At 41.2% G+C, this 144179-nt stretch overlaps 2 protein-coding genes across 2 annotated transcripts in view; one reads left to right on the top strand and one right to left on the bottom strand.

Annotated features, from left to right (window-relative positions):
• rps15a (ribosomal protein S15a) overlaps positions 1-845 on the top strand; it is a 4769-nt gene extending 3924 nt beyond the window's left edge. The window contains exon 5 of the mRNA XM_020653289.3: positions 716-845. Within this exon, the coding sequence (XP_020508945.1) occupies positions 716-809 (94 nt within the window). The 3' untranslated portion in view covers positions 810-845. The remainder of the gene's footprint in view (positions 1-715) is intronic.
• Positions 846-34834: 33989 nt separating this feature from the next.
• On the bottom strand, positions 34835-115056 carry LOC109998457 (xylosyltransferase I). Its single transcript, XM_065953538.1, has 11 exons — positions 114678-115056; positions 72739-73312; positions 67862-68034; positions 67479-67681; positions 61869-61949; positions 59793-60009; positions 59186-59362; positions 54206-54471; positions 48091-48289; positions 42354-42687; positions 34835-38093 (listed from the first exon to the last, which is right to left on the bottom strand). Exons 1-11 carry the CDS (start codon positions 114963-114965, stop codon positions 37771-37773), a joined length of 2835 nt encoding a protein of 944 aa, XP_065809610.1. The 5' UTR covers positions 114966-115056; the 3' UTR covers positions 34835-37770.
• Positions 115057-144179: the final 29123 nt, after the last annotated feature.

The raw sequence follows: 144179 nt of genomic DNA, 5'->3' as shown, positions 1-144179 counted from the left end.
TACCTGAGCTCTTGGGTTTTATAGTGTAAGATTCCAACATGGCAGCATACAGTGCTAATGCCAAAAAAGGATAATGTTACTAAAATAAAGGCTCCTCAGTTGTCTCGATGTAGTTACATACATGTATTGCCTGCTATTTAAAAAAAAAAAAGAAAAGAAATAGTTGTCTGCTGCAATAATGAAGTTTGTCAACTTAAAGCAGAACAGCATTTTTTTATTTGAGTATCTAAAACAAAGAGCAGGCAGCTATGTGGGGGAGGTGTGTGGCAGTTTGAGTAGCACAAGAAAGAAGCAAAAGAGGCAACATAAAGATGTCTAACATTAAAATCTCTTATCACCTCACACTTCACCTGAGTGACGCCTGCCTCAGTGCTGTCTGCAGAGCGTTGTCCTGCATGTAACACGCCTGTCCTTATTTAATGAAATCATTTTGAAATCTTAATATTTAATTATGGTTATTTGTCAATTTAGAAGAATGACAATTTCTCAGTAAAAGTAGTGGGTGGAGGTTAAACCTGAAGATTTCTGTTGCCTGTTGAATAACTGCTCTTCCTGTTTAAATCTGCTCTGTCTGGTAGAAATGGAACAAAATCACAAGTTATACTTTTCCTGCATGGTAGCGATCTATAATAGGATAGATAAGTGATGCAAGCTCCTGGATTATGATGCATTCACCTGATTTGTCTGCTGACGTGATGATTTTTTGTGTGTACAGATACATTGTGCTGACCACCTCTGCTGGCATCATGGACCACGAAGAGGCCAGACGGAAACACACAGGAGGCAAAATCCTTGGATTCTTTTTCTAAAATGTAACACGGCAAATAAAAAACAACCAGGAGAAAGCTGCTAGTCTGCTGTGACTTTTTTCATACACCGGTTTCTGTGGAGAGATGTCTTTTCTTATGGACACGCTTTGTGTCAGAGGTTCTATAGCAGTCATTCAGACACTAATAAGAGGTGTATAAGACGCAGCCAACTTTTAAGATGAAAAAATAGGTATTAAAAGTGCGTCTTATACACCGGATTTTACGGTACATAGTTTTTCATGGAAAATAACCAAATGGGTAAAGTATAATTGACAACACATTGATCAGGTTGATCACCGCTAAAATTACAAACCTCAATGTTTTTTAAGTTTTCCAAAACCGATACCAAACTTCACAGCTACTCTATTGTGCAAAATGTCAATCAACCAGATCTTCAGACTGAAACAATCAGCCCTGCACATATAGACGCATTCGTGTATTTCACAAATCATCTTTGTCATGGTTTGACATGATTCAGTGTGCAGCAGGTTACTGCACTGACCTGTGATCAGCTGCAATCAAAGTTAACCACGAGTTGTCAAATAATGAACTAACCATTGGTCAAAAGTGTCAGTCTATTGAATTATATAACTACCCAGACCCTAAAAGATAAGACAACTTAACATTAGGAAGATTGATTTAAAGTACTATTGGGCTGAGCCAGGTTGAACACTAAAGAGGAGTAACATACCAGCAATTAGACTTTTCAAAGCAGTTTCAGACAACAGGCCAAATACTGCAAGAGCAGACTTAAAAATGGAACTGGATATTCAGGTAAAATCATGATAGTTTGGGAACCTCATAGTCCTTAATATAAAATATTGACTTCTGATGCTGTATATGAATGGAGGTAACCCATTCATGGTTATTGTTATTCAAGGAAAATCACGAATTAGGCAAATCTTATTCAGCCTGTTAAATCAAAGCCTCAAGTGGATCTTTAAAGAACACAATTTGTGATAAAACATTGACCAGTCAACTCGTCAGTAAATGATGTTGACAGAATGTCGACGGGAAGCACAAACTCCCTGTAAGTGTTGTACTTCTGTCATGACCTTGGCATACACCTCAGGATTTATCCTTCCACACAATACCTGACTGGTTTCTGAGCTGCACAAATTCTCTAATAAGCACATCCATGTTGTAGCTGTGTGCCCAGCAGCTATTAAGACACATTTGCCAGCTTGTAGAAAGTGCTGGCTTTCTCTCTCTGCAATCCTCTTAGCAGTGTGACCTTTTCTGGGGTCCCCTTGTGTACTTTGTCTTGTCCCCAAACTCTTCTGAGTCTGGCTGCTGACCTCATATTAGCCTCCACAGAGCAGAGGTAACAGCCTGCTAATGCAACAGCTCTGTTCGAAATGTTCCTCGCGGGCTTAGAGCGCAGACTGCCTGCCTCCCTCTTGGGCTCACAGCACTTAAAGCGCTGCCTTGTAAGGGACAAACTCTTCTGCTGCTTGTTCAGATGATTTCAGAAGAGCTTTCATGCTCTGATAGGAGTGAGCCTTTTGACATATTTGATGCTAGAAGTAAGTTGAATGTTCACATAGCTTGTAAACAGTTTGATAGTACATCTTGATCATTCACCCACTGAGAGAAGGTGCCATACGCATGGTAAATGGACTTGAGCTTGTAAAGCACTTTTCTAGTCTTCTGACTACTCAAAAGTTTATTTTCACTGCAGGCCACACCTACACATTTACACACTGATGGCAGAGGTTGCGATGTAGTGAGACCATCAGAAATAACTAATCCCATTCATACGTCGCAGACGAAGCAGCCGGAGCAATTCTGGGTTAAGTCAATCTGACTTAAAAACTAAAAAAAAAGTATCTTGCATCTTGTGAAGTTATACTTTAATATCTATAGGTTTCACAAATAAGTGCTCCCCTTTCATCATTTTTGAGCAGGCGGATGGCTGCTCTTCTGATACAACCTTTCAGAATTATAATTTTAACCATAGCCTAAATTAAATACAATTTCATACCTTAAAATTATGACATTATTCTCGTAGATTTAAGAGCCAAAAAAATTCTTTACCGTGGCCCTAATACTCCGTCATAGCATTTAAATACCCTCTATTTTTTATTTTTTTTTACAATTTATGTATATCATATGCTCTTCTTAATAATCTACAACCTTTGGTGTGAAATACAATGCCAAAAGAATTTGAAGACATTTGAACAATGAAAAAGAGATGCATGTTATTATCAGAGGTTTCAGGAAGTGAGAGAGTGAAGAGAAATTAAATCACCAAATTAAGAGTTCGGCATTTCTACTGTATTTGGTTAAGTTTTATTTTAAACAATATTGGAGACTTGGAACAAAATTATACTTGATTAAAAAGTAACATTTATATTTCAAAAGTACCATAAAACTTCTGTGATTAATTGTCTATGAAATGACCCTGTCTTTATTTGAGACAGGCGTCAGTACGAGACACATCAGGTATGGGAAAGGTTTTAAAATTGAAAATTTGCACCAGCAAGAATATATATGTACGAAATTAAGATATCAATAAACAAATTAAATAAATCACAGATTTGATCTAGCTTTGTAAAGCAGTATGTAAACCTACTTCATGGCCACCATTATTCTGTCTTTCTTGGACAGATGTTGTAGCTCATCTTTCTTTTTTCTGTCGTGCTCCTTTATCTTTCTATTTCTGATCCACAAATTATTTCAACACTAAACGCATCGGGCCTCTCTTGGAGACCTGCGGTCATACTGTATGGTCAAAATGTGCAGCAACACCATGCTAGTGAAAGGAACTGGGCCTTAAATGGGGATGAGCTTTTCTTTGGAGTTTTACGGTAACAGGATGTCGAAAAAAGTTCGGACATTTTAAATAAAGTACTTCAAATCTGGCTTTACAATCCATTAAAATGTAACTGTATCATTTTTTTTGTCTTTTTCCAATATAATAATGACTAATATCTCTACAACAAGTGTTGTACAAGCCTCACAGAATGAAACTTTCTTCTTGTCCATGGCTAGTTAAAACATGGACAACAGATGACAACCGATAAGACACAGATGGACTCAATGATTGAGGCGTTTGTTTTTGTTTTTTAACCAGAGACAACCAATGAAATGAAACATTTATAAAATGGATATTAAGGGTTAGAGGAGATACCATAATCTGATAATAAACATTTCCATGCCGTTAAATATTCATGCTGTTTTTTATTTTATAAAACAACATATATATACTGTATAATCTTTTTTTTAGTCTTTTAGTAACGTGTCAACTTCTTACATCTGCTGTACTCAAGTTTGGATTATTTAACCCGAAATCCAAAATTATTTTTTTCTTCTCTGTATTCATTCTTTTTTTTTGTCCTTTCTCTTTCTTTTTTTTCTGTCTTCACAAATTTGTTAAACTCCTCCCATTACCGGATTTCTTTTTTTTCTTCACAACTGTCTCTATCGTCTGCCAACACTTGTTTTATGCTTTGTATTATAGCACTTTTATTGTTTTCTATGGGCCGGCTATGGTCAGTGGTAGTGTAGGTCGTCTCTTAAACTGAAGGTTGGCAGTTCAATCCCTGGCTCCAGCAGCCACAAGTCTTATATATCCTTGGGCAAGACTCCAAGTTGCTCCCGCTGCTTCATCCGTGGTGTAGAAATGTGTATGAATGGATTAGTTAACTCTGACAGTCTCTACACAGCAGCCTCTACCATCAGTGTGTGAAGGGGTGGGTGTGACCTTCAGTGTAAAAGCGCTTTGAGCAGTGAGAAGACTAGGAAAGTGCTATACAAGCTCACGTCCATTTAACATTTGTTTTCAAACCTGCCCCACAAGAAAGGCTGATTGAGCACTTAAAAATCGCTCTATGAGAGCCAGCATTGTCAAAGTAACTCATGTACTCACAGCTTGATTAAAGCCGTCATGTCTCCTCAGCTGCATTCTGCTGATGAGTGATGGTTATTCTTTTTATCTCTTAGCACACATTATGTGAAGGTATTGCAGAATATAAAAACTCTAAAGTCACCTACAAATACAATGATAGGTACAGTCAAAAGAATCTTCTTTGTAGCAGGCAGGAGAGAATGAAGTCAACAAGCTGTGTTAAACTACAAATTCAAGTTTAAGTTTAAGCAATTTAGGATGCCAACACAACAAGTTAGAAATGCATTCTGCACATGTCCTTCATTGCTCCAAACCTCTCTGAGTTTCTGCCACAGTGACAGAATGTGTTTGAAAACAATATCCCAGCGTACATCTGGGTATCGGAGTTCACAAGCCTGGCAGTCTCCAACATGTTCCTCCAGTCTTCACCATCTGTCAGCTGGATCCCCCAGATCCCCCTGAAGGGTTTAAAGCAGCGCTGTGGAGGAGAAGAGGAGATGAGCAGCTCTTGAAACAAATAGAATACATTAATACCCAAACAAAAATTATGCTGCTTGGCCCGTTTTGATAGAGACAACCAGAGGCGGAGGAGAGCAGGAGCTTTGTTGCTTGTCTGCTGCAGATGTTCGACCAAAGATATATAAGTCTTATAAAAAACAAGATGAGAAGATGTTTGACACAGAAACAAATTAAAACAAATGGTTGATCCATTTCGCCTACTAAGATTAAACAAAAATGGTGGGAAATATAAAAGGGTCTATTGACACAACTCCCAAAAAAAGCTGCAAATTCCTGGCGAGAGGAAAGCATTCTACAGTTGACAGCGAGGTTCTTGTGCAAACATCACACTCATTACCACAGAAAAACCCACTGACCGACCGCTTGACTCTGGAAACTTATTAGCTGCATGCTAGTGTTGCATCAGTTTTCATAAAGCCTCTTTGTGTAGCTGTACTGTAGATATTTGTTGGGGTCAGTGAGGACTCGAGCAGTGGTACTATGATTGAAGTTCCTCTCCTGGACACTTGAGGGCAGTAGAATTATATCTCATCTGCTGTAATTCTCCTCCGGTATCGGTCCTCATATTGCATTCAGGCCAGGCTGGTTGGCAAGCAGCAAGACTAATTATGATTGATCCAGAGATAACAGAATTAATATTGGAAAAGCAGTAAAAGTATAAAACGTGGATTCAGTCTAAAGAGAAAAGACATTTCTTGCTGCTCAGCGCTTCATTGTCTTCCTCTGCCATGAACCTCTTTAGTGGGTCACGGTGAAATGAGGGGGAAACAGAGGCGATTAGAAAAGTGAGAGGGGATGTGCAAAAGTTGAATTGAGGCAATTCTTGGCTGATAAAATTATACATTAAATACACTTTCAATATCAAGAATCAAACTCGGAAAACTATGTCTGTGGGTATTACATCCGACTCCTTGGATTTAGAGGAGTTGTGTGAGAGAAAAAACAAAAGCTCAGTTGGTTGTTTTTCGACTCAACTTTGCGATAAAAGAAGCAGAGTTGTTTTTTTATCTTTGATTAGTGCCGTCTTCTGTCACTATGAATCTGCACTTATGTGGAAAAGAGAAGAAGAATCCTGCACAGCAATCAAAAGCAGACTCCTCTTTGCATTAGCGTACACAACATCATTAAAGTGATTTCAGTTTATGTGATCACACAGGACTGTTTCTTGAACAAAGCAAAAAACATCTTGTTCTTGTTGCCACACTGCTGTTGCACAAGATCCTATTCTGCATTGCACATCTATATCAAGCCTTGTGATTTATTCCTGCACACAACACAGCTCTGACAGACGCCGTATCTACAAAGACCCGAGGAAATACTGGAATAAATGGTGACCGGCTGAGAAGAAGATATGAAACTGTATCTTTTGTGGGATAGACAGAGGAGGACTGTTTCCCCCCCATTTCAAAATGAATTCACACATTCCAAGGTGAAATAGCGGGGCGTGCATTGTCATATGGTCATTTCACTGATACACTTATCTCATGCTATTCACTCCGTGCCCTATCTCTGTCTGCACGCCTTATTTACTAGGACAAACCAGGGAGGGAATAGTGGTGGGTGGAAGTGGTGAATGTGTGTGTTGGTGTTTTCACATTGTGGGGGAGTCATGAGTGCATATGATGAATTAGATAGTTAGTAGGCGGTGAATTTATGGCTATGAATGCAGCCATCCATTCTGCCCATGCAGTCTCTGGCTGTCCTCAAGGGCGCCGTGCTCCTCCTGGTCCCATCTTGGGGGGCTGACAGGGGATCCCACAGCTGCTGCTGCTGCTACAGAGGGAACATCCGGTTTGTTCAGGTAACCAGCAACAGCCAGTCAGCCCCCTCCTCCTCACAGGGCATGTTAAGCAATGGTAAATTAGCTAGCAATAAGCACAAGCTGTTAATGTACATATAATAACAGGGAGGCCAAGAGGTGCCAGTGAGAGGCTGCCATTATTAATTAGGCCCCTCATTTGTTCACTATAGATCACCTTGAGTGTAACAGAGCAGTTTGGCCCCTTATGTGGATGATGTACAGTATGCCCCGCGGTAAATCTCAGCCTTAGACGTGATTACTGTTCAGGCTTGAATAATAAATGAGTATGCAATGTTACTTAATGCATACTTAAAATATCACATGACATATTATTTCACTGGCCCGTACAATTACCCCAAACAAAACAGTCAAACATGCCATCTGCTTTTAAGCAAACATTCTCTGATTTAACAGCGCTATAAGCAGGACATTTTTGTCAGAGCTTATTTATTATTATCACATGTCCAATCCTGAATCATTTTTTATCAATAAGCAGCCCAAATAAATGGCTGTTTCCCTGAAAGGCAGGGTGAATGGGCCCTCTGCAGATGCCATTTATTCATATCAGTGCATGCGTATTGGCTCAGTAGCGATTGAGCTAGCCTTCTGGCTAACATTCGCATCCTCTGCCTGGATCCTGATCAGCTTTTAGAGCTGAAATAAATTAGGTTGATAAGTTATGGTTGCCTCCTTTATTTTTTGCCATCCTTATTTTTGTGCAGGTCCTGTGTGGGTATACAAAATCCCACGTTACTGGCCTCACCTTTACGTTCAGTTGGCCCTCCCATGTTGTTAGCGTCACTAACTAAATGGTTAACCATGGTAAGAACATGGAAAAGGAAAATAGGCAACTATAAACAAAAGGTTTCTCTTTTGTGATAATAAGAAAGGGCAACTTTTTAGGTGTAAAACAAAATTGTGTTATTGTTACTTAAATGTAGTATGGATTATGTTTTTGCTAACCATCATGGGCCCCTAATGCAGCTGGGCGGCCCCCTTTATGGGCGGCCTTGGGGTGTCGCTGGGGAAATATTGTTTTAGGGGATGAAACTAAACATGAGGTCTGAATTCATGCAACTAAAATGTCTCAGTTGTTCTGTATTTTAAATGCTTTTGTTAGCACGCTATCATTTTCAAAGTGCAGACTTTTATGAAGCATGTACAATGTTCATAATCTTAAATATACTGGTATTCTAACATGAGCTTATTTGTGTTAAACTGTGGCTGCCTAAACATTTCATCTGTGAACGGGAAATCATAAATGGATTGAGCTTGTATAGCACTTCTCTAGTCTTCTGACTACTCAAAGTGCTGTTAACACCACAGATCACACCTACCAATTCACACACTGATGGCAGAGGTTGCTATGAAGTGTCCATCATCATATACATTTCAGGTTCAGTGTCTTGCTCAAGGACATTTTGTCATGTGGCTGCAGGATCTGGGGAATCAAACTCCCAACCATCCGGTTGGGAGATGATCGACTCTACCACTGATCCACAGCTGCCCCTCATAGTAAAACAAGGGTTGCACTTTTTCCCCCTCTAATCAAAATGAGGTTAAATGGGTTTTTCTGTAGACAACACTGAACACAAAGGAAACAATAACTTGCTGATGGCACAACACCTGCTTTCAATGTTGATATTTCTCTGTTTTCCAATTTATTATGTTAATAGCAGTGGCGGCTGGTGCATAATTCTCCGGCTGTGTGAAATTTTCTCACAGATGGACTGGGGCATACATCTTAGTTTGTGAGCTTGATGCTAACACCTAATGGAAATTGCTGTTAACAGGCTAACAAACTTAGCACAGTGAATTTAACTTAAGAAACAATTTATTTAACATAAAATCAAGTTCAGTAGATCTTTCCTGAAGTTAACACATGCTTACTTAGTTTTATAGCATCTGTCCAGTCTGTTACGCTACCACTGTATTAGTCAAGAGTCGGTGGCCCCTGGTCTGAATGAATACAGCCCAAATGATCAGCAAATCAAGGGGGCGTGTCAGGAGTGAATGTCGGAGGATGCTACAGTGTTTGGGCTGTAAAACAATTAGCCTATTAAGAGATATTAAATGGTTTGGTTGCTACTCTAAAATTTACAACCGTTTGTTGTATTTGAAGAATTATTTTTTTCATCTTTTTGTATAAGAAAGGGAGGGCTTAGCCCATTTAAACCAGCTGTCCCTGATTCTTGTGGTATTTAACATGAGACCCCTGACAGCCTTTCATAGCAACTCTCTCACATGTTTAGACATTTCACTCAAAACCAAACATGTCAACATCATTTGGTTTACAGGACATGACAAAGACAACTGGAGCCCACTTTCATTTGTCAATAACAACATTTCACAGCAAATCTTCAAACAGAATAGTTGATGATATATTTCAGTTTGGACCAAAGTGGTGGACTGAGTCACCGGCAGCATGTCTTTAGGTTTGGTGGTAGACAGGATGTGTGGGCAGGTCTCCTGTGTGCATGTCGTACACTTTGTGCTCAGACCATTCGTCCTGACCTCTGCCTTAAAAGCTTTTGCAAGGTTAGAGCTACATCAGACTTTTTCCAACTCAGCTCCTTACAGTACTTCACACTAGTAACTCACAGACACAAGAGGTATTTTTCAGGGAGATGGTGACATGGTTTCAAGCCTTTGAACAAAGTACCGATAGTACCAAATCGTAAATCACTGTGTAACATCTGGTCTCTGCATCTCATTACATCCTCATGTATATTACAATCAATACCCTTTTAAATACGGTAGAGGATTTCTGTATTACTTTTGGTTCGCATGAAATCTGGATGAGGTGTCAGAAAGCTGTTCCTTGCACCTCCTGTAAGTTCTCAGCTTCTATTTGCATCACATACTTGATGGACATTTTTCTGTGCAGTCACTGCCGCAGGCTCCCATCTGCCAATACCAGAGTCAGTTTATTATTCGCAGGTGGTGAATCATCGTCTTTAAGGTTCTGTATTCTCTGCATCTCAAAACTGAAACCTTTTTTTCTGTAATGCCGACTGAACATAAGCATTTCGTTTACAAAGATCATGATTACCTGTAAAAAATTAAACAGAGCTTTTTGAATGCCAAGGATTTCACTAAATATGTGAACGGCTTAGGCATCCCTCAAAGCAAGTGTAGGATTCTGGGTTATTACAGAATAAAATCCTTACAATCTTATATTAAAGGTAATGTTAGGAAACCTCTTTTCCCCCCCAGTCTGATGTCTCCTTCTTGCTTAAATCGTATCTCTTCTTTAGAACAATATGCTACGGGTAAACTTGTTGCCGTTTTGGCATTTGGTGTAAAAACAGTTATTGTTTGATTTGTTACCATTTGTAACTCACAGTGGGCTGGCGCCTTGTTCAAGGACATTTTGACTCCAAGCTGGCATTTGATAGAGTCACAGGAACTGAACATCAAGTTAACTTACTCTCTAACCACTTAGCCAGACAGAGCTTTGCTATCAGGTCTATTTGTGGTAAGATTTGTTTTACCAAGGAGGCTTTTGTCATTTGGCCTTTGCGCTGCTGACACCAAGACTTTGAAATGACATCACTTCCCTGTTACATCACTCTGCCTTTGTGGGCACAGGAAACACATAAATGTCGCCGGCAAATAAACTGACTTTGTGTTTGATTAGAGTGAAGAATACTCGTGCTCCGAGGGTCCTGTTTGACAAGACATGTCCGTGAACAAGCACAAGAACTACTGGAAGGATGTTCTTGTTGGCACATGTGAATGTTTGTGCTTTTGTGTGTTTTCGTGTTCGTGTGAATTGATGTTTATGTATTTGTGCGTGTTTGACAGTGGGAGATTGGTAGCAGCTGGAGGAGCTGGGGGCCCCCCCAGAGCTGTGGAAGACGTCAGATCCAGCTGGAAGCCTCGGGGGGAGGTCAGGACGTGTTGACAACTTCCCGGGGCTCATGAAAGAGCAAAAGTGGCCCCGCCTCTCATCTCCTGCTTATCTGCATGTATCTGAAGATGGCACAACACATCACATCAGGCTCACACTTGTCAAGGGTTTGTTGAAAGGTAGGTGTATCTGGAGGGAGTCTATGTGCAGGAACGGCAGGGAAGGTGTCATCATTTGATGTAAAATTGGATTAATTTATTCAATTTAGCATGTGCATGCAGCGTAAATGTGCATCCTTCTCCCTCCTCTTTGAGATCTCATTCACATGAAAATGTTTGTTTTATTGATTGCATATAAAAAATACAGGATAAACATTTCTGCTGGCCAGAAAAGTACCTGAGCCCCTTCATGCAATAACCATTTTTAATTCAGAGTCGTCCCACCCCATTTTGTTGTATTATAGGAGCAGCTTTATCCGTGGACATTACAGAGTTGTTCCATCTTTCTCTCACAAAGAGATCTATTGTCCACCATAACTGCTTGCTTGCCCTCATCTTTCACAGCCTTGGAAAACTACCGACAGGTGCAAAGGTCAGATGCAGCTGCGATCCAGGCAGCCTTCGAGCAATCTAGGTACCTTCCTCCTCGCTTGGCAGCCTCCATATTGATTTGATTAGTTGCTAATTAAAACTTGGCAGGCTGGGCCGGGCTCAAAGGAGATCGCTCAATTAGCTGGGTGTCAGAGAATCTAATTCTCTCTCTTTCACCCTCTCCCCGTGTCTTGCTCTCCCTCTCCCTTCCTGCTCTATCACACATCTCCATTCTGTTTAATGACTATAAAGGATGAGTGAAAAGGGAGGGAGGAGAACTCTCTGAGGGAAGAGATCGAGCACTCTCAAGGAGCCAAAAGCATCCAGCCCTGTAATCCTTGAACTAATCTTTGCTTAAAGATGCAGTTTGTAAGTTGTAAAGAAAGCAGCGGACGTTTGTTTGGGCATGCTGCCTGCAGCCCACCTTGATGCCTGCTTCCTTTTCTTCTTCCGGCAAAACAACCAAGTAACACACAAGCTGTTGCAGTTTTAGTGACGGGCCTCTGGGGGAAGGAATTATGAGATTTAGGATGCTTTTTTAATGTTTGTGAAGAAGAAACCAGACTACAGAGGTCTGTAGACAGGATAAGTGTTCTATTAAGAAGTCTGTTTCCTCTCAGGAGATTCCTGTGTTGATACTGCTCATTTCACGATAACATTTGAGGTATTTTTCTGAACGTATTACTCACAAACTGCGTCTTTGAGGAAACATCTCTGTTAGAATAATAAGCTGTGGCTCTGAAGGTCCTTTTTGGGGTTGAATGTGCTCCTTGTGACTAACTGCCTTCTTTCTGAAATCCTTGTCTGCAGTCCTTGTGTCTGTCTGCAGCCTACAGCGATAAAGACAAGGTTAACTCTGTGATGCCTTTTTTTATTTAAAAGATTATTTCAAGCCAGTGAATCTGGCCAATTTGATTCTACAGGTGGGTGCATTTAAGCATGAGCAAAACCCCTCTAATGTTTGGAATATTTGTCCTGCAGTGCATGTATTTTATAAACCACATAAAGTCAAATATATGATGCAGAGAGGAAGGCAAGAGGGGCGTATAACTGAGACGATTTGTTTATGTTGTTATCGGTTTGCAGCAGGAGTCTTGGCTTTTCTGACTCTTTGCTTCCAGCAGCTCTGCGTCTCCAGAGTCAACCCCCACACGGACTCCGGCTTTTCCGTCAGCTCGCCACCAGCTTTAACAGGGGAAAGTTATCCTTGTCATAACGGATTTAGATACCATATGTGACTCTGATGGATGTCGACATATACAAGCGCTCACATGCTCTCTATAGGAAGCAGAGCTATTAGAGATTTCCAGTGGGATAAAGAGACATTTTTGGATGCTGTTAACAGAATGTATTAGTCACAGAGCAAAAAAGAGGTGATTCTTTTTTATAAACTAACCACCATATCTGGTTTATGTAGGATATCGATTTAGTTTTGTTCATTTTAAACCTGCTAGCCTGCTTAATGAAGAACAGCTCCTGTTAATGTCCGTATTGTTAAGCCCGGCCGTCATCATCCTCCTGCTCCTGGCAAACTGGACAGGCTTTCATTCATTGGGCAACTTTAGATTCTTACATAATATTTACAAGCAAAAGTCTATGTGTCTGCAGAGCCTGGCGTCTTACTGCAGGAGAGCTGGCTCACCTCAGACCCTGATATACTGTGGGGTTTTTTTTATACCGTTCCTCCATTTCACAGCAGAGCGGCACAGCCTAAAATGTCAGCAGTCACAAGTTGTGGCTGCCAAAGGCAATCGCTCATAGGCTGGCACTGATTAGCTTTGAATAAGCCTGAATGGCAACATGCTCTGTGGTGTACATAGTGGGCTATTGTGTGACGCCTGGAGGAACACTGGGAGAATATGCCCCTGACATGCATGGATAATATAGACAGATTAGTCCTATCATTCATACAAAAGGACTCCTGCAGATTATGTTACCGTGCTGTACCTGCAAAGACAAAAGTAATACACCCATATATTATCCAAACTGTGGCATGAAACCAAGTGTCATCTGAGATTCTGCTCATTATAATATTGCAATTTAGATTAAAGGTCACATATTATCCTCCCTTTCAACAAGTTTAACTAAGTCTTAGAGGTCCCCCGAAACAAGTTTGCAAAATTTCCTGCCAAAAAACATCCCCATCCTGTATTCATGCCTTTAAACCCCTCTTTTTCAGCGCTCACAACAGGCTGTTTCTGTAGCTTTAAATGTAAATGAGCTGTGTCTGACCACGCCCTCTCTGGAAGGGCTCGGGTGGCTCAGGATTTCTCGCTCCATGCTCTATTGTTAACAGTGAGAAGGCAGACTCAGGGCAGAACAAACACCTAGCTGTGGGAGTGTCTACTGCCTTTTGTGATGTCACAAAGGGAAAATCTCCAAACACACATTTTCTTAAAGGTGGAGCAGATGAAAGATGAAGAGTGGAGACTTTTCTCAAAAATGGGGTTTTGTTGACAGACTAGGGACACATGTTAGTGTTAGCAAACTGTGGTAAAATGTATTTAGCATAATATGTAACCTTTAAATGCTTCAAGTACCTGTGCACCTGTAACTTAAAAAAATATAAAAGTTGAAAATGTTTTCTTATTTTAAAAGAGGATTTTGTATTTGGAATTCTCTTTGTGTTTACTGAAAATGAAAACAAAGTCGCTTTCACATCATACCAACACGTTCTCTCCGCAGTAGAAGCATTATCTGAATTGAAATGTGAACACATCTTTCTAAGACTGTTTTTTAATCAACTTTTAAATTGGACGAGCCAATTTGTTTGTCAATTAACTTATGTATCATTTGTTTTCATGTATATGGAGCAATTAAACCAAAGCCAAGCATTGTAACATTTATAGCCTATATGCTAGTTTGCAATGCACTTCCCTGGACTGTATCCTATTGTATGACCATTAATTATTTTATTTTCCCTCTGGTTTCTACCATCTCCCAAGACAATTGACAGACTCTCTTACATCTCCTCCAATATGTTCACCAAATTGTTGCTCACTTTGTCTTTCTGTTGTGTAGTGCTAACCATATGGTGAACAGTAGCTTTAACAGCTTTATAAAAAATTATGCTTTGCTGTGGTGGAAAATTATTCTATGAGTGTAGACAAACTAAACCCAAACAAAACAAAAAACTTCTGAGGTGGACAGAAAATTTGTTAAACTTAATATTAAGGCCTTTGCTGTGCTGGGCCCATGACTGAAAATTAGTAACTAGTTACAGTTACTGTCAAAAAGCAATAGAGTTGGGGCGCTGGTGGCACGGTGGTTAGTGCACGCGGTTGTGGTCTTCCAAGCGGGCGGCCCAGGTTCGAATCCAGCCTGTGGCTCCTTTCCTGCATGTCATTCCCAACTCTCTCTCTCTCTCTCTGATTTCTGACTCTGTCCTCTGTCCTGTCTCTCCATCAAAGGCACAAAAAGTCCAAAAATAAATCTTTAAAAAAAAAAAAAGCAACAGAGTTACTGCATTATGAATGTAAAGGTAACTTCAGCATTACTTTTTTTGTTTCAATCCTCATATTAATGCTCACATTATTTAGTGCTGCTGTGGCAAACTTGTGATGATACAACTTGCACGTTTCAAATAACACTGTAGTCATTTTCAGTTTGTAGGTATTTTACCGATTAGATCTCTGAAGGCAACAGACTTAACATTTGATATGAAGCACGTCGCCGACAACATACTCATCTAGTCTATAGTCTGGTTTACACATCATAAAGCAGGCAGTGTTTTGAATCTAGCCAGCTGTCTGTATGGAGAGTCTCCTCCTGGTGTGCTGAGCCAACCTAAGCTGCAACTGGGTCTCTGGTGTCTGCAGCACCGGGCTCTCTAGAAGTTTGTTGTTGTTTAGCTCGCTGCTAAGTTTTCCTTCCTGCACATATGCCAAGACTACAACTTACTGCTATATCTTTGTTGTTAAACTTGAGGGGGAGAATATAAGGTTGGTATATCAGAGACAGAAAGCTCATGGCTAAATGATGAGCTGTTTGTTTACACTGCGCAACGTTCAGTCTCCCAGGATGCTACTGCGCTAACGCTAGCATAACCTAGCCCGCTTGTTGTCGGCTGTTTCACATAAAGCAAGTGTTTTTAAATGTCAGTAATTGTAACAGTGTTATGAATCTGGAAAGTAAATCATTTGTTACTATTACCGCAAAAAGTAGTGGCGTTACAGTAACGCAGTACTTAGTAACGCATCAGTCCCAACACTGGGCCCTTTAGGTAACCTGCAGAATTATAAGACAACTCTATTGGTTTAATGTAGTCACATGCAAAATGATCATTTACAGCTCCTGTGAATAGTTTTTAACTGGTTTTGAAAAGACTGAAATGATTATGAATGCCTCTTTGTGGTCCACAAACACAAATAAGACTATCAGCGTCAAGATTGGTTATTTAAATCCCTGAAACTGCTTCCAGGTAGGTGTAAGATAAAGTGACTGACAGCATGCAGTAAAAACGATTCTCCATGACTGAAGAGAGGTTTTTTTTCTTTTTTTTTTTTTATCAAAAACTGACCTTCACATGTACTGGACCAATGAGCAACATGATTATAACAGCTTTTTCCAGAGGGGATGCCAAAATCAACACAAATTAAAAGTTCCTCACTGGAGCTTTATTTACTTTATGCAGAATTACCTCAGAATTTTTTTTTACACTTAAGCAACATCAATCAGTTCAGTCAACACCATTACATTTGTGACCACTGAGCTCTGCAGCTCTACAAAAGTCTGTGCTGCTTACCCTGTATCACAAAGGTTCAGCTTATGTCAAAAAAACAAAAACAAAAGAAAATTCAATTTTCCCACTCGCTGCTGTAGAATCTGGCAAATAAGATATCTTGGGTTTAATTTGCTCAGGCTTCTAGCTTTCTGCTTCCACTCCAGTACCCATTACAACAGAGATTGGTTTAGTTTCTCATGCTCACTGCGTTGAAAAACAATCTAATGAAACATCTGTTTTCAGAAACACTGTCTCCATCTCTCTGGATAATCCACAGAAAACATCAATAACACGTTTCACAAGAACTACTTCTTAAGTGAAAAAACTGATGAAAACTGTCCACAGTGAAGACCTTTTAGAATTGATTATAGGACTAATGTTTAATAATATAATTGATCTTTAAACCTGAGGCACAATCACACTGTGATGTCACTCTGCATGTTCATAATCCTGCACATTATTTATGTGTTGGCACAAGAGTCAGTCCTTAAAAAATATATATAAAAAAAAAAAGTGATCTTTAAGGAAGTCAGCGTGTGTGTGAACAACTTGCAAAAAGAGTGTCTGTGTCTGTGTGTGTATGTGTGTGTGTGTGAGAGAGAGAGAGAGTCTGTATGTGCTGAAAGGAGATGAAAAATGAGCAGCGAGCCAGATACAAAAAGAGAAAGTGAAAGCCCACAGAGACTGAGGTGTGTGTGTGTGTGTGTGTGTGTGTGTGTGTGTGTGTGTGCGTGCGTGTGTGTGTGCGTGTGCGTGTGCGTGTGCGTGTGTGCGTGTGTGCGTGTGTGTGTGTATATGTCAGGTGACAGGGAAGGATGGGAACATGGGCAGGTCCTGGTAATGAAGGACTGATAAGTCCCTATTTCCTGGGCCTGGGTTAATTGTGCCTACAGATAAAGGGTAATAAATTGTCATGGGGTAATGGCAGGAGCCTGGGCTCGGCCCTGTTCCACATTCATCATTAGTGGCTTGGTGTGTGTGCCTGGAGAGTAGGCAGCACTCAGAGACCCGTACAACCTGGCAGGCAGGAGAAGACAGAGGAAGACTCCTCACAGGAATGGAAGGGGATTATGATGTTTGGCTTATGTAGTCCTAAGGATTCTCAAGTTAGCTGTGATGCTTTTGAGCAAGGACAAGACTTAATGGAGATTAGGAGAAATGAGAGTAAGGTAACTACTGTGAAACCTATTATTTAAAAACTATGGACGTAATCGATAAAACAAACAAACAGGGGATATCTTGAGGAAACTAAATATGCACATTTATTTCCTTACAGTCGCTGTGAACAGCTGTTCTGAAAGAATTCAGTTTTCTTTCACCAATACCAAAACCGATACATTTCAAGTAAAACAGTAATTGAAGAAGTAGTGTGTAAAAGTGCAACATATGCTCAAAGTGCAGTCAAAAGATCCTTTGAAAAACATGACTATTCACTAATACTGTCAATGTATAGTTGTAGCTGGTTAATAAGTATCCAATACCGACTGTAATTACTGCTGCTTAAGTGATACTGCTGACATGCCACAATATTTAATCATGTAATAAGCTTATCGTGTATGCGTGTGTGTGCATGTGTGTGCGCATGCGTGTGAAATCTAACTTCTCCTTTCAAATAGATGAAGTGCGTTCATTGGGGTGATAACAAATCAAAGTATAAATTATGATCCTTGGCACAGCAAAGTTTGCGAACCCCTGGTCTATATATTACCACATTATTTTGCTATGTGTTGAAACCTTGTTTTCCAGTTTCCTTAATTGTTTTCAGGTTTTCACATTTTATTAGAGCAAATGAGCAAACTAAGGAATTTTGAGTGACCCACTGTGCTTGTAAAATCTTTCCAAAGGTTGTTTAAAATCTCAAAAATCCAGATTCTTACAATTAGCATTAAGGTAACATCTGTATATATTTACAGCCATGCATGGTGTCAATGAAATGTAGTTCATTCCATAAAGACACAATGCACAGTGCATGTTTAGTGGGACTCTGTGTGCCACCTTGCCAGCTTGACAGATCGCTTCTTCACACTGAGAGATGGTGTTGGTTGGAGGTTGGCGCAGCGACTGAGGAATGATGCATCCCACACATTATACAGCAGAGCTGCTCCCACAGAGGAGGTTGATGTCCCCACCATGCCATGATGACGCCCGGTGCACTGTGACATATGATATGTGTACAAACAGTAAGCACATTGGCCGCTGCTGCTGCTGCTCCTTTTGACGGTTTTATGTGGGTCACACAGGGTGTACTGGGGCGCAGCGGGGGAGAAAGGACGTTTTTCATGCAACCTATAAAGAAAGGAAAATAACGCCCTTGAGATGTGACTTCTTATCTCACAGGAAATCATCATGCAGAGTTATGTGGTGCACACCGGTGACATTGAACCATGACAAAAGTGTCTTACATGTTTTTTGTTTTCTACCTTAAATTCTGTAATATTTCCTGACTATTTTCCCTCTTATTGAGTCTCATTTTACTGAGACTGTTACAAGAATCTTTAACAAGAAGGGAAGAAGAAGGGAAGCTGAATTATAAGCACGAGCATTACATTTCCTGTCATATTGTCTGTGGTTCTCTGGAGGAAATGAAAGAGGGCTTGTTTTATCACTTGCAATGACGGCGAGGAAAATTTGTTAATTTTCTTGAAAGAAGATAACAGTATGTGAAAGCCACAAAAATAGTCTGTTAGGAAAATAAAAAAGGCCACAAGGGACAAATGAGAGAAAATAAAGTAATATGAGAGAGAAAAAACAATCTTTCAGTATCATGTGATATTATATCATAGTGTATGCATGCATTAGTGAATCCATGTGAATGTTTGTGTTAAATTTAGATTAGTTTGAGGTTTCACATACTTTTATGTGGTAGACCAATAACAATCTCTCCTGACATTGACCTGACCTTTAAGAGAAATTCCAAAGAGCAGCTAGCATAGCTTATTAACTGTCTTGCACCATTCAGTTTAAGTTAGGCCTAACCTTTAAAAAGAAGTAGAATATAGAGCAGAATATAATAGAATGGAACAGAATATAATAAAACTGACCAGAAAGGAATAGAATAGAATAGAAAAAAACAGAATAGAAAAGAATAGAATGGAACAGAACTGCATTGAATAGAATAGAATAGGAAACAGAACAGAACAGAACCTAACAGTATAGAATAGAAGAGAATATAATAAAAAAAAGAACATAATAGAATAGTGTAGAATACAACAGAACAGAATATAATATAATATAATTGAACAGAACAGTATAGAATACAACATAACAGAATATAGTAGTATAGAATAGAATACAACAGAACAGAATAGAATAATGGGGCACTGGTGGCGCAGTGGTTAGTGCACGCGCCCCATGTATGGTGGCTGTAGTCCTCCAAGCAGCCCCCAGCCCCCGCCCGGGTTCAAATCCAGCCTGTGGCTCCTTTCCCGTATGTCATTCCCCACTCTCTCTCCCTGATTTCCAACTCTATCCACTGTCCTATCGCTCCATTAAAGGCACAAAAAGCCCCAAAAAACAAACAAAAAAACAGAATGGAATAAAATGAAATAGAATAGAATAGAAAATATCTATATAACCATTAGCACAGGTGTAGCACAGCACAGTTACATTGGAATTTATGTGTTGGCCCAAGAGTCAGCCCTTCAAAAATATAAAATAAAAAAATATGACAAAGAATAAGAAATAAACTATACAAACACATTGTGTAAAAATACATACTTTCTAAATAAAAAAAAAGAAGACAGTAAGGTAAGGTGTACTGGGTGTATGTGCTTCCTTGCACGTTAATGTCCTGTGATATGGGTCTATAACAGTGTCAGGAGAAAAGCTCTCTGGCCTTTGGTGTTTCAGTTTAGCCTGAGTCCTTCCACCTGAACAGAGCATGAGCTGGGTGATGTTAGTCCCTCAGGATGCTCAGTGTTTTTCCTTGTGTCCAAGGCGAGGAGGTGAGAGCAGATGATCCTTCGTGCAGTTTTAATGACACATTGAAGTGATTTCATGCAATGTGATGAATCCAAACCACACTGTGATGCCACTGATGAGGATGCTTTCTTTGAGTCGTCTGTAAGTCGGGCTGGGGGGCAGATATCTAAGTCCAGCCTTCTTCTTCAGTTTCAATAGTTCATTAATAGTGTCTGTACATTTATCTGATGGGGTGGATGGTACAAATATGTCTTTCATGTTTTCATCCAAGCTAATTAAGAAGCCAGCGAAAAGTAAGCAACGGCTTTGTTCCTCTACATTAGGTAACTTTATTTAAAAATAAAAGTACAATAAAGGCAGGGTTGGTAATTTCCTCCATATACACTTTTTAAGAATTTGCTTGAAATTGTCTTTATGTGCTCTGAGAAAGAAACAAAGAAAATCTGTCATTGTAGCAGTTGTAAGCATATAGAAACTTTGTCTACCACGAGGTACCAATTTCATGAACCAATCATGAACCTCCCTGTCTCCCTGCTCATTCTCTACCCCTTTCCTGCACTAGCCCACACACAAAGCACATCACCGATGACAGAGTGTATACTGTGAGTTTGTCATGGGCCGTTGTAAGTAGTAAAATAGTCACATGTATTATGATAAAGTTTAATTTGCCTTTAACACTCAGGTACAGACAATTGAAAGAAGATAATTTCATTTCACGGTTTTTGACGAGGAACACTCGCCCAACAAGCTTGATAACTGTGGCTCACTATTCAACCTGCCTGTTACTTTGAGATGTAACCCCACAGATTTCTTCTTTCTCCTTTGTGCAGCCAAAATGGAACACTGAAATTCCTAAAAGACAGAGTAGTGCATGCTTGTTTCAGTATGTTAAAGGTATAATATGTGACTTTCAGAGCAGATGTTGCACTGTAGCACCAGGCTCCAAAACCAAAACAAAGACGCCTCTTAAGTACATTACTTCTCCTCCTCCCCCAGCCCTCGCTCAGTGTTCCTGACAAGCGGTGCTGTTTCTACGACTGATCTCCATCAAGTTATGCAGCCAAAATTTTATTTGGGTGGGGCGCTGGTGGCGCAGTGGTTAGTGCAAGCACGCCATGTGTGGAGGCTGTGGTCCTCTAGGCGGACGGCCCAGGCTCGAATCCCACCTGTGGCTCCTTTCCCTGCTCTCTCTCCTGATTTACGACTCTATCCACTGTCAGAGTTCTCCATGATTTGGTTCTTATTTCTTTGAAGGCAAGGCAAAAAAGGAAAACCTGAAATGATAGTTTACCTGGTAAGCTAAATAATAAACAAGCTTAAAGTTGTTTCCAGCAAAGGAAAAATAAAGAAACCAGACAACTCGGCTAAACAGAGAATTTCACAGTACAGAGGAGATGACAGTGGATATCAAGTGAAGGAGGAGGAGATGAAAAGGAAAAAAAAAAGGAAAGGGAGATGACGGAGAACCAGTGAATGCTCAAATTCATTTGTTCTCGGCCTCTCTCTACCTGGTTGCACACACCTTCTCTCTGCTCCAGCGGCCAGTGTTCACAGCTATAAATCTTGGAGTGGCATTTTGGCCGGCGAGTCCCACGTAAACACGGCCGGCGAAATGTCAGTGCGGAAGGCAGACAACCCTGACTTAGGAAGAGGGAGAGTCGAGGCAGTAATGTCACCACACTTTAACACACCCGCCATCAGTCTTCATGACATTTAAGAGATCTATCCCTCGATCCATGTGGCCGCTGCGCACAAAGGGAAAGTTTGGAGGAGGAAGCTGCGGGAACCTGATCAGTCCGGGGCTTTAATGGTTTAAGCTGATCACAAACAAAAAGTTTATTGCCTTCACATAACGTGTATGGTTTCTTGTTGTACCACTCTTGGCAGGCTTTACTCTCAGCTATGACATCACATGACATATTTTAGTGTTATTTTTTACCACCTTTTTTCCTTTTTAACAGCCTTTTTCCTTCTCTAGGCCATTTAAGAACACATTCCTCACAAAACACTGACTTGTCTTTCAGTTGCTTAACTCGATCTGTAATAAAACAGCTTTATGACAGTGCCACCTATCAGGCTACAAACTTCACATCCTTCCCCACCAAGATTCCCCCCCAAAGTTACAGCAAGGCTATGAAATCATAAGCATCCAAAGCTAACAATAAGATCACAAATTAAATCTATCACCGCCTGCTCTGATCTTCTTTCTTTAACCTCCGTGGTTGATGCAGGGGGACGGGGGATGTATTGATCTCCAAATGAATAATTAACAATGTCGGCTTAACTGCCCTTTTAAAACTCCCTCGCCTCCTCTTTAATCCACCTGGTCTCCTCCCCTCTCATCTTTCGTCCTCCTGAACTACATCTCCTTCCTTCTCACCTGTTCCTACTGCACGCCATTCTACCCTCCTCTGACCTTCCCCCCCATCCTCCTCTCTCTTCCCTCTCCTCTGCTCCTCTGCTCGCCTCTTGTGCACTGCTGATGTGGATCCTGTTCTGTGACGGGTTGTTCGAGAGGGAATGGGTTGCTCGCATGGCTGGCCAGCCGGCCTTGGAGTATCATCCGTCAGCAAGACACGCTGTTGTTTTAGAGTTCTGCTGGGAGCTGTCTCCTTGTCTCTGTCTCTTTCTCCTCACAAAACACACACACACACACTTACACTTACACACACACATACACACACAAACATACACGCTAACAACAAACATGCACACCTTCCTTGTCTCTCTCTGTCTCCGTCTCTATGCTTCCCTCCTGTTCCCCCTCCTGACTTATTTCCACTGTACATCTTAACTCGAACACACAGCTGATCAGCATTTTAAAATCGACCTCGGGCTCTCTGCTTGGAGTGAATCAATAGCTGAGTTAGACTGGGACTGAATAATCCTAATATGTTAATTTAACAGCGTGGGCTTGGGGAAAATGTCTGCCTTGTTTTAGGACAGAATCTGTTCTGTTTCTTTCTCCTGTGCAGGTGTTATATTTCTGATGTCATACTTTTATTATATTAATAGAAAATTACCATAGTTGGCTGGTTGGGAATATGCGTTGCCTTTTGTTTTCTTAGAAAGTTGGATATTCACTCTAAACATGGGAAAAGTACCAAATCAGTAGGTTATCATATTTCCAAGTTATTTGTCAGTCTTCTGTTCTCAGTCTGCAGGCGGCTTGCTCTACATGCCAGATTTCAGGTTGTTTTATGTGATTTATGATGTCACAAAATCACAGAACTCTTAAAAGGTGATGTGCTCTAGGCATAGTTCAACAAGGAAACACCCACTTTTCCAGGATTCCCAGGGTGGAGCTGGTGAATTGGAAGAAAGGGGGTTTGTAGCAAGCCTCCTGTACTGAAAATATGAAGCTGAAGTGCAAAAATGGAATGCAGGAGGAATGCAGTTCCTCGAGTGTCCTCTAGAGGCTGTCTCAAAAAGAGCTGGCAGTCTGTGATAAAAGATAGTTATAGATAATTGGGATCATGACCGATCTATCTGCAAGCGGCCATGTTGTAGTCGCTTGTCAGGAGGTTTAAGGCCCGCTTAAGCTGCAGCTTTTTGCCAATTGTTAGGTTGACCAAAAACTTTGATAGAGTCAGCATTTCTGATATGGCAACCTCCATGGATGGGCTTCCAAAACAGCCCTTCAGAAACCAATGGGTGATGTCATTGAAGCTTCGTCCATATTTTTTTTACAGTCTATGACTTGTAGGGAAGGGGCCTTAAAGAGACAGTACCTGAAATTGCCTAGGTCAGACAGCAGCAAAGCTGAATTCTTGGATACATTAGCTCGTCGGTAAACATATTCTCTTCCTCAGGTCATTTTTGCCCTTTAGTCTTGACTGGAAGTTCTTTAGTAACATAGAGAATAACTCCCATGATTCCCAGCCAGCTTCGACGTCCAAGGTATACTTCTCATGTAAGACCCTTAATAATGAACCAAAGAAAATAGGTCTGTTGAAGGTTTCAGTACAGTTTTACCTTCAGGTTCAGGAGGCTCTGTGCTTAATAGAAGATTACTGATTAAAAATATTGGTGGGAATATTGCAAGGTCCTGTTACGTCCATAATACTCTTACAAATGACTTGATTATTTAATTGTTTGTAATGGATTCTGAAAAAGAGGATATATGGCAGCACAAAATGAAAAGTATCTTCCCACTGTTTGACCTTTAGTTTGTTAATAACACAAGCACAATAAACGTTTATCATCAGATTTAGTGCACAAATGGGTCTATTTAGCTAGCTGGTGTCTGACTAGCCAAGCCAACCAACGCGTGTGATTTATCATGTTGGAAAACTGTGTAGTCATTACCTACTGTACAGATTTATGGAGTGTCAGATTTATGTGGAAATATTCTTAATAAGTGTGATGTTATTTTTACGAGCCTGGAAATAACCAAAATATAACAGATCATTTAACTTCAGCAAAGAATAATATTACACCATATCCTGTGTTCCACATCTGTTATACTGACTAGAGATGGACTTAAAGTGTGATATGTTCAAATATATATGTATGTATTTATTTATCCATGACTACTGTATTAATAAGTAAGCATGACAGCTATCATAATAATTAACCAGCCCTGCTTTGGAAACCATGAAAAAATCAATGTGAAAGAAAGTTACTGTTCGTTTTCCCCCTCTTAATTTAGGGTTATTACAAATTGACCACAACAGACTCTGTGCAGACGAGTGATAACATGTGATCTATTCAAATGTGGTTAACTTCCTTAGACACACAAGACTTTGGGTGAAGTATGGGCCATGGGGCATTATCTGCCAGATAATACTTGGGTAACACTTTGGATAAGATCATAACTCATGTTCAACAACTTCCTAACTTACGATCAATAAGCAGTTATTAGGAGAGTATTGAGGTAAAAGCCTAAGTAAATGTCCTAAAGACTATGGTCATGTAGTGTAAGGTACTAATAAGCGCTTATTAATGATTAATAACAGTACAGTACAGTAAGTGAATTGTAGCAGTATGCTACTTCTTAGCATGCTAATTAGCAACTAGTTAATGGTGAATACTATGACCTTTATTTGAAGTGTTACCAATACTGGTTGCACCCTCTTTTTGTCATGATTTGGGTGCAGACTTTAGAATGGATGAGTTGTACTAAAGCAGGCATCGGTAGTGACAAATTCTATTATTTCCTCATAGAATATGGAAACATCATTAAACCAATTCTCCTGTTTATGTTGTGGGTGCTTAATGTGCAGCAGATCTCTGCAGAGTCCAGTATCCACTCTTCTTACATACATATATTGATGGAAAAACTGTGCATGAGCTGATTTAATTCTCAGCTGGGTTTCCTCACGTGTAGTCATATCTGTGAGCGTAAAAAAGCTTTTCTCATCGTACCTCTCACAAACACCTTGTTCCAGCAGGTGTATAAATGGAGCCTCCTCACTTACTTCCTTCTCGCTCCTTTGATCATGTGTCCTTGGCCCGCTTCTTGCTCTTCACGTTCCTGGTGTTGTTATCCATCCGATTGCTGATGTTTTCAGACACTTCCTCATGTAACACCAGCACCGACCTGTCACCTCTAGTTGCTGCTCCCACAGCGAGTTGCAGCGAGCCCTGCCGCACCTCCTGCTCTCCCGCTCTTTCTCACTGTCAGTGAGCTGTTATTGAAATATTTAGCACCCACTCACAAGCGTGTACTGCCTTTCTTCTGCCTGGCTGGAAATATATTGGCTCTGCAGTATAATTTTGGGCTGCAGTGTGGAGGTGCTTCAAATCGGATTTGACTGTAAGCGATGATGTCATTATAACGTGCGCCAGAAAAAAGATAGCAGAGATAAGTATCATTACCAGCCAGCTGGTGATCAAAATCTCCCCATTTCCATTTGGTTTGAATCTCTTTGTGGCTGCTGATAGTGGCTTCAAATGGTAGTTTCCCCAACCCATGGTTTCAGATCGATTCTCATCTCTGCTTGAGTGTTTCCCTGGTCACAGTCAACAACATTTTCAGTGGTGCTGCTGAATGTTGCTGGAGGAATTGTTCAAAAAGGCAGAACAGCAGGGTAGGACCATGACAAACAAAAAGTCATTGAAGCACAATTTCTGTGTAGCTGATGAAAGAAGGCATGCTAACACTTTGAGCTTACACAAACTCTTCAAACGGATTAAATTTCAACCTCCCGGATGCATCAGTGGGGAAAAACTACAGTGTTGCCTAAAAACTGTTTAGATTGAATGTGACTGAGGCGGACATTTCAAGACAGAAATGGAGTTAATACATAACAGGAAGTAGATGTATTTGTATATTTTTTTAAATATTTAAATAAAAAAACACATTCAACATGCTTCATCATTAATCAGTCCTTTTTTAAACAATATTGTTTGTTCATTCTTCGGAAAACAGGCTTGCAATGTTCTCTGTTTAAGTGATAATCAACAAATACCATGAAAAGACCAAAACAAACAACTTGAGTGCATCTGAATTCAATGAACTTTCCTACATTCACCACAGAGCCTATTTGTTCTTATCAAACCTCTCAAAACATGTAACAAATATTGAGTTCCATCTTTAAAGATATGTTATAACTACTTCATTCAGAAAGGCACTTGAGTTTAGATCAGCACATAAATAAATAGAAAGTGTTTTTATGGGGACTAGTTCTGTCTGCGGCTGAATACACTGAAGAGGTATTTGTTAGGAGCTATTGACTGTTAGCTTTGGTCCTTTGATGGAGTTTTATCCAACAAAAGGAAAATAATACACTATAGGGTAAAATCAGTTATATCCTTTAAAACATTAAAGCTCCTGTGAGGAGGTTTTAGCTTTGAAACACTGAAAATAATGATTCTCTGAGGATTCTCTATGATCTACAAAAGCAAATAATATGTCTGTAACCCATGCTGTGGGGTTGATTGTAGATAGACAAAGTAATGAAAATAGACTGTTTTGCATTTTCCACAGCAAAGATTCAGGTAAGGTTTTTGGTTTAAAACAAAATAAATCATGTACAGTACAAAATCATAAGAGAAACTCAAAGTTCCTTACAGGAGCTTTAGATTTATGATATATATCAACTCCTCAAAAAAAGTTTGGAAATGTTATTTCGGTCACTTATTTCGCCCCTTTAATAATACTAACTGGTGTTGTATTTAACATAAACATGTAAGTAGCGCTCTAAAAAATGTGCCAAAATCCCCTGCAATGTTCTTCCGTTGGTATTCACTCCTGCTTTGAGCTTCAAGTGCTGCCAGGTGTGTGCCAGTTACGGGTGTATGACTGGCACCTGATTGGCACCTCATTGACAGCACTTGTGGGATCATCTTGGGCGTGCTGTACATGCTAGAGTGACCAACACAACCATGCTGGTTGACCTTCAACAACTCCTGGTTGAGGAATGGGATGCCATCCCATTCCGAAATGTAACCAGGCTGGTGACCAGCATGAGGAGGAGGGGCCAAGCTGTTGTGGCTGTGTGTGGACCTTCCACACACTACTGAGGTCCCTGACAGTGTAAAATGAATAAAGTGTAAAAAACGTATTACTGTGGGAGAGTGTAATCATCCATTCCACCAAGCACCTCAAAACAGGAGTGAATACCAACAGAAGAACATTGCAGGGGATTTTGGCACATGTTTTTGGGGCGCTATCCACACGTTTAGCTGTGTTGCTCATTCCTCACAGTTATACCTCGTTGTAAAGGTGACTAATCAGGCTTTCCAACGATATAAAATACAACACCAAGTTTATATATATATTGATTTAATACAGTTTGTGGACTACCACTAAACTCTGGTTTTAATGCAAACTTGTAATAGAACTTTAGATCTTTCTTTACTTTAAAATTCAAATGTCATGGTCGTGCTTGATTACGACACGGTACCGATTGCCAGTGTGACTGCGCCCTTACATACTTTACATGAACAGCATGTCTACAACAATTAGTTGTATGTGTATGTTGGAAAAAATACACAATGTGAAGTTTTCAACCATCACATTTGTTCCATCCACTCTGCAAATGAATGTTGTCTCTTTAGATTTGCCCTGTGGATGACTGTGAGTGTGTTTCATTCAGCTTTCAGAGTGGGTTGGTTATTTTATGAGGCATGCATTAATATGCAGCTTTTTAAGTTCATGAAGTAAGCAGCAGGACACGACCCGGGTTCAGTCTGTGATTAGTATGCATCTGTGTACAATAAGTGCAGAAAGCTCAATCAGTCATTTCCATTTGAAGAAGGTAGAGATGGCATCATGTGGTAAATGGTAACAGGGCTTGAGCTTGTATAGCCTTTTTCTAGCCTTCTGACTACTCAAAGTGCTTTTACACTGCAGGTCACATTGATCCATTCACACACTGAGGGCAGTGGCTGCTATGTAAAGTGACCATCAGCAGTAACTACTGTAATGCCATTCATACACATTCATGTCCCGCTGCTTGCAACTTTCATCGGACATCGGACATCGGACATGTGGCTGCTGGAAGTGGGGAATGAAACCCCCAACCTAACCTTCCAGGTAATAGACAACCGACTCTGAGCCACGGCAAGCTCATGAAATTGATTTATGGTTTTGACAAAGTAGAGAAGGAAAAAAACCCACATAGAATTGGCAAAAGATAGATTTTAATGGCTCTAGTGTGCTTTTATAAACAGTGCTGGTTTGGAGTAACAGTAGATTGACTCTTCAAATATGTATCGGCTCCTGTGTGTGTGTGTGTGTGTGTGTGTGTGTGTGTGTGTGTGTGTGTGTGTGTGTGTGTGTGTGTGTGTGTGTGTGTGTGTGTGTGTGTGTGTGTGTGTTGTTTGTGTTTGTATATGTGTTAGCAGGCCAGCTGGTACTAGCGGCCAGATGGTCACTTAAAGCTTCTTGGATTGACACTTGCCTTGGCTGTGAACTTCACGGTTAGGTCTCCACAAGCCTTACTGATAAAGTCTTCTTTGTTTCCAAATGTTAAGTGGCTTTTCGAGGCATGGACATAAAACAGAACACCTCTCTTTTTGTAATTCTTTCGGTACGTGTAACATTTTCTTTAACTTCCTTTGTAATTTTAGATTCAGTCTATATATTTGAAATTACCAATATGGTTTCCCATGGAATACGAAGGTTGTTGTTTAAACTAAATATCACAATAAATATCACATTAAGCATATTTTTTTCTTTGTTAAGAAAGAACACAAAATTACAAAATGTGTAATTCTCATTTTTGATGTTGCATTCAGTGTACCCGTGGGATGCTGGCAGTGAATAAAGATACGTTTGACAGCAGAGCAGCTTTAAGGAAGTTAATATATATTGATGATTGGGGAACTGTGGGCTACTTAGATAAAGGATGAGATTCAATCAAGTATTTCAATATTATTAAAAAGTTGAGTCAGGGACAGTATCTATAATTCATTGCTTAAGACATTAACTTGAGCAAATATCATTGGAGAAGAGCTGCATTGTGCACACAGTGATAAATTGCATGCCATTTATTCATCTGAATACAGATGTATATGATTGGCTAGAGGAAAGAAAGCTGAGAGATGAGTTAAGGAGAGCATATCAGAAGAAAGAGAAGAATTTGAAGACAAGAGAAAAATATTGTAAGAAACAAAGATCTCTATAAGGTGGCTGTGGTTCAGTTGGTAGCGTCGGTCGTCTCTCAATCAGAAGGTCGAGGTGGGGGGTTCGATCTCCAGCTCCTGCAGCCACATGTCCGATGTGTCCTTGGGCAAGACACTTAACTCCAAGTTGCTCCCGCTGTTTCATATGAATGTTTATGAATGGGATTACTTCTAATGTCCACTTTACATAGCAACCTCTGCTATCATTGTGTAAACAGGTAGGCGTGACATGCGAGTAAAAGCGCTTTAAATAGTCAGGAGACTAGAAAAATGCTACACAGACTGAAGTGCATTTTTACCATATATAGTCAATTGTGCATTGGAAGCAGTATAGCAGGTCAACTCAGATGATAATGTCTGAGTTGAAAGAAAATGCAGAACGTTTTGTACTTTGAAAGCATTATCAATCAGTAAAAAAGTGTAAGAAAAACCATGTCAAACTAACAAAACAAACATCTCACCTATTTGTTCATATGCCTTCAACTTCACTAAAATGTGTTCTGATAAAAAGGTTCAAACATTGTGTTTACTAAACCATGTTGCCCTGCAGATAGCATTGCATGATACAGGAAATGCCTGTATGACTCATTGATGTATTTTGCTGTTTGATTTGGAGGACTTGTTGCATAAGAAAGGCAATAAATCAGAGTATATCAATGTAGCCCACACTGAAAAAGGAAAAGTGTTGACCCATGAGCTACAACAATCACAAGAATAATACTTCAGTTAGATAAGAACACAGACATTTCAAATGCTTTTACTTTTAATTTCAAAACCTCTTGTACATAACATCGTAATACAACACATGCATTGCTTTATGTGATCATGAAGAGGGCTTAGTTTACAAGACAGGGGGATTCGAAAAAATACAAAAATAAAATAAAAGGTACGAGCGGTCGAGTCATTTTAGTCAGATACAGCCATAACACTCGATAATGAAGGCTGTCCACGTTGTGTGTCAGTGCTTGCGCTTGTGCATGAACTGTACCCTGCTGAAGCAAACCTCTTCCAAGATCATCAGGCACCGTGCGGATCGACGCACTCACACTAGTCAAAGTAACTGGACTTTAGGGGTGAAGTGTTTTGCACCTTATGGATTGCCTAGTGATGTCAGTGCACCCTAAATAGAGCCCTCAGTTATCAGTCCCCTCTCTTTTAGAATCATCTACCAGTCAGGGTCCAGGAGACAGACACCCTTTAAGAGTAGACTTACAAGTTTTTGACAGACCTCATAGATGAAGCCGACTCAGGCTTGGACCAGTACCTAGTTTACACAAAAATACAAAAAACTATTCAATCATATTTTTTGTTATTTATGAATTAATTCAAAAATGTATGTTGGAGAGAAATAGAACTGGAAAACTTAGATCCATTCAGCTCTCGTTGGAATCTAAGAAGAGACTGGTTGCTGCCACTTTTATGTCTGTGCTGGACTATGCTAATGTTTTATAGATACATGCCTCTTCCCACAGCTCACATTCTCTGTACACTGCACAGCTCTGAGGTTCATCACTGATTTCAAGCCCTCACTCATCACTGTTTATTGTATACTTGGTTGGATGGTCTACTTTGTCCATTCACAGACTCAAACGCTGCTTATACTTATCTACAAGGCTATTTTAGGTCTGCTTCCTTTATTCCTTTACTTACTAAAAGTCAGAACTGAACTGGGGGAAAAAAGCGCTTAAATTTGCAGCTCACTGATTACTTCTGTTATTTTGTGTGTCGTATGTATGTATGTTTATGTATGTGTCTTGTATTATGTTGGTATATGTATGGATGCTTGTTTGTCAAAAACTTTGTTATTTATGCTGTTGCCTGTCTTGGCCAGGACACTCTCAAAAATAGATTTTTAATTTTTTTTTCCCCTGATTAAAGAAAGGTTAAAGAAAAAAAAATCAAAGGTGTAATAGTAGGCTAAAGTAAGCAAAACCAAGCATTTTAAGGCCCTGACACGCCAAAGAGACCGTCAATCTGTCTGTGAGCTGTCGGTGAGCCGTCGTCGAGCCGTCGTCGAGCCGTCATTGAGCCGTCTTTGCCCTAGTTTTTGCAGGGTGTCCAGCTCCGTCGCTACCCGTCGGCCCCAGTTGGCCTATTTTTGGGCGATTCCACATGTTGAATCGCCGTGAGCGGTTGGGGGTAGGAATCTCTCTGATTGGCTGTCCAGCTAAGCGAAACATGAGAGCCAGTGCACAAGAAGAAGCGCCTCTTCTATTCTTGTTCCACAAATAAAAGACCAAGGGCTGACAACGGCAGTGCCTTTTTCAACATTTTATCAGACATTATTCTTGATTAGAAGTAAAGAGAAAATTGGCTTCTAGTATCACAACAAAGGTTAATTTATCCGCATTCTTCCTCGACCTCTCCCGGTTTCCCCTTTTTGGAATGACGATTACAGACTATACCGCCACCTGCTGGCATGGAGAGTTATTGCCTCTCACGGCTGTTGGCTGTAGTCTTTGCGGTGTGTTCTAGTGAAACTTTTTGGCCAAGACAAAAGGTGCTGTGTAGTTCTTTGCTGTCTGCTTGGTGTGTCAGGGCCTTTTTACGTTACCTGTGTAATCAGCAGTTATGGGGGTATAAGGCGGTATTTATGCAGTTATTTTTTCATTGTGAGTCAAATGGCTTCAGAGGTGACAGAAATGTATTTCCCTTCTTTTCATGTGCAGATTGCCATGTTGCAGTAGGGAGAGATGTTTATCAATGCTATTATAATTTCTCTGTTTCAGCAGTGCTTATTAATCAAGCAGCATGTGTTTCAGTGAGCTGAAGTTAAAAGCCACAAATGATCATCAGTGTGTTTATGTGCCATTTATCTGAGTCATTTCCTCCCAACATCAGCAGGATATCCGTTAGCGTTTCCCATCACACTTGAACAAACACAATGACGCTCACCCTAGCGAAGTCAGCCGCACAAGGCTGCACATTTCTTCCCACATCGATCTTCACTGGCACGCCCACACACGCATGGAAACCTGCACGCAATGTTTTGTGCTTTCTCACTTTGAGACTTGCTTGCTTACTCAGGAAACACAGAAAGAGAGGACTAATTAGGCTGCTGTCCCCAGTCTATTGGGACAATAAATGGGATCTGTTGGCACTGCGGTGTTCCTTTGATCAAGGCATGTCAAACACGCACTGTGCTGCCATGTTGCAGAGAGCCTCCGGGGAACACACCCACACACAAACATACACAAAGAGAGTGAACTTAAAAAATAAGGTTTTTTTGTCTTCCTATTGACACATCTTGTTCTGAGATGCTGTAAGCAGAACAAATGTAGCCTAACTGCACTTCATAGTCGTATTTATGAGAGAACAGAATGGCTTCTACGTTCTCCTTTATAGGAAGTAATCATTCATTTGTAATGCTTAAACTTTCCCTGTGGCTGCATATTTAAGAGCTGTGTTATGATGTGGGTGTTGGGTGAGAATCCCTGCGAGAGGACAATTCTTGATGCTAATTTGGTGGAAAACATATGGGAGCAACTAGCTGTACCCACAGTTAACAATTCAACTACTTCAGTTCGACTGAGGAAAATACTTGAGGCGTGGAGTGATGGCTAAAACCCAAAATGATTTCCAACTGTGAGCTGCTAAGAGTCTTTTAAGATGTCTATTAAAGACATGAGAGATGCCTCATGTTTTGAATACAATAGGAGGAACTTTTTAAATATCATTTTTTATTTAGTCCATTCATATTTATCAAGTGTTATAGTTGTAGTGTTGAATAGGCGTTCTCTTTTTAAATGTTGTTGTCATGGAAATGATACATCGACTTGTAAAGTTGTCATGCTAACATGCTAGCAAAGTTTCTTGCAGTTTCTTGTTAACAATCCGGCACACAGAGAACATTAGCCCTCATATGAGCCCCATTTCCTCCAAGAGGTCTGGTTTGGGTTAGTACAGTTTGGTACGGTATACCCTGACCATAGAGGACGTGAAGAAGAGGTCTGAGGTCGTCCATGGGGCAGTGCTAAGCGCTGACTTATTCACAAAAACAGGCTTGAAATAACTCTTGAAATCAATGGGATATTTTAACATGGAAGGTTTTGTGCTTCTCTTTCATTACCGCTATCGCATAGGAAGTGTCAATTCTTTCAACCAATCAACAGACAGCAGTGTGTCTAGCTCCACTCTCTAGATTTGATTGGTACATTTGGCATCCTTATGGACGGGTAGCAAAAAAGTTGGATGGAATGGATTCGGGCGTCTTTGGTTCAGTTTGTATAGCCGAGTCGAGGGTTCGATCCCCAGGTCCTGCAGCAATATGTCCGCTGTGTTCTTGGGCAAGACACTTAACCCTGAATTGCTCCCGCTGCTTCTGATACTTCTGATGGTCAAAGCAAGCACTGCCATCCGTGTGTGAATGGTCTTTGAGTAGTCAGAAGACTAGAAGAGCGCTATATAAGCTCAAGTCCATTTACCATTCGTCTTTTTGGTACCATTTCAAACTTTTGACAGTGGAAATGCCTGGGCTTTTAAGTCATGCATACAACCAGCTGACAAACAAGTAGTCCCATTCTTTCCTCAGTCAAACCCCTGGTGGAAATACCTGCTCGTTTAGCTGCTCCACACTGCTGAGAAGTTAGATAACATTTTTAAAAGCTTTTTTTTTTTTGCTGGAAACAATTGCATTCTGATGTTAGTGCTGAAATTGGTGGTAAACAATATAGTTGAACGCTCTGCAACCAAAACAATGAGCCATAAGACAATAAAACTGCTTTTTAAACTGAGGGGATCTACAGAGGTAGATGTTAACTCTCTGTTGGTTTGTCAAAGTGATTGACCATTTTTTTTACATTACAAAGTAAATTAATTCATAATATATACAAATCATTTGATTAGTGTTGCTTTAATGGCATACATCATTTACATGTCATTAAGCTTTAAGTTTAGCAATAAAGAATATATAAAAAATAATATATAAGGAGTGGAACCAAACTGAATGCACTGCCACTTACTCTTTATATGATTATCACACAAATGTAACTAATGAAATGAGATTAGAGTTCAACGATCCCTGCATGTGAAAAAAAATGGACTTTAGTTAATGCATTATATCACACGGTTAAATGGACATGGTGTTATGTGCAAAGAAATGTTAGTGAGTAAGTGATAATGTTGAAAAGTAATGGTGGACAGATGCTTTAGCAGGCTAAATGTTAGATAATCAACAACGGCTGGAGCGCATGAGATGTTTTTCCATAGAATTTTATTTCCAAAAAGCAGTCAGAGAAAAGTAAAACAAGCCAGTCAAGTACAACAAAACAAATCCCCCAAAGGGAAGAGAAAAAAAAAAACAGCTGATACAGACAGAAGGCCTGATGATATATACAACAGCAGACATCTTTTTTGGTGTTGCAGTACCAGTGAATCACTCAACAAACTCATGGTATTCTTCAAGATCAAAACAAATAACAAAATACGTTTTTTGTTTTCCTTTAATGGAAAGAGAAGGTTCTAAAAGTCAGCTAAGGCACACAGAGCCTCCCCTGAAACAAATAAAAATAAAAGAAATAACGGGGGAAACGTCAGTTCAGTTCAGAGAAATTTTTGTGCAACAGTTGCTCAACAATACATTCCAGCAAGAACAACAACAATCTGGCATGTGATTTTTTCTCTGAGAGGCAAATGGGACAAAGGTGTTGTCAAAGCTGTCCAGAAACACTGAAACAGGTTATTTACTTTAATCAAATAACACCACCAATCCACTCTGTGTCCACTTACTGAGACTTCAAAAACTCTTATAATTCAATGTCATTTTACCACATCTGTATTTACATGTACAATACCTTTTAAACAACATTTCAATATAAAATACCTATGTACATCTTCTTCACTTGTTCATTATTTTGTTACAAAATAGGACTTTCACAATGACTTATATTTATTGTATTCACCTTTTTTCCAAAACTGTCATTGAGCTTACATAATAATAATATGTATTATGAGCAGTAATTGTTCTGAGCAATGGTGGCACTCGAAGTTAAAAGGTGGCAACAGAAGCTGGCCAGTGAAAAACAAAGTAGTCCTTTTCAACCAAACCTTGGAAACAGTTAGGGCTTGAGAGGGAAGGCGTGATTATAATGGACACATCCGACAGAGAGGCAAGGTGAACTTGACATTAATGAACAGTAATGTCTCTTAATTAGCCAGTGCGAAAACACTCACTTAGCCCGTGTGGTGGCTAAACAATGTTGACAATCGCAGATTGAAGTCCTAATTGGCTTGAGATGAAACTTATTTCAAAGTAAACAAATATGCCACCACTCTCCTTGTTCAGGATGTGCTGCGGTTCAGTGCTGCTCTCGGTGTAATTAACTCATCTCAAATGTCCAGAGATTGTCTCGATGGCTCGATGTCTTCAGATGTAGCGTTGAAAAGGTGTCATACACGCAAACTAAAAAAAAGATGCATTTTGCAATAAAGGCGCCGTATAGTATTCACTTGGAATTGTTCATTATTGTCACAGCATTGGAGATCACCACCACTCACTATCTTTCTGAAACACTTACGAACTGTTAAAACACCTAACAGCACAGTTCCTCCTTCCATGGTCAGACATTGTCCAGGGTGTTTGGTTGTGAGGAGTGTTTTTTGTGCACCTTCTCTGTTTGGTGAGGTTGTCAGGTAGCTGGCCTCTGACCTGACCTGACAGGTCGAGGTGACTTTCTCTTGCGATGCACTTGGCAAACAGCCGTGTCAGTAACCATGACAAGAGGATCTTTTCAGACAGGACAACACTGACGTTAACACACGGATGTGGGCCTTGAAGGTACAGTCTAAGTTTGGGGTGTTGGCCTTTGTAAATAAAGGCGGCTTTCTTTACAAAAAAATATGTATCATGCTGCCAAGGCAGCGTCGCAATTATTTAGTCACTGACTAAAAATATCAGCATTTATATAAACTTATAAATAAATAGCGACTCATGGACTCCCCCATACCCCCCTCCCCACTCACACAGACTTCATGTATAATCATGTACACAAAGTGGCATTAAAACCACTGGAATAAAGTTTAAAAAAAAGAAGAATGAGAGTTTTTAAGGTCAACTTGAGATAATTGTGTTTTCAAGTTGGAGGCAGGTGAACAAAGCAATTGTCTCTGTGTCCTCTGCCTGTCACTACATCTTGATTCCATGACAAATGAAAAAAAAAAAAAAAACTATACTATGTGAATGTTAAATCTTCAAATACTATAGTACCACAACCACAAATGAGGCATTTGTGGATTCAGAACACTACAATGGCTATATTAAGTTTCTATTATAATCCAAATATGTTTAATTGTTCTGAGAAGGCCTCTGGATTTGCATTTGTCTTTTTCCTTTATTTCAACAATGTGACTGCAGCAGATGGTTCGCCCGGCCACAGCAGTTCCACATCCTGATCAGGCACTCAACTGAATGAAGTTGTGCTGCTGTTTCTGATTAATTCTACTGATTTACACGCTGAATCACTGGACTATCAGAAACTCATTTCAATAAATTGTTTTTTAACAATGCACAAGTATTTGTCCTTCAAAGTTGCTTCAAATGGTGCTGCAAGTGTTACAAAATAATTATTTTTCAAATGTTTTGGCGTATCTGAACACTCAGATATAGTCTTCTTCTTTTTGTATATGTTGACATACCCTAAATGAGGCACATTAAATTCAGTAGCAGGCTTCCTTTTTAAATATGTTTGACAGCTAAGGCCTTTTTGCAGCAGAACTTTGCCTCCTGCCAGTGTCGACAATCCTCGCTCACATGACCGCTGTGCCCCGTGCACAGCTTTAAAAGCTGACTTCATAATTCATTCAACAGCAAAATAAATGCTGAAAAATTGCAACGTTTGATCACAGTAGAACTCAGCCATGAGAAGAAAAATAAATACACTGAGAAACAGAAAATAGCAAAGCCAGCATAATCCCCTAAAAGGAGGAACCTCGTGGGAGGATCTGAAAATCATTCTGCTTGCGTTCTGTCCAGACACCCTCACCAACCTCACACAAAAAAAACTTTTTCTTTTGTTTCCTTCTCATTCCAAGACAGAGGAAGAAGACTGTTCCTTACCCCCGTCTGCATCAAGCATCGTAAATAAATAGAAAATCAACAGTATCGTGGCCTCCTGTCCAGCTGGAGGCCTCGTTGCTACCTGACGCGCCCATTTGCGCGGGGCGCTCCTAGATGGGATTTGGGGTCTGGGCTCAGGGAGCTCCAAGGGTTCTTGGGGCAGGCCTGCATGACAGGACAGGCGGTCGGGCCTACGGCGCAGACGTCAGCCGCCTCCCACAACTCGCCCACCAGGCTATCTAACCAACGCTCCAGCTCCGGGCCGGTCAGGGCTGCGTTCCTCTTGGCCTGCTCCACGAAGCCCAGGCTGACGGGGATGTTGAGCACTGGGTTGAGGCCGTGGAAGCTCTGCTCCATGTAGCTGTTCTTTGCTGGCCCGTTGTGGAGCTTCAGAGTATCATCTGGACAGACGTGGGAAGGGAGGAAGAGAAAAGAGAGAGAGAGAGACAGATGATGTGTGAGGAGTGGATAATCAGCGGTCAGCCAGAGAGAGGGGATGGTAGAAGGGGAATAGGAGAAAAGAAAAGGGGGGACATGAATGGTAAAATATCAAAGCAGAGGACGTGATTTGCTTCATTATTATCTCAGATACTTTAACTGGTTGCTAATTGGCTTGGATTGATTTTTACGACTGAACTTTTTCTTTGATGTGGTTTGTCAAGCCACTGCAATGCTGACTTTTTGGAAACAGTCAGACATACTCAGACACACCCTCATCCTCTCTTCCCATGACGGTCAAGCTCGGCAGGAAGACAGCAAACGCAGACACAAACTTTAAACACTTTCTCCACCCTGAGTTCCAGTGAAGCTCTAAATTCCTCACTGGCCCTCTAACTGTGGCGCTAGCATGGCTGAGCTGACATCAGCACTTTTTCATGCCCTGGTGACAGAAAGACACAGTCAGACTTGGGCTGCTCCACCAGGACGTCTGACCCAAGCCATGCGAGCTTAGTGGGAGCAGAGTGTGATATGAAGTCATGCATCTGTGTAGTTTCTGTTGTGTTTTAAAGTTTGTACTGTGTGCATATGTGTGTGTGTGTGTGTGTGTGTGTGTGTGTGTGTATGCATGTGTCTGCTACTGCCAGGCCACGTCATAAAGTTTTACTGGCACTGCATGTAGGAGGGAGACCTGGTGCCAGACGTGGCAGTAAATTAGAGGCGGGTGGATGAAACAGCTAAGAAGAAAGCACACATTCACACACGCCTGCACGCTCACACACACACAGCATTAATAATTTGTGATGATAAACTACATTTAAATGCAGATAAATTGATAACTCATTAGACCCAAGAATTTTGTATCCTAGAATTTAATGGTTGATTTGTTTATGACTCAGGCAGATATTTATTATATTATGTAAATTAAAGGCACAGTGTTTAATCCAAATCGACTCTGACTCACCTGATGTAGATGGTGCGTGTCAGCCTGCAATAGGCTGAGTATTTTAGATGTTTTTTTCCCCCTACGCTTACACGATCTGTTTCTATGTTTTCAAAATCCCCTTTTCTATGTGAAACAAAAGCCTTGAAGCTCGAAAACCTACACGCTGAAAATGGCAAGTTACAATGACGATTTGGATCGAGCAATAACGCTGGCTTTTTATCTTTTATCGTTAAATTTGGACTTGGAATGCCAGGGCTCGCCTCCACACGTGCAAATGTTCTGCCAATCAAGTTCCCACTGGACAACATTTTTCAGCATCCTTGGCTTTGCACCACCAAAGACGATAGAGATATGGTTAAAGAAATATAAGGAACCCAGATTTTAGGGGGTGATCCCCTAATTTCCTGTATGTGTATTACCAATTTCTCATTAAATTGTCCTTAAAAAAAAAAAAAAAAAGAAGGAAAACACAAAATCAATAATTCATTTCTTTTAAATAATACATGCCTGGTCTGCATGAATTAAACATTTTAGCAAGATTCAAAGTGTCATCATTATCATGGTAGTGTAATGATGCCCATGCAAAAATTAAAGATTTATGTTTCATTCTTGCCTCCTTACAGAATTACAAACTATCAGGACTATAACTTAATAGAGGAATCGCTTAAAATCTTTATTAAAGCTGCGTAAAAAACAAGTCTTTACCGGTTTTTATCTGTTAATAATCGTAATGAGTTCTCCTCTGGTACTCTAATATTGTCTATAATGACACATTAATATGCTGTACCCAAAATGCGAGGGCACTGAATTTTAAATAAATAATATTAAACGTGTTACAAGCTGTCGGTGCTACAGAGAGAGAGAGAGAGAGAGAGAGAGAGAGAGGGAGAGAGAGAGAGCATTTGCAGATACTGTAGAAATACAGACGTGCTCTGTATAACCCTCAGATAAGTCTGTGAAGTCTGTGAAGTCTATGAAATCCCCTGCAACCCAAAGTCTCTGTTAACAGAGACCAATGAAGACATCAAGTCTTTGCCAGGTTGAAATTATGCAGATATGTTTGTTATATTTGACATTTCGGTCGAGATTATTGGAGGTGATAATTCAGAGATAGCCTGACTTTGTAAGGGTCCCTACCGCATCTACCCAATTCTACACCCCTGTCCTCCTCAATGATTTGAAATACCTTTGGATTGCCCCCTGGGGACAAATAAAGTTTTTTGAATTGAATTGAATTTTGACATGTAAACTAACCCAGGACAATATTCTTAAATTACTCATGATTTCAGACGTTCATAAAATTTGATTAATTTATGTTTTCCTAATAGCAGGCCTAGGCAACACAAGCCAACAGTAATGACCAGAGTGTTACATTCACCATTTTTTTTTGTGAGATCTGCAATATTTGAATTTTGTGATAAAACTGTTTTTAAAGAAACACATGACGATAAAGAAAAGTCCAAACGTCAGTGAATCAACATCATAATGTCAGTCATACAGAAATCTGTCAGAAGTTTAGATAATTAAGCCCGTAAGCTGTTGGTCATATGAGACAAAGTGCGGCAGAGTGGTCGTATTTCTGAGTGTTTTATTACTTCTGAATGAAGCTTTTCATTCAGAAGACAAAGACTGTGTTATTCCCAATTTCAATCGCACGGATTAATGGACCAGACTTTATTTTCCACCACTGTCTCTGTCAGCTCTTTTTAATTGTACCTCTTATTGATGTTGCAAAAAGGTCAGACTGTTATGTTAATACTCAGGGGCCTTTATTTCTATTTTATGACTCACATCTTGCTAAAATCCAAAGGAGTCTAACATAACAGCCAATGTTTGAAAGTAAAAAAAAAGCTGTAATACTATAACAAAAAAAAGACCAATATTTAAGTGTAATTAAGTATACTATTGTGTATTATTAAATATGATGCATTGGCCAACAGAGACGAGGTTACACTGTTCAGTACAGTAAAATGTAACTAACTGTATTTTGCTGTCATAATTATTGTACTCTTATTGCTACACTACAAACCCTCCCCCCCACACACACTGCCCCATAGAGACTCAGGTCAAAGAAAAAAGCTGTGTGTTTTTCTCACCGTTTAAACGCTAAGCGAGGTAATTAAACAGTGCATATATGCAAAAACTAGGTTCTTAACTTTCATGAGACTTTTGGAGCAAATGATCTGCTTACGATCTCGAACAATGCAGTCTTGCCCATTTTCCAAGCAAGCTGATTGATTTAATTGTGTCATTGTTTTTGGAGGGCTAAGTGCGCTGTTGTTGAACACTCTGTAGTGTGTAGTGTGTAGCTCACAAAGGTTATTAAGGGTGACTTGATGACAAACAACCAAGGTCTGCAGAGGGCCGTAGGCTTGATTAGAGAGGACAGCAATGCAAATACAATGCGTGTGCGTGTGCGTGTGCGGGTGCGGGTGCGGGTGCGGGTGTGTGTGTGTGTGTGTGTGTGTGTGTGTGTGTGTGTGTGTGTGTGTGTGTGTGTGTGTGTGTGTGTGTGTGTGTGTGTGTGTGTGTGTGTGTGTGAGTGTGTCTTCAGACATTTTAAAGCACCTTTTTTTGCCATCATTACTGCATCAGTAATGCTCTGTTATTCTGCAACACTGTATTTGCGTCAACTGAAAATACATTTCTTAAAAATGGCAGTCTCTGTCATAGCACAAGGGGTATGTATGAATCCTTTGCCTTATTGTTTTCAACAAGCTGTTCATGAACTATTGATCCTTCGCAAACAAAGGGGGGCAGTTGGTGTGATTGAAAACTAAAATTAAGCCTGTCCATCTTGGATTTATTGCAAGCAACCATGAAGGCGCATTAACTCTGCAGCTAAGGCATGGCCTAATGTGGGAAGCCAATATTTGCTTTAAGTGGTAGAGGAGGAGCTATGAAATTAAAACACAAAATACAACGAACTCCATCGTGAACAACACAGAGAGCCTCACAAATACAGGTTTTTATTGCTGAGCGTTTGTCTTGGATTGCACTGTGTAGATCTTACTGTACCTGGCAGTGCACTATTTCAATATGAATTTCAATATGATGATTAAGTGTCTGGCTTGAAGGGTAACTTCTTAAGTACTTTTTGATAAATCATTATTGGTGTTGAAGAAACGCACAGCAGTGCACTAAGTACTGCTTGCCAATTACACAAATAAGAAAATCAATGTTTATTTTATGTTACAATGAAGTGGAAACAAATGGCTTCTGCGTATTTAAAAAAAAAAAAAAGCCTCATGAGATCACAGAGAAATGGCTCTCTCACCTTGTCGTATCGGCTGGTGCTTGTTATAGGCCAACGGGGCGATGAGGAAGTGCATCTCAGCTACAGGGCTCCAGTGATGCAGGATGCGGACGCTCCACACACCAGGCCGCAGAGGCTGGTTGAGCGGTGGGCGGTAGTGTGTGAACTCAGCGCTGGCGTCGATCAAAATGTCGTAGGTGGCTGCGATGACATTGGTGGGGTCGATCCACACTACTGTGACGGTGACGTTGGGGCCCTTGTTCCACTTCTGCATGCCCACAGTCTCGTCCATGGGGCCCATCAGGCCGCCATAGTTTCGGAACATTCGTTCCTTGGCGTCCCACTCTGTGCCGATCTGACAACGGAAAAAGAAGAATAGAGAAATGTTGGGAGAGAAAGAAAAAGGGAAAGAAGAGTGAGTGACGGAATGGGGTAAGAAGCGAGACAAGCACAGAAGCAACAGCAAAACACAGAGGAGATGCTGCTATAGGAGTTCCCTCTTGCAACGGCACATATAGCACAAAGATCATAAATAAGTAACGTGCATGCACCACTATTTGACCGTACTATTACAATAACCAATATCTGCACTGAATTATCATGGGAAATAATCTTCAGCATGCATTTTTCATCAAACAGCACCACACTCCAACACAACCCCTCCACACAGATATTATATAATGTTATAATATGCAGACGCTCACAGGCCTGATTGTTCCTTCCTACATGTTTGAGTCTATCCGTCCACAGTTTCTGGTGCAGTTTGCCTGAGTGTTTCTCTGACAAGAAATGTAAGAGGCAGTCTGAGGAAAAGCGTATGACTAGAACCTGACTATATTCCCCTGAGGCCAAGATCAAATGCATCCCTGTATGGTCTCTGAGCACATTTCAGAGGAATAAAAAGAGACAAGGAAGGCAACGAGAACAAGTATCTAATCTTACTTAGTTTTTAACCTGAAGAGAAAACATCAGTGAACAAACTCAAGCAGAAGAAGTCACTTTACATACGTACTCACATACGCAGGCAGAGAAAGCACAGCCATTTGACATGTTAAAGGAAGTTAGCTTGGGTTTGAGACCTTCAAAAAAAGACAGAAAAAGCTGCATTCTTTGCAGCAATTTTGAGAAAAGTGTTGGTAAAAAAAGGACCAGATTCAACCAAAGCCAAATATATCTGTGGTGAGTTATGTGCCGCACGGTGCCTGTGGCTGCATAACAATAAAGGAGCTGCCAAACAACCGCACACTGGATCACTGCCAGCAGGACAATAATTCAATTTAAGAACACCGGATCTGTTTGTTTGATTAAACTAGGATATATAGGTTACGTCTTTTGAACTTGGGATTTCATGATAAAATACTGATTCTGTCTTGCTGCGCAGATGTTTGAGCTGAAAAGAAAAGCACAGAACAAGGAAAGAATAAACTATGATAACAGAAAGAAAACATGAACACAGCTAATTGGCTTCTTCACTGCGGTAAAGATTGGAACTGAAGAGGTGTGATCGGTGTGTGTTGGATTGCAGAGATTTCAAAATAGTGTGGTATGCAAAATGAGAGACATGGAGCGATCGAGATTGATGGAGGAGATTGTGGTGATAGAATAGGAGGTAACACACACACGCACACACACACGCACACACACACACACACACACACACACACACACACACACACACACACTTGCACTGACAGTGAAAGATGTCTGGGGTGTTGGCAGAAATGTGAGAGGGATGGCGGCTTTAGGAAGCGCTCATCCTTACAAAGCTAGCTGATTAACACAGCCTCACCCTGCTGCAAGATCAATGGCTGCCTGGAACTGACTCTGCATTACATCCTCTGAGAGTTGAGATTGTGATGTACAATATAAATAGACATTACTTGCATAAATGGGACAGTGTGAGTGTATGTGTTTCTTGGCCATCTGTAAAAGACACCTCACTCTCATCTCAATTATTAGTCTGACCTCGACCATTTTAGCCCCTTGGACCGGAACTAATCAACTCTCTTGTCCTGCACCATTGTGGCTCATTTCTTCGTTGAAGGCTGACTTCCTGGCACACACTACATCCCTGATAGATTGGCAGCACTGCTTTTCAAAACCCCCCGAAATAAATGAAGGGAGTATTGATGGAGGAGACTCGCTGTAATCCAGTGGCAGAGAGCACTCTGGAAGATAGACTTGTGAGGGGGGGGGGGATTCTGACCATGTTCACACGTGCTTCTGGTTCTTACACATGGTTTATTCTGCAATAAAAAAAACTAAGGGCAACATAAAAAATGCAAAACTAATGCAGCAGTCAAAGTTCCACTTTTTTTAAACAGTTTCAGGCCAGACGAGTGGGCAGCTTTACTCTCTCTCCAAACACACACAAACATGCACCATAGTGCACACTGTGGTTTATAAGGTGCACATGTAACTTGTACCTGGTCTGTGTACCTCATGACTGAAGCTCAATTCAAACCCTGGTAACCACAGCAGAATTCCAAAAGACAAACATTAAAATCCATAGGAGTATAACCTGACCTGACCTTACATATTCTTATGCAGGAAGCTTGAGGGCCTTTGACCCACACAAACACACACACACGCACACACAGCTCCCATTTCAGCTAAAAGTTTGCCTTAAATAAATTCTCAAAGTTTTATAGCTTGAAACTCTTATACTGCTTTGTGACTTAGACACCCCTCTATTATGATTCAATTCAAGGTATATCTGCAGCTAACAGACAGAGTCACCAGTAGGAGGAAACTTCTTCCAGTATGAAAGTGGGTCAAACAGGGATTAGCTTCTGGCCCATTTCAGCCTCAGCCTATAGCTTACCCTGACCTCCATACTCATCCTGTCCCTTGCTCCTTCTACCCAGTAAGCTTTGGCTTAGACCAACACCCAATCAAGCCTTTTGACCGCTCACCAAGTCGCAGGCTTATGACCTTTCACTTACAGCTGTACTTAGAAGTATATAGTTTAGTGGAACTAATGCTGATCCAGCAGCCTTATGCCCTTTCCCCTCCTTTTTCAATTACTCCCAGTAGAGACTTATGTTTACTCACACTTTCCACTCACTTGAACTAATTACTCACATTCCAAACTGATAACCAGCAATAATATAAAACCATTGTTAAATCAGCAGATTTAACCCTTATCTTTATTCAGATGTTGAAGGCTTATACTATACATGTGTTACCCACCCCCATTAGTCGATAACCCATATTACTCCGCTCACCTTCTGCTCAATACTCTGCTTGACTTCATAGGAAACATAAAACACTCCCCGTCCCATAATCCACCTCTATTCCATCGCTTCCTTCTGACCTGGCGACCCTGCAGACCTGTCCTCCATGTCATCAGTTTGCTGACGCCCACACTCTTAACACCTCCATTAAATATGGCAGGCAAATTTGATCAGGCAGAATTATGGACAGTCCCGGTCTACATCTGGTCCTGATTAAGACCATAGGGCATGAATGCCCCTGAGGCTCTATTCAGAGGCTTATTAGTGGCACTTCGTGTGGGGGTAATCAAACACAGGTGCTCACTAGCAGCACCAGAGGACTCCCCTGGGACTCCATTTACACTACTGAAGGACTCTGGGTAAGATGGCTGGATGATTGCTAAGAAAGATACACTGTAAAGCACTGAGGAAGGAAGGGTAAAGAACAGAGAGTCGGGACAGAGAGTGTTGCAAAGGTACAAGCTGAGAGTTGTGTCATGAGAAAACCGCACACTATTCATACTACGCATGACGACACACTGAGTACATATTGTGTTTGGAATTCATAGGATGCAATTTTGTGCATGCTAGCAATCCCTGATGTATAAAACAGGAGATATTTTTTTTAAAAATATGATGCAAGAGCTCACTTGTCATACTCAACTGCCTCACAATGCATTACTGCTCTATCCAAATATCCAATGGCACCTAAAAAAAGCACAACAGGTTTTTTTTTCCCCTCACAAACTCTGTTTAAGCTCTTGATATGTACCACAGTACATGTAGGCTATGTTGAAACTACTTAACATGTTTGTCTTTTTTATAGTAGCATAGGTGAGGAAAAAATGTATCCATCTTAAAAATAGAACAATAATCTGCAGAGGGGATCGCACAGGAAGCATTAACCCTTAACTTTAAATTCAAGCCAAGAGTAAATGACTTTTCAGAAAAATATAATGAAATCCCCGCTTTCGGGCTCAAATTCTGCAGATTTATTCAAGAATGATATACAAACTTCTTGAAAAAAATGTGAGTAATACATCAGCACAACATCAATGCATCCTGTACTCCAAGAAAGTGTCACTGGGCTCTGGGATGATATAAAGAATGAATGTTTTTGAGTGGATTCACTTTTTAACAGATAGGATAGACTAACATCAAATGTTTTAAATATAAAAAATACAAGTATGACTTCAGTCATTTTGAACCTAAAGTGATTTTCTAACACTTATATCCTCCACCACGTGTATACATGGTAGAAAAAAGTGTCAACCATGAGTTAAGTCTGCCGTTCTACTGTATAACATTTGTATGACAATGGTAATGTACCTCTCAATGTCAAGTCTGACTTGAAGTGAAATGCTAATTTTAACTGTGTGGGCTGTAAGTGGTGGGACTCTAAATCATGCTGTAAAAGGCCTATAAAGGCTGCTTGGAGGCGGCAGTAAAGGAGTGAAAAGAAAGACATATCTGTCTTCCTTTATACCTGAAGGAGGACAAGGAACATATTGTTAAGCCAACCATATGGTTTATCTAGCAAACACCAGCGTATAGCTTTAGTATAATGGGTCATATCTGCTAAGTTGACAAAAAGCAATGAGCTATTGGTTTTACACCAAGCTGTCTTATTTAAGCTCTTTCTGCTCTCCTTCTGAATGACACATGGACAAACTGACTGACTGACAGCCACTGCACAGTGCCAGACACTGAATGCTTTCTTTGGCTGAGCATCCAGATAAAGCCTCAGCTCACATCACCTCTCTGTCACTCACAGCTCCATAGGCTAGACACACAAACACGGCTCAGTGAGAGCAACCAGCATGGAGACTGGTCGCCTGGAACTCTTTGAGTTCACTTTGAGGCTGCACAAAAAGGTCAGAAAGTGCCAAGGCGTGTCCAGGTGTATGACTTTTGTCCAAATGTACACCCATTGCAAACAAATTCCTTCACAAGTTTGTTGGCATTTGTTGTTCCCACAAAGCTGTGCATGATAAACCCGAGAAAAGGTCAATCCACATTCACTCAGTTAATTTTGTCCTTTTTAAAAAGGCACTTTGTGGCTGTCACATTACAGCCAAGCTGCTGTGTCCTAAACAGGCCTTGTTGTAAACAGAAACACAGATTAACATAACAAGACAATCAAGAGAAGCATTCCAGTGTGAAGGTGAGGAGACGTTCTATTAGGAAACAACAAATAAGCACATGAAGCGCTCATCCCTATAAAGTTGGATGAATTCAATCAATTTACATTTTACAAGGCCATTACAGGCACCAGTTTAATTGTGTGGGAATGCGCTGCTATGAGTCTCAGCAAGGTCGCCATAGCAATGAATATGAGGTCACCATAGCAATGAGCTGTATATCTCACCACTAATTATATGCACCACAAAGGAAAAAGTATGTGGTGCTTAGGGTTTTAATGGAACTCATTTCCAGACACTGGCAAAAGCTAACTGATGGTTTGTGGCTCACGCCAAACATGTGAATTAAATGTAAATGAAAAAAAGAAATGCTATGTCATGAAAGCCTTTTCGCTGACTCACCTCTGCCAACTGCAACCGGCTGAATGTGCTGCTGGGAGGCGTTGTTAGCTTGAAGTTCTTCTTGGGTGCCACCCAAGTCTCCATCGTCTCCAGTTTGCTAGTGGCCAGATTGGTGGCATGGTGCTTGACCAGGTAGCCCTGGAACTGGTCTGATTGGAAGTAGAGATGGACAGACACGGGGTGGCCCATGGGGAAGTACCTGGCAGAGCATCAAGAGAGCGAGAATCTATTAGTAAACCTGATACCTGCGATCCATCTGCTTTGCTGCTTTTAGGACCAACGGTGCAAGAGGAGGAGAATATCTAGATTCATCTAGATAACGTCTGCCAGGAGCCAGCCTTGGACATGCTAATGTGTCTGCATACTAATGTCTCCTCGCAGTGAAGATAAGTGGGCAGTCAATGTGCTCTGTGTGACGCGGTGGACATTAATTCAATGGCCTTTAACTGAAAACCAATTGGACAGGGACATTTGTCCGCCGTGCTGATAATTCCCATTAAACATGCTTGTTCTTTGCTATGCCATTGCTTGGGGAGCCAGAGTTTCACGCTATTTTTCATAATATTTATGATTGTTAAAGTACATACAAGAAGAGTAATGCATTTTGTGACCGTTTATAAAAGCCATAGCACGATAAAGCACTTCTAAACACTTGAATAACAACCTCCTCCATGCCAATTATTGATTTACAAGGTGCTGGTTGTCGAAGCATGTGCTCTGATTCTGAAGTGGAAGAAATGGTTAAAGAAGTCATGTGACGGCCGAGACCACAGCATCCTGCGGGCTTAAGAAAATGAAAGGATAGTCATGGGCTGTATTGGCAGCAGATCCAGATTAGTCAGAGTTCTGCACACACATACACAATTAAAACACAACCCAAGTTTACTGAACTAAGTTGAACTGGGACATCTAGTCAGCTGCAGCCTAATGAAGGTCTTGCCCCTCCGATGAGTCTGTTGTTTATTTGTGTGTTGACTCATCGGAGGCAGAGGGTGGGCCCTCAGGGCAGCCAGCCCAAGTGACTTCTGGAAAAACATAAAAAGGAGACAGGGTGGGCTCTGCTGGAGAACGCTCCACAGCTGCTCTCTGCACACTGACTCTGACTCCTTCTCACTAAGATTTCTCATCCTTCATCTCTTCTGCCTCCTTGAATTCTTCTTCATTTCTCTCACACACACGCGCACGCACACGCACGCACGCACGCACGCACGCACGCACGCACGCACACACACACACACAAACACACAATGCCTCTCCTTGCTCTCCAGTGCCCAAGGCCTCATCAGTATTCCACTAGAGGACCAGGAGTCAACCCGTCCCGGTAAATGCTACCCTGACAAGCAGAACAGCAAATATTTACACCCACAAGGATAGCACTGCACACTCCCTCCTCTCCGGCTCCCTTTGCCATGCTTTCTCTCTTTATCTTCTCTGTTTTCCCATCTGCCTTTTCCTCTTTGCTCCTTTCTTCTGCTCTTCTCTCCTACTTTATCATCCTGCTTTCTAACCCCATCCCTCTAAACTTATTCTCCCCCCTGCCCAATCTCTACCAAAAGAGAGGCGGCTGCCAGCGTGGGAGGCAGCGAGAAGGGCTCGGGGCGTAGCCTGCACAGAAGCTCCATTCAGGCTTTTACTCCACAGTTGCTCCGAGCGAGTCGCAGCAGACTGCTAAAAGAACCATATCCCTCTCTGTGGCCTTTTCCTCTCTCGCGCTCCAGTTTCACTCTGAGCCTGAGCCATCCATCTGTTGGTTGCACGTCTGAATTCTACATGCATACAAAATATGCAGCCACACACAGCCATATGTGGCTGTACTTTTGACTTCAGACCAGGTCTAAAAAAGACACAGGTTGCTAAAGCCAGGACTCGTCTTTTAAAGGTCCCATATTGGGACATAATTTTCTGGTTTTATATGCTCTTTAGTGTGTTTTCCAAGTGTCCTGTGCATGTTTAGGCACATCTATGTGCAAAAATTCAAAGTCTGCGGAGACGTGGCTTCTCCTACGTCCTCCTGTTAGCTGTAGCATTAGCTGCATGTAACGCTCGGTTCTAGCCCCCCTCGATAAAAATGTGTCAGTCCAACGTCATTGTCAGTGTGAGATAACTGATCTAAGCCCATTGGCTCGTTGTGGTGAGCCCTGCAGCTCAGGTTGAAATTTCCGAGAAGCGTGCTGAGCAACTGACCAATAACGACAGAGCGGATCGGCAGACCAATCAGAGCAGACTTGGCCCACGTGGGGTCTAACAGTGTGGGCTCAACAGAGTGTAGCTGACGGACTCAGAGCGTAGAGGGAGTAAGTACATGAAAACAGACACTTTTTTCAGACTTTAGCTATTGTGAACGTACAAAACTAGGTACATAGATTAAATGTACAAACCCCAAAAAGGGCAGAATATGGGCTCTTTAAGTTACAGTTAAGGCTTTAGAGAAGGACCTTGATTAGTTTTCAAACAATCAAGATCAATAGAACTGAAATAAAAGTTATGAATGCATTTAAACCAGAGTGTGGCTACATTTATAAAATCAAGGCTCATTTGACTTTTTTCCTCTCTTCGTTGAGCCTGATGTTAACATCGCCTCATTGCAGCTGTGACTCATTGTAGCACATTATGTACAAGTTCTTGATTTTGTTTTCTTTTTGCTCATGGTCTTCATTTAACAGAACCACTTACATACTTCTCTATCAACACATTAAGGAGTATTCATAATTCCCCTTTGTCTGACTATTACACCAAGAACGATGAGAAATCGTCTATTATTCATGACTTCCACCCCGTAATACTGCAGTGATTCATTTATAACAGAATGCGTCACAGACCAGAAAGGCCCAGTACAGAAGTCTGACACTCAGATGAATAATGACATTCTATTTCCCCTCTGATGTTGTAGACGACTTTATTATATGGTCGCATATGTAACACAACATAACACTGATATGATGTGCTAGCTCTATGCTCTGACCCTAATGTGTGAACACAAACTCAACACATAAAAGAGATGAATTGTTAAAAATCACTGACTCTGACTCGTACAGTCTCATCTTTAAAGAGGGAGGAATCTAAAAGACACTTCAAACCTTCCAAATCAAAAAATATCCTCCTGTCTGTTAGATGATAGAACCTCTTTTTCATGTTGCGATTGTGTTCCCTTGACATGTTTCTTTGCTCTTTCATAATATCAGTGCTTTGTTTTCAGTATATTCAGGATCACATTGTACCTGCTGAGAGGAGACATAATTCTAACAGACGGTGACAGCGTCTTTTTGTGTATAATAAAGAAGACTGCTTGCTGAAACACAAAATGTCTCTACTGTTGGGCAGGAATTGTACTCTTCCATTGATCCCTGAACAAATATTTTTCAGAAAATCAGACACTATTTTTATGTGACAAAATGTGAAGTAAATACAAGAGATATTTGGTTTTCATAACAGGCTATTTATTTTTCCTGTAATCATAAAAGAGCATTCATACTTTGTGGTTGTATCAAAACTGAGCTTTTAGTCATTTCAGAAAGGTTAGCACATCCCACCTAAATCATTCTCTTGATTACAAACATGCTTTCTCGTCTGTGTTCATTTGACTCCATCACAAACAAAATGCAACTAAAGAATCTTGAATCAGCTTTGTAAAAAAAACAACAACACTTAAAAACGGCTTTGCAGCAGTCTGACACTGCACAGACTATCCTGACTCACAGTTTGCTTTGGACTCGATCAAAAGGGCTCAATGCAACTAGCACTCATAGAATACACCTCAGTCATCAAATTAAATCAAATGTGGACAACCTTCTTTAGATATATACTGGTAAAAGACTTGCAAATTCTGTATTAAAGGAAATGATGGATTACAGCCCTGAAACCAGTCGAAGGGATATTTTTGGATCATAGAGCAGAATACTTTCTAGAATTATTATTATATATTTTTTTGATGTCCTTAATTTAATGCTTTGTTTTCTGAGCTAGCTTAAAACTCATTGCTGTTTTAATTCTTTAATTTAAAAACAAACAAATAAATTGTGCCCCACTGTCACCTGTAGTCATTGTTCCCTATACATACTTAACATTCTCCATGCCATACTGATGTGGTTACAGGCAATAATTCTCTTGACTATATTATATGTGTTATGCCATGTACCTGAGATGTAGGTGAGAAACTGAAGTTGTAGCCAGTGTGTGTTGTCTGTTCTGTTCTACTGTTTGATTTGACTGTTAAAAAGTAAAAAAAAAAGTACAATACAAATATTTGTGGGAAAAAAATAAGTCTCAATCTTTGGGAATTTGCCTAAAAATATTTTGATATAAAATATAATACATAATATACATATACACCGATATATAGGGAATGTAAACATAGAAACTCACACATGTGGTGAAACATTCTTTGTGTATATGTTATCAGGAAGCAATGCATACATGTTTACACAGACATACATTCAGCATCACTCTTGAGTTTCTTGCAAAAACATTCAAAAACATTCAAACACATACAAACCTCACGCCACACACAAGCACGCACGCACGCACGCACGCATGCACGCACGCACGCACGCACGCACGCACGCACGCACTCACACACACACACAGATATACACACAGATACACACATGCAGACTTTTACAACAGCTCTCTCTATTTCCTGCAGTTTCTCTTTTGGCCTCTCAGCTTTCTAAAAGTGCTTTTAAATGTAAATGTTTAGGACAGAGCTTTGCTTGTTCCCCTTAAGGAAAGGCTCATTGGCTCCTTTCCTGGCAAGGACAAAGATTTGGAGACCCCTCTGTTGTACATTCAAATACACACATACACATGCGTGTTTATGTCAGCACCTTTTTTGATGTTCTACTTTGGCTCTCTCTTTAAACACATGCAGCTTTATGAGTAGAAACAGCTGTAACCGATAGATGGTTTTGAGGTTTGACAGATGGAAACGTGCTTCCTTTCTCTGCTCTGTGTTACCCACAAGACTTTCAGGAACACCCACAATGCAGTAGGGTGTGGGGGGGAGTGTTGGCACTGGATGCCATGCTATTAGAGAGCCCTGCTAATAAAGAGTAAACCAACTCAGCTGACACGAGGCGATCAGTTCTGTGTTTCCTAACAGATTTCCTCTGCTACAGTGAGTAAAGCCTCACTCAAAGAAAAAGGCAGTGGGTTTACCTGATGATCTTTGCAGAATAGAACTATATGAGTTGGCAGCTTTGATGCCTACTAACCAAAAAAAAGCCTCTGGTCACAGTGGGTGTCCATATATTGTTCAAAGAACTGCTTTACTCCATGCTGTGCTATATTAAGTTTCTGTTATCCTGCCTCATGTGGAGCAAAAGTCATCTTAATGTTTGTTCATTAAAATGAACGTAAAGATGTCTTAATGCCTGCTTCAGATGCTGTTGTTTGTTTGCTTCGTCTTTTATGTTGGAGGTAAGGTGCTTTTTTATGAGATGCATGGGGCTTTCTATCAGACATACACTAATTAGCAGCTTACACCTCTGCTTTCTGTTGTGCATCAGCATATTTTACTTGTCACTGTTTTTTAAATCACTTTGCGTCTCGCTGTGCAATTAAACTAAAGGAGAGCTGACCTAAAATGCTGCTACACCAGATGCTACTGGAAACATATGTTGTTAGGAACCCATCCTGAATACATGAAGCAGAAATGTTCCATTTGGTCATTAAATATGAAAGCTTAATGGAAGTTTTCCCCTTTTTCATTTCAACCACATGTAACAGCACTTGAAATCATACTTTTCCACTGATAATAAGCTGTCCTTAAGGAACAGCCTTCATTGCCATGACCCATATAGCCCAATCATCTGTGGGATGAACTGACAGAGGGGTCCTATCATGTTACAAAATGAATGGCATTACCCACAGTTCCCCACTGCTGAATGGAGCTACTCATTGTTTTCTCTTTTGAATGACGAGACCATGCATGAACAGGGATACAAAAGCTTTTTGCATATGTTGTGGTCTCTCATGCTCACATGGGTGTGGCTGCTTTTGAGAGTAAAAGTCAAACTGAAGAGCACCTGAGGATGTGGGTGCAGGTGTGTCATGAAGATGGGATAATGATGCAGTAGAGAATTTGCATAGGTGAAAGTGCATGTGTTTACAAACTAACCTGCAGCTGTGATCCTTCGGGTTTCCCTGCAGAGAGGAAGCAGCTCGGGCCAGGCCCAGCCGTGAGAAGGAGTGGAAGTACGTGAGCTGCGTGTCTGACAGGCTGGTAAAGCCATCTGGCTCATCGTACACATTCTCCCAGTATGAGTTGAGGCTCGCTGTTCCCTGGGGAAACGGTCCGAACAGATAGGTGTCCAGCTGGTTGACTATCTCCTGGTTCACGCTGGCTTCAAACTTCCGGGCGAAGAAGGTGGGCCGCACCGTTTGCTGCACAGGGAAAAGTGGAAGAAAGGAGGGACAGGGGACAACAGAGCAGGGAGGGATGAGATAGAGGGAAGAATAAAAGTAAAAGATGAGAAGGTGTAACAGGAGGGCGGTCGGTGAACAAATGAAATGTTTAAGATGTGTTTGGAGATTACGTGTAGGCGGATAGAAGAAAGAGACGGTATACATTAAAGCAAAATGACTCCTCACTCTTTCTCACTCACTCAGTCAGGTTTAAGGCCATCACTGATTGGACCTGAAGGAGTCCATGGTCTCTCTTTAATTTCTATGTTTGATAAGCATTATAAATCTATATTACAGCACAACTTGTTCTCTTATCGACAGTGGTTCCCCATCTGGAAGAGGTGATGAGGGGATGTTCTATTAAAAGACTAATGCATTAACATTAAGTTAAAAAAAGAACTATAACATGTACTTTTACGTTTACTTTTTTTTTTTTATTGATCCCCTCAACGGGATTTACACTCTGTAAGTCATGAACACACACTTGCACAAACAGGATCCTATGGACATGCACTAATGGAGAGAATCCAGAGTGATGGAGCGGCCCACAGCGGGCTCAAGGGCACCTCGGCAGTGCTCAGGAGGTGATCTGGCACCTCTCCAGCTACCAGACCAACTTCTATATTTGGTCCGCACCGGGACCTGAACCCAACCCAAGTCCCTACAGACTGAGCTACTGCCGCCCCGGTAACTACAGATACTGTCCTTTAACAAGAGGATGTGAAATTAATAATTAAGAGAGATCTGAAAAAGGTCAATCCCAGCCCAATCAATCTATTGATGAAAGCAAAAGCTGCTGCTAACGACGATCTGTGTTAGAAGCCCATCAGTAGAAGCCAGGCTCTCAAGTAGACGGCGCTCTCCCAACCTCAGCGAAGGCACTACTACCACCTGACGTCCCTGACGCCCAGCCAACACCATCAGACTGTCATCCCCACAGCCAACGCCGTCCTCATTCATGCACGGCTGGCTTTGACCTCCACCTCAGCGGCAAGGAAGTGTGGACAACAGGAACGCGAGGAATACCAATGAGAAATCCTTCCTAGATTGTATCCCATCTGCATCTTTTGTAAAGTGTCTCGAGATAACACTTGTTATGAACTGACGCTGTAAGTAATGATTGGTTGATTGATTGCTGATTTTGGTGCATTGCTCAAACTGCGAGTCAATCAGTGAATGTTGGTCAGACAGCTCAAGGTTTTTGACTGAGAAGGAGAATAAAAAGTTTCTGGAGGCACCAAAATGTTACCTTCAGAGAATCTCAAGCATACAGCAGTACTGTTCCTTTGAATCTATTCTTCATCTCTAGATCAACTGGTCTTTGAATTTGCCCTTCTGTCTGGCCTCCTCCACTGCATTCATGTCTTTTCTCACCTCTCTCCATCCGAGCTGCCCTTGTGCTACAGTATGGTTGATAGTGCATCATGAAAACTGCCACCTCCACAGCTTGGCTTACACACAAAGCCATCTTTTCAGTCCCAGACACAAAACTATTTACCATTAGTTACCCAGCTCTGAACACCTTGGTGCTACTGCTACAAAAAAAGAGAAGGCCTAATTGAGCCTTGTATGTATTCTCATACTGGGGAGGTGACTGTGGGATTTTGGTGTGGCTTCACACAGCTCCTGATGATTCTTCAACTCTCAGCGACTGGCTACAGATACCAAAAGAAACTTGGAGCAGGGATTTTATTTGTTTTTTTTCTCCCCCCTCATTCCCAGGTTTTAATTTCCTCCCTGCAGTCAACTGAAAGTGCCAATCTGTCACAGCTCGTATTTCTTAAATGCAGCTCAGTCTGAAACATGTTACTAAACAATGAAGCACTAAAAAAAAAAGAACATCACCCTTCTTCCGCTCTACAATAACCCCTCCCCTGATGACTTTAAATTCACTCTGTGGGAACTAGACAGTTGTTCCTTGAATTATTTCTCTCATCTGCAAACCAAATTGGAGCCTACTTTACTTGTCTGTATCTTCTCCAATGCTCCGGTTCAAAGGGAAACTGAGATTGTGCGCTCAAAGGGATATTAAGTCCTTTTAATACCATGGCCTGGCTAGCTCTGGAAAGGCTGCCATGTTCCCAGGGTTGAACTTAACTGATACAACTGTGCCAACATGACCCAGCGGCAGTGCCAAGGACCTGTGGTAATGTGCTGGCACTGAGCTGCCAGAGACTGAGGCGAGACAGCCGGCAGACGGGCCTGGCAAGGAGCGGAGTGAGGTCAGTGCGAAGGCTTTGACTGGTATGAGAAGGACAGGGGAGTCGAAGTGAGTCATGGCTCTTAAAGGAAATGACTTGAAGTGATATTAAACCGTGGCAGAACATTCTCACTTTGTAGTGCAGCTTTTACTTTTTAGGAGCACATTAAAAGTCAAACAGATACAGTCTTTCTCTGGGGTCTTAGAGTCGCTGCCACTCATTCACTTCTCTCACTTACATTTTAGAGGGCCAACTAACCCTCTAAGCTCCCCCTCATACTCGAAGCAAAGAGGACCTAATTACCATTATTTTCCTCCCCCCTTTCAGGGTCATACTAATCGAGACATAACTTTGCACATATTGATTGTGAAGGCCGTGGAAACAAGTTGAACGCTGACGTTCAGAGGACAGACTGTGAGGGCAAAGAATAAGCTGTTTTTCAAAATATGCACTCCTTACAATAATTAGAAAATGTCAGGACAGCCTGCCTCTGAACTCTTTCACACTCATCCCATAAAGTGTTTGAGGTGTGGGGGTGTCTCAGGAGGCAGGACGTGATCTCAAAAGGATTCTGCAGTCGTTATGTTACAAGAAATCCAAGATGGTGGGCAAAGCAAAGTCTGACGCACCAATACCTTTATACAGTATCAAGGTTGTATGATATCGGAGGTATTGATAGTGTCAACGAAAGAGTGGAAAATAACTAACTGTTGGGGAGAAAAAAGCATGAAGCTGATTTATTAAATGCCTGACGATCCCACTAGTCCCTCAATGGCTGTGCAGTGTAAACGTCATTGGGTGTAATGTTGGGTAATGCCTGGGAGGAAACTACAACGCCCAGTGCTGACTGTTTCTGGGGTGACGTCATTTCCTCCCCAATTGCTTGTGAGAAGCTGCTGATTGGTAAATTGGGGCGCACCTGGTCAGGACGCGGGGCGACAGCAGCAGCAGCAGTACAGAGACGAGTCCCATTCTGTGAACGTTCTTCTCCATTCTAAATGCGTGGCTGGCCACATTTACATGCATAACAGTTGTTCATGGCGGCCCCACTGTGGGTATGCTCGTTTAGTTTAGTAAGTTTAGCATAGCACCAACGGAGCTGTGCTCGTCAGATGGTGAAACTGTCAACAACCAGCGGCATCATACTTTCCACCTTCTCTCCACCAAAAAAACAAATATCTGAACTCAATAAAATGGAACGAGCTGGCGGCTCATGGGAGCTGGAGATTTTGTTATTCGGGACACTGTGGAAAGACGCCTTCACCGAGGTCCAGATCTATCGCCAAGCAACAACCAAGTAAGTAGAGCTGCCTTGTTGTCAGCCGCCTCATGTTTGCAGACCAGCCCCGAACTTGCTTTTTTCTACAATTCTACAACTCACTTCAGCAGACGCTTTTATCCAAAGCAGAGTATATCAGAGAGTAAGTACAACACAAGCAAGGATTTCTTTTTCCCCAGTATTTTTAGGTTAGGCAATAAAACATTATTAAGGAGTTTAGTTTAAAGACCTGTAATTTATGCAGATATTGATTTTGTCTTTGTGAAAGTTCATCTTTTTTGTCTGTATATGTCATACTGGATTTACATTCATTCTGCTGAGATTTATTCATTTTGTACCTCCTCTACCTGCACACTTTCCTGGGATTTAGAGAATCTTTCTCTTTCAATCCCCTTTGACACATTTCCTATAGTTCCATCCCTGCCTACATGGTTGAAAACTTCTTCTTGTTAATATGCTGTGCTAATAGCTACTGTAGAGATCAGAATAAACAATATATATCAGATGGAGCTAAATACATTGATCAGTGAATACAGCTGTTAACATTTGAATCCTGTGATCACTAAAGATCTGCTCTGAAAGATCACTCACACAGATTACGAAACGGCTGAAGTGGCTCTTTGCAATCCATATCAACTTGATTTAAACAGATTTCTAGTCATTTATACCGTTCTTATCTGGATATACAGAATGTGAAGAAAACGACATAAAACAGATGGAAACACACATAAATTATGTATTTTACACGAGGTTGATAGTTTAACTTGAGATGAAGGCGGATTTCTGCATTTTGTTTTAATGGCAACTTCAGTCGAATCATCCGAAGTTTAGAGGCTTTGCCTGCAGCTATTTCTGTGTGATGTCTTTCTCGCCGGCAGCAAGAGTATTTTAAAGAAATATTTCAACTTCATCAGGAACGTTGCTCTGATCATTTTGAAGCCTAAAGACTAGTGAACTCCTGAAAAACAGGAAAATGCCCATGTTGACAGTGAAATGGTAAACACAGTGCATTGGTCAGACATTATCTCCTACCATGCTGTGTAGAGTTTTTCCTGAGCAAGCCTTTGTGTACGATACCTTTCAGTTATAGAGTTGTTCAGAGCACCTACAGAGAGCCCTGACCCACTGCTGCCACTCGCTCTGCTTCTGGCCAGTGGATGATAAAAGATTGCAACAGATTTTCTCCACATTAGTGTTCTGCGGGTGTTGTTACCTGGAAGCGGTGGAAGTCGGCAGGTTTGAAGTCGTTCGGGGAGCATCCACACCAATCCACGATGTGCTTGTACTGGCACTTACAGCCCAGTTTGCGGTTCCAGTTGGTGATGCGCAGGTTGTTATCCACCATGCTCTCACAGTGGGCGCTGTTCTCCAGCACCGTGTGGAAGAACGACTGAGTGTTAAAAAACAGAAACGGAGAGGCAGGGGTTGGGGGGAGGAGGGTTGAGGCAGAGACAGAGACAGAGACAAAATTAGAAAATTGTATACCTCTTATTTTTTACACCATTCAATTTCGCTGAGAGGAAATAGAGTAGCAGCAGAAAAAACATTCACAGGAGCTCATGATAAAAATCCAATTTCCCCTCAGAGATCACTCAGCTCTCATCCAATCCTTGTATACAGACAGAAACTCAGCCTTTGCATTTTCCCAGAGTCGGAAAGAAACAAGTGTCTACTGTTTCTAGAAGCGATGGAGTGTTACTCCAAATCGATTCTCATGTGTCAGTCAAAGGTTAACAAACACTTGAATGTGTGAAAGTGTGTGTGCGTGTGTGTGTGTGTGTGTGTGTGTGTGTGTGTGTGTGTGTGTGTGTGTGTGTTACCTCTGCAGGCAGCAGAGTGTAGGCGTAGAAGCGCTTCATGTTGGTGACCAGATCGTCCTTGGAGTTTATAACATATTCGACAAACATGCGGTTGAGAAGGAACCAGTCAGAACCACCGTCCACAGAGATGCCTTCAGGGATTTTGCGGTCACCCAGCCGCCACATGTGTGTGTCGCACTCAAGGAAGAGACGATCCAGACCCTGCTTACGAATGAACCTAAAGAACACACACGGATATAATATGGTTAGACTTTATACATTTATGAGCCAATAAATACAAAAGATAGCAAAAATAATAAGGTAAAATCTTGTTTGTCATATGTCTGTCAAAAAACAAACAAACTACAATTTAAAAATCCAGCCAATAATCTGACTCTAGCAATAACAATGTTGAAACTAAAAGAGCATTCTCCAGTTCTTGTGTTATATTTATATTACATTTGTGCATAATCAGCATTTTAACTTGTATTTTGGAGCTGTGATAAACTCAAATGGCCATTTTATATTCTAATTCAGTAAACTATGATTTCTTTAAGCATGAAATCCAATTTGGCAGTGCTTGTAATTAAGACAATTTTTTTGTCAAATTTGACAAACTTGATCCCCAGCTCCTGCAGCAACATGTCAGCTGTGTCCTTGGGCAAGTTGCTTGACCCCAAGTTGCTCCCACCGCTTTGTTGGCAGTGTATGAATGTGTATGAATGGGATTAGTTACTTCTGATGGTCACTTTTACACAGCAGCCTCTGCCATCAGTGTGTGAATGGTGTGCCTTGTGGTGTAAAAGTGCTTTGAGTAGTCAGAAGACTAGAAAACTGCTATACAAGCGCAAGTCCATTTACCATAAAAAACAAGAGAAGAGCTAGAGAAGCATTCTCAGATACAGTATGTTCAGGTAAGTCTAGTCTAGGGTTGTAATGACACCAGAGTTTTAAGTTTCTACACCATACAGGTAAAAATCCAACAACACTGATACCTCTTGTTACCATGTCAACAAAAAAACAAGTCCAAGGCACCAAAATATCGGCTTGATTTTGTGTTTTTGATCTCTTGTTGTATGTAAAATATGACAGGAGATCTGTAATTTTTGAACACTTAGTTCATTTCTGATATTATAGTTAAAATAATGGTGATTGTATTGTTTCAAAACAGGTGGTTGACAGCCATTGTCTACCTGCTCAACCATTACAACAAGAGACTACGCTGACTAAACATATTACAGCTAGATTACTTAAAACAGTTCCAACATGACTTTGTTTTGCATTCAAACTGAATTTGTCTTCTATCCTTGACCTGAAATGACTCCACAACTGTGATGTTCACACTTGTCACGACACACTTTCATCAGCAAACAGAGGAGTGACACCCTACATTCATAACAGCTGGTGCTACAGCTATAAACACATCAGGAGCCAGATGAAGGGAGTCAAATGCAGGTCACACAGGTCACATAGTTCCTGCTGTTTTTTTCTCTCGACAGCAACATAAAGAGTTAATTCATTGAACTGATTTTTCAGCATTTCAAGCATTTTTTTAATGATTTCAATTCTTTCCAGTCATCCACACAGACATGCAGAGGCAGATTCGTCAGATTAGCATCATTGTTATGAATACTCAATTAAAGCAGGAGAAAACACAGCCCCTCTCCCAACACACAGCACTGAATAAAATACCGTGACTGCAAACACAAAAAAGGTACCGCTGAGTCACGCTGACTCATGCATCCATGCTGGATTTTTTTCTTCATGTGTTTGCGGGTATTTTCGCCCAAAGTGTCGGGTGATGACTGGTTTGTCAGCGGGTGGTGATGAGGCAGGAAGTAGAGGGTGGCAGAGGAGGTTGGTTGCTACAGAGACGAGCGCTCAACGCTGCAGTGACCTCGCTAGCTCCCCCCACCAAGAAGGTTAATTAATAAAGCCACAGATGGGAGCTAATTGTAATTTGATTCAGTGACCAAGCTGCTGCTGGGAGGAGTACGCTGTGCGTGCACATAGGTGATTGTGTGTGTGTGAGTACGAGAGAGGCAGAATGGTGGCGTGTTGTGAGGAGATTAAAGTTTATAAATTTTAGCGTCTCACCTGGCGTTGTCTCTGCCGTGGGACTTGATGAAGTTCATGTCTCTGTATTTGGACAGGAAGGCCACGAGCTGGTTGTTGGTCCTGAAAAAGATTAAATGACTTACTATTGATTGGAAAACATTTGGAGGTGGAACTCTGATGTTAAAGTACAGTTGAAGCTAAAGGTATCATTTAAATTCTGGAGGACAACTATGTAAATAAAACCACCTGTTACTTTCAAAAAACATTCAGCCAAACTAAACATTTTCAATTTCTATGGATATTCAGTTCTGCCTTTTTAAACGTTAAAATTATATTCTAAAATCTTAGAAAATGTAAACCCCTATATCATTAAACTCCCCCTCTTTTCTCTTCTGGTAAAATGTTCAAACTCTTTGGATAACATGTAGTTCCCAACACATGGTGCTTAAAACCTCCACTGTCAACTTATGTCAGTTGAATTGCCTACGTATACCATGTGATGCACCTCTGTAGTCACAGCCTCAGCCTTACATCTGCTGTATACCCTTACTCAGATGAAATACACATACATGAAGCTATCTAAGCCAAACAATTCAACATGTATCCTAATGAACAACATCGTCTCATATTTTAGGATGCCACCTTCTCCGTTCTTATCATACCCTGTAGCTAACTTGAAATATAATTAAAGCATCAACAAGAAATACAGGCTTGAATAGCCTCTCATTCTTCCTGACCACCAACTCATTCACATGACACCTGTAGGTATTCTTAACACCATATACCTAACTCAGATAGATAGAACTGCTGGGTTTCCTTCTGAGAAAAGTTCAATTCACTTTAAAATCTCTTTTAAAAACTCTGCTTCATCCCTCAATTAAAAATCAAGACTGTACAGAAAAGCATTTATTGATTGTTTGAACCACAAAGCTCAGAATGTTTTCTCAGCTGAAACGTTCTGTCATAACATAAGACCATGACTGGTTCCAAAATGGTTTGGCGGTCACACACAGTGCTTCAAGGACATTTTTTTGCCCTTCTATAAAAACAAACTCTGCTCATTCATTGCTCTGCATCTAGACGTCTGGACTTCTTTTCCCTTTGATGTTATGGAGAAGATCTTTGGCTTTGGGGCAACATTTTAAGGGTCTTTACGTCTCATTCTGATCAATAAAAGACCTCAGTTGCTCTAAGTGTCTGCCCCTCAGTCCCTTCAAGCCGCTTAAACTATTTAGGATTATACAAAAGATTGTGCTTTCCATGATTTGATGAATGACTTCATGCTGCTAATACACTGTAGAGCAGTCTGCTTTCTTACATACAGGGCAGACAGGCTAAAAGCTTTGCTCTGCAGGCTATGCCCCAGTCAATGGTTCTAACATTTCATCTGTGGTGGGGCCTTTCATGATGGCTTGGCTTGCCTTTCTAAAAGAGCAGCAAGGCTCTGGAAAAAAAACGCTCAAGGATCAGCGGGGGGAGGGACGAGCGCATATTAATGTCATTTTCTCTTGAAGGAGCAATTTCACAGCCTGGGGGGCTTATCTAAGGAGGTCCTGAGCCATAAAGCCTAACTGATGATGTGCTGTACGGACACATGCAGTCCTCTCTGTCTCTGCTTCCCACACACACACACACACACACACACACACACACACACACACACACACACACACACACACACACACACACACACACACACACACACACACACACACACACATGCAAACACACTCTGTAACTGCTAGTCTGCACACTAACAATACAGTATACATCCACAGAGACACACACATTCTCATAGGCATGCACACACGCACAAACACAGAGCAAGGGGAATTTATGTCAAGCTCCAGATTTGCCACCTGAGTGGTCACCCCGTCCACTGGGTCTAGTTTGCTTACTGTCAGCCCTGTGGCTGCTCCGTCTCACAGCGGTTTTCACTTGCACAAATTAACACACACACACACACGCACACACACACACACACACACACACACACACACACACACACAAAAGGGCTGCAGGTTCCTACCCCAACTAATAAATAAAAATATACCGTTTTAGAATCAGTGGCAATAAAACTTAATATCATGCCACTGTTTCACTTAAGGTGAAATAAATGATGTTCCATTTTATAACACAGACTTTAAATAAACCTTTCAGAGGGCAAGAGTTGAATTTCAGTAGCTGGCAGGTTATGAACCCACACTCTTACCAAACTTTCATCATATTCTCCTTGAAAAATCTACAAAAAGTTCTGGAACTCAATATTAAAATTCAGTTAGCTTTTCAACAAGTTTTTTTATTCTATTTACAACTTTAAGGATTAAAAAAGGAAATGAGTAAGGTAGATCGTCAAAGGGTTATAGAGGCTTTTCACACATCGAAATGACACCTAATACATGGAACAAAGCAAAAAAGAGATACATCAGTTTCCTTAGGCAGAGATGAAAAAGTGAAAGAGATTAGAAGATACGACGCCTGCCGGTCTATGTCTCACAGAGCTCAGGCTTCTTTCAAGCCGCTGTAAAGTCAATGAAAGGGGCTTTAAAGGGGGAAAAGAGGTAAAAGTAAGGAGACTGTGAAGATAAAAGCTGGGAAAGATGTCTGTACTCTGACAAAGCAAGCGTGTAACTCATCCTCTGGCCTCTGTGGACACACACACACACACACACACACACACACACACACACACACACACACACACACACACACACACACACACACACACACACACACACACACACACACACACACACACACACCACACAGTATATCTCCCCCTGGACACACAGCCCCTCTGCTGGTGTGAGGGGCTCTGGGTTTGCCTTTGAGAGCCATCCATGCGGCAGGACAGACATTATCAGGGAATTAGAGGGGAAATAATGCTTGTCTCCAGTCCCACTGATAACAACAGCAGTGGTCAGGGCAGATCAGGGCAGGGGGGCCCCCGCCCCCTTTCCTGCTGGCCCTGAGCTGTGTGGTCGCAGCAGAATAAAACTATTACCATTTGGGGAGTCTGCAACCAAAATACTGTTTTCACACATGCCCTCCTGACAGGCTGCCCCAGCATGAAATCTTTCAGAGTTTCTTATTTATGCGTGTCCCTCACAAGCATTAAGGTTTCCCTGGGGGCAACACATCAACAAAAAAAAATCATAAAAATATGACATTATAAAGATGTTGTGGGGATCAAAGTGTCAGAGTCTGACATAATGACAACTGTTATCTTAAATCAATGTTTGTTATTAGACTTATTCACAGAATCAATGAAGAAGAACTACGGGTGAGCAGAAAAGAGCAGAAACAGCTTCATTACATTCGCTGTGTGAAATGAAAGTTTTACTAGGGGGCTGGCAGGAAAAAGTTGGGGTGAAGAATTTGGCAATTTGCAGCTCCCCTTGAATATTTGGGAAATTTTCAGATGTTTAATTAGCATGTGTGAAGACAACAATTAACTGCATTTGAATTTTCCAAAACATACTGGGATGTTCAAGCTGCAAATGTCCCTGGGTAATATATCTTTCTTCTATTTTCAAAATACAGCATTAGATGTACTTTAAGAAAATACTGCCAAAGGTTCACAATATGTATTTCAGCTGAACAAATGTAGTAAAACGTGTTGAAATATTGAATCATGGATTGAAATTAACTGACAAAGAATTTGGCAGAGTTATCACAGTTGTCCACTCTCACCATAAAGCAAATGTTTTTACAATTGTGTTCAATTTTAAAAGCAAAGATATGGAGAGACATGATACTGTTCAGTATGGCCAAAACTTGTAACTTTTATATTCTAGTCTCTCCTTGAAGGAATTTATTGTGCTGCACATAAATCTTTACATGAAAAAGATGTGTAAAAACTAAAAAAAGACAATTGAAAGACATTCTAATAACTGCATAAATCTGGTACTAAGTTTAGGGGAAAAAAAGAAATGATAAAACATAGCTCCCCTAAGCTATACAGCTATCCAAAAAGCAGTTCTGTTGAAGCAGAGTGACAGCCTTGCACATTGTTGTGTTTGCAATCTTGCCGAAAAGGAATCTGCTTATTGAAACACTTTTTAAATGCAATAGTAAGTGTGTAATGATAGTATCATGCTGAGATGCTTGTTTCATCAGGAAAATGTCTCCGTCCATCTAATCCCATTCTGAAAGAAATCAGTAAGGATGCTCAGTGAAAAAACAGCTGAATCAGTGTCACTGTCCTGCTGGAGGACACATAAGTGGCACATATGCTCTCTTAGCCACTTATGTGCCCTGCCACTAAAAGGACCCAATCCGCAAATTCAAGACGTAAATATGCAGTGCTCAGACTTAGTCGAATCCAGTTCAATTTCCATATTTCCATATTGCATGGATCCAAAACATGCAGTTTCCTCTTGTTCCCCTTCCCTAACTGCTTATTCTCGCTCCCTCGCCTCTCCCTGTCATATCTGCCTCTCGGCTTCCTCTTTCGCTCCATCAATCGTTTCGTTTCCCAACAGATGGGGCTTAAAACCTCTACTGTCAGCCCTTTTCTGACACAACATCTCCCTCAAGCAAATGAGGAGGCAAGAAAAAATCCGGAAGAAAACAGTGCCTCATGGTTCACGAATCACAAATACCTTTAATCACCACAGAGAGACACACAGAAAGACAGACGATCACACAAGGTTAATATGCACACGTGTACACCGACAGGTGCTGAAACACACTGAACTATGCAGACAGCGAGACATAAACTCAGATGTGCACACACTAGTGCACATGCATACACAGACAAACAGGCACAGACAATCATGTCAGCAGCGTTCATCGATATGCTGGAAAAATCTAAACACAACAAGACTGAAGTTGTCTACGCACCATAAACACTCCCCCCCCATCTTGTCTCCAGCTGTTAGACATCAGACCCAGCTTCCTTTTACCCAGTGGCCATTACAGCTTGTCTAAATTCAACGGGTGGACATCTGGCTGCATAGAAGAGATAACTCTCTCCTTAATAGGAGGACTTTAATTGGCTGCTGCAGAGCTACATCAAAAACCCAGCAGACCCTGAACTCCCAAAAGGACTATAAACTCAGAAAAAAAAAGGAGAAGTCAAAGAATTTCTCCTCCAGTCTTTTATTTCCATGACCTCACATCCAGTCGACGTAGACTTTGCTGCTTTAATTACCCTTTACAGCTTTTTTAAAGAGCTGTTTTCCAGTGGAAATACAACTTTTGGACTGTACAGTACACAGCAAGCCGGGTAAGTCAATAGGTATTGACCCTGGGCAATTAAATAGTAATCAGTTCACCATGTAACCCATTCAATGGAGTGCAAGCGAGGAAGCAGGGCCTTGGAAGAGAATGTGTTAACGAATGGTGTTTGAGAAAAGCAGAGATTCTGCCTCATTGATCTGTTTGTTTTGGACTGACTCTTATTTAAAAGCTCAGAGTTAACCACAGGAGCCCTGACCGGTGTGTATTGAATTTCTCCCATATTGGCTTAGAGCGTTCTGCTACTGTTGTGCCCTGGTGACTGCCTTTGTCACCTATATTAGTTGCTTGGCCCTCAACCTCACTTCATTTCCTTACGGGACAATTAATTACCTGCCTGCCTGCCCCCCAGGAATCCCCTACCATCCTTCACTTCAGTCCACTATCTGAGAGATCCATCTTTGTTACCTGATGGGGTAGTCGGCAGCACTGAGGTTGATAAAGAAATCCCAGCTCCAGTCCCTCATGGCCAGCAGGTCAGCCATGCTGCGGAGATACATGGTCAGCAGACTGGCACCGCCCCAGATGGTGGCCATGCGCCAAGGTGTCACCCTCACATTCGGATACTGGGCAGCCAAGGCATGCACCTGTCTGTGCAGGTAGTTTGAGCGCTGAAATATAAAGAATGAACACACACATACTTACATTGTGTTTGTTCTAAAGAAATTACATTTTTACAAGTTAATGTAAAATAGGGACACTTGTTGACATTCTAACCAACCATCATTTATAAAAAACAATAGATTAATAGGCAAGACTGTTTTCACATTACAGGTACATCTGTGGCTCACCTGATCGACATGGATGTAGTAGAAGTGTGACGTGTGGTAGATGGCTTTGAAGAGGCGGTGAAACTGGCGAGAGGCTCGTCCATGGACCACCAGTACAAACGCTATCCTTACTGGTTTTAATGGAAAGCTCTCAGCAGAGTCCTCATCCCACTGAACGTTAGCGTTGGCCTTACCTTGGAGGCACAATGAAAGCAATATGTAAATGAATGTAATCATACCATTAAGTACAAATCATGTTTCTCATTTAATTCATATAATACTGCACGGATACTTCTTCAGTAACATAATCAGGGGTTGTTTGCTTGATTGATTACCAAATTAAACCTGTTGTTTATTTGATCATCCATGAGAGGCAACAATAGCGCTGGTAGTTATTATATGATGGGGAGCACATACGATATGTTGGAGGGACCCGGAAAGCAATTGCAAAAGCACAATGAATAAAGTTATAAAAGGTAGGCTCTTTAATGTTATTCTTTTAAACCGAAATAGGTTCATGAGGTTGCTAGGCAACATAGAAATAGGCAGTTAGAGTGGTATGATTACTGAATCAGCTGCTTTGCCAGAAGCGAACAGTCAGTGCTCGTTTTGACATTGTCTCTCAATTTTACATGATTATGCACAATAAACAAGCCATGCTACATATGAGATAAATATTTTAAAAAGGTTGAATAACAAAAGTTATACGGCCCTGATAAAGAAAACATGACCATGAAACCACTCATCTATTTTCATATGTGATTAAGTTGAAAGTTTGACAGATTTTACCACTGTAACTACTAATCTCATTCAAACAGGGAATTTATGAGGGATTCCTCTGGGTCTTTCAGGGTGGAGCACGGTTTAAAGACGTGCTTTTATTCCTCGCCCAGGAAACACTCTGACAAATAGCATGCAGGCTAACACAACAGGCTTACACAACCCTGGTCCCTGCCTCCAAAGCCACTATCAAATTAAACAATTCCAACAATCCCTGGAGACCCATTAGGAATTCCATATATCTCCATTGTGTGGTTTTGTACCACCCTTAACTGCTGGAAAAACAAGCACTTGCACCTCAAGCTTTTGTCGAAGCAGTTCTGTGCCACCGTGTCCCCCAACATCATTCCAGACATTGTTTGTTTTTAAATCTTCAGTTATTGCAGCGAATGTGCACATACAGCTTATGAGACATGTTTGTTCCCAGAACGTGCCGTAAGGAGATTAATGACTTTAATTTGGGACTTCAGTTCCCAAGAGTCCGTTTTGTGCTCAGGAAGAAGATGAAGCTGAGGGAATTCTGAGGCAGAGAATGTTTACTCCCCTGAGGTAACGTTTCCTCAAAAAAAGCCCCTCCCAGCTCCTCTCCCTGTCTGGCCCTCGGGTCCTGTAATTACTCTAGATTTTAGGGCGAGTTTCCAACATGTCTTCTCTTTATGAGTTGACAGGACGACTGAGAAGGTCTTCTCCCTCTTGTTAAAGTAATCTCATTCATTCAAATACAAGGGCAGGTGTCCAACACAGCTTTGTTCAGAAGTTGACCACAAAGTTGGGTTAATGACACGCTCCCTTGGCCACTATTGGCCCCAATTGGCCGTGGCTCTTGTCAGTCACTTGCTTATTTCTGGCTTCTCTCTCTTTGCTTGAGTGTGTGTGGGTGGGTGCATGTTTGAGTGTGTGACGGCTCAGGGGGGGGGGAATCTGCTGTGGGCCGTATCAGATTGAACGGTAATTGGTGGCCAGCTAAGAAGGTTCACTGGTTTGCTTTGCGCACGGATAATTGGCCAGTCTCTCCACAAAGCACTTTGAGAGTGTGAGCTATGCTAGCTAGCTGAACTAATGAGCACTGCTGTGTGTGTGTGAGAACTTAAATTTTACTGTCAGGTTTGTCCAACATGTGTGTTTATCTGCAGAAGAGCATTAAATGTTGTTTTTTTTTCACACTGAGTGTGCACTTGAAGAGACTTCAGGCTTATTCTGAAAAAACCCCCCCAAAAAAACAGAAGCCCTTCACTTGAACTCATCACTCTTCATCATCCTTCCAATCGCCATCAATCTTTTAAACGACCTCTCCCTCATCTGCTATCACCCCACTCTGTTCTTCCATCATCTTGTGTAACTTCAGGCTGCTACCCACCCTACATCTTAACTGCTCTTATAAGAGGTTAGAACAAGAGCTGAGCTATATCCCACCAAGGGTTTGTATCAAACTGCATTTTAACATGTCTCTGGGATGGTGTTTGCCCCTAGCAACTAAATATATAGCCTGGTTTGGAAACATCGTTACTGTCTATGGATTTTCTATAGGCCTACACAATGATACATTGAAATGACTTTTCAAAACCTGCAATATAACTTGTTGGGCAAACACAACCATGAACACAACACATGTTCAACTTTAAATGATGATGATAGGGCAACACTCATAGCTAACAATTCCCTGTTGACACCCAGTAGATACAAAACAGCAACAGCTTTCCTCTAGAGATAGCTACAATAACAACATCATGCTAAGCAAGCTAACATGTTGCGGTCAAAGACAGCATGCTTCCAAACCCACTAAGTGAGAGCCAAACAATCATTCTGAATTAACTCGCCTTAGAAAGGTCCAGAGCATACACCCCTGTCCACAACACAAGCTTACATCATCAGCAGAAAGCTTCAAATTATTATCCAGCTAAGTGAAATATGTAGTGCATTAAAGCTAAATGCTTTATTGCATTTATCTGTTGGTTTGTCCCTAATGGCAATCTGTCACTAAATATTCATTGTTTATGACAGAAAGTTTTTTTTCACCATTTCTTTTCACTTATAATTATTCACTTTTAATATTTCACTTTTAATTCCATTAAAGTTACTGTAGTTGCCCCAATTCACTCACTGCCAACTAGAAGTCATGCTGGATCCATGCAGCCGTCATATCATGACAAGCTGAGTTAGCATATGCCAGTGACTGAATGCTGCTACTGTATTCAATGATGCTAATAACAGAGCTAACACTTATTGCCAATCCACCCAAGGCCTCAAGGGCAGAATGCCGATCAAATCAAATTGGACAATTTTGTGCTAACAAGGTTAGGACTTGAATTTGGATGGGTTACAGAAGACAGAAAGGAAAAGAGAGAGAGAGAGAGAGAGAGAGAGAGAGAGAGAGAGAGAGAGAGAGAAAGAAAATACATTGGCAGGCAGCAGGCAGGCAGACGGAGAGTAAGAACGAAAAGTGATTTAATTTAGCTGTTGTGTTGTTACAGCCCAGCCACCAGGGGAAAGCCCTTTTCATTTCTTTGTCTCCTTTGATCAAACTGTCGGTTTGAGTGGGATGGTGAGTTGCTGTGTTAGATGACAGGAGCTTAGGCACAGACAAACGATACTCCTGCACTTGGGAAGGGGAAAATACAAAAGATGCTAAGTCACGGTGCCTCCTTGAGTTCTCATAACATGAGCGAGGGCCAGGAAGGTATCTGACTGGAACAGGAGGGATGTATTATAGCTTTCTCCTCCTCTCCTGCTGTCCATGCTGTATTCAGTCCACTCCCATGTGTATAAATGTTTCTGTGTATGTGCTGTTCCTTCAACATGGTTGCTGATGCATGCGGCTCGCTTATGGTGGCATCCGCAGCAGATTATGTTTACAGAATTCACAACCAGACTCCAGATGTCCATAAATTTTTAGTGAAGAAAAGCCTCAGAGTGAGTGTTTGTGTGCGAGGGTGTTTGGCAAAAAGGAAGAAGAACCTGTGTTCTGTGGCCACCTTGACAAAACAAATGAAAAATTGGAAACCAATTTGGAGTGAATAGAAGTAGAATCCCCATTTCTCCAGCAATTTTCGCCACCAATTTTAATTTACCAGAGAAAAAAAAATGCATTTCTTGTGTTCGATGAGAAATGCAATTACAAGAGCAGGAAATATTTTACCATGTAAAACCAGGGTGGTCAATCTGCTCTGATTGTAACCAGCTTTGCATATAGCCTATTCCTTTTCTTATTTGCTTAAAAAAACAAAAAAACAAAGCTGCAACAATGGAGAGTCAGAGAAAATAATGTGGAGAAATCGCATGTCAAACGCAGTATGGAGAAAGGATATCGCCAACCTGTCAGCATGTTTACCACAATAAGTTATTCTCCTGGAATAATCAACTCAAGCTAAAATGGCCGATTGACTTCCTGATTCTGCATCTATTTGGGCTTCTTAACATCATTTGAAAACATGGTTTAAAGAGTACTGCAGCAAGAAGCTCTTAAGAGTGGCGTCTGTTTTTACTGCTGTCATTTGACTGCTGCATTTGGAGTATTTATTTATCCCAATATAACCCACATTTCTCTGAGTGAATGCATACAGTGTTTGGCAAGCAAGGATGTGAATAAACATGAAATGTTTCTCAGTGTTAATGCATTTTAAATAGTCTTCCGTTACAAACATTTAGCTTTGGATAATGCACATCCGATTTATGTTTCTCTTTTCAGTAAATTTTTCACAGCTTATGAGGTTTTCAGGGTCCAATTAGAAAATGTGTTTCTGTGCACCAACCCATCTTATCCAAGGGCTGAATGGACAGGACTATGGTATGTCAGTATTATGTGCATGTTTTATGCTGTTAATAAATTGTGAATTTCTTATTATATTTGTAGATACCCAACTTCCTCTACGATTGTTTGCTTATTTACTTAAAACGAAAAATGTCATAGTCAAAACCTTAAAGGTTCCTATGTAGAATCAAACATGGTACAAAACATTGTTTTACATAGTGCAACCACTGAAAGTAAAAAACCCTATGGTAAGTATCAACCCATTGTGTATGACAGAATACATAGTGACTGCACTGACTTTCCAAACATAACCATTTCTATTAACTTTAATCTAGTAATCAATCTTTAATCACAGTGCTTAATGACTCACCCTCAATTGGGCAGTAGCGAGTGACCTTCTCAGGCATTAACTGCCCCTCCTTGTGTCTGCAGTACACCTCAGCAATCTGTTGTCGACACTCTTTGCTCTTGGCTCTGGATAGAGCTGAGATGGCTTCCTTTCCACTGATCTCACACTTGGGCGGCTGGTCGTAGGTCACCTCCAGTGGTGCTGCCGTCGCCTGCCTCCTGTGTGGGTGTTGATGTCTGTGCTGTGACTGCGCCTGCTGGACCTGTGAGGCACGGTAGGGCTGCGGTGACACTCCCGCCACACTCTGCACACCCGGGTAGGAGGCATTGTTACCGACCACCAGCGACTGGTGGCCCACAGGCAGGACTTCGTTGGAGCTGCGGCTCCCCTTCCAGGCCTGCTGCTGTGCGTGCGCCTTCTCCTGCAGGTGTTCCCGCTGCTGTTTGCTGCTGGTGGCTCCTACGGACTGCCGGTGCGGCTGTGAGCGTGCACCAAAGTTACTATTGTCTATGTTTTCAAAGTCTTTTGGTACAGAGTTCTCATTGTTGCTGTCCACTCTACTTTTCTCCTTCGGGCGGTGCGAGTAATAACCATCCTGGAACAGAAGAGACAAGAGAAGCGTTGGGTAAATAATGGGTGGCGTGAAAAGAGGGATGGAGGACACAAACAAGAAAACAAGATCAGAATTGAGTAAGCATGGTGCATATCAAATGTCGGATTAACAATCAATGTGTCATGAATGAGTGGGCAGGGCTGCATTAAACCATGAGGCGTGAAATAAAATAGCGAGGTATTGAGTAAGTGTGGCTACAAGGTGTAAACTAACTGTGGAGGTGATGCAGGGCTGCAGGCTCTGCGGCTCTGTGCCGTCATCAGATTAGCCCTGGTTTCAATTAGATTCTCCCTCAAATGGACCCAGCACCCCGTAAACAGATTACCAAGGAGGGATAAAGGGCCAGAATATGACTGTGAGATAGGGTGGCTGTTTGTGTTTGTGTGTATGTGCATTCTTTTTTTAGTGGAGCCACATGAGAATGTGAAGAAATTGTAGTGGTGTGGTGTGACTGGGAAGGCTGCACTTGACAACGCAGTGTATCTGTATATGTGAGATAGTGTGTGTGTGTGTGTGAATGTCTGAATATACAATTTCCGTATCTTTCCAGGAGAATAGGCTAAAAGCGAAGGAGGGGCACAGGAGAGAGGAGAAGGCAGAAAAAGGGCAATGGGTGAAAGTAGGGAGTGCGAGGTGATGGAGCGCTGACACGAGGCATGGCTGCTGCTTCCAGGAAGCGCAGGCTTTCTCCACTGAAATGTACAGCGATGCATCAAACGGAAAACTTCAAAAGAAATCAGCCGGACTTCCACACCACTGTTGCACACCTTGCTAGACATCCAAGAGATGATGGGGAAAAGTGAGGGGTACGGAACGACAAACTGCGGCTGAGAAAAGATAGTTTCTAAGTACACAGGTCCCTGATGTGTTTCACCATTTACAAGACACGGAAAAGAGGAAAGAAAGAGGGAGCTAAGTGCCATATGACGGAGGCGAGTCAGAATGGAAGCAGGTAGGTGAGAGAAAAAGAAAGAAGCAAGTTTGATGCTATTGTGAGGCATCCAAAAAGCATTGAAATGACTTTCAGCCCTAAAGCGAAGGCCTGTTATCAGCCCATCGACTGTTCCTCTCTGCAAACACCTTGTAGTAGCACAATTACAAAGGTGGCTGCATGACACACTTTCACATTCAGGGAGACAGAAAGTGGGGTGATAGTAGAGAAGTGAAACAACAAACCAGATAAAAACAAGGGGGGGATAATATTCTCATTGTCAACTCCTTTAAGCTGCTCCCTTGGCAGAGGTTTGATTCTCACAGGCCTACCTCTAAGCTTCTGCCTCTCCTTTACACACGTGTTTCTCTCCATCTATGTCTGACTCCTCTTAAATCTTTGCCTTTCCCCCTCTTTTTTCCCTTCACAATGCTCTTTACACATCCTGATTTCACCCCTACTGTATGCCCTCATCTCTCATCACTTCTGCTCCTCACCTCGCTCCTCTTCTCCCATCATCTTCTCCCCATTTCACGTCTCTCACACCTCCTTTTCTCCTTTATTCTCGGCTTCATCCCTGCCTCGGCGTGTCATAACCTCTCCCTTCCCCTCCCCTCCTTGTCTCTCTCTACTTTCTTTACCCTGCCAGTTTCAACAGACCGTATTGTCTGAATGGCAGAACCTGCTAATCCTGCGTGTAACAGCTGCTTAGGCCAGTGATCACCTAAAAAGAAATCCCTACTTGCTGAGTTTCAAAGGGAATGCTTTAGGAGGCTAATCCATGCAGTGCAAGTCACTGGATGTTTGCAGAGGTAAAATGAGGCTGTGTGCATTCATGATTTGTGTCTACAGTGCAAGCTCCGAGTGGATTTTTTTTAACTTAAAGAGCAAGTGGAGAAGACACAGCATGTGTTTCCTCTGGATAGAGAGGGATACTTTAACTTAAGACCAAACGTGAGACACAAGAAGAAAAAGAAGAAAGGGGACAAAGTAAAATTGGACAAGAGAACCAATATTTAGTGTATCAAAAACTATCTTAGCTATCAAAAGTGAGCCCCTATATTTTATTTTCACTGATTTCACACTGTCCAGAGTATAGAAACCTATGAAAAAAGTATTCTAAGCCCTTCTTTACTAAAATAGCCTCTTCCGCACAGCCCAGACAAGGCTTACCTGAGACATGTCTGGCTGAAAAGCAAACAGCCGATAAATGTAGGGATGCAGCAAGGGATTATTTTTGGATTCATCTATACCCTGAGCAATCTCAATTTTGAATTTATTTCTGTAATTTACAGTGGAGGCATAATCTGCATTAAATATATAAAGCCTCACTTAAAGTAAACAAAAAAGAAAAAGAATTATTGAGAAAATATCTTACATTTTAGGTTATTAGAAGAGTAGCCTGATACAACATATTTTGTATGCTTCATCGTTCATGCCAACAGCTTGAGGAGAAGATCAATCATGATGATGTTGGAGCCAACACATGATAAGCCCGGCATAAAGAGTACAGAAAGAAAGGAACAGCCAGCCCTGCCAGCATACTCTACTACTATAAAGACAGAGTTCCAGTGACTTCACTCATGGGTTTCTGAAGAAGCGTTTTGAAGCCCAGCCATGGTCGCAATAATGCTATCTCAACCTAACTTTAGCTGTCCCTCATTTCAGGGGTAGCATCCTTCGTAGCCCTCAGGAGGCTTAATGGAGACGTTCTGGTGTAAAGAGGACCCGCTGTTTGCATCTCCAGCTGCCCCTGTTTTAACCTTTTTGTTTTTAAGCACCTACCCTGTCATGTAATAACCTCGATAGCTACACTGGAGCTAGCTATTATTACTAACATAATGCTACTTAAACCTTTAATTTAAAACATTGTTTGAAGTTTCATGTCCCTTTCGTGTTTTTTTCAAAAAGGAACATGTATTGGTAGCAGGTGAGTAGAAACCAAATTCAGAAATTAATTTCTTGGCTGATTCAGGGTCTGCAAGTGCAGTTGGCCCGTAATAATCTTGGACTATGTTGGGAAACAAAGGTTGCACTGGATGGGTCCTTCATTGGCAAGGTAAAGAAGGATGCATTTTTTGGACGCATTTGAGGGAACAATGGGACATCCCTCGACGCCCTGCGGTGACTTAATAAATCTTCAAATGTGCCCTCTGAAGGACACAACCCTCTCAATTTGGACATAGCCGCTAGATCATCTAGAACAAACAGCTGTTACATGCAGACCTGCAAGTCAATTTATCACACCTATCATTATGCAAATGTCTGCATAATTCTTAGCCTTAATATAATCCAGACTGGTAGTTATAAAAATACTCATCCAAGCACAGTTTTACCAATAAAGAAATGAGATATTCATACCAAAGCAATTTGTTGAACCAGACTGTAAACATGTTTAATTCTGCTGAAGACACAAGCATTTTAATATTGGACCTAATGGGGATTGCTTGGCTATTGGAGACCTCCTAAAGTGGACACTGAGGGAACTGCAGTTATTTTCCTCTTTTCCAGTGGCTTCATTTTTCAACACTGGTGGTTGCTGCTTGCTCTAAACTCATAGATTTTATTCTTTGTGTAAACTTTGCATAAAGTGTAGCATAAAACAAACTGCTGTTTTTGCCAGACATTTCGTGTTAACAACCAGCAGAGAGACTTCAGGAAGTTACAGATGTCAGTCAAGCCAGGTTAATCCACCAGCTGGTGGCTAAACCTTTTTCTTCACACAGACGTGAGAGTGGTAGTAATCTTCTGGCAGCTTTCCTAAATGTCCTCCCATTCCTTTAAGCTTCAGGTGAAATTAGTACACAGTGCCAGCACATTACACACAGGCTAATAACTGAGCTGAACATTTAAATGAACTTATAATGAAGGGACATTGATTTATCTATGATGACTGGATGTAATTATTCAAAACAGTAATGCGGAGAGAAAAAAAAGAAAGGAAAGAAGAATTTTTCAGGTTGGGAAAAGTACTACTTTCCATTCATCACAGCTCAATATAATTGTTATACTTCAGTTAAATTAAGCATCACAAAGATGTAGATTTGTTGCAAATAAATGAACCCTGATAAGACTCAGATGCAGTCCAATGCAATGAGTGCTCTTTGTAAACTGCCATAAAGGAGATTCCTGTGGATAAATAAATAAATAATCTTCACACAGTGTTCCCTTCTCCCTCCTCTCCCTCTCCCCCCTGAGAGCAAAGGACTCCAGTAGCTGTGTTACTCTTTAATCTCAGGGCCCGAGCTTGAAGCAGGAAGTGGTGGGGCACAGAATTAATTGTAGCATTGGAGATAGGAGCTGCATTGGGCTGCAGATGGGGCTGGGAGCTGGGGGCAGCTATCGATTGTTGCACTGGGATATGTTTTCTACTACCTGGGAGTGTCGGGGAGGCCCAGCCAGGATTGCCTGGCATGCGGTGTGCTGGTTCGGCACACTCACACAAATACACACACATACACACAAATGGCCCTCCCGGAGCTCTGCTGAGAAGTGAGGAAAAAACAAGGGGGTAAACGTTCAAATCATCCATCACTGGTAGGTACATTTAGAGAGAGAGGCCTGTGGGGTTTGGAGTTTAAGCATCCCCCCGAGAATGGTTTAGTCCATTTCTCAATACAGAGCTGGCCTTTTTCCACTTTCCCCCATTTCCTCTGCCACACGGGGAAATATTTCACCTGTCCTTTTTTTCTCTCTTTCTCTCTCTTCCTTTCTCTTCATTCTACACAATCTCCTGTGCAGCAAAGAGAAAAAAAAAGCACATATCTCTCTCTCAGCACCTGTCCAGCATCACCACTCTCTCCTCCTCCTCCTCCCCTGGCCTGCATATCATCCCTCGCTCTAGGAAGGAAAGCAGTTCATCTGCTCCGCCCCCCTCCCCTCCTTCCTAATGCCATCATTTACTGGTGCAGTCCCATGGTAGATGTGAAGGAGAGCCAGGTAGCAGCACATATCAGTTTCACCCCACCCCCTCAGTCAGCTTCTTTTAAGAGACATCATTCCTAAGGGCCCTGAGCTGAGATAAGCTTCAATATGTGCCAGCAGTGTGCTCCCTGTCAACACAAGCTGGTGCATGGAGATCCAGGTGCCCAACCATACAACGATGTGCGTAACATAGATTGGAGTTGTTAAGAAAAACAGCGCTTGCCTTTGTGTGAGTGGGAGGTTGTTGAGTCACTTGGCAGCGTGCAGGACGGCTTCTGCTCCGACCTGCCTGCCATTTGGCTAACAAGCTCAGATTAATTACCTCGACGGAATCCCTCTGGACTGAATCCCTACGATACTCTAAGCAAGATGTGGCGTCTGGCATGACATGGGAGACTGATGTACTGACAGTCAAGCACCTCAGGACACCTATAGTAGAAACGAGCCTGGCTAGAGCCAGGGTTGACCTAAATGCTTAGAAGTCTACTTATCATAGCTTATCAGCTGCCGAGTTTGGGTGCGAGAATGGCTGCTCTTTTCTGCTCTCTTGGATTTACTGTTTAGGTATCAATTGCTATGGCTAGGTAGACTCAGCTCCAATTCAATAACATACAGCCAACAAGTAAAGAGTCTCAAAGGGCCTAAACAGCAGCTACCAATTTGAAAACGGGAAAAAAATATGAAGATGAGTCGTGGAGAGATATTTTTTGATGCCGCAGTCAAAATGATTTCATGTGAGATTTGGTGCTTACTTTCAAGGGTTTTCATTGCATTCTATCTTGTAGTTATGAATATTTCCTGAGTCGCTGCTACCTTTTTCTCTCTCTTTCACCCTTCGGCAAATCCCTTCAATCCCCTTTCCTCCTGACGGCTAAAACTGGAGGAATGCTGGTCACATGTAATGTAAGTGTGTACGTGTGTGTGTGTGTGTGCAAAATGCACGATTAGCGGCAGCTCTGAATGAACCGGCTGGGTTTGGTATGCACAGAAGCCTCTTGTTGTGTGCCCTGCGACAAGCCCCCGAGCTAAAGTGGTGAAAAGGGAGTGTGACTTTGTGTGTGTGTGTGTGTGTGTGTGTGTGTGTGTGTGTGTGTGTGTGTGTGTGTGTGCAAATGTGTTACAAATACCTCCAGGAGACAGACAGTGAGAACCTCTGAAAACTACTTAACAGCTTTTGGGTTGGCAGTGGAAATATAGAGAAAGGATGCATTATCTGAGAAAAATGAGGAAAAAATGTTTTAAAAGCCTCTTGTCTGGGAATTTTCTTTCACAGACGATAATAATCGACTACTTATGGTTGAAACAACTGAAAAAAGATCAAAGTCTTCCACAGACAGTGATCCTGGGGTTGAGGCTTGTGGGTGTTCACTCATAGCAGAGGGCAGAGGTGAACTCACAAACTGATACTGAATTTGCACTTTAGATGAAAATTCTTGTGTTGCAATTATACTGACCTCACAGACTATATTTGCTTGGATGTAAGCGTGGCAAGAAGACAAAAAAAAATAGACTTCTGCACTCTCAACCACACATATAAGGAAGATAGAGTTCCTCTTTCTAAAAAAAAAAAAAGCAACCCCTTGAAAAACAGGAAAGCCCTGTATTAAAATCTCCACAAATAGACGCAAGCAATACATGAACTGTGGGATTTTATATGAGGAGTTCCCGCAAGGCCACAGTGGAATCAGAAATAGTTCTGCTTCACTCACAATAAGATGTTTCTGGCCATCACGACACTCTTCTGATCTTTTGCAATATTTTTACCGGTTTGATGCTTTACCCCCTCAAATTCATGCTGATAATAATCTTTGTGGTTTTACATTCCTATAAAACATAACAGACATGATATTTAAAGGTAAAGTACAAAAAAAAAAAAACATTCAAACTGGGACACTAGAAGCGCACACTCACTGGAGGACTAGTGTGTATATTTACTGCTTGAACCTACACTGCAAGCTAGCACAAGCAGGCCAACTCTGCGTGCACGGGTAAAAGCCAACCATGTTGTATGTAGCAGACAAATAGCTTAGCATTCAAACTAGAAGCACCTTAAAGCAGCTTGTCCATCTTTGGCCACAGTTATAACAAAAAGGACAAATTGTCAGCACCCGTAAAACTCTGATTATCCTGTAAAGTTACCTGCATAAACTTAAGGTGGTGACCTGCCTGGTAAAAAGACTTTCCAGCAAATTACTCCCAGAAAAAACACAAATTGTCTTTTACTAATTGGAATTCATTATTATTAAACAAGCCACAAAAATATCTAAGCAAGAGCTACAGTTAATATGCTAATCTTTTGGACAGTGCTAAGATAGCTTTTTCCCCTATTTACAGAATTTTGTGGTAAGCTAGGCTACGCTAAGATAACCAGCAACATGTTGCTGATTAATTTCAGAGTATTATCAAGGTTTATTTTCTTTATCTCTACAAAAAGGGACGGCTGTGGCTCAGTGGGTAGAGTCTGTTATCTCTCAACTGGAAGGTTTGGGGTTCAATCCCCAGCTCCTGCAGCCACAGGCCAGATGTGCCCTTGGGCAAGACACCTAACCCTAAGCTGCTCCCGCTGCTGCGTCAGCATCTTATGAATATGTATGGATGGGATAAGTTACCTCTGATGGTCACTTCTGCCATCAGTGTATAAATGTGTGAATGCGTAGGTGTGACCTGCGGTGTAAAACTGTTTTGAGTAGTCAGAAGACTACTATAACCTTTACAAGCTCAAGTCCATTTACCATTTGCAAAAGAGGCTAATGTTTTTTTCCCCAAAATGTCATATCCCTACTTCAAAAGGTGCAGTTTGCTCTTTCTTTACTCAGGTATAGCATTGTTATTTATTTGTGTGGTAGCCCAAAGCGCATGCAAAACTCCAAGGAATGGAAATGTTACTGTGGGATGCTAAGGTAACAATAAAATACAATAAAGATTTGGTCAGGAATAACAAAAGAGATTTATGGGAAATTCCGCTCCTCCCTAGGCAGTTTGCACAGTAGCTGTTTTGGACTCCAAATTGATGATTCAGTTCCACCTCTAAATATATTCAATATAGCCACTTATGTGTTTAAATTGCTTTCCTCTTAAATGAAAAAAAGTATTACAGTCTTTAACCTAGCACAGTCTTACATTATATGTCTATGTGCACATTCTTGACAATTAAAATCATTACTTTCAGCTGTTTTAAGCATCTGGAATCACTCTGCATAAGTGCATACGAGAAAAACATGAATTGTTAATGAGTCACTGAATGGGAGTAATACTATGAAGAATCAGCCGACTGTTATGGAAATTAAATGAAGTGAACACTACAGCAGAAAAATAAGTAAATACAATAAATGTGTTTATATCAAGATTATTTTCCTCTGGAACTTACCCACTAAATTGGATTAAGAAAAAAAAAAAAAAGATTTGAGAGGAGACCTGAAATAACCTCAAAGATTTATTCTGAGTGTGAACAAACAACAAGGGGACTCACACTGGGAAGGATATTAGAGCTAAAATCCCCAAAGCATGTGGCAAAAGAGAAGCCAGGCTGCCTGAGTACGAGGTTTGATTGGCCCTCCCCCTTAAAAATATTTTCTCGTCATCCCAACAGCTTACATAGTTAGATAACTTCACACATACACATACACACGCGCACACACACACCACACACGCGCACACACACACCACACGCACGCACACACACACACACGCACGCACGCACGCACACATACACACACACACACACACACACACAAAATCTTGTTTTTGTCTTTATGGCATTTTATATTTTGAAAAGCACTGTGTTTTAATCCCAATTTGTCCTGGAATAGTTAAGAATGGACATTAAGTGCAGAGCAAGGGCGAGGGCATTTTTCACATGTAATGAGCACTGTGCCATTCTTAAGCTGTGTTAATGCAAAACTGGTGATAAGTGTTTGAATGGTATGCACGCCAATGAACGAGGGAGTAATTATGGACACAGCAAGGGTTGCCTTGATGCAATACACTCCTGAAGTGATACATTTCTGCAAGGAGTAATATGTAACTCTGACACCAAGCATTTAGAATTGGTACTGCAGACGCAATTCAAAACATCGGAGCTGTGTTAAAACAAGACACAGCATGACATGAAAGTTTCATAACAACTACATTAGAGTGAGATAAAGGTTACACTTGTGTCTGACTGTGGTCTAAATGTGTAGCTATAAGTCACGTTTATCTTTCTCAACAGCGCCTCTGACCACAGAATGGAAAACTCTGCCTTAAGCATAAAAGGATCTCTATTAAGAAACCTCACTGGCTTCTTCTGAGGTATGAAACTAAACAGTGTTCCCACAATACATTAGGCTACTAATACTTTTCCCTAACCTCCCTTACAATTGTAGTCAATGTCCAAAGTTCAGAGAAAACTATATGCCCTCTAAGTGCTTCAAAACTTCTTCCTTTCTTGTCTTTTATTCTCATAACTCCTTCCTGTCCTCTGTCCTCCTCTGCCTCCTCGCTGGGTGAGTCCTGAAAGTTTGCACATGACAACAGGAATCTAAATCATATGGCTTACACAGTTTATTAGGACTATACCTCTAAAGGGCATGAAAGCCCTTTAGCAAGCCATGAGAAGATACTGGCAACTCTACTGTGTCCCTTCTCCCCCCTCCTCTCTCTAATACCGACCTCTTATTTTCCGCTGTGAATAAAAACCCAGAACTCTACACCTCCAGCTTTGAATAGGCCCCATCAGGAGATTTCTGAGCCATATCTCACAAGGGCATGAAAAAGCCTTTACCCTCCTCTCCTCTGCGCACACCTCCCCGTTCATCCATGAAATGACACCCCTATTTAATCAATTGTGAATCATGAAATTTTGCACAAGAGACCCCTTTTCTCCGTACTTGACAGTGATTGAACTGCACAGCCATGCAATTCCATTCACCACGGCGATGAGAAGAAAAGAGAGCGGGGGAGGGGCTGCACACTGTGCAGTGTTTGAGAGATGAAGGTGATTTCCCTGTGACATCATGGGCCCCTGCTCAATGGCACCGCAACAGAGGGTCCCTTCTGTGCATTGAGGCCACGTGGTCAGACAGAACAGTGGATTCCTACAGCTGATCTATAGGGGTGCAAAGAAGGCTTGTGTGTGTGCACCCATGTATTTATGTGTGAATGGGCAACAGAGGAACAGCCCTTTATACAAACACTTTACAGAGGTTTTAAAAAGACTAAGGGTTAAGACTAAGGGGGGAAAAGGAGAACAAAGAGGCTATAAGAGGAAGATTACTAGTGGAGGAGGAGACAGAGTGAGATAAAGCCCGAGAGAAAAGGTAGTTTAGAGAAAAGAAGGGGGAAGAGAACCCTGATGGAAAAGGCCCCCCATTTTCTGCATGAAGGGGCTGGTGGGAACAACATGCGAATGTATGATGTAAAGTCTGTATGGAGTGTGTCAGTGAACATAGCTGAGATTCCAGGCTGCTGTGTGACATGACAGTGACAGGGCATGACCCCAGTGTGACCTCGGAGCACAGAGGTCAGATTGAATCAGCTTTCTGTCACTGCGGAAATGTTCTAGATTTAGGCAAGATCTATTCAATCAATAAATATATGTTTTTGTTGAGAATGAAGAAATCAAAAAAGTGGGGCTGTGATTGCGTGTTTCACTCATGTGCCTGTGTTTAAATTGAGCATAGTAATGATTTGTAAATATATCTCAGTGGTGAGAGCTTTTGGTTTCACTTCCACAAAAAGACGACTAATTCTGCTGGCCGGAGTAGCCTTCAGAACCACATTATTGTGTAACCTGTACTCACAGATACACAAAAGTCCCAAAAATGTCCCCACATTGTCAGGGTGAGCTGCATTTGTGAAAGCATACAGCTGTTCTTTTCAGCCAGACGTTACCAGGACTTTTTCCTGCCAGGCCCCAAGTAAAATATATTTGCATGATGTCAGGGGGATTTGATGTGTGAACACAGCGGGAGGGGGTGACGACTTTGATGTCAAACGACCAAAGTCAACTTGTGAAATCTTCATCAAGTCATAAAACATGTTCGTACTCTTTTCCACTTGCCACTACGTTCTTTTGAAATCTTTTGTTGGTACTGTGAATCCTTACAACAGCTTGCATTGACATAAAATTGAAAATGGTTATTATAGCGTCAGACGATAACTTTTCTCTAGACCCACCATGAGATTGTTATTTTCAGTCATTAAAAAAGTGCAGACGCCAATCTTCCTTTCAGAATAAATTTCAATTATTTACCTGTAGCCTAATGATTCCCTTTTGCATTGTATTTAAAACAAATAAAGTAAAAAAACTGTAATGTTTCATTTAAGAAAACTGTGTGCAATATTAGTCTCAAGAAAATATGCAATGTGGAAATCTCAATTAGGTAAACACTTTGCTTTGCTGCTAATTAGCAAATCATACTAGACAAGTAAGATGTTGACCAACTTAACATCATGCCTGCTAAACATTAGCACGTTAACATTAGCATGTTAGCATGTTAAAATGCCCTGTCAAAATGTATGTTTCAATTAAAACATTTCTAGATAAGAAACTTTACGGAACCCTTTTGTGTCATTCCTTACAATTATTATTATATTTCAATGAAATCTGTGATCTCTGTTTACAGGTTTCTGATTTCACTAAACAATCCAAACTCAGGGTCCATTTAATGTCGTCTTCCAGATCATTTTTTAACTAGCATACAGTCTTTCATTCTACAAAGAAAGACTTCCATCATGATAAGTCCTTAAAGGTTACTTTGTTATAAAAAGTATAAAAAGCTCCATGGCAACTGAGTAAATCCAATCTGCTGATAAGGATAGCACTATATGGTAAAGAACTCAGGATAAGAAAAAATAGGGTCTTGTTCTGAGATATTCTACCTACTGACAAATAAAGGGAGAGTACGGCCTTATAGATAGATAGATAGATAGATAGATAGATAGATAGATAGATACTTCATTGATCCTGTGCTTTTCTGAACATTTGTTACATCTAAACAACAGCCACTGTCCCCCCTCCCATACATATATATTAACCCGAACAAAGATTTAAAGAAGCCCCTACATTAAAAAATAGACTTTAAAAATAACCATTAAAATAACCTGTGCAGGGATAACATAGATGTGCAAGATAGATGTTCTTATCTGAGTAAACTACCATTATACATCTGCCAGACTGAGAACGTATACGGCATCTGTTAATTAAATTATTTAAGGATGTATCAAGTAGGTCCGGCGACTCAGATGACCCAACATACAACTCCACATTGGGTTCAAATGTGGCTCATCCCTGGTCCCCAGCTGTCGCTCTCTCTCTCTCTCTGTCTCTGTCTCTCTCTCTCTCTCTCTCATCTGTATGCAGTGTCAAGAAGCATTTTGCAATGAAGAGGAACACCTGAATGCATCAAGCCCAGAAAATAACAAGATTCACTTTTCTGGGAACACAGTTTTGCAAATGACATAATATGTCAGTGACCGGTGTCACTCTGGCAATCCAGAGAACAGACATACTGTGCACTGAGGTTAAGAACCTATCTGCTGTGTTTATTCCTGCAGAGGAAATTCATTTCTCTCCACTGATGGACTGATGGTGGGGTGAAAAACAAGATGAAAAGAAAAGCGAAGTGTTACAATAGTAATCACCCAAGGCTTTATTTGTGGGGACGTAAACTTCACATATGAGCCCATATGAATAGACAGTATGTGTGTGACTTTTATGTGAGCCTGAATATCAACCGTCATGTCATGTCATCATGTTGAGGTAAATGCCACTAAGAAGGTCTAGCTTATCTGCAGGCTGACAGGACACAAGAGGCTGCACTTTTGTCAAGTGGACGTGCCATGTTGAAAAAAAGACTTTCATCGTAAGTCTGCCATTTTCTCAACTATGCACTTTGTAATAAACTAAAACTGTAGCTTATTTCAATGTCTCTTTCACAAAACATAACAGTCAATCATCTTTATGTTTGGATGCATTTATAATGTTAATGACTGTAAATTCTAACCACGCAGCACAAATGACCATCACTAGAATCTGTCAAGCCATTCAAACTATATCCCAGTCTTCTAGATCTACTAACATGACCACCTGTGGGTGCTGGGGACTCATTGCATTTAAAACCAATCAGCATAACTGTTAAGATGACACTGTGTAGTATTGTCTGGAAAGCAGAAGAAAGGTGCCAGTACCAGAGCAAGAAGAAGTCATGTACAGTAGTATCATGTATGCATGAATGTACGATGGATTCCAGTGTAACTGAGGTACCCTCTAGGGCTCTAATTATTTCCAGAGGGGATATTTTGAATCTGGTCACAGTCTTATAATCACTTCTTGGCTGTCAGACTCAAACGGTTCAGGCGGTTTTGCAGGAATCAGAAGAACCCCGTGGAGACAGCTGTTGGTCGGGCATCCATGGAGAGAGCGTCGGGGTTGAAAATCAGAACAAAATGTTCACTGAAGCAGAAATACACAAAAATGACTTTTTGAAGTGTGACTGGTCCACTTGTTGCATTTGCATTTAGTTGATGCATTTTGCATGCTGAGCAGTTAAACAACAGTCCTAAGTATCATTTTCTAAATGAATATAATAAATGAATCTGAAAGTCATCATGTGGTAAGATCTGCATTGCACTGTTATTAAAACAACAAACCGGTTTATAAAGAACATTGTTCAAGATTTCTTTTTACTTAACCCTAATATCTATTACAGCACCAATTACCTTTATATATTTCTTATTTATAGAACACAAGTTTGAACACTGTTATCCAATTGAAGCAATGGATAGAGGCTAATATCAGTATGCTAGTAGGCTGTAACAGATATTGCGAACATGCTGATTTTCGCAAACCTTTTGATTACCATCTTGACAATGTTTTTTTTTTTTTTAAACCAAGTGTCATGAGTTATTCTTGTTTAGTTTTGTATTTTACTTATTTCATTGTTCAGACTTGATTTCCTGTTTTATTTTGACATTCACCCTATTGTTCCTATTCCTTTGTATGTATCCTCCTTCTTACTCCCGAGTTTAGTCCTTGAGTGTTTGCTACCTTTTTTTCTAGTTCCTGCCCCCGGTGTTTCATTCATTGTACTTCCTGCCTTTAGGTGTTTCCCTCCTCTTTGATTGCCCTTAATAGTTTCACCTACGTCTCATTTCTCACCCCTGTGTTTGATTTCCCCCAGTGTACTTAGTCTCTGTGTACCTTCCCTTCTCTGTTGGTTTGCTGTTCTTGTATTCCATAATTGTTTCCCCTGTGGTTCCTTTTTTTTTTTTTTTTTTTTTTTTTACTGTTTGACAGACTTTTCAGTTCCGACATTTTTGTCTGTCTCAGTCAGACGTAAATTCCCTGGAATGTAAAAGTAAGCTTCTGTTGAGTGGCTGGTTTTTCCTTTATTAACTTGTTGGGAGTGTTTGTGTTTTCTCTGCATGGATTTATTATATATATTAATGATAATTATCGCAAAATAATATTTTTCAATATAAATATAACAGATGTTCGATAAAGGTTTGACAGATTTAAACTGTAATCACACCACCCAAACACTGGGAGAGAAGAAGAAACTATGACAAATGTCTCATTCGTTTTTAGGACAATACCTCAAAAAGATCAAAAGTCAAAGTAAAATCAAATGTAGGGATCAACACAGTGATAGGTTTTTGTTCTCTGGGCAGATGTCCACACAACAGCTTACCTTGAAAGAGATATTCCAGCCATGTTGGCACTTTGAGTTAAGCTAGCAGTGAATGTTCTTGTCCTTAGCTCAGTATTAAGACATCAGAGCTGCATTCTTTGGCCTCTCTTTGACTCTTAATCTCCTGGCCGCCAACAAGTGGATTGATACAAATTCCAAACCCTGACCAGACAAAGTGGACCTGTAAGTCACATGGTCATTTTCAACCCCTGTATTAACCAGGGCTTAAAACCCACCCCCTGCTGAGTGTACAGTAGCAGCTCAGGGGGGATTTTACATCATGAAAGACAGAGGGATATTAACAGTACAGCTTTGATGACTATATAATTTAGGCTTTCCCTTTATCATAGCATGTGGTCTTTCTTCATATAACCAAAAACAAATCTGTTTTTGAACATGACTTGAATGCGGTCCTTTTCCACCCTTACTTTTTGAGAGGAACACACAACAATACAATATGCCTTTAAACAGTTTACGGGCAAACATGGCATCCAATTATCAAGCAATTACAGCTAATCAGCTGAACTGCTGAGGTGCAGGAGAACAACAGGCTCCATGCGTCTCTTTTCATTGTTGACTCTCTAACACTAATCCCACCTCCACACAGCATGGAGTCTCTTCAAAATCCCAGCAAACCCTTTAACTCTGACATCAAAAGCCAATTGTTGCCAGCAGGGCTGCTGGACCGGGCCACACCCAAACAAGTCACAACACAATCTGGTCAAATTACAACGTTCACCTCCCCCATCTCTACTCTTTAAGGGCACCTTAATATCCCCTCCACCACCTGGCTGGCATCAAAGCCCAGAAACCCAGTGCTTAGCAGAGAGACACATCAGCAACATTTTTGGCTTTCATTTCCTCCTCGACAGCAGGGGGGGTTTCAGGGACACGCCAGCTCTCTGTGTGAGAGAGAAAAAGACGGAGGTAGACAGAGAGTCTCTTTTTCAGCCAATAATGTCTGTAATTTGTCCACAGATTGAGGAGGGAAGAGACAATGAAAGGCCCTCAGACACCATTCATTCTGATGAAAAAACATTTATGCACTTGTGTGTGTTTGTTTTCATGTGTGTGTGTGCAATTAGCAGCATTATGTTACAGCTCCCTTTGCTTGGCTGCAGGTTTGCTGAAACACCAGGACTGCTTCTTCTCCCCCTTCACCCCACCGACTTCTATCCCTTCCCTGCAGATGTTTTGCGTTTTGGCACGACATCGGACCAACACAGAAGCAGACAGATGTTTCCACACACACACACATTGATGCGCACAGATGGATTTGTGATGTAAAACAGCGCTGAATGAGATACCCCGCTCACAACATTACGCGGAGAAGAGACACACATGCGATCTCTCCTCTGTCTCTCCTCCAGTCTTGCCTGCTGGCCTTATGGCCTCTACACACCCACCATATGCTAACTGCTGGGAGAGAGCTGTAATTTGTAAATGATTTAACCTTTTAATAGAGAAAAGATGAGGTTGGCTACAACCGAGTCCCTCTGGATGTGAAGCGAGAGAAGAAAAATAAGGATTGGAGTCGTGATTTAGGCATCATTTAATTGTGCTGTCCAATTATCTATGCGGTTCATGCACTGAAGTGATTCGTCAGTCGTGTGTGTGTATATGTGTGTTTTTGCCTTATCGTGCACTTGTTGGTGGCTTCTTACTTGAGGATAAATGTGTTTGCATGCAACTGTGTGTGTGTGTGTGTGTGTGTGTGTGTGTGTGTGTGTGTGTGTGTGTGTGTGTGTGTGTGTGGTTTTCAAACCAAGCTGGTGCCAAGGCTTAGCTGATAGGCTAATTAAGCTCACCACAGGGAATAAATGTTTCCTCTCTGCCTGCCATTTGTCACACCTGGCACGGAAATGTCACTAGCATAAGAAACCCACCCGTGCACACACACCAACATGCACGGCACACACGCACGGCACAGCGCAAACACACACAGTGGGAGCAGTGGCGAGGCGACAGTGCTACTGTGTGAAAGTAAGTGGAGGCACAAAAAAAGGAGAGAGGAGAAATAGATAAATGACAAACAGACATACAGCAGAGGGGGGAAAAAAATGAAGGAAACAGTGCAAATGAGGATAAGTGTTTTCAAAATGTTTTCGAATATCTTTCTGTGCTCTGCCAGACAACAGCTTCTGTTGAGTCTCTCCAGTCTTCAGAGCAATGACAATTCTGTAAACAACAAATTAGAACCAGTGTCAGCTTTCTTTAACTACTGTTGAATTGAAAAGGTTGAGCGATGAGTTAAACCGTTAGTGGACGGAGAGTTGAAGTCTCCTCATTAGTTGTTGCTATTTCATATTGGATATGTGCGAGCACTCCTCAGATGCGTCTTCAGGAGGATTTCACTGCCAGATGTACGCTGTCTTCAATTACGTGGCTAATCGCAGAGAACCTATAGAACCAAGACAGTTAATGTCCATGAATTCATATAATAGACACTCCCACTGACTGTCTGTGAAACACCGTAGCCATCATTTCTACTTTGGCTGTACTTATGAATGAGTGTGTATGAATGGGATTTGATGGTCACTTTAGCAACCTCTGTCATCAGTGTGTGAATGTGTAGGTGTGACATGTGGTGTAAAAGCACTTTGAGTGGTCAGAAGACTAGAAAAGGGCTACACAAGCTCAAGTCCATTTACCATTTATTCCAGCCACAATGGACCTCATCTTGTTATGAATGTGAAGCTTTGCTCATAGAGGATAAGACTGACATGCACACTGGGCATGTTACTGATGTAGTCAAAGTGTGAGTGACAGTTCTAACTTTTCTACGTCATGTCATTATATTTCAAACATTCAGTTAAGAGTTATTTAAAAAAAATACTCAAATGTCATATGTGCACTAAAAAGCTACTGCTTACTGTAAATGATCGTATTGTTGTCAGTCCTCATTTTTCCTTTTCCTATTTTAAACGCGGATTTGATTGAATATCTGTTTATTTTATTGAATGTTTGTTTACCAAAGCAAGCTTTCACAGATCCTTTCAGGTAGTTTTGGCTTCAAACCCAAGTACTTGGCAAGGTTAACATTTTTTAAAGTACAACATAACAACCCTCCAGAACAGCTACTTTGGAAAAAGTTCAAACTATGTACTTTTTTGGGGAAAAAAACCTGACAATGTACCTGTGATAAAAATCTTTAGAACAAAATAACACAGCAAAATTCACCACTCAATAGTTATATAGTCACTATAACCACTTGGTGATTTTTCCTATGGCTGAGATTTGAGAGTTTTAAGCATAACACTGTCACTGTTTGAGAACAAAGTGAGCCCTGATGTTTTGGACAACACAAACATTTAATAGCTGACAAAAGCCTGGTCAAAAACCTGGCCTGGGCAGGCCGTCCCACCAGCCAGGAGTATAAAAACTGGGGGATGGTGGAAGAACAGCAAGGGGAAAGCCAAATGTACTGTGAGGAACTTTCCCTTTGTGTCGATTTTGGTGCCCCTTGTGAACAAAGTGGTATATTTTACTTTATAACATTTTTATTTCCTTTTCAAGCAACTACAGATGCTTTCTTTTCATTTACCTTACATTTAGGCTTTTAAAATATTACCAAAGTCTGTTTCTGCAGGGTGCTGTTGTAAACCATCTTGTCTGACACCTACCCCCTCACATTGGTTACAGACACTTTACATTACAATGTAGAAAAAGTCAACCATTTGCAGATGGCCAAGTGGTTAGGTCCCACCAGAGACTATAGTCCCAAGTGGGCGGCCCCGACTCAAGTACAGCCTGTGGCTCCTTTCCCATATCTCATTCCATACGCTTTCCCTGGTTTCCAACTCTATCCACTGTCAGATCCAATAAAGGCACAAAGCCCTTTTTCCTAATACTGATACATGAGCTTTAAAATGAAAATAATGATGTTTTGCACCTCTAGTTGTGAACATAAAAAACACATATTTAACTCTACTTGTTTCACTGCATAAATATGAAAGTAGTTGAACTACCACAGAGCTTCTATTCTCCTTCAGACCTTCTCTGGAGCTACAATGTTGGCATTAATATACTTCAGATCTCCCTTTTATTTTCTCTATAGTTCAGACACACACAGCATAGATGAGCTGCTTCACACTGCTCTCTTTATACAGGCGTGACAGCTTATGAGGAGTGTAACCCCACAGCCATTGTTACACTACCACCAATAACCACTAACACAGACTCAAAGCTGCATGGTGCTGCACAGGAGCAGCAGACCACCATACATCGAGGCCCAAACAAGATTTAAGTTCTGGATAAGGAAAAATGACAGAATTTATGTAAAGCCTCCCCAAACTGATGCAAGATAGATGCTGCAACCATCTCTTGTTAGATTGAAACAAATGGCCTCCTGTTATTGTTATGGAGCTCTGAAATGGATGCCTTCTGAACAAACACTACACGCCTGGATTATGCAGTGTGGCTCTGGGTGTTGGAGTGAGGCACGCAAGCGTTGGGGGAGCGATTCACTTTCATTTTAGCTGGCATGAAAATTTAAACTGAAACTGCAGTTAATGTTGGTGTCCAATTGATTAAATGTAACATCATTTTCAGTGCAGAAGTCCACTCATTGATAAAACTTTGATGAAATCCAAGTTTCTGAATTGAAGTTTCTACGTGAATGCTAATTGCACAAGCAGTGTGAGGATGCACACTGTTTTGTGCAGTGCTGCCAAAGCAGGCGGCAAACACTTCAGCTGTGCAAGTCCATGCAGACTGTGAAGGCTCAGCATTAGGGTTAATGCACAAGGCTGTATCCCATTTTTTTCCCATCCAATGCTGAAATTCATGCATGCCACATGGTGTTATTTCCATGCATCACTTCAAAGGGAAGAAGAATCAAAGATCTTGTTCTTTCCTAAAGCACGCTGGCATCACTGATACTTCCCCTTTTCATCTTTGTTCCATGGAGTCCTCTTATCTGTCTCTTGTCAACATGTCACTTAGTCATCCTTAACTAACACCAATCTTGGTACCAGCTGTCCCTTCTTCCTTCTCCTCCCTTCCTCCTGCTGCACAACCAAACCCACCCACCCCCTCATTGTTCATCCCATCTATTGCCTCCTCTGTGTTGACAATCGACACGTTGCCTTCGCCTTCATCTGCTCTAATACTCACTGCATGCAGACCGACATCATCCGTATGGTCCCGTCCTGCCCAGCACAGCAGAAACATGTTGGCCCCATATGGAGTTCCCTACAGGGGGAATGTAACTGCGACGTCTGGTGGAAGTGAGCGAGGATGCTCTCTGCGTGATGTTAATAGAATGGTGGCTTTCGTAGTGCGGCTGTACTGGAATGATTTGGAAACCTTAAGCTGCTTAAACTGCAAGGTGGGACTATTTTGATGAAGCTCTATAGCTTCCCCGTCTCTCTCTTTCTTTCTTTGCTTTCACCGGCTCTGATTTCCATTTTCATTTCAAAGTTTCAACAAGAAGTCTAAAGAATAGAATCAGCCGTGTCAGACTTTTAACACACCTGTTCAACTTTTCTTTTACCTGAACCGCAGCTCAAAACTTTCTCAATTTGCAACAACTGTCTTTCTTTCTCCCAATATGCATCATTTGAAACTCTTAACACGTACTGAGATGGTTAATATTATGGCAACACCATCTGGCTATTTTGTTGTTAAAGACCAATGTTCCATGCAGCAGTGATAAAAGAGAAGAAGAGCAGAAATAAGACAGTGTTGGAGCTTGCGCCTCTTAATCTCCCCTCCTCCGGCTCAGCCTAACTGACATTTTCTTAATTTATTCCTCTCAGGATTCCAACATTTTAATTAGGTCACTCCAAATCTCCTCCCACGCAACGTTATTCCGAAAAAACTTTTTTATTTCATCATGTTTGTCATTTGCCTCCTTCGTCTCTCATTCTCTCTCTTCCTTTCTCTTTCACACTTGTCAGTTTGGCTCAGCAGGTTATCTCACTAATGATGCACCGGGTTTTTTGCCAAAAGAAAAAAAAACTGCAGAGGTGAATACATAATTGAATGTTGGCATTAAAGAGACGGACAGGTTTATATACAGAAATCTCGTTTCAGTGTCTCTGTGGTGGAAGAAAACAACAACATGTAAAATAAAGGCGAGTACCTGTCAGCTTATAGATGTGTTGAAGTTATGCCTGATGAAAAAGGCAGAGGGTTTATGTGCACATGTGCATGTATATAGGTCAGTGCGTACAGTATATGTGGGTGTGAGTATATATTTTGCATAAGTGTGCTTTTGGGATCTAATGCAAAGTTGGTACAGCTTACAGCATGCATGTTTATGTGTGTGTTTGTGTGTGTTCTCTCCTCTTACACAAAGTGTGTATAATCTGTAAATTGTTTCTCAGTGTACCAGGAGTCCTGGCTTATCTCCAGCCTCGACGAAAACAAGAGGAAATTACTTTTCTACAAAGCGTCTGACCAGGCAAAATCTTTTACACATTTTCCATCAGCACAGTGGGGGATTTACTATGACTTAAGTGTTTTCCTAAAGGCGTCTAACAAAAAACTGAGGTTCCACCTTTCTGGTTGCAATTCTCTTTAAGGATCAGCCTGTAGGCCCCCTGAAGCCCCAGGCTGACTCCAGGTGATCAGAAGCCAATGGGTCAGGTTTGAATTTCTTGGTCAGTGGTCACTTTTGTTTTTGTGTGTGTACAGAGTTATTGGATTTAGCCAGACCTTATCAACCATGTTTTTGATGATGATATTTGTCTGGATTAGGAATGTATTTTCACTGTAACTGAGTCATTTGCTCGAGTTCAACTTTAAAAGACTTAAGAGATCAAAATCATTTGAACATGGCATTCAGGACATGGATGTTGTTGTTGAACTAATCAGAAAACTAATGAGAGCAGTGCTTGTTTACATGGGCGCTTCTAGGCAGGGGCCAACAGGGCCCCTGTAACATGGAGCTTGGTCCCCCCCCCCCCCCCCCCCATCCAAAAGGAATAGCCTCCCTAATATCACATACACAGTATATGACTCAACAACCGGACTCACAATCCAGTATTAAATACTGATACTGAAACAAATATAAATCATGGTATTTTATGTTGTGGTATTTAATGATGTGCGTTAATATTTGGCATAATATATATATATACATATACTTTTTTTAAAGTGATCATCTTTGTCTATTTTTCACGTGGGTTTAATGTTCCCCTCTGACAAAACAACTTGCTTGTTTAGCTCAGTTCGTAGAGCAGGCCTCCCATGTATAAACGCTATAGTCCTCAGCATAATGGTTTCTGATCCAACTCTGGGACATGAATCTATCTGGTGTATTTCACCTCCCATTCTCTCTCCCCACATTTCCTGTCTCACTCAGGCTATCCTATTAATTGAAGGCAAAAAAGCCCCATTAAGAATCTAAAGAAAACTAATGAGAAACTGAAATGAATGAGTTACAGCATGATAAACATTAGTTAATACAATGTTCATAGAGCGTAATATGATGAAGGAGATTTAAAAGTCAGTCAAATTGAAATTGATCTGCAACTGACAATTCTAGGCTCCTGACTACTCAAAGTGCTTTTACACTGCAGGTCACACCTACACATTCACACACGGATGGCTGCTGTGTAAAGTGACCAACAGAAGTAACTAATCCATTCGTCCACATATATAATACGCTACAAAGCAGCGGGAGCAACTTGGGGTTAAGTGTCTTGCCCATGGACACATTGGACATGTGGCTGCAGGAGCTGGGGATTTCTTTTTTTAGGTTAACAAGCACTTTCGGTAACAGTCGCTCTGGATTCTGCAGTATTGTTTTTATGAATCAGCAGTTAGTGTCCTTTTCCTGGAAACCTGTGAGTGGATTTGGCAGTTGAGTTTAAATATTAAACTTTCTCCAGAGTTGTATATCCCATTTTTAAGTCGACTGTATACAAAAATACCAATAGCATTATGATGACTAGGGGGTTTATCTTTCTGGAGTAAACCAATAGTGAGGCTTTGTGGTTGAACAAAGAGAAAAAAAGCTGTTCATTTAAATTGCATATTAATCCAGCTGTGACCTACCTAGGGACTACAGATGTAAACTAGCTATAAGCTAACTCTGGGACACACTGAATGGCAACATTTATGTTTAATATTGTACATTGTCCCTTTACAATGAGAAAAGAACAAAAAAAAAGTTCCCTCTCATGTAAAACAAAAAAAGTCTGTGAAAGTCCCTGCTGTGATTCAAGAACGACCCAGAGAAGTCCAGTTGAAATATATCCTGGCTGGAGTTTTCCTACTTCTGTTATACAGACAGGTCTTGTGCTGGGGGAAATCACGTCATCCATGTTAACCTGCTGATTCATACACTGTGAACTAATAGGATATGAAAAGGCACAAACTGAGGAACACAGGGAAAGCCATGTCAACTTGCCATTCTTCCACAGCCCGCATAAAAAACGCATTCATTAGCTTCTTCAGTCAGTCCGGCAAGCTCCTCTGCGCTGGTGCAGCAGAGTGTCTCCCCAGTCCTCCAGAGGAATGCCAGTAGGATCCAGTTCCACCACAGTCCCACCACCACCAATCAGACTTTCCTACCACAACTCTGAGCAGTTCATTCTGAGATATTCTTTCATTCTTCTCTATTGACTGTTCTCCATGAGGATCCATGAGAATGAGTCAGAGCTACAAGGCCCAAGGATTGCTAATCCATGACCTTCAGAAAAAGATAAGCTGAGAAAGTCGGCTCAATCTTCACCACGCAGCAGCGAGGGTTACGAGGGCTGAGCTGTAGCCTTGTAGTCTCGTGTGCTCGAGGGTTTGGGCTAAAGCTGTTCTCTGCAACTACAGGATCATGCTTCTGCGCTGCTTTGAGGTAGAGATTCAGCCAGATGAGTGCAGTTATTATGTGGTTAGCCTTGGCAAGTGCTGGGGGTAATCTGATGATTGGAAAGGTAAAGACCCGGAAGCTGAAGGCGCAGCTAGTCGGCGACAGAGGTGCACTGTGTGGCAAACCAAAACCAGGCTAGAGCTGAACTCCACAACGTCTGCGAGGAAACTGTTAAAGAGCCATACAGAGCCCCCTCTGTGTTGTGCGCCTGTCTGAGTGTGAGTGTGTGTGATGCAGATGAGTAGTATCTTAAATAAAGAATGCAGAGAAGGCTGAAGTTCACTGGGTTCAGTCAATGAGTGGTCAATTTACACCCACACTGTAGATCAATTAACTCAGAACCATCTACATTGATGTCTGTTGTCTTTACTTGACCATTTGCTGTGTCTAATAAATGACAGACTCTTGGTTTAGGAGTGAACTCATCCTGGACAACGGTTAACCAGGACCAAATACAAAAACGCCCCCTGTTCCCCCAGTATGGTTCAAAAGATTTAACAATTACATCACCATGTAAAACAAATTTTAATACAAAGAGACAGATCAAGCCTAATGCTTACATACGGAAACCATATGGGCTTGTCACCATAGCAAAGACAGCTTCTGCTGTGCTAATCACTCCAGCATAGCAGATGCACAGACTGAGGCATTATTGGCAAAATTAAAGCTACTTTCCCCCCCTTTTCACTGTGTGAAACAGCTGTCCAATATTTTGAGAGTGAGCTACAGAGGGAAAGAAAAGAGGAGAAAGAAAGAGACAGAGAGCTGGACTACGAGGAATGGAGCAATGGCCGATAGCCAGACCCCGCAGCGACTCAGATCGGATCCCCTGGAGTTGGGGATTAGGTTTTTCATCCAGATTTTAGGCTGGATTTGAGGCTTTTTTCCTCAGGCTGAGCACATCAGAAACTCTGTGTTTGCGCGATGATGTCATATTGGTTGTGTGTTTGTTGACAACAAAGACAAGAGAAAAAGTGCTCGTGGATATTGCTTGGTATTCGGGGAGTGTTGCGGTCTATGCCAGCCACAGAAGGAACAGTTAGCCATTTCGGCGGCACCAATTTGTCAGCATACCCAGCAGAAATCCTCTGGGGCTCCTGGGAGCCAAAGCAGAGCACTGAAGAGCACAGAGGGCCCAAAGTGACCCAGCAGCGCTAAACACACACAGCTGTTCACTGATATGAAAAACACACAAAGACTTACATATCGTTCACAATGAATGCATACGTATAGGGACAAGAGTATGTCCATCCAAGTCCCATTTACACAGCCTATAACAAATACAACATAAACAAACACATGTGCAACATTATATTAGCAGCTGCTGTAGAGAGGGTCAAAGACAGTGCACGTCATGCAGCCTGTGTCCTCTGAATCATCGGTCCGCTGCAGGCTGAGACGCCATGTGGAGTGCAGCACACACACAAACACACACACACACACACACACACACACACACACAGAAAGAGGGAGAATCATCACCTTCCCCGACCTTTAATGTTCAATGCAGCATGCACATAACTACTCACCATAAACAAACACACACACACAATCACACTTACACGCGCACATGAAGAGCTTTTTAGAGCCACAGCTGACAGAAACACACAAACCTTCATCCATTAAACATAGAACAACATAACTGCACTGTATTTCTATAGATGATATAGGCCATATAGTGCATACGGTATGTCTGATAAGTCAAACCCTGCTGCAGAAAAATATAGAGTGCTTTAAAAATCTGAATACAACTGAATGTAAAATGATAGGCGTCATCATTTTATTAACAGTAACTGTTAACCCAACTTTACACACACACACACACACACACACACACACACACACACCATTCATTTTGCAGACGTGTGTGTCTGTGCACTGGCTGCAGCTGCAGTGCATGCTCTGTCGTCCGACAAAAAACACCAAAGGAGGTGCAGCGGCTAGGGGCTATATGTTCAGTTCTGATGGAGATTCAAAGGGCAGACCAATAGCAGAGTCCTTTAGAGGGGTACGCACGTACACCTAGAACTGGAGTTACATTTAGTAACTATTATTTTTTGCTCTGAACACCCACTGCTCTGAAACAGAGTTTGTTTGTCTAATTGTGCAGCTACAGACATCAGCAGACTGCTAGCGACGTTACAGATGATACATTTCAGATTTTAGTCACCACCAGCTGATCACCTCGATGGTGGATGAAGACACAGTGAGATGAAACAGACTAGTCGTGTTTTTTTCTAGTCTTATGACCACTCAATATGCTTTAACACAACTACACATTCACACACACTGATGGCAGAAGCTATTAAATAAAACGACTATCAATAAATTCCAGTCACACATTCACTCTCCACTTGCTATGCCCCTGGGAGCAATTTGGTGTTCAGTGTCTTGCCAAAGGACACTCAGACATGTGGATTACAGGAGCTGGGATCGAACCAACGACTTCCGAATGACAGCTGACTGTACCACTGAGCCGCAGCTGCCTCTAAAGTGGATGCCAGGAGTTGCTGCTTGGGATAAGCAGGATTCATGCACTTCCACATTGCTTTCACTTTAAAACCAAGAGGCACTTCCTACATTTCTGTGGGTTGGACGGTATACGGTTTGTATGAATGGGCAAGCAGTTATAGAGCTTAGGATAAGACCGGAAACATGGGGAAACAGTTAGCCTGGCACTGCCTGAAGGTAACAAAATCCACCTTAGAGCTCCTTTTAAGTGCACTAACTTACACATTATATTTAACTTAATCTGTACTATTGTGCAAATGTTGAGCTAATCCTTCAATCAGACCTCTACAGTGCATGTGAACATAATAACTCTACATATGTCTGTTCGACTTTTTCCTAGCGTTATAGGCACCCTTACAACAACTAACCTCTCATGAGGTATTAAACAGAGTCATTTCCAGCGCAGTAATATGAATATATTAGCTTCATTCTAAAGAAGGAAAATAAGACTGGGGGGGTAGCTGAGTAGACTAAAAAGCTAAAGCGTATTCTCATTTATCTCCATTGCTTCCACTGGACACACTGCTGGTGACAATATCGTCTTATTGCTTTGATTAACCTTCCCACATCAGGCAAATAGTTACCACCTCATTACAGTTCTTCCTTTATCGCTGTTATATTATAGTCATTAGTGTCTTTTAGGTAGCCTATAGAAGCTGAGTGCTAGGCAAGCAGATGTGCACTGGCTGAATAATAATTACTAATAATCTCTTTCTCAGCAGTTAGGACAATTAAGTCTGCATATATCCTATACGCCTCTGGAACATGTGCATATGTGCAGGAGAATCATTTTAATAAATATGCTGAGAACAGTCATATAGGATTTACTGTTAAGCTGCTACTTGCTACTGTTGTTTACGTACAGGTAAGGTCTGTGCAGATTGGTGTACTCACATTTCAGCACAAAAGGCTCAGCAGAGCCTTGTGCAGAGACAACCTAAAAAAAAACCATGTATAGTAATTTACAGAAAGGGTTGCAGTGAGACTCTTTTGGCACTTTTGGGAAAAAAAGATGTATTCATCTATCCAGTGGATAAACTGAGAGTTACATAAAAAGATTGTTGTAGGCCTATTTGCCCGAGTAAAACGGATTTCACTCACAGCGGGTAGTGGGGGAAAATCGAGGACAAAGACAGGAGTCAAAAAAAGTCCCAACACCCCCTCCCTTGAAAGCTCGACCCGTTCCATTCTGGGGGGTAGAGTGAGATAAAAGAGCAGTATTGTTCTTTGTTTGAGCCCTTACACACTCACACTCACACAAAAACACAAACAGAGCGCTGACACCAATAAGGAGTCAATGATTTTCCTAATGGTTCCTCTTCTATGGAAAGGCAATACTCCTGAGGGTGGTTAAAGCAGTGAAAACATGTGTTAACTCCCCCCTACAGTAGCTCACACAGACCGACACACACACACTCATAGGGCCCTATTTGATGATGTAAAGAGTGTTGTTTAAAGCGCGTGGCGCACTGCGATATGAGGCGTGTCCGACTATATTTTGGCATTTACACGGCATACAATCTGGGCGTAGAGCCAGACGCAGAGTGTAAAGAGGATGGATTATATGGCTAGATTATACATAGGTGTGTTTTTGGTGTAACATGAATCAAACCAATCAAAGTGTCACATCCCATTTCCTGTAAGAGCCAGGTGGTCCGGCACGCGGGCGAGTTAGAATTTACATTTACAGATTTTCGTTTTTGTTCTTTAATAGACCGAACTCCAGTCGGCTCATTTGACTTCTCTCCTTTCATTGTGCCCACTGACCACACAGAGCACACACAGCACACTGTATGAAATATGTTAATGGTTTATTGAAGTTATACGCCGCTGAATTATTCCCACAACATCAGAAACGAAAGACGCAGTGAACACTTCTGCATGAGGCACAAAAGCACATACATATTAATTATTCAAATGTCCTGACACACCGACAGGATCGGACAGGCTCCAATGCTCTGTGTTTTCCACATCAAATAAACGTAGGATGTAATTCTCTATGCACGCGTGTTGGACACTGGGCAGTCTGTATTAATATCTATGGGCTATATTGTCAGAGGCACTAATAGTTATGTATACGATAGATTAAAAAAAAAAAAAACTTTGTTGCATGACAGCGTGGGAGTCTCTGTGCTTCTGTGTAATCAGAACGCACACTCGTGTGAGCGCACACAGAGGAGAACATTTATTCTCTAAATGTAACTAAGTTCTTAATACTACAAAACTTATGTTTTCGCATCCTCTTTCATATGAGCTCTCTCTCTCTCTCTCTCTCACACACACACACACACACACACACACACACACACACACACACACACACACACACACACACACACACACACACACACACACACACACACACACACACACATTACCTAACAAACTGCCAACAAACAGAGGCCTTTATGACCTTTGTACCAGAGTGAAAAGGAGAGTGCTTACAAGTTTAAAGTTAAACATTTTTTGAAATTCTGATCATTTCCAAAAAGCAAAATCACCAAGCTTTTCCGCTCAAGGCAAGAATGCCTTAAGTAGCAAAGTGCCATTTTGACACTGTGCTCACACAATCACCCCATCCTAATTATCTTCTCTTCCTCTTCCACCCTCTTATTACACACACACACACACACACACACACACACACACACACAGTTTTTTTTTCTTCCAACAATGTAATTTCTCTATACCTCTGAGGCACACCATCCAATGTAATGGAACAGAAAGGGCGAGGGTGGTTGGGGACAGATGGGAGGAACGAGTAGTGGGGAGGACGGAGCGAGAGAAGAACTGAAAGAGGGAGGAAATGGGAGTAAAATAAGTGGAACGAGAGCAATTGGAGAGAGAGACGGAGAGGGAATCAAGTAAGAGTGCAGGTCAACTCCGGCGGCGGTGGCAGCGGCGTGGAAGCGTCTGCCGAGCGTTGCTGATGTGATGGCGCGATGATGATGGTGTTGATGATTCACCGCTGGTAGGAAATCAGAGCGAAGAACGTATTATTATCAAGCAGCTCAATTACAGCGCAATTTATCCCCGGCAGCGACAGCCTCTGCAGGGCTCCTCATTGAAGCTGATTTGGAAGGCCTGCAGCGTGTGGAGGACCAGCGAGAGCGACTCAGTGGCGCGGTAAGACATCCCCACTTCAGATGGGAGAGGATGAGGAGGCAGGAGAGGGCGACCGGGGGGAGAGGAGGAGCGGTAGAGCACGGGGATGAAAACCGTGAGGATGTAGTCAAGAGGAAGGATGGAGATGTGACGGCGTTATTGCGGCGTCTTTATTACGACCTCAAGAGATCGGCAATGGAGGCGTTTCAGGGGAGGGGAGATGGGCAGGACGGACAGACAGCATCTTAAACACAGAGCTGACGGGGAAAACACCTGTTCAATAATGAGCACCAGCTCTCCGGCTGTTCCTGGTGGTTAACATGAATACTGAAGAGCAGCTTCTCATGTGGTGCACAGAGTGTTTTATAATTTTATTTCCTCTCAAAGAGTGTGTGTCTTTGTGTGTGTGTTGCATGGAGCCCAGGGAAAAGGAGCAGAGAGATGGAGGCCTTTGTGTATGTGCAACCCTCTGTTTGTGTGTGCGCTTTAGAAAGAGATTGTGTGGGTGAGTGTTTTTTTTTGTGATGCAGGAAGAAGAGTATTTCATGATTTTATGCATTCTGTAGGTGTGTGCCTCTAGCACTGTGGGGACACTGAAGAGTGAGTAGGAGTGTGTGTGCATGTGTTTGAATTTGTGAGGATGTTTTGCAGGTGTGTAGGTCTAACTTGTTCATCGTTGCTGTCTCTAGTGTAGCTCCCGGCATCCCGTACAGTGGCTGCCCTGAGGCAGTCTCAGTCGATCTGCTTCAGTGACCTCCCAGTTAGGGACTGTCAACACGGACTTGACAAATCCTCATTCATACAATGAACTGGTTATTTGTCAACAGTATGCACACTTGATTGGAGAAATATTAACGGACTACCAGTAAATATTTAAACTATTGGTTGAGTTTTTTGGACAATTTTGTGGTTTATGTTTTCATTATATTTTGCATATCAGGTTGTCGGGTCTGACCTCGGATAAGCGGAAGAAAATGGATGGATGGAGGTTGTCTGCCTCCTCAAAGATTCACCTTAGACCGTTTTCTCACATGAAATACTGAAATTTCTAGAATTTAGATTTCTTTTCGGGCAAGCTGCACCTGAACGCTTCCTGAGTTGCTTGTTCGCAGCAGAGTCCAATGCTATAATCAAAAATGTTTTTTTGTGGAGGCAGCTGGATGTTTGCAGCCCTTTGAGTCCAAGACAATTTTACTGGATGGTTGTCAGGGAAAATTGCACTCAAAGTTAATTGCATTCACACAGGCATCTTACTTTTGTGCATGTATGAAAGCAGCACTTCAAAATATTAACCTGTAACACAACTTAAAGGGTGCAAAAAAGGATGTTTGTTGTTGCTCCATACTTTGCACCAGATTTGATAAGTCACTCACAAAACAGGGCAGAAGCTTTTAAGATAATAAGCTACCCTTTAAAGTGACTGTACAATCAAATGGTGCTGAAATGTAAAGAGCTTCATAACTCCAATTGATCCGACCAAACCTGTATGTCATCATTATGGACCTGTTGAATCATTTGGATTCGCAGGAAGAATCTGGCAACACTGCTGACAAAGACGGAAAATTGCTTCATTTAGGTCCTTCATTTTGCAGGATGCTTCCAGTGTAATATCAGAATAAATCCAAATAGGATATTCTCCCCCATAAGCTTTCTTATGATTGCATTTGCTGAAAATAATGCACGGGGAATGGGGATTCTCCCGCACCCAAAAATAACCGTTTTTTTTCTTCAGTTGACACATCATGCAGACCTTTTTTTTTTTTACAGCCATGACATTAGGGCAACCACAACCGCACAACCATTTTGTTGGATTATCTTAAAATAGTCACTATCTACTACTAAGTTACTACTCATGTTGTGAAAGACAGAGCCACAAATCTTCTGCTGGCTACTGTGTCAGCAAAGGTTGTATTTCGTTGCAGTCATTTGCATGTTTCTTGCTCAAAATATAACAGTCAATTTAAAAATTGCATTGTTGAAATTACAAGTTCAAAATCCTTCATTTGAGTCCATAAAAGTAATTAAGCTTAATGGTAAGAGCTAATTCATGACAGCAAGACTCTGGTCTGCTGATGAATATGACTAAAGATGTCTAAATGACTTCTTAACCAGACAAATGTATTGTTATAACCAGCTTTGCTACTGCCTGAGATGTAGTGGTGTGCTTTGATTTTATAACTGGATGTTTTAAAAGTAAAATTGTGCTCCCTGCACACTTTTACTTCACATGATTTTATTTTAGAGTTCACTGTATTCAGTACATTAGAGCAATAAACTGTAAGTCACAAATGAAACAAAATGTTTAGTGTGGTGTAGTGCAGTGGTGCAGAGTTAAATAAAATGGAACAATAGTTGAGGGATGTTTGAGGATGAGGGGGGGTATCTCAATGGTATGATCGATAAGAGACTGTTCAGAGGCATCGCCATCATCCCTCGCCCTAGCATGAAGCAATATCTCAGAGCAAGTATCCATCAGCTTGATTATCAACCACTGGAATCACAATGTTGCAGGGGCAGTGGGGAATTGGGATTATGAGCAGATTCCCTCAACCATCCTCTTCACAGTAATCCTAAATCAGGGCTCCTATTTAGAGATGCTTGATAAAACCAGCTTGATCAGTGTCTGGGCATCAGCTTACCTCTAAATCCTTAACTTCACCAACAGAGGGGAAAATTACAGACCTGATCCCTGCATGTGTAGAGTCCATTTGGACTCAGGTTAGTTTCCAGAAACAGTCTCCAACCATACCGTCTCTGCCAGCCTGGGCCTGAGCTACACTAACAAGCCTTCAAACCAGACCGGGTTCCCCGGAGGATTACGCTGGGATTTGAGTCAACGTCGGATTTGTTGAAGGGATGAGACGTTTATCTTTTCTTTGCCCCCCCTCCCAACATTTCTTCCTCCAGCTTTCTTCTGTCTTGCATATCTGTCTCTCTTTCTCTGCCTGTCTCTATCTCACGTTCTTTTCCCTCTCACTTTCTCTCTTAATCAGAGATAGGGACAAGTCTTCTGGGCTGTTGGCATTCAGCTCCAGTAGTAAGAAGAAGAAAAAAGATTGGGGAGGAGGAGAAGGAGGAGAGGGAAAAGAGGACGAATAAAAGCACCGCTGTCATTTCTTCTCCTCTTGCTCCACGGGACTGGAGGGACAAAAGCTTTCCCTGACAGGACGGATCGCCCGTATCTCTGCCTGGCCGACATGTCATCACCCTGTGTCCTTACCAACGTGCATACTTTTTTCTCTTTCTGTCACAGTCCCCCCTGTCCTATTAGAATAGCACAATACATGGGGATTAATACAAAGTGTGTTGAGGAGAAGATAGCAAGGCATGGGCTCATGCTCAGTGTCATGAGAGTATGTGGGCGTGCTTACATGTTCGTGTTCATGTTCATGCATTTGGATCTAACATTTACTGTACATAAGCATGTTGCATGCCTATGTGGTTGTACTGCAGCGATTTCAGAGAAGTGGGTAATCTGCCGTATGCTTCCCAAGCTAGAAGGCTGTCAAGAGTTCTTTGCTCTGATGTGACCATAAAGAGACAAACACACTCCCTACTGTCTAATGATCCCTTACAGAAGTCTATTCATGTTGAATGCTGCAGGGGCTACAATATAGGTGCCATAGATACAGAACACAATGTGATCAAGGCTGAAAAACCATTAACAAAGGATGCCTGCCACTGCTGGCAATCAGACCGTATGGGTATGTGCACGGATCTGTCATGGCAACAAACACATAAGTAAAAAAATCACTTATGTTCCATTTAAGAAGAAAACATAAGAACCTTCCTTAAATACATGTCTCAACAGAGTTTGTGTTTGGACAGACTATAGATACAAGACAGAGTCACAACTCCTCTGCTGCATTGCTAGTGTCAGCAGAGGTTGTGTTTTGTATTTTAGCTGCAGTAATTTGCATGTTTCCTGTTCCAACAGCTCTGACAGAAAAGCTAAAAGCTGCTTTTCCATAGGTTTAAATCCCGTATTTGGAAAAAGAGGAACAAAGTTATATTTCCAACTGGGTTAAGTATTAAAAGCAGGATTTTGGAAGTCCGTCTTGTTCACAAAGCCAGAGCCACGTCAATATTATCGGCCGAGTATAGTCGAAGTCTTGTTCTTTGTGCATTGCATTTGTCTTTTTCAAAATCCTCATATTTTCTGTTTCATATCTTTCTTAGATGTCTAAATGTTTTCCATCAAGGTGGAAAAAAATCGTTTTAATTATTCGACAGCCTCAGTTGTCTGGCAATTCTTTTTCTCGGTTCAGATTGTTCTTAGACACCTGCTGGGCGCCTGGGCTTAAAAAGAAAAATCTTCTAATACAGTGCTCCTAGTCACAGTCTAAACCATTGTATGTTATATAACCTTTGTACTAAGGAATGTCCTTAAGGACCCACTATTACATCCTATTCACCTGTCCAACGTGGCACATGAAGAATAGATCCAGTAGGTTCTTCCATCCTTATGGGCTGTTGTATTTAGAAGAACAGCAGACTTTAAAGTCAAACCACTGCACTGTATAAAGAAAAATTACTTTTGAATGATCTTTTTAACACTTGTATTTTTTGTGAGAAGTCTAGCTGCAATGGTTTTAATTTAATTATTGAATTTGAGTGCATATTTTTACACCGTTTTCCTTCAACTGTTTGTGTAAAATACAGCAGATCATTTTAAAGGGATAACCCTGTAACCATTAAACAGCAAGGGAGATGAGAGATTGACCTAACGCCCCTTCCATATGGTGATGGTCTGTTAGTCTAAACCTCAGTGTGTGTGTGTGTGTGTGTGTGTGTGTGTGTGTGTGTGTGTGTGCATCCTTTAAGCTCTATGCTAAATATCAACATAGATACCCAAGTACAGATAAGAGTAATCAGGCCCCCCACCTCGTCTTCCCTCCACACCTAAGTCTCTCTCTATGTCTCTCTATGTCTCTCTCTCTCGCTCTCTCTCTCTCTCTCTCTCTCTCTCTCTCAGGGATGTCTGCTAAGCCTCTTACCTATGGGATTATTGGCAACGCTAGGTATTATATAGCTCCATTCATCTGGATGATGCGTTATTAATGTGTTAGGAGATGAAACCATCTGTAACAGCAGCAGATGATGATGGGAGGATGAGAGGAAGATGGTCGTGGGGGGGGGGGGGGGGGCTAGACTGCTTCGCTGAGGCATGAGAGATGGCTGGGCTGTGATTGTAGTGAGGGTGGTGTGTGTGTGTGTGTGTTTGTTTGTCGATGGAGGTTAGACACAGAGCGCTGCAACTCTAATTGGTGGTAATGGTGAGGTTTGTTTGAATAGACATGACAGGACAGAGACGTGCGTTGGTTATGATCTTTGATTTTGCAGTTGAACAGATGAGGCGCACAAAGGCATCAAGCTGAGCACAGAGCACACACAGACTGGCACATAGACACACCGACAGACAGGCAGACACGCTGTCTAACTGAGGAGAAGAAGAGTAGGTTTTGTGTCTGTTGAGCCACTTTCACATCTGCACATTACTCTATGTTGTAAAAAGAACTTTCTCTCTTCTTTACCGCTTAAATTAGTCAAGATTTTTGAGTATTCAAACTGTCATTAATCCCCCAAAAAATCAAAAGTGATCATGTGACTTTATCAGCTACAGTCAAAAACTAACATCAACAGGAAAAAGCTTTCATAAAATACTCAAGCGATCTAATATTTTACTTTTGATTTCAATCACGTAATTTCCCTTTCCTCCTGACTGCCTCTCTTTGGAGCTGTGAGGCATACTGTACATATTGTTCAAGTACAATCCACAAGGACTGCTATTATTAACTTGATGTTGCAGTTATCTATTCGCTCTATTAAATACAGTACCATAATGAAACTTGGTCTCCTATCACAAAGGGTTCCCAAACGTTTTAGCTCTCGAGCCCCAAAACGAGGGTGCCAGACAATGGGGACCCCCACAGCCCCTTCAAGTGGTTAAAGCATAAGCTGTAGCACACAGCCACACACATGCACTAACAGGCCTATCCAAACACTGTAACACAAAAAGAGAGACTGCAGCACTGAGTGGAATACGGCCATAGGGGAAAACCAGCCATAGCATTAAAGCGAACCTCTCCTTCCTCACTCCTGATGATCCGCCACCACGAACGGATCTTCAGTCCACAAAGGGTTATTTATTAACATGAAACATCAAATTATTCAAACTCCAGGGAGAGCACAGGCCAAAATAATAAACATAACATCATAGTCAAATACCCAAACTATCTTAGCTAAAAAAAACAAGAATACAGGCATATTGCCTAAATCCCTGGAAGAAAAACAAGAGAAAGGATTAATCAAAATAAAACAGCTACTCTCCTCTGCACCCTAACCAAGAGACTGGGGACCCCCACGGCCCCTTGAAGAGGTTAAGGCATAAAATGTAGCCCACAGCCACACACATGAACTAATAGACCTATCCAAACACTGCAACACAAGACAGAGACTTTAGCACTGAGTGTACAAAACTAAATAAAGAGACACACATGTATGTGCATCATTATGTGTAAAGAGCAGCTGTCATGTTGCTGTCATGTGCAGACTGAGATTTTCAATATTTTTACACGTTCATGTTTCATGTTCACTTCACTTAATGAAATGGTTTTATTTGAAACTAAACTACTAGACTATCTATTGTTACAATAATGGGTGCAATAACAATTTTCAATGAGTCAACATTTTTTTTTTTTTTTTTTTTAAGGAATCTCACGACCCCCCTCTTTGGGTCTCACAACCTCCTGGGGAGTGGGGTGGGGGGGGGGGAGAGGATTCCGACCCCCACATTGGAAACCACTGTCCCATCATGTCGACATCATTTGCAGAGCTGTGTGAGTCATGCCGGTGTGTTTTCTTTCCCCGAGTGTAGTATTTCAGACATCCTGACACTTGTTGAATAGTTAAATGGCTGTTCCTCCTTCACACAAAGTCAGCGTAGAGGACAGAAGAGGACAGGAAGAGGGAGGCGGCAGCTTCGGATGTAAACACATAACATGGAGACCACAGTGAAGATCCCTGCAGTGCATTCTGCGCCTGTGCTGAGAGGAGTGTTTCACATGGAAGTGTCTGGGATGTGATGTTTGAGCTGCTATGGAGACTCAAACTTTCAGTCTATAAAGTATACATAGTCTGAAGTTTTTGGATTCCACTGACACTGATGTTTTGCATATGAGTGGGGTCTGCTCAGTGAAATAACATGACAGGGTTTTGGAAGTATACTGCATTATGATAATAATGAAATGTTTTCAGGCGCAGGTTTTGAGGGATGGTGTCATGTATACAGATTACACTTCAACATCAAAGTGTCTTGGGTTTTTCGATGTGTCTCTTTCAAGTCTGAGGTGCATACTTCCTCAGATCTCAACCTGTTCCCACCTCTTTCTGAGACTAACAGCACTTGAAAAAGAAGCTCCCTGTCTGCAGAACCACAGCGACAGATGGATGGACTGTTGATGGGCAGCCAGTTCTTTACTTGTCCCTCATTACAGGTTTTACAGGGTAACACTTCATTGAGGTAATGATTGGGACGTCTGAATTTTTAAATCACATATTGCATTGGTGCCTCTGGACTATAATTATGTATGTTCAAAGGTGCGTTTGAGGAAGAATAGCCCACACTCCAAGAAAATGTACTTTCTTGGAGCGCCAATTTAAGTGCCAATTACAACCGCTAAAGTGACTTTGCTATGATACAAAAACCAACACCGGCAGTGACTGGCACACAAAATGGCAGTGGAAAAAAGTACACTGCCTGGAACGCAATGTGAGACAGAACTGAACCTGAAACAAGGGAGTAAGGTGATGACGGCAGTTTTGTTTCCAAGTGAAATAAAAGACTTCAGGGAGAGGAAATAAGAAGGCTGGCACATAGCAATGCAGTAGCACACATTACGATTAAATGTTATTTCTCTTAAGTGATGTAAACCACATATTAACACTTTAACAGGAGAGGAAAAAGTTTTAATTAATGAGAACACAAAACTAATCAAATGAACTGTGTATGCTTTGTATGAGTCATGATTATCCCCATGAACGATACGATATTAAATCTCTTTTTAATATTACTTTTGTTACAGTTTGCCTATTTCTCTGTCTCTGTCTGAGCAAAACTAAAAAACACACCTGCATAACAACACACACAGCAGTGTGTAGTTTGCAATTTTTGTTTACACTACAATATCAAAATGAAATAAAAATAGCCTAAACCTGTTATATATTTTTGTAGAGTACTTACATACTTCATCATCTCTTACCTCTTATATTTCCAACAGTTATAACAGACAGAGAAATCAGCCCGTTTCTTTGGCCGGCATGACAGACACTACATGTTTATTGTTGCCGTGGAAACACGGGATGTTACTTTAAAGACCGCTGCATAAGGAAGCGGGAGCTACTGAAAGCTGCCGTACTGTTTGTCGGTAAACATATTTCCTTGTTTAGGTCTGTTTCGCTTGTTCACCTTGACTACGATCAACTCTGGGTTTAATTTTTTCATGGGTAGGGGGGGTAGCAGAGACAATCACTCCCATGATTCCCCGCCGCCAGCCTCCACCTAATCTTTAGTTATTGTTTTCATTGAGAGCCCCAGATCCAGATCCAGATATTCTGTGCCTTAAAGGAACTTTTTTTTATATTACTATTTTTCATTTCACAATTGGATAATTTATTTGCCGTTTTCCATGCACATATTGACATTACGCAACAGTCTGTCAATAAAAGTATCAAATAAAACTTACAACTGACTTTTTTCCGGTTATTTATTTACAGGGAAAAAATCAAACATGTTTATGAATCGCCATTTGGCTAAAATAATATAACTGACACATATTTGAGCTAGTAGTAAAGCACTGCACTCGCCATCATCACAACCAGGCTCATTCTTTGTGAACATGAGTGTGTGTGTTTCACTATTAATAATATGTACATGTATGTTGGTGTGCATATCTGGAGCTACTTCCCTGCGTCTACACACCGATATACATAATTTTAGGTCTTGGTATGGGTGCTGGTGTGTTTGTTTGTGTGTGCGTCTTTATGAGTCAGCAGCACCGTGTTCGGATGAATCACACCGTGCTTGTGGTGGTGGCTGGTGAAAAGAATGCTAGCAACAAAAGATTTCAGTCAAGCTCCTAAACACAAAACATATGTACAGCACATTGTTACTTCTATTGTACACGATTACAATTCCAAAGATAATCCCAGCATGATGGGAGTGTTTACTAAGTTATTTCATTTTCAATCCCTTTAATGTTCCGACATCTGAGAGCTCAGTTATTCACATTAAATCCTGAAAAACAGCTTCAAAGACTCTCTGCAAGTAATTATAACTTCCAACAACTATATGGGAAAAGAAGTTTTATTTAAAGTTACATTAGAATATTTTGATGAAGCTTTTAAAGACCTCATATGAGACTGGAGTTCCAGACTTTCTTTGACTCTTTTTGCCTTCCTGAATAATGTTTCTCCTTTCTGACACCAAGTGTACAATATCTGTCGTTCACAAACTGTTCAAGCAACATGCCAAGATGGAACTCATTTCTCTAGCCACCGCGGGAAAATGGACATCTTTATAATACAATATAATATTATGTGGTTAAACTTGTCATGTATGTGGTAAAAACTGGGTTAAATGTGCAATTTTACATGATTTGTAATGCCATCTTTGCCAGAGGGAAACCATTAGGAAAACTCAGTGCTATGGAAAGAAGTGTACATCAGAGGTAATGTTACGTGTAATGCCATGACTAACAGTGAACCTCTTTACAACATGTGTGAGCTGGACACCCGCTGGGCACATGGGGGGACCATGACAGTATATGACTACTGTGGCTGATGGAAAAGAAAGTGCTGACAACCAGATGTGAAGCTTGAAGCTGGACTCTTTTTCAAAGCTTTACTCGGTCTCCTGCTGAAGGTGGAATGATTTAATTCTGGCACATTCACTGTTTTTCCACATCCATCACACCGACCGCCTTAATAAGCACCTATTAATAATAATTGTGATGACATCTCCTGTAATAAACCTTTGTCAGGGAAAAACAAGACAGGCTAATTAATAAGATATTTGTGATGGGGGTGCAGCAACAGGTAGCCACTGTTTGTGTAAAAAGACTCCCAGCTTACAAAGTAACATTCGATTATATCTATAAAAGGCTGTGGAGGTGCAATCCAAAGGTGTTTGTTGGAATCAAGAAGAAAACATCTACGCTTTCTAGCAGCTTTACCCTCAATAGACACAACAGGAAACAACCACCCATGGTAACTGTAGCTCCTGCCTGCTGCGATGACACATCCACAGCAACAACGTTTCCATCCAACACAAGTTATCACACAGAAATTCTGCTATTGTCATACTGTAGCTTCTGGCTCGTTCTATTCTGGATCAAAGTGCTGCTCTCCCTTCTGTCAGCCGCCGTGCCTCATATAGCATCAGTTGGCGCTTATGCGTCACCCTTAGGCTGGACAACTCTTGCCTTGCTAAGCCACACAAACACACTCAGAGACACACCACCCACAAGGGTAAGAGAATGAAAATGCAGTGATTAACCAGCTGAGGTAATGCACATGGCCCGTGGCGACCAGTTGAATGTGAGGAGTCCCCGGGCCACAGAGCTGCAGAGAGCGAGGCCGACACTCTGACAGGCAGTCAGCGGGGCGAGCCGGCCAGCTGGTGGACTGACTGGCATACAGGACGTGTGAAGAGCCCCCGAGGCGATGGCGATGTGGACGAAACGCCATCTTTTAAAAGGTCACGGGTGCAGATCCACTGTGTGTTTTATTAGCGAAACACATTTGGACAGATTAGCGTTGACACAGCGTGAAAAGGTTCTGACACGACTGAGCCACTGCTCCTGTTATGTCACTGTGTTTCTAATTTGTGCACAAGTGTGTTAGAGATACGGCAGTAATTCCGTACAAAAAACACAAACAATACCCTGAAGTATTGTTATTGAGAGTCACAAATGAACACTACGAGCCCACTCTGAGTCCCAGCAGGACTACAATAGGGATGTTACAGAGATATTTCATTACTGCATGCTCAAACTGTCCATAAAAAGGTTCAATTATAACCCGTCCTCAGCGTGACTTTGGTCTGTGGAGACGCCGGCAGGTGGGACAAACAGTGCTACAGGATGAAGATGAGTGAGTCACAGTAGAATCTGCAGAGGAAACAGATGATACAGTGCACGGCTCCGAGTGACTGACTGAGCGCGGAGGCCACAGTGTATCATACTACATCAAAGCCGGTTATCTACTGGTTGCATGGTGGCTGAATGGCGGGCTACAGTTGAATGGCTGGCAGCTTTGTGGAGGGGAAAAAAACGCCACATCCTTTGCCAGGAACCACTGCGTCCAATTTCTGTAGGGCAGCCTAAATGCATGAGAAACCATGCAAGCAAGAGGCTGATTTTTTTTTTTTTTTTTTTAATTTAATTCCAGACATCAGGTTGTGGAAATTAATCACATGCTGCGCAGGAGCACAGTACGAATACAGAACCTGCTTGTTGTGTTGCCTGCAGGGCACAGGGAGCAGTTAGTGCAGTCTACAAGTAAACATTTGGATTTTGGGGGATTCAGTTTCTACATTTTCAGTTAACAAAATGTTGTATTAGCTTATGTGCCTCTAAATGGAAACAGCTCCACAGGCTATCTTTAACTAACTGGATTCATATTGTTTGCCGGAGTGTCATAATGTCCCCTGCATGTTTTCTTTGGTACCACAGTGTCTATCTATCTATGAAGTACCTTTATGTCTGAAGTTGCCACGACCAATAAAACAGTTTATGTTTCCACAGACAACAGATGACTCTGCTTTTACTTCATCAAATTCAACCCCTACAAATTAGGTTATGTTTCAATTTGGCCTTGCTCAGGCAGTGTTGCTGAGCCATGCAGCTACTGTATTTGACTTAAAATAGCCTACCAAATCAACCGTGACGGGTACAACTTATGTCAGTGACTCTACTATTCAGTCACCTCCTGAGCTTACTACCTTATGCCCCTGCCGTGCTATCATCCTGCCCTGGAGTGAACTACACGCTCATGAGTTCAGGTTTCATACTCAGCTCTGGCAGTGCGTTCATTCAAACGGTGCAATGTGTCTGCCTGAGCTCATCGGCTGAGGATGCTTGTCTCCCAGCACCAGAGGAGAAAAAGGAGGCTGCATCTGTCTCGCCTCAGACATGTTATCATTCCCTGACGAGGCAGCCTCCGCTTTAGTGACAACATTCATTCATTCATTCATTTAGAGGCCTGTCTCCCAAAAGCGCAAGCTGGCGATGTTTTGACCTGCCTGTCAACCCCCTCCAGGCTTCATCCCCGGTGAGACAGTCTCTTTACAGCGGGGATATGACGTGAATACATCGGTAGCGTCAGTCTTACCGGCTGCTGTATGTGGCGAGACGTCCCCTTCCCCGGCGGAGGAGGATGCTGCTGCCGCTGCCGCTGCTGGACGCCGTGCTGGAAATAGTCGCTGCCAGCGGCACGGCTGCCCGCGACCCGGTCCCTCTTCTCCCGCACGTTGGAGCCTCCGTTCTCCCGGTCTTCACCGGAGTCGAGGCTGCTGAAGTTCCACACAATCAGGGTCTGCACCAGCAGCACCGTCAGGGCTGCTATCAGGGCGGACCGCGACCGACGGGCCAACCTGCGAGCGCACAAGCCGCCGACCATCTTCGCACCGGGCTGCACGGAGCTGGAGGAGCGTCTGTGGCTCTGCGCAGCGCGACAGGAGGAAGCAGTGGAAGTAGAGGGAGGACAGGCAGGGGGAGGAGGTAGTGGCAGGGTAACGGGAGGGAGGGAGGGGAGGGGAGCTGGGTGCCGAGATGAACGGTGGCGGAGGCAAGGAGATGCATCGAGGAGAGGCACAGGGCCACCGTGTGGTGAAAGTCATGAGAGGCTGTTGAGCGACAGCAGTCCAAGCTGTGCAAGCCCCTGTCTGATATGAGCAAAACCTTAAATTATGTTAAATAAATACATTCAGACGAGGTCCAAACATCAGTAAATACTGAAAAGTTCACTGCTTAATATTTGCATTTGGCAGAGAAGAGACTGACCCTCTAGGAGTTACTGACACATTGATCCAAACAAGGATGTAAACATATATTAACATATATTATCAACAGACTAGATTGATAATAACACATTTTAAATCTTTAAAACATAGCAATTCTTTTTTTTTTGCAGGGCCCTTTTCTTTGAAAGAATCCTCTCCCCTTTTTACACCCCACTTGATGGACCCCAGCTGGAAGCTAATAGGAAAATTAACTTTTCCATCCTTGCCAAGATGCCCGCTACAGCTGTGTGATGGAACTGTTGTGAAACTGGAGATTTGCCTCCTGTGACGCCTGCTGTGGTGGTGTACTGTATGTCTGGTCGTTTCTCTCGCTCTCTTCTTGTGACTGTTGCTTGGATTCACCTGTACATTTCAAGACACTATAAAAGGCGTCACTTTGGTCCACTTAGGCTCTCTCTTGTGCCCCCCCCAACCCACCCGACCCCCCTTCCCCCCCCCCCCCCCTCACCATTATTCACACCTTACATATTTCACATGTCTACTCATCACTACTGATATCAGTAATTATCTTTTCTGCAAATGTCCCTTTAGAATGTGTTACATAGGTCTACTTGTTCAATTTTAGTAACAGTCATGATTTAAAAAAAGTTACGTCTCATGTGTCAAAGAGATTTTGAGATTTGTGTTCCTAGTCATTCTTCTTGATGCATATCGGAGTTTTGAAGGATTATTGTTTGTAACTTTAATGTCAATGTGTGTGTAATACTGACTGAGTACCCTACCAACAAACACAAATATGGATGCATCCAACAATTTTCAAATGAAACTGAATGGATATGCTGTTATTTTCAAATTGTTTACATCATAGTTCTTCCCATCTCTACCATCCATTGTCCTTGGTGAGCATTAGCATGGCATTGCAACATGATAATTGCTTGTGCTACAGTGAGGCAGTTTGGCAGTATTTAAACGAGGGTAGCCATTGTTAATTATTATTTACCCATGATAATATAATGATGGCAGTGCTTTAAAAAACTGATCTTCTTTGATTTGTCTCTGAATAAACCAACTGCTGTGTCAAAGAGAAAGACACTTTGTGAATTAATGCACATGTCAAGTCAAAAGATGTTCACATCACATTTAAAACTTACTTCTTAAAGATAACCAAATACATCTTACAGACCATTCTGTTGGTCTTAACTGCACATGACTTATGAATAACAAAAACGACATGACAACCTATAATGAGGATTTCATGAACACTGAGACTGTCAGCCACTTGCAGAGAGTTTGTGTAGGATGCTACTTAAATAACTCTCAAGCATTTCTTTGAGGTGGGAGTATTTTTAGTCCAATCAGAGTTAGAGCTGAAGTCTTTAGAGTGATTCAGAGATGCTTGTTAAAAAAAAAAAAAACAGCTTCCTGAGCTCCACTGACACACAAACACCCTCAGAAACAGTAATAGAAATCTTTTCTGGCAGGAACAGAACACAAAACTTCACCTATAGCAAGAAGGAAATGTTGTTCCTGCTTCTTGTTTTTTTTTATAGTTGCTTGATGGTGTTAGTGCTGCCAAGCCTAAGACCTATCAGGCCAGATATAAAATGAAAAAGTACATGGTTTCCAAGAAGATTTTACTCTTTGACTTCCTGTATGAGTCACTATATATTTTTTCTTCATAAAAGTTATAGGCTTGGGTACTTTAGGTGCTAAAATTAACGTGCTGCTAAATCTGAATCTGTGACTAAAGAACTGAAGTATTGCCTCCTGAGAGGTTTATAATGACTGAGATGTATCTACATCAAGGACCACCATCAAACTCTGAATCAGGCCTCCAAAGGTTATGTGTCAAGGCTGCATCACACCATTTATCATGGTTAAGTGTTTCTCTTGAAGCCAACTCATCATATCCAAAGTTACATATTCTACATTTTACAAAAGGATAACATTTATTCTGCGAGATAAGCTGTTTGTCCTTGAAACTTCCGTTAGTCTTTATTATTTGGAATACAATTATAATGTGTAATATTATCAAATTCTATTAATACAATTAAAAATGCAATACACTTTTGCTGAATATTTCTGGATGGTAAATGGCTGTATACCCGCCACTTACCAACAACCAAACTTATATAACATGGTAGATCACGACAAACAGTGGGATAGAGTTACCACCATATGAAGTTTAGAAGGTATGTTATTGTTCAGGGAGTTTCAATTTTTATTGTGAGCTGTGGGAACAATCACATACCTTTATCATCTTCATGTCTTCATGTCATGTTTTTTACTCATATTGTGTGTTGGATAACCTGCTGCTGTAATGCCACAATTTCCCAGTTTGGGATCAATAAAGTAATTCTATTCTATTCTATTCTATTCTATGTCATCACACATGTCCAATCCCACTTTTTTTGCACCTTAAAGTATGTTGTGGCCTTCTACCTGAGTTTCAATATATAAGCTATGTCCAAATAGGGGCTGCGTCCTTCACAGGGCGCATTTGAAGACTGATTACATCACAGTGGCGCGTTGACAGCTGTCCCATTTCAAGAATCTTTGCATGCCTATTCAAACAAGCTGGAGGATTCTGTAGTTATTAAATAATTGGTTTCAACTCAATCCAATAGCTCCTAATGCTCCTGGAAAACAACTTTACAACTTTTTATTTTTCATTTTATATAAATGAAAAATAATCTCTTATGTTGCTGCTGGGCTGTTTGTCACCAACAAAATGTTGTTGTATTGCACACAATGACAATAAAGTGTCTTATTTCTTAAATATCAACTGCAGCACAAAACTTAAAAATGTTCTTTGAAATAATATCTAAGTTATGACTTTATTTATGTAATCTAGTTCCGGTGCAGCTTTGAGGTGGCTAAGCGACAAAGGTAGCGCTGAGAAACAAAAGGGTAAGGGCATGGACAGCTGGTGATGCAAACTGAGAATCGTCTGTAGAGCAGCCTGTCTCATTTCAGTTTCATTACATTAACACTTACTTTCATAGGTTTTAATTTATGTCAATCAAATGCTCTACAGACTATCATTTTACTTTCAGGAACTGTTTACATGCTGGTCTAGAATATAAAAACTAACCCTGGGAGAAAGATGGAGTCCGCACTGGCCTGACTGACAGCAACATCAGTGACTGTGTGACTCAGAATATAGGGTTCTTTTCAGATTGCGTTACTGTTGCAGCATTTCAGGAGGGAGCCTAAAGTCTGAGAATCCCTACAGTAACAATACCTCCAATCTTCATCCATGTCCAAGTGATTGTTTGTCCTGAATTTCCCTGTGGCTGTTGCATTCACTGAAAGAGAATGGCCTTCAACCCCCTCCAAATATTCAGATAGAAAACAGTTTTGGTTTTGTTTGAGAAATTTTGGCATTTCAGGTTGTCTAAGCCCTGTTGTTGGAAAAACAAAGTCACATGCAGCACTTAAACTTCAATTGAGCGTATCTTCACTAGCAGCAAACCACTTCCACATATAGTTTGACAAATAAGGATTTATTTTATCCAAACGTTCACATTTTTGCTCCCTTAGTCATGATGTTTGTTCAGAGTTACCAGTACATGATTTCCAGGGGCTTTAAGTGTATTAGATATATTAAAGACTTAATCTCTATACTCCCTTTGCCTGTTAGTTTGAATTTACAATATTTGCCCATGGTGTTAATACCTGTTGCATGTTTGACTAATCACTCAGAACTGATGTGTGGGGTACACATTTATCAGTGTTTTATTTAAACTAGCTCAGAAGCCTTTTATGAGCTGCTGAACTGAGAGAGGTTTTTCTTTCACCAAACATCTGACACACAGGGGAAAGTTACATCAGACTCTCTGTGTTGGAAAATGAAAGAGGAGACTGCCTACTCAGAGCATTTATCTTGTTTACTCTGCAGTGTTGAATAAGTGATTTAGCTACAGGCTACTTAAAGACTGAAGATGGGATAAATGACTATTAGCTGACAAAACAAGACGCATTTAAAGAGGTTTGAATTGACTGCAGAAGAAGAGAAACTTTACATTTAATAGTGTTTGCTTTTTAGCTTTGTGGTTAAAAGTAGACATCAGCAAACTCGGGACACTGGCTGCAGTATTGTTAACGCTAAGAGAATACAATCAACACTTTCTTTAATAATACGAAACAAACTCCCTGACACTCTAATGAAAGCTCGTCATGGTTAGAACAATTCTTGTCTTTTTTTCTTTGTTTCTGAGGCATTGAGGTGAATACATTAGATTGCAGACCTGACAGAGACAAAACATATTTCTCTGTGACACGTTGATAGCGGGCTGAATGGCGGGCAAAATAAGGTAATGGGGGAGTATAAACAAGAAAATTGCTGGATGCAAATTTTGACACCACACAAAGTTTAGCATATATCAAGCCTCGGATTGCAAAAGGGAATTACATACTGTAGCAGATGCTGTCTGACAGAAAAAGAAGTTATAATTTTGAGGGACCGCACTGTGGTTTCCATCGCCAGGAACGCCTTTACTGACACGGAGACAAAGCACGATAAGCGAAGCCAGAAAACAACAGCTCTGAAGGAGACGAAGAAAGATATTTTTTCTCTCAGAGCGCAAGACGCTGACCTTGTGGGTTCCTCGATCAACCTGACAATTAGATATTCCTGCCATTTTCTGAATTATATCTGGATTTTTAACAGTAGCTCTACTTCATGAAGCTATGCATAAAGGATTATAATGCTGTAGGATCAATTGTCACATTGAAAGAGTTAATAGTTGCTAAAGCAGTCAGTCATCCATGTCCACATTTTCCATCTGTATTCTAATCAGTTTTTGAGCTTTTGATTTGCAGCACAAATGATTAACTTGGTGGTATTCCTGCAGGCAAACAGAGCCAGAACCAGAGAGATAAGGCTGCAGACCACACAGACAGATAAATGTCCCTTTAAATTTCAAAATGTCTTTATATTCTCGCAGACACTGAAAATATATTTGAGGATCTTCTCAGTAAGTGGGGGACAAGAGGAGAGAGATCCTGGAAACGAAAGAAATGTAAAGTTGTTAATTAGGATGGCGATGAGAGGGGATGAGGGAGGAGATGCATGCTCTGGCCATTAATGAGAGCAAAATGAAAGAAGAGAGAGATGAATAACAGTTAACAGACAAAACTGGCTGTAATTGGCAAGTAGGGGTGAAATCAGCAAACGAGAGAGGGAATAGAAAACATAATCAAAGCATGGCAAGTACGCCTATAGGCCCACTAAATTAGTAAAGGCCAAAAGAGAGATAGATGATGATCAAGTCGGAGGAAGACAAAGAGCAGAAAAACAAAACGGTTTTATGAGCTTAAAGTAAAAAGAATGAAAGCCAGAGAATAGAGAAATAAAATGAGATGGAGAACAGCTCACGCTCCTCTGGCAGCAGAGCCGTGTCTTCTCCTCTCATTAGCTGCAGCTCTGTTGCTTTAGGGAGCGAGTGGGCCGACTGCCGCCACGACAATGGTTACCATTCCCCGCGGCAACAAATGCTGATTTTAATTAGAGCCGACCTTTTTGTCACTCGGAGAGACAGACACATAGAATGGCCAGAATACCTCACCGTCCTCACAAACAGCCCTCCCATGTCTTCTGAGGAACAAACAGCAGAGAGACAGAGCGGTAGAGGGAGAGACAGATGAGCAGCCAGCTGGAGGAGTCACTCTGGGACAGGAGGGAGAGGAACTTGGGTGGGCGCTGCACAACATGACTGCTGAAGCCTCAGGCGTCCCGCTGTAGGACACTCATGCATTCAGTATTTTTATGTAATCAGGCAGCGTGCTGACTGGAGCGCATAAGAACACAGAGAAACACAGCAGCAGACAGGTGTCCTTGACAGCGATGCCCCAGGAGACCAGAGAGAGCCTTTTTTCTCCCACTGTGATACGACAAGAGACTGAGGCAGCAGAGGCTTTCATTCATGGCTAATACTGCTGTACGAACAAGAAGGGAAATAATACTGTGTTGACTTTTCTTTAATTCAACTTCAAAGAGTTGCTAGAAGGTGCATTTAATGTTTAAGCTGTTATAAGGCTGCTCAAATGTAAACTAAACTGAACTGTTCGTCTAAAATTTTAAATGTACCATGTCATGAACTTGTAGGTTTCTGAAAAATAGTTTGATTTAACAATTTGCTAAAACATCTGCCTAAAACTAAATGTTGCTAAGAGCTTTGCTCATGGTGGATTCATTCTGGGTCTTTTTTTGCTCTGTCATCATGAGAGCGTAGCTCCATACAAAGTAGAGATGCAGATAGATCGAGCATATGATACAATTTTTTGAGCTATAAGTGGCCGTACTCTATTCTTAGATAATCAGGCCCTCTGTACCTCAAGAGATCTGAGAGATTCTTTTCCTTTTTATTTCTCATATACAAACCAAAACCATAATTGCAACATTGTAATGACACATTACGTTCTTTTTCATCTGCTACACTAGTAAGACTGCCGTGCTAACTAGCTTAGCCCTAGAAATACATTGTTCAAGTTGCTTCCTTACTGTGCTCACAGTCAACATTGCATCTTTAGGGTTCACTCACTGTGAGTAACGTTAGCATCTTTGTACAGCTCTCCTAGTGACCTATAAGATACAATGAGTCCTTAATCAAGGACTTTAGACTACAAATGTGTAACGATCAATTTACCCTTTATTGATGAGGGTTATGAAGTGTTACCGTCTGTTGTCATAAAGACAGGACAGACGTGGAGCGCTTTTCTTCTCAGCGCACAAACGCTTCATGCAGACACTCCCGAGCGTACAGCCAACACTTTTCTGCCTGGAAAAGACGTTAGGTGGACATGGGGCCTTACATCTGTTTGCTGTGGAGGATTTTTTTCTCCAGAAATTACTTTGAATAACAAAGATATATCTTATAACAATAACATATAATAACACATCTTTATCATTCTTGATGTAAAGCGTAATAGGCAACCGTGTCTTAGAGGGGCGGGGTTTGCAAATGATGGGTTAGAAAAGCTTTCACTGTTCTGTGTCCTTGAGCACATACCACCACAATCAGGGGTGGCAACAGTCACTGCACAGCTAACAAAAGGTCAGGTTGTCAAATCAAAATATTCCCACATCATGTGAAAAATCTTTGATGTAACATTTTGGTGGGCAGCTTTCTGTTGTTATGAGCTTATTCAGCTGAGTCTGTCAATGTGAAGTCAGTTTCCTAAAATGATCTTGGGAAATGCTGCATGTCAGTTTTTACTGGCAGCCGTGCACACACAAAGGACTGTGAGTGTGTTTCCTGAGGAAATGGATGTATTCTACGATACCAAGCTTTTCTCACATCAGACAGCTTACCCTGGAGTAACACAGTACCTCTTATCAGGTACAAAGCTCAAATCCCCATCAGGGAAAACAGACCAGCCTACAACACTAAGCCACAGCTTCAAAAGGGCAAATGGATAAGGAAAAATGAAGTCAGCCGAAAGAACATTTCTACACAACAGTGCATTTACACTGTTTGTTTTGTAAAGTGCAGGACCATCAAAGATGTAGGGACACCTCTCCACAAAGAGTGTCTGTTAAATGTTGTTTGGAATGGGACTGGTTTCTATATTTCCAGTGTAAAACAGTTTTACATGTCCTTTCAGAACTAATGAAAAGTTATGGTAACTGTTTAGTGTCGCAACGACCTCTTAGAAGACCACCGTCATGTTAGTAGAGGGTCAGCACATTGTTACTGATCCATGATGTGGTTTTGATGCTTAGCAACAGAATCAACCTGTGTTGTGTCTGCTAGCAATCATAGAGACATTTCTGTTTCAAGCAAGTGAAGTTTCCTGTTGACTTACTTGGATAACACGGTGTAGAAGTAGCACATTATTCAGAGAATAAGTATAGCACAATCTAATTTCAGTATTTCCTGTTAGCTTTCCTGCTACACTAATTCACCAGTGTATTCACTATATTCAGAAGCTCTCTTGTAGGTGATTGAAGTTTATAAAAATTCCCACAAAAATCATAAATAAGTATTGTGGTTGTTGCTTTTTTTAAGATTTATTTTTGGGCTTTTTGTGTCTTTATTGTAGAGCTAGAACAGTCAGAAATCAGGCAGAGAGAGAGTGGGGAATTACATTTGGGAAAGGAGCTACAGGTCAGATTCTTAACCGGGCTGTCCACTCTGAGGACTCTGTACGCTATAGGCGCCCTGTTATTGCTGTTTTGAGGGCTCCCTGATCTCTCAGGGCTAAAGTATTTCTGGTCCCCATATACGTATCTATTGAATGTTTTTCATAGTTTAATTTCAGAGTTTTAGCTGACATCTTTTGAGTATCATCTTTATATTAAGAAATAAGACGGATTGGGAGTTATAGACAGTGAGCAGAATCTGTTTCTATGCCCTTTGCTTGTGAACATGTCAAACTTTGAGGATTTTGTAGGTGCTTTGTTATCTTTTTCACTGCTTCCCCCCTTTATTACATAAAAATCCTACCAACTCCAGTCCCTCCAGAAATTAGCTAGTTGAATAATTTCCAGTGAAGTCATAATGGCTTAATACACAGAAAATGACAGGTGTCATTGAAGATGAGGACCCTTTCTAGGAAATGATATTGTAGAAAATACAGTAACAGCCTTCTATACAGGGAATGAAAACGAATAAGTAACATTGCCTTCAATATAAAATGGGGATCTGTAGTTCTTGTCCTTTTCACAGAACTGAATTTGTGGAGGAGAAACATAATCATATGTAATCTGATCACAAAAATGCTAATATTAGGCAGGTTGAAGACGTATTTGGTTTGATTATTGTAGTTAAGCATATAATCTGTTTAAAATAAGTGTTTGTAACCCTCCTACAGAGACATTTATCTGAAATCCATCATTTAAAACACAGGAAGAAGATTCTCAGGTATCCACACACTTAAACATTAATCATCTGAGGACCAGCATGTCAGAACTATATTATACAGGAATTACATTTGATGAGGATGAGGCAGTAGATCACCAAAGACACTAACAGTTATCCCCCAGGGACTGTATTAATCTAGAGACCTTAACACGTTATTTTGTAACACAAATAACTCATTTGACTTCACATGCAGACTAACACGACGCCTCATTCACTTTAATTATCCTTTAAAAACATTAAATGATGACAACAAACTGTGGTGCAGACTCAGCAGAGGTAGAGAGACCTGCTCTAGTTACCATGCAGTAGAAAGCCACAGAGAATGTCATTGTGGACCAAAGTGAATCATTGATACAACGCTTTAAGAAGCCTCATGTTCCTCCATGGTTCTGTGGATTATAAGTGAAATTCACAAACTGCACCCAGCCTCACTTTACTGATCTGACTTTCAAAACTGTCCCCAGAAGATAGTGAACATCTATGCCAGCCAGAAAAAAAAGGAACGTTCTTTGTAAGCTTTTTTTGTAACTATGTGAGCCTTTCATTGTCTTTTATGCTCAGGCATTAATGCTAGGCTTAACATATACACTTATGCACTCAAGTTTGGGTGTCCTGTGTTTGTGTTTCATAATGTTGTGAGATAGGTGTCTCTGTCTGCATAGTGGTGGGCATGATTAGCTAGTTGGTCTCAGGTTACTTTGGCTAGGTGGCAGGGGCAGATCCAGGGGTTGGCATGGGTGGCCTGGCCCCATCTAAAATCTGATGTGCCACCCCAAAATGGACTCTTTTGGCTGTGTTGCAACAGGCTGCTGGTAGCTGTCTTTGAATTTCAATATGTTCAAATTAAAAAAAATATATATATATATGAGTATTTTTCAAATTGTGATTAATCATTTTTTAAAGATGTTTAATTGATTGACAGAAGCCTACTAGTTGAAGCCTAAATTTAGTATACCAAATGATCTGAATAAGATTTGGGTTTATAACAGCTTTTATCAGCCAGTGCTCATGTTGTCTATTTGAGATTAATTAGTCCATGATCATTGGTTGTCACAATGATGGAATAACGCCAAAGAAAAATGGCACCTTTAATCCAACCTTGCTCTCTTTTAGTCAGACTGTTTGGAGGTCCTGTCAGTTGCATTAACCTTTGGGGGATATTACCGCTCTCTGTAGCTTTACATCTATTAATATTGATATTCTATGACCTTATGGCTACCCTGTTTGTCCCCAGTCACTCAGTGAACTTCCTCTCCCAGGGACACAGCTTTTTGCAGAACAAATTTACCCCTGTGCACCTTCATTAAAGCCCTGAATAATTTATCCTTCCCAGATTCAGCTTATCAATTTTTTTTGCTGAGTAGACATAATGTAAAGCTGAGTTAAATAGGTTTGAATGGTTCTCCATGTCAGACAGACAGAAATTGACGTTGGCCCCTCTTCTCTGAGCATGAGTTATTCATATGACATGGAAGCAAATGGATTTTTATCAAATGGACTATGAGTGACCTCTGTGTGAATAGAACTATATTATGTTTCATATGACCTGGTGTCTGGAGCCCAGAAATGCACATAACTTACAAGAGGAAATCATCACCACACTGTGGATACTTTGAACAATAACACAGACGAGGTATTTCTCTCAGTCTCATGCTTGTACAAATACATTTTCTATGCGGATATTGAATGCCTAAGACAGTGTTATATGTCAAGCATATTACCATTGCACCAGTATTAATGAACACACTTAAAAAAAAACATTTTTACATTTAGAAAAAATGCTGAATTTTCTTTGACCTCAGAGTTTTTTGGCCTTGTGAAATTGCAAAGCATCCAATTGGGACAACGGGATGTTATGTGTGGTCAGGAAACATGCTGCATTCATGTGCTCCTCGGGTGGTCACAGATTCTGAGTTGGGAAGTCTTTCTTCCGACTTCAGCGTGTTCACGTTCACACACACACACGAAGACAAACTAGCAACCAAAGGCATGAGAGAAAAGCAATGTTTTAAGACCACTCTTAAAAGAACTTAAAGTTTCTACAGACCTCAGGTCAGCGGGTAGTTTATTCCATAAAACTGCACCATGGTGACTAAATGCAACTTCACCAGATTTAGTCTTGACTTTTGATAAGTTCAGCAGACCCATACCTGCTGATTACAGTAATGGACGATTCCAGAGTGATGTCACCGATCGGTTACTGCACGGGGCTTTGAAGTCCCACCGATGGCTGTCACCATGCTGGAAATGCTGTCTCACCCTAACGTTCAGTCAACCTAACAACAGGCTGACAGCTGGAGCTGAGGCGGGTTGAATAACGCTTATCCTTCGTTAAATCAAAATGGATGACTTTTTGAAAAACAATCCCCGTAACATTGTGTGCCGATTGAGGCATGAGCTAGAAAGACACATTGATTTTGAACCAGGCTAAAAACATTTAAAATTTCTGCTGTAAAAACAGACTTTTGAATGGAGTGTGTCAGTAACTTCCAGTTCTGCTGCAGCCAGCCTCAAGCAGACACTCAACAAACTACAGGATTTTGCATTTCTGCGTTGGCTCCATTTGAGGTTGCTGCTTGGACGTCACATGAAATCTATGACTAGTTCAGTAGAAGTCAGAAAGCCACATTTCCTCCCCACAACCCCTTAAGAGCAGAACTGATTTTACAAGAGCAAGAGAAGAGCTGTCTTCTGTCTATCTTCTGTGTATAATGAAGCCGTGATGGAAAAGAGCCAATTAGATTAGCATGGACAATTGAAATGGTGAAACAGCTGGCCTGGCTCAAATTTAATTCTAATAAAAAGAGGGTTTCATAAACTGATGCCTTGGTTAAACTTAACATTGTTGTGAAAAAACAAGGACAAATAGTTACAAGTGCCAACTTTGTCAGTACATACGTCATTATTTATGCAAAGGATCAAATTTTCTTCAGATGACATCTTTACAACTCTGAAACTAAACCGTGCTCTGTCTAAAAGTTTAAGAGTTTTTCTCCTGAGCCTGCTGCTCTTGCACCCACTCCTTTTCATTCTTTTACTTCAATCTCTCCCCAATTTAGGGATTATGGATGTGGTGGGAGGGATCCCCCCCCTGCTTTCAGTCTAGGGGGACCAGTATGTTTGCATCCGCGGTATCGGAAAACAATTCTTTCCTTTGCCACTCCCCACTGTCCTCTGTGGCCAAGCAACCTTGTTGGTAAAAATAGAAACAGAAGAGATGATTTCAGAGGATCAAGAGACTGTGTTTATATAAAAGACAGAGAGAGAGGGAAAGCAGGCAGGTAATGAGGGCGAGAGCCAGCTACAGGAGCCTGTAGTGTGCATGGCCAAACCTATAGCAGCGCGGGTAATAGAGATTATATACCCCTGCTGGTTTACCTGATTAGCAATGACCCCTACTATAGAGACTCCAACAACATAATTGGAAGCTTATACCTCACTTAGATCAAAGTTGTAGTTGTGTGTTAGTGATTTTTAGAAAAAGGAATTACTTTCTTCTATGGTTCTTTTTTTATACACAGAATGCAGTCTGTCATGGAGGATAAAGTCCCTTTCACACATCGATTCCTGACATTTTTATGATAGGTCATGGAATTTTCTATAATTTGCATCTTAAACTTAAACTTCATCATGGTCATTTTCATGTTGGATGTGCTCATACAACTCAAAACACTTTTGCTGTTTTCACACACACAAAATTGCTAAACATTTTCTGAAAATTTCGTGGTGAGCTGAATGTGTGAACGCAAATGACGAAATCTTTGACAGAGACTTTACCACGACTTTTTACCACTATTCCCCCTAAGAAATGTACCTGTGAAGTCGGAATGAACTGATGAATGGTTAATGGACCATTGAGCTTACATTGCTTTTCTAGTCTAATGACTACTCAAAGGGCGTTTACACCACAGGTCACAACTAATCATTCATGGCAGAGGTTTCTATGTAAAGAGTCCATCAGTAGTAACTAATCCCATCCATACACATTCACACGCCACCAACATATCAGCGGGAGCCACTTGGGGTTAAGTGTCTTGCCCAAGGACACATCAGACATGTGGCTGCAGTAGCTGCAGAATCAATCCCCGACCTTGCGGTTAAGAGACAATCGTCTCATACCGCTGAGCCACAGCCGGCCTTGGTGTGTGAACACAGCTGGTAAAAGTTATAAAAATTCACCAAGCGAGCGGGAGGAGTTATGGCGCTTACATGAAGTGACTCGTGAAGGACCAGTGCAAGCCTATGTCCTGCCCATAAATGTTCTAGTCTCTGCTGCTGCCTTCACACAATCTACTAGCAGATTTAGATTTAGACAGTTTTGTTCCATGACAATGTCAGGATTTTCAACAATGCGGTGCATGCGTGAGCTAAAGGGATTCAAGTGTTGCATTATCACATGGTACATGAAATCAAACACACAAAAGTATAACAAATGGTCTAGGAAAAACATTGTGGTATTCATAGAAGAACAAGGTTATCGACATGCTTTTAAACAAAGAATAGAAGTACCACATCCATTTTCAAATCTGCTTGGTGGGAGTAGTGGTGGCACTGCAGAGAAAGCTCTGCTGAAACCAACATTAAAACCCTAATAGTTTCCACCCAACTTGTCCTCAATCAATAAGATGCCAGTGTAAGCCTTTGCTCTCAAATGAATTCGGATTTCATATTGTTTTGTTCCTCCTCTTCCACCTCAAGACTCTCAGCTGCTGCTGTGCTCTGCTGCTGCTGCTTGTGGTTAACTTTTCCTGCCCGATAATGGAACAGAGTGGACTGCTTATCGATTTGTTTGTCTAGATACAAGCCAGTGCGCGATCTCAGCGGAGCGGTGCTGTTACATTTCTGTGCTCTGTGGCGGCCTGTGGTGTTGATGCTCCAAATGAGGGAGTGACAAGTGGGGGAAGGAAAATAGGCCACATGTCAACTAATGACAAACACTGTACATTTTCAGCCAATTTGTTTTCTATGCGCACTCAATGAGGTCAGTGATGAATCTAATCTATGAAATGCCCCTCACACTGACATCGAGCAATAAGTCTCCGCTGTGTGCATAAGGTAAGACTTCCTCAGTGAGCACTGTGATGAATGAGAGCTATTATAGATGATGCATGTGATTTCAGCTTCATGTGGGCTGATAATATCGGACTGACCCCGCAAAAAAAACAAAAAAAAAAACATCTCCCCTATCTGTGAGCTAAAAACAAGTTCAGTCCAGCTGATATTTCCGCGACTCTGTTCCAACGATGGGGCATAGGTCAATCACGGGATAATTGTAGTTGCCTTTTAGCCACAGGAGTGCAGGTGCGTGTGCTCAGAGGATGACATATGGAGGTGTGTATGTGTTTGAGTGTGTTTAGATAAGGGTTGTGGTTGTGGGAGGCTTTCATCTCTACAGTGCTTTAAGGCCAACACTGCAAATTGCGCTCACTGACCGGCTGCTTGACGTGCTGTTCAACTGCCAAAAATCCTCCAGAGCCACCACTGGCTGTCTGCCTGTATCTCTCCCTTTTTTTTTTTCTACTCTCTCTCTCCCTTTATCTACCCTTCTAGTATCTCTATGCTACTGTCATGCTGCTATCTTGTTCTCTGCCCTGTCACTCAATTAAGCTCGCCTGCCTCTCATTTTATCTCAGTCTTTTTATTTCAATATAAAAATTTGCCTCCCCTCCTGTCGCCACAAAAATACACACCTTGTTCTGGAGCCTACACATCAGATGGTCGTCTTTATTCCTGGCAGTTGTCTCCTCCAAGCCTTGTTTAACTGAGTCTATGCCATGGGCACAATCATAATTGTCTTGACAGTCACACAGTAAGGGAGGCCTACCAGTCAGATTAGGCGAACCTTATACTTTCACAGCTTCAGCGCTGTCAAGGTCCTTCTGTCCTTAGCCCATAGCCCCCGGACACGACTGGTCCTGTTGTCTGAGCAGATTAGCATAAAACAGGACAGCAAACCCGTGCTCAAACAGTATCACACACATGTACATGTTGCAGATGAATGAATCTGAATGAATGCATGCTAACATGGCACAAGCACATGAGGACAAATGCCAGGTTGTAAGATTGTAAGGTTGTGCAGAAGGATGCCAGTCTCTGCAAAATCAATATGCTACAACATGAATGAGACGATTTGTGACTTTTTGACAGGTTGAACCAAAGCAGTGTTTTGGGGTGGAATATGATTATTCGATGAGTCAGTCCAGCTGAGAATCTCTCACCATGGCAAATGACTCCCTCATTAATCTGACAGTCAGTCTATTTCTGGTCAGCACTCTGCAGCTTTTTTGGACTCGAAATTGAGCACATCATTTAATTGTGTTTTGAATCAGAAACTGAGGAACAACTTTAAACATAAACAAACAACAGCTGTGTTTATTCAACCGTCGGTTAGTCTGTTTGGCTTATTAATGAAGCCTAGCTTGGACATAGCCATTAAAATGTTGGACATTAAATCACAGCGAAAGGAAATAACATTTGATATCTGAAGCACAGTGGTGGTTGAACAAGCAGAGCTCTTTTTTGTGACCACAAGCCAAATGATAACAATGACAAGGCACAAAGCAACTGGGGCATCAAGTGAAGTGGATTCAAAGCATTCTGCTGCCACATGCAATATTCAAGCATAATCAATATATCATGGAGCCTGTAAAGAAGTGCCAAAACTGTGACAGTGACAACTGAGGAAAAGTTTTTTTTCATTTCTGCAGAGTTTAAATATGCTTAAGAACAACCCACAAACAATACTATAGAGGAATCTGGAGATCCAGACTTCAGAAACATACATGTTAAACATTGATGGCATAAATACATATATATAGAATAATAGTTCCATTTAATCTTGGAAGCAGGAAATCCTGAGTTACTGGTCTGATACATCATCATGATCGCCCCCCTGAAGGTGAAATTCTGACTCGGAAACTTAGAGTTGTCTCTTCAGTTGTCTGAGTTAAAATCTAACATGGTTGAAAATGAAGAAAAAGAAGTTTCAAGTGTTAGCACATCACAGATGCTGTCGGTCTGGTCTCCTCACAATTCTTGCTCTGTAAAAGCCACTCATGGCTTTGAGGCCTTGAGCCTGTGATCCCGATGCTATGTTCATGTACACAAAAAACTGTTTAACAGTCTGTTGAATCGGCTTCATGCCATAATCTCATTTATTTCTTAACACGTTTCATTTCAACTTTCATTTACTGGAGAGGATGTGTGATCAGTACTGAGCTCTGTTGAAAGTGACTCCTGAAACTCTCAGTCTGTAATTTTCAACTGAGACCATCTCCGCTCTAAATTGCCAGCTGCGACTTTTAAGGCAGACTGAGCATGTGTTACTAAATTGTTGTTGTTGTCGCTGACTTTGAAGCAAGGTAATGACACAAACATCATTCAAAATGCAATTACGCTCCACCCCTTTTATTTTTGAGACCCAATGGAGTGTTAAGGGGAATGAAGGGAAATGTAGTGTGAAACCAGCCGGGCTAATGGAAGCCACACAAGGTTGGACAGGAACCAGGAACACCCCCCCCCCCCCCCCCCCCCACAATCCCACTGCTCCATGTCTTCTTGTAAAAGTCACATCCTCCTGATGGAGTGAGAGAATGATGGAGTGAGGACTCAGTCAAAGTCAGACAGCAAACAGGGACGAAGTGAGGGTATTTTACTAGATGACAAGCTCTGTTTATCTGAGCTGGGAGTTGGGGCAGGGGGGGTGGTTTGAGAGCAGGAACATTCATCCCAGGATGTGTTGTTTACAGGAGGGGCATGACTTGAATGTAGGTTCACAAAATGTGTGTTTGTTGGGGTTATGTCACTATGTCTTTCTTCCACTTTAGACACCATTTAAGTTACAGCCTTTTCCTACACACCCCAAACCCCTGAGAATGAGCAGCGGCGGCTTCAGTCGTTTTCTCCAGAGGGACTGAGTGTGACGGAAAGAAGGTTACAAAGATAATGTAAAAGGGAGAAAATGGTAGGAAAATGTTGTAAACAAAACCATATAAAAACAAGAAATATAGAGCGATGCGAGAAAAACAATGATGGAGAAAATATTTACAAGAGGTGGTGCATCTGCAGAAAAGCCGGTCTCCGAGAACCACCAAGGGACAGAACTGAGAGAATAGCCTGTATTGTTTTCTCTTCCCTTTGATTTTCTGCCCTCAGCAATAACACCCTCCCTCCATACACACACACACACACACACACACACACACACACACACACACACACACACACACACACACACACACACAACCACGCACACATGCATGCACGCACCCACATGCACGCTCGCACGAGGTAGAAATACTCTGGGTTTATTCTGCCTGTAACCATACATATTGCCTTTTTCTGTCAGAAAAAAAAGAGTTTGCCCTTCTTTTTTTGCTTCCAAAGGTCTGATATGTCTTCCAGCGACGTATTAAACATCTATTTAAGCACTATTAAAAAGCTGAGATTCAGGACTGCTTGAAAACATCGACACTGAAACAAAAATGTACCTCTATCACAGATTTCAGGATAAGAAAATGTTTTTCTTTTCACTCAGAAGGTCATTGAACTGCACTTTTAGTTATTCAGAAGATGCCAAGAATCCTCAAAGACTCCTTTAACCTTTCGGATAAAGCATGTTTAATCTCTTTCCTCTAACCACAACAAAGACGTTGAGCAGAAACATAAAATAAAAAATGGCCTTGCCTTGTCCAACGTGTACAGCATGATCTCGTATTAGAGATTTAACTGAAAAAGATAGATCAAAACCATTCCTGGCATTTCAGGCATTTGTGTGGTTAAAAATCATTGACTGTGAATCAGATACAATATGGGAGTCTTCAAGGATTCTAAATATTACCTGTGTGTTTTTTTTCCAATGATTTAAGAATTTGCTTTTCATTCTTTTTAGAACTAAGCAAATGTATTGTTTGAACATCAGTGTCTCGGTCTCATAAAACCTTAAAATCCCTCTGAAAAAAGAAACACTCTGCATATCAGAAAAGCAGGATGCAGAAAAATGCGTCAGAGAAACCTAGCTATTTTGAATCATCCAACAACAACAACAACAACAACAACAACAACAAATTGTCATGATTTGGTTTTGAATTTGAGTTTCCCTGTTTTATCCCAGTGTTGCTGGTTTTTCCCTTGTGTGTTTCCTAGTTTTGTCTTCAGTGTTTTCTGTTTTATTTTGTCATTTATTATCCTCGTGTATCTCTGTGTTCTAGTGTGTTTTGTTAGATTCTTGAGTTCTGTGTGTCTTTAGTGTTTCATGATTTAGTTTGTAGTTGTCCTCAGTGTTTCTTGTATTCCTGCCTCTGTGTGTTTGCCCTAATTGTCTTCACCTGTGTCTTGTTAGTCTCACCTGTGTCTGATTACCCCATGTCTATTTAGTCTCTGTGTTTCTTCCCTCCTGTGTCAGTTGAGTGTATGTTGTGGTGTGTGGTTTGTCGTATGTCAGTTTAGTCGTCAGTTTAGTCGTCAGTTTGCTAGTGTCTCTTGTGCTTCCTCGTGGCTCCTTGTTTTTTCATGTTTTGGACTTTTACTCTTTATTTTTTTACTTTATTTATTTTTCTCAAACCTTGACACAAATACGTTACAATGTATTTGTTGTTGGATGATTCACTTCTGGTGAATTTGTTTTCCATTAATGGAAACCAAATTTACCAGAGGCTAAAAGTAAAACTTTTTTTCCAAGTTAACATCCACATTAAAACTATAAAAAATAAATGAAGGCCAATAATGAATGATAAACTGATTAACTGCAGTGTGCCCTGCTCTGGCTAATTGATATGAACTTCATGAGGTACATACATGAAGTCAAGATACGTTTCAGATGAGAGTCTTTCTCATAATCTCCTAGCAAACTGATTTTTCCACTCAAACTTCCACATTTATAAACCCCTGTTAGCCTGCACCCCCTGTACTTCTCTGAAGGTTTACGTTGTGTCTCTGCCCTTACCAGCACAGGATTCATCTGACCAACTACCAGGAACCAAACAGAAACCAAAATGCCCGTGTTCAGTGTATTTAACTTAAAAATCACGTCATTCCTCACCGAACATTATTTGATTCTGCAGTCAGAGCAGGTCATCACAGCTGATGCAAACCGAAGTAATATTTCTGACCATCACTCCAGGTTTACTACGGCAGTCAGTCAGGATTACATATAATTTAGTTTCATCTGTCTCTATCTTCAGACCTGAGTTCAACATTACTGATGGAACAAACCAACCAACCAAACCATTTAAAAATTCAGTAGAGTACATTCAAAACAGCATCAGGCTCACTAGATGGATGGAATGAATAATCTGATCATATCACTGCTTTAAAACTTTTTTTTTAAACTTATTTCGGGTACTGTGCTTTTCCTGACAGCCAAGCAATACCAGTACAGTTTCACTTACTTTAAGATCACACGTGTGTACCAACAGCTGATGAATCCAGCCACATTTTGTAGTTTCAAACTTCATCAATCTAGACATTTCAGCTGCATACTGCTGCAGTACACCAGTACAGGTCTTAACTGTAGCATAAAACAGTGCTCAAGAGTGGTGGAGTTGAGAAAATGTAATCCAAGCAACTGTAAAGTGGTGGAAATACAAAATATATATATACATAGTTTGCTACAAGTCTTTGCTTTGGGTGCACTATTAGCCAGGGCTACCTCAAACCTATCTCTTTGTCTATTATTATGTTGAAACGGTGGCATGACATGGTTATGCCATGATTGCCTCCCAATGGGGGGGAGGGGGGAGACTGTGGTGATGTGCAAAGTTGGTGAGGCAGCACAGTGCTGTGTGTGTCTTAGTGTGTGTGCATGTGAAGCTCTCGCTTTGTACTCAAACGATGTGGCTCTTCCTCTTTGGCAATAGCGTAATGCAGAGTGAATTCACACACATGGACACAAATATTACCTTCTTGCAGAGAAAAGGAGTAAATACAAAGTCTGAATGATGGCGGAACTTCTTTAGAGAGCTGTTATGGAACCACAATCTGTTAAGGGCTAGCATTTTCAGTGGATACTGCCATTGTTTGGCTTCACATGCATCTTCCGACATCAGTGGCTGATGTCACTGAGATCACATCAAGGCTTTTTACACTTTATGTTTAAAACACAATGCCGTCCTTAACTGTATCGTTCAAGCTTGGTGAGAGTTATCACTGACATCAAGCACTCAACTTCTGCATAACAGAAACTAAGGAGAACAGTTAGGAGCATTTTAGGAGCATTTTAGGATTTGGGTTTCTCAACACCTTGCAAAGACTTGGTAGGCTTCTGAGGGAAGCCGGGCACAATGACTGAAATCTGTGCTTGTGAATGCCAATCAGAATCTCAGGAGACACCTGAACCCCCTCCAATCCTTCCTTCCCTTCTCTTCTTGTCTCTGCCTTTTCTCTTTGTCAGGAGGAAGTGAGTGCTCAGGGCTACACGTGTTTAGAAGATGTGAGGGAATTGGAGAGAACATCAAGGTTAAGAAGAAAGGAGCATGCAAAACCCCAGGCATCTCCGCTACCTGTGTAAGTATTTATGTCTAAGAGTCTCAAGGGAGGAGACATTTATTTGCATACAGGTGTGTGAGTCAGAGAAGGAGGGATTTTAATTCCCCCTCTGTGTGTGCGCAATACATGTTTATGTTCTGTACATTCATATGCATGCATGTGGGCATACACGCAATAGTTAGCATAATAGCTTTTATGTTAATTGAATGTGAATATATGGTGTAAACTTGTGTTCCAAAATGTTTTTTTTTTTAAAGATTTTTTTTTGCTTTTTGTGCCTTTTAATCAAGAGATAGGACAGTGGATAGAGACGGAAATCAGGGAGAGAGAGAGAGTGGGGAATGACATGCGGGAAAGGTGCCACAGGTTGGATTGGAACCTGGGCCGCCCGCTTGGAGGACCACGGCCACCATACATGGGGCGTGCGCACCAACCACTGCGCCACCAGCACCCCCAAAACTTGTGCACCAAGTTTTAAGTGCTGATATTGACCAGCATTATTATATTATTATCTGAGTACATAACATTATAATTTTTGGCATGGATGTTAATATGATAAATGTAAAAAATACAATGTAACAATGTGATAAACACATTATGTATAACTATAGTAGATCGCAATACATGTACAAGGTCACCATGTGAATTCATGTTCATTAGTATTTGTTATAAAGTCATAAACAAGTAGTCTTATAATTCTTTATTATCATTATCAGAGAGTTTAATATCACAGGATGTTGAGTTGGAGTGTCATACAAATCAAACATTATCTATTCATGCAAGCTGTGTGAATCCTGCCTGCCTGCCAGCCAGCAGCGCTCTCTCTCTGTATGTTTCATGAGGATGATGATATGATGATACAACAGCTGTGTTCGGCTGTATAATTTTAACCAGCTTCCAAACTTTCCCTGCTGTGATGAGAAATCCTTTGATGTCTCTGCGGGTACAGGAGGTGGTGAGACGTTGTGAGGCTGCTGCTGCTGCTGCATGTTCACTTGTTCTGGTTGTTGGCCTCATACATCTTTTATTGACTTTCAATTTTAGGTTTTGCATTTTTTTAAAGGATATCCAGGTACAAGAATATCTTCATGCAAATTTCTGTTTTCCCCATCAACATATATTTTTTTAATTAATAAAACCCAAGTTTGTTGACTGAGGGATATTCTTCTGTCGCTTCAGAGCCTTTGATTTGGTCCATGATGCAGGTAAAGAAAATCGATTTAACTATTCTAATATACATTTCAAACTGGCTCTGATTCTGTTTTCTTAGCCCCTTTTCAGGGTTATGCACACTTCAATCAAACTTAAATGGATAGTTCGGTACTTTTGATGTGGGGTTGTATGAGGTACTTGTCAATAAGTATGTCAGCCACAGTAGATGCCAGTCAGCTTGACGTCTCCAAGGTCCCTGCACAGAAGCAAGCTACAGTATAGATTGCTGCAGAGAGTGTCGTGTAATTTACCTAATTTGAACAGAATCTAAAGCTAAAGCTAAAATCAACCACGTTGGGGTAGCCTATATGTAGGCTATATGAAGACATGATCAACACTTTACATTTCTGCTAGCATACGCTTTACCTCAGCTTTACTTCGGGACACTACATACAGTACGTGATCCTCCATCAGCTGTTGGGTCTATGGTCTATAGTGTAACAACTCAACTTGAATTTTGCCTGTAGACTGATAATAATGCTGTGGATTATGATATTACTGAATCCCAGTTTGAGAGCATATCAGGCAATAAGGTTTGATGATTATCTGTCTAACACAGCACAGTAATGGTTATAAAGATTGTTACTCTCACTTAATTTTCCTCTTCAACAACACACTCATAGGCTGTGTCCGAAATCCCTCCCTATTCACTGTAGTGCACTATATAGTGGACAAGCCATTTTGTAGTGCTGTCCGAATTCTGAGTGAGTATGATCATACCCTATACAGTCCACTCAATGTATCCCACAATGCATTTTGAAAAGTAGTGTATGAGGGATGGTCACTATCCGAGCAATATAATGGTGGCATTGTGGTTCAAAAGATCTTTATTTGCAACAAACAGCCAATGTATTAAGTATATGTGTCTTTTATATAACTTTACACATAATGTGTATCTGCATGTTTTTGTCTTCATCTTCCACCTTAATTGCTGGAGCCCTGCTTAGCTCACTTCATCGTAACACTTTCCAGTGAGAAATTGTTTGAAAAACTTAATTAGAGTGAAAGTCTGAAAGGAAACTGGTGATAAAAATTGGACTAATTGGCATCACATTTTGCAGTGAATTGATGGATAGATCATCTTGGCATTGTACTTAAAGAAGAGCACCTTAAATAGTTACTTGAATATCATGCTACTCTCTTCCTGTTTGTCAGCCTGACAGCAAATGTCAGTACACATTAAAAAAGCAGTTTCTGATACCGCCTCATAATTTGGGCTGATAAAATTTCTATGGAAATGAATAACACATGGAATGTTATTAATAGATCAGTGTTGTACTGGAGTGGAGCAGTACAGATTGAGGTTTTATCAGAGAAGTTTTGTTTAGTTTCCAATGCGCCATGCCAAGATAACGAGTGAGTCAGTGAATCATCATGATCAGAAGATGGCTGAATTATATTTTTGAGCTATAACAGAGGAATATACATGCAGTTTTTAGACCCTTTTCTTTCCTCAAATTAGAGATTAAGATAAAAAAAAAAACACATCTGTGTGTGTGTGTGTGTGTGTGTGTTTGTTTTGCAAATAACTCCTTTTCTATTTCATTTTCCAGGGCCCACACAGTTAATATAATATGTTCTTCCTGTATACACAGTAGGCTCCAGATCACACAGAGACTAACACCATTTTTTCAATTTGTAATTTATTTCAAGGATAGCCCCTTGAGATGCATCATCTCATTTTCAGGGGGGTCCTTACAAAACATAAATTAATCATCATAATACAAAATCAAAATAAAAGGTAAACCCAAAACAGAATACCAAACATTTAAACACAGAGACACCCACACCACAAACACACACACACTCACATTCACTCACACTTAATGTTCCCCCAAGCCTAGCCACCCACCAACAATCAGCAAAAATCTGGAGAAAAAAAAAAAAAAAAAAAAAAAAATATATATATATATATATATATATATAATAATGATAATAAAAAGAGAAAAAAAGAAAGAAAGGAAAACCTCTGCATATATACTGTATATGCATACACACTATACAGTACTTACACACATAGTGTACGCAACATTAAGGCACAAGGTACAGAACAGTACATACATGTAGATATGAGATACATGAGCGCAAGCAAGAGGAGAGCAGGTCCAGACAAACTAAGTCGAACAGAGAAAGAAAAGCAAGAGCAGGATGTTTGACAATGAGTAAGTAGAGATGATTTAAAGATATGAAAAGAGGTGATAGATCTAAGTGAGCGAGGTAGGTTATTCCAGTCTGATGGAGCTTTAAATTTAAATGCACGGCGACCAATTTCTTTCCTGATTCTTGGTGTGAGGAAAAATAGATGATCAGTATGCCTTAGGCTATACTGTGAACTGAAAGGGATTAGAAATTGTTTCAAGTACGGAGGAAAATTAAAATAAATACATTTAAAAGTAAATAGCGACCAATGAAATGTCCTTCTGGACTTGGGAGCCAGCCAATTCAAGGACTCATACATTAGGCAGTGATGGGTCCTATATGGACACCTCAGAACAAATCTACAGAGACTGTTGTATAAGATAGTGAGAGGTCGAAGATTTGTCTCTAAGGTGTTCCCATAGATAACATCAGCATAATCAAGGATTAGCAGCACCAATTGTGTCACGATTCTTCTCTGGACTTGCAGTGAAAAACATTCAATAGAACGATAAAGTGATTTTAGACGACCATATATTTTCTTAGAAATTGAGTTGATATGAGGTTTGAAAGATAACTGGGAATCTAGCCAAAGGCCCAAATATTTAAATTCATCTACTTTTTCTTATGCTGTTCCATCCAGGAAATTAATATGCCAGTTTTTTGTTAAGGGCAAATAATCTGGTCGAGTGCAGAGCAACATAAAATATGATTTTTTCTTATTCAGAAGAAGTTTATTGACAGAGAACCATTTTTGGACTAGATTAAAATCAGATTGTATTGAGTATTGAATTTGTGAAATGTCTGAACTGGAGGAGTATATTACAGTGTCATCTGCATATAAATGAATTTGACAGTCAGAACAGACTTGTGAGAGGTCATTGATGAAGATGGAGAATAATAGAGGACCTAAAGATGAACCTTGTGGCACACCTTTATCAATAATCTTGAAGTCTGACTGGCTGCCCTGAAAAAAAACACATTGATTTCTATAAAGAAGAAAAGAGTTGAAAAACAACCAAGAGTCAGTAGAGAGACCAATAGCATGTAGTTTTTTTTAAAAGGAGATAGTGATCAACCATGTCAAATGCTTTTGCAAGGTCAATAAATATAGCACATGTAGGCATATTGCTGTCAGATGCTGACTGTATGTCATTGGTGAATTTTAGGAGAGCAGTGGTGGTCGAGTGGTTTGGTCTAAAACCAGGTTGGTGTGTTGATAATAAGTTGTGATCATTAAGATATTTAGATAATTGATTAAAAATGAGTTTTTCAAATATTTTTGCAATGCTATTAATAATTGAGATAGGTCTATAATTATTGATGTCCGTGGGGTCACCCCCTTTATGGAGAGGGGTTACTCTGGCACATTTCCAGGAACAGGGAGTTTTACCAGTTGCAAGAGATAAATTAAATAAATCAGCCAGGGGAAATGATAAAATATGAGAGGCAAGTTTAAAGAACTTAATCTCCAGACCATCTGGACCAGCACTGCATCCAGAGCTTAGACCATCAGTGACCTGTTGGACATCAGTTGGTGTGATAGTTCTGAAGGAAAAGGAACTGCCACATCTGTTGAGTCGGGGTAAAGTCAGAGTGAGAATAACCAGACAGGGAGCTACCAATTGTAGAGAAGTGTTGGCTAAATGCCTCTGCAATTAATGATGGTTCACTGACAGTTTCATTGTTTATTCTGATACGAGTAGTAGGATTTTTTGTGGGTTTATTGGTTATACTATTGATTCTCTTCCAAAATTGCTTTGGGTTCTTAAAATCAGTTGACAGACAGTCTTTGTAATAATTTGACTTAGCATTTCTAGTATTGGTTTTACATTTATTCCTCAGCTCTTTATAAGCATTCCAGTTAGAAGAATTATTTGTTACACGGTATTTTTTCCAAGCCTTGTCTCTTCGTTTGAATAAGTGTATAAGATCTCCATTTATCCAAGGTAAATGTCGACCCTTGACTTTAATTGTTGTCCAGGGAGCATGTTTATTAATTATCTCAACAAGCTCAGTATAAACGTAATTCCAGGCATCTTCAACGAATGGTATTAGTTGAAATCTTTCCCAGCTGATGTTTAAGATATCTTGAATATAAAGTTCAGAGTTAATATTATTAGTTTTCCTTACTTTGATGAATTTAGGAGGAAGATGAGGCACTTTGATTTTCCAACCACAAAAAACAATAGAATGGTCACTGAAAGAGTCAGGTAATACCCCAGATTGTATGATTCTGTCGGGATGGGAAACTAGGATCCAATCAAGTAGAGAAGACGAACTGGGACCAACTCTGGTCGGCTCACTAATAAGTTGGGTTAAATTTATGCTGTTGAAGAGATTGCGATCATTACGAGATGAGCGATCTGCCCAATTGGAGTTGAAATCACCTAATATGATTTTTTCACTAGTGCAGTCTAAAGAATTAATGGTTGATAGGATACATTCAGTTGTTTCAGCAGGAGCATTGGGAGGTATGATAAGTCGTTTGCTCTCATGTAAAATAATTTTAACAAAAAGGCATTCAAAACGCGAGGGATTCTCAGTTGGTAAAATAAGTTCTGCAGTCAAATTTGAGGATACATATGTCAAAAGACCCCCTCCTCTTGAGCCCCTGTCTTTTCTATAACGGACATAATTATCAATTGTGACTTCATCATCAGAAATATTGCTGTTTAACCAGGTTTCAGAAAGAGTAATTATATGAGGTTTATTATAGGTGAGCCAGGCTCTCAATAAGTCAATTTTAGGTGACAAACTCCTAATGTTCAAGTGAATAATGTTTATTTTAATGATGTGAAAATAAATATGCAAGTAAGGTGGCAGCAAAAATGCACACTGATCATCATCACAAATAGCAATATGTAATAAGGTGCAGGTGAAGAGAGAAGCAGGAGAGCCACACACACACAAAATAATAAGAGTAAGAATAGGTACATAGCTCATGTTCATAGCTCAGTCTGCATAGCTCGTTATTATTAGAAAAAAAAAACAGAGGTAAGTTTATTAATACTAAATGATATAGTAGGCCTTTATGAAGTCATCTGATGACATACTAGAAAATAATAAAATAATAGAAACCTCAGATGATTCATAATTAATTTACTTCATCATTCAGAGTTTTCACTGATTGTAATAAATTACTGTAAGGGTCTATCCCTTCCCATCAACTTAAAATAGCCGAACTCTTTTAGTGTTACACAGTTTTACAGCATTTGCGACACATTTTACGGCAAACAGTAGTAAAGCAGCATCCATCACAGCAGCCCAACGACCACTTTGTAAATCAAAACAGAAAACACAAACAAACAAAAAAACCTTGCCGGTCCAATGGTGAAATAATTACAAGAAGGGAAATAGACAAAAGAATTCACCTAACGGTGAAATAAAAATAGAAAGGGAAAATAAACAAAAAAGTTTATCAACCTCTTTTCAGAGTTCTGTGCTAACGTTAGCACTAGCCACTAGCGTTAAGCTGTCATATCAGAGTCAATCGAGGAATCAATGGAGGAAAGTTAACCAAAAAATGTCTCAGCTTCATCAGGTGTGCGAAAAAAAAGTGTCTTACCGGCATGGACAAATCTCAATTATTTAAAGCATTCACATTACCCACATACTAAACACACATCTCCTACCCTTCTTTTGTTCTTCAAACAGGCTCCATCAGACTGCAAACATCCTAAATACACACGGACACACTTGCAAAGCTAACATTGCTGATTTCTTGTGCTGCATAATCAAGCTGGGACGATAAAAATTCCAGCAGCAACATGTAATATTCAAAATTCCTCAAGTGCCTGAAGTGAATCTGGTTTACCAAAAAAATACAGTATACATATCTGAACCATGTGACAACCTGAAATTCTCCTGTTTCCCTCTTTGGAACAAAGGACTATTTAAACCAAAGCAGCCTAACTTCTCTTGCCAGACGGACTCAAACACATGCATTGGTCCCAGCTGTCACTCTGCAGCCATGCGTAACAGAGACAAACAAACAAGTGGGGGCTGCTCTGTCTCTGAACGCAGCCCATCGATCATAACACAGCAGTGCACATTTCCTGGAAGAGGGAGTCAAGATGATGCAGAGAACAGTGGAGCCTGTGTGTGTGTGTGTGTGTGTGTGTGTGTGTGTGTGTGTGTGTGTGTGTGTGTGTGTGTGTGTGTGTGTGTGTGTGTGTGTGTGTGTGTGTGTGTGTGTGTGTGTGTGTGTGTGTGTGTGTGTGTGTGTGTGTGTGTGTGTGTGTGTGTGGCGCGCACAATAGACAACTGGAAGACATTCCAGGGACAAAGACAGACTCGGAGGTACCATTCAGACATCTGCCACCTCCCAGCCAGTCTCCTGACGCTTCCTCCAGCCTGTGGTCAGAGTTCTTGTTCCTGCGCCCACCATATCCGGGAGCGCGGTGCAGCAGTGGTGAGGATGGTAAATAATAGAAAGGGAGGTTCCAAACTGATATGGGATGAAATGAATGAAAAATTAAAGCCGATGGGGAATAAAGAATGGAGCAGATTAAAGGGGGTAAACAATAGAAGAGACCAGGAAAAGGAGAGGAACAGTGGGATTAGAATTCCTGAGATAAACCTTTTCTTCTTCACATCCAGGGGCCTATCTTCACTCCCTGACTCCCTCTGCCTCTCGCCGGCCTTTTCTTCCCCTCACCCATTCGCCTCCAGGCCTTCTTTACTCTCATCACTCCGCCCTCAGTCCCGGAGAAAAGTTCAATCTTTGCATTTTCATTGTGGTTGCCCACACCAACCCTGCACCTCATGAAAGTTTCATCACCCTCTCCTCCTTTCTCTCTCTCTCCCCCCCCCTTCTGTCTTTCTCTCTCCCTTCTTTCTCTCTCGTCACTATGCACCCACCGATGGCTCCAGCTCCCCAGGTAAAGAATGATGATGAGAAAACGCGAGGCAACCAGCAGAGATTTACCATGCTGAGCTGTGTGCGGCTCTGCCCGGGGGTGAGTGAAAACAGTCTGCATGCCTTCATATCTATGCCACATAGCCTGCAGCAAAGGATGCAGCTGGTCTGATCTGAAGCCTTTTTGCTTCACTGGTATATGAAGATCTTCTGGGAAAAAGCCTCAAGTGGACAGCACAGGATAAATCTGGTGTATCTTCGAGAGACATGGCTGAAATAGCTGAAATGACTTTGGGAACCCGAACTCTTTC

This window comes from Labrus bergylta, chromosome 1 (assembly GCF_963930695.1).
Source record: "Labrus bergylta chromosome 1, fLabBer1.1, whole genome shotgun sequence".
In the NCBI taxonomy this organism is placed as follows: domain Eukaryota; kingdom Metazoa; phylum Chordata; class Actinopteri; order Labriformes; family Labridae; genus Labrus; species Labrus bergylta.
This window is presented reverse-complemented; position numbering and strand designations above follow the sequence as displayed.

What these genes read in the sequence shown, in the direction of transcription:
- LOC109998457 (XM_065953538.1), bottom strand. Translation starts at nt 114,965, where the DNA reads ATGGTCGGCGGCTTGTGCGCTCGCAGGTTGGCCCGTCGGTCGCGGTCC. An exon ending in CACGGCAGAGACAACGCCAG is followed by an intron (nt 60,010 to 61,868) that starts GTGAGACGCTAA and finishes TGTGTTCTTTAG; the next exon opens with GTTCATTCGTAAGCAGGGTC. An exon ending in GCACCAGCCGATACGACAAG is followed by an intron (nt 38,094 to 42,353) that starts GTGAGAGAGCCA and finishes ACGTCTGTCCAG; the next exon opens with ATGATACTCTGAAGCTCCAC.